This window comes from Centropristis striata, chromosome 4 (assembly GCF_030273125.1).
Source record: "Centropristis striata isolate RG_2023a ecotype Rhode Island chromosome 4, C.striata_1.0, whole genome shotgun sequence".
In the NCBI taxonomy this organism is placed as follows: Eukaryota; Metazoa; Chordata; class Actinopteri; order Perciformes; family Serranidae; genus Centropristis; species Centropristis striata.
The window spans coordinates 10,819,519-10,942,390 of record NC_081520.1 but is presented as its reverse complement, the minus strand read 5'-3'; the positions used below and the strand labels follow the sequence as shown (position 1 = coordinate 10,942,390).

Sequence of the window (122,872 nt, the reverse complement as noted above, 5' to 3'; positions counted from 1 at the left end):
GATGTGAAGAGAGAGGGACTCGAAAGTTGTAACTAAGTGAGGAGAAGGATGGTCCAACCACTGACATGTGGGAGTCCAGATTGAACAGAGAGATGATGGTCACAAGCAGAGGTGGGACCGGCAACCAGTAGTAACCAAAAGTCATTCTCAAGCAGGAGTATGCATTAAACTCATGGCCTGGAGGTATGTGGGGTTGTGTCCTTGCTCACCCTCTAGGTTAAAACCAGTGTTGGGTAATGGTTGGGGTACATGGGAGAATTTAAAGAGGGGGAGGCTAGACATGACTAGATGGGCTGCAGCACTTTGGATGAACCCCAAATGTCAGAGAGTGAATGCAACCAGACTAAACATTCGTATGGGACAATTCTGCAAAACTCTGGATTATGTTCAGTGATGACATCTTTAAAGGTTCAGTGCCAGTGTTTTTTCACTAATTGTTTTTATTATATCCATGAATGACTACAGTATGCTGAAGGTGAGGCAACTAAATCTACTTGGTTGAATCTACGATGTGACAAATTCTCATGTCATCATAGCCTCTCTCAAATGTTCCCAACGGTAAACAGTACGTTTTTGAAGGCAGAAAAATTAGACAATCCCAGTGTAACTTGGTGCAGTGTATAAGGTACTTCATGTCCATTAATTTCAGTGTCCCCAGGTCATATCTATGGACTTCAGTGTGGACTTAAAATATACTGTTATTGGAGATGAAAGGCCCTTCATGCTAACCTGATGTTTGAGTAGCTATTGAGACCTACTTAGGTTACTGGTAATACTTATATTTATTTTACTCAATTTGAATTATACTTGTAATTACATGTTCCTATTGCTTATTTTACTTAAATGGCCTGAATACTTCTTTCACCACTGTGTGCACGAATGCAAAAATAAACTTGGAAGTTTGTAGAATTCACATGATTAAGCATTTGTTGTTTACCATTAAAACTACATTAAACAAAGAATAGAATCAATCAGTATTTAGAAATAGAGTTTAAGCCAATTTAAGCCACCTTTGATGATACAAGACAGTGTTATCTGGATCAGTATTGATTTTGATGATTTTGGCCCTGATACAACTTGGCATTGAACTGAAACCAAATGATGTGGTATTTCCCCCAACCATAGTGGCAACCTTCTGTGAGGTTTTTGGTTTCCCTTGTTGGTTTTACTTCAGCTTTGAGTTGTTTTAGTTGATCTTCGCCAAGTTTCACTTACTCTGCTGCAGTTGCATTATAATATTTGTTAATACAACTTCACCTTTTCAGCATGGACTCTGGACTTCAGTTGTGGCATTTGTTATCATTCTATTTAAAGATTTGTGTTGCCAAAGTTACAAAGTTTCGGCGTCAACACAACAAACCAAATAACCAGATACAGTGTAGCAAATACCTCAAATTCAGATTTTTCTTTCTGGCAAAAATACAAAGAGATACAAAAGTTTAGCTACCTTGGTAGAAACGGAATAGCTAAATCTTTACTGGTTGACCCATCTCTATCATCAGTACACTCTATCTCATCATACCATCCAACCCACTGATCGAGTCGCCTCTGTGGGTATGTTTGTTATCAGCGAGGCGTTCAGAGCGGAAATGTCACAGCTGTTGCTCTGCAGCACCTCTGTCATGCCTCTATCAGCGTGGCCGTGTCACATGATGAGCGGTATCTTATCTGGCTAACCGTAATAACCATTTATCAGATCACATACTCACAAACTTATGACAATCATTTTTCCTCCCACCATCAAATTCATATGTGGTTTACATTTATCTGCAGTTAATCACCCCGTTGCAAAGAAAATAAAGTGGCAGTTTCCAGGAGTTTTCTTTGTTGATTTGCTACTCAGAATTTCATTTCCACTGCCAAATGATATCATTCAGCACTGAAGTGTGTTATTACTGACCCATGTTTTACAAAAGCCACTCATGCTTTTAAGCAGAGTCTGCAAGAAACGGTAAGTGTCTGTGTTTCCTCCAAACTCTACCACTAAAAACGGATCCAACTTCTGAGGCGAAGCGGCAGTCACATTTTGGGGAAATCTGCTTCTTCAGTGCAGTGCTTGTACCCAGAGCATGGTAGAGAGGTCCTAATGTCTAATAACACATCCCTACTTGTCTTTTTATTGGCCAGTGCAGATGGTTTTGAGCTTTAGTGCTATAACGTACAGTTCAACTTCTCTGCAGATGATTACTGAGCCGACATAAAAGCTTGTTGAACGAGGAAATGGGTACCAAATTACCATTATATGATCAGGGTGGATTACCGTAGCACTCAGTTCATATAAAACAGAACTAATCTAACATGAGAGCCTCACAGTCATTGTTTGGGTTCACCTCCATGTCTGACTACATCAAATGCTCAACGGTGACAGAATGGCTCAGCCCCAAGCACAGAAAAAAACAAATTCCAGCACGAAAAGCCTAGAGGGAAACAAATGGGGGGAAAAAACATCTTTTTACAAATGAGTAACAACTTTCACAGACTGGTGGGTGTGCGAATGCTGTCACTTACAGTGATAGAAGTTGCAGCGCAGTACAGCAGGGCAGCACTTTGGGTCATGTAATTACAGCATTACCACATAATGAGAGTCATTTGTACTAATCACAGGGGCCACGCTGACTCTGAGACGAGACGCTATAGAGGCAGGAAGTCCCTCTGGGAAAAGCTAAAGAATAGACCTGCAGGTGCACCATCAAGGCAGAAGAAAAAAAAATTACTCTGGTACACCTTTGACTTTATTTTGAGAAAAAGTATTTCATCACTTTTGCCCTTTCTGTAGCCCCTTTACTCTTCTGTTTCTCACTAGAATGTTATTTGGATTACCCAATCTCCCAGACTACATCTACATTAAGATGGCTAAATCTTGATTGATTACCAATTTTGTTCAGACATTTATGCTCCACACAGGATGAATCCTACATACTTCAATTACCTCTGACTTCTTCCAGCACCATGAGGTTAATTATCATAATCAACAATTATTGGATGGATTGCCATTATGTTTGGTACATATATCTATGGTGATGACAGGATTGTAATGACTTTTGTGATGCTCTGATTTTTTTTTTCTTGAGTGGCACCAGTAGGTCACTTAACCAGACAAATATCTCAGCATCTAGCAGACTGATGGACATTTTTGATTCCTGGATGATGGTTTCATTGACATAAAAATGAGTAATCATAGAGTAGGTTAGAGGAGACCTAAAGATGCATCTTTGCAGGCTTGTAATCATTGCTTTTCAATTTTCAGTTTTTCCTATCTACGAAAATGTATGGCTGGCATTTTTAGATGTATGCATTCTAGAGAACTTGTTCTGCAACAGCTTCCTTGCTGGGTGTGAAAAACAGAAAGAAAACTTGAATGGGCCTTGAAAAGTGCAGACCTCCACAAAGGACATAGGTGCTTTCCCATGTTCCTCAGATGGTCCCATTTCGAGAGTTGTTCTTCTGACTTCTATGTGTCTGTTGGCTGAAGGTGGTCATGTGGAAACAACATGGTTGCTACAAAGATGTGGTGTATTTTATAGCTTTGAGTATTTAAAAAACACATTCTTAGCTGTTTTCTTTAGCATTTATGTGATAAGGAAGTGCAAGGAAAACTGATCAGGTGAACCACAAAATGTGGAAATAATAAGGTAAATCATTTTTATGATGTATTCTGACACCACATAAATGCAGGACAAATGTGTGATCTTGCAATGTTAACGAAACTGAAAATGAATTTCGGTATCCGCCCCATGATCAGTTTCATCACCCTTTGTGACAGTCAGGTGAGTAGTTTTTCTGTAGTCCTGCTGACAAAGAAACAGACAAACCACACTAAAAACAAAACTTCCTTGGTGGTGGTAAAGATGCTTTTTGTTTTGCAGATTTAGCGAGTGGACATATTCTCATTCTGTGTCCTCACACTCCTCACTCTCATGCACTTAATCTATCTCTTCCCTCCTTCTACGGTGAGGCCTGAGCCAGAAGAGTAGGTTTGAGCTGGTGGGCAGCAGCAGGGCTTAAGTGCTTCCTGTAGGGCCTGTGGACAGGAGGAACCGCCGCTGGCCCTCAGCCTTCAGGGGTGGAAAGTATGTGTCGTAGGCTGTGCTCCCACCTCCCACCTCCCAGCCTGGGAAAGGAAGCTGGGAGCCGCCAGGGAAAACAAGCAGACAATCAGGTAGGGCCTGAGCCGGGAGAGAGAAAGAGAGGACAGGAGGGGAGGCGGAGCTGCTGGATACGTCAGGTCCTGAATGGCTCAACTGAAGCTCTAGGAAAAGCATACACATGTAATGGGGTTTGGGATGGAGGTTTTGTTTATATGTTTGTGTGAGCATTTCCTCATCCATCAAAGAAAGTGAAAGGATGTGTGTGTTTTCAGAAGGAGAGCGTGTGTGTGTGTTTGTCAGACGCGCATGTGCATCGCTGAAACATAATCCGATATTAAAGTTCAGAGAGTGTTTGTACAGTGTGTGTGGGGTAGTGCGGCTGTGTGAGAAAGTCGGGTACTGTGTGTGTGTGTGTGTGTGTGTGTGTGTGTGTGCGTGCGTTTGCGTGTTGTGTGTTTGGTTAAGGACAGTGGCCAGCAGGGGACAGGGTGGGTTCAGGGCAGGGGAGAGGGGATGCCTAAAGGGAGGAAGACTGGTGTTCAGTTTCTACAAGGGGGGTCCTGTCAGCCTGCACGTAACACAGTGTGTAGTGTATGTGGGTGGGGGGCACGGACCTCTCTCTCTCTCTCTCTCTCTCCCCCCCCCCTTTCTGTCTTTTTCTCTCTCTCTCTCTCTCTCTCTCCCTTTCTGTCTTTCTCTCTCTCTCTCTCTCTCTCTCTCTCTCTCCCTTTCTGTCTTTCTCTCTCTCTCTCTCTCTCTCTCTCTCTCTCTCTCTCTCTCTCCCTTTCTGTCTTTCTCTCTCTCTCTCTCTCTCCCTTTCTGTCTTTCTCTCTCTCTCTCTCTCTCTCTCTCTCTCTCTGTCTTTCTCTCTCTCTCTCTCTCTCTCTCTCTCTCTCTCTGTCTCTCTCTCTCTCTCTCTCTCACTCTCTCATAGACACACACCCAACAAGTGAATGAAACAGAGTTGTGCAGCATTTCACTGTAAATGAGCAGGAAAATGAAAGTGGAAAATTCCTCAACGATGATATTTTTGAATGGTTTGTGAAGTGAATGAGAGGCAGGACTTAACATTTTCTATTTCTGTGGTCCTGTAGAACTGAAAAATCCTGATCAGTCATTTATAACATGTTTTTGTTTGACCTACATTCACATCAAGCATCCATCATAACAGTTATTTAGTCTAATGCTAAAAATCTATTTTGGGGATTTCATGAACACATATGAATAAATGACATTGTCCTTACACCAGTGGGGTAATAGCAATCAGCCTTGCTGTTTTGATTTATTTTCCTAAATATATTTTTTTCTCTCTCTCTCTTTTGGCACAGTCCAGAGAATATTAGTCAAGCTGCTGTTGAGTTGTTATGATAAGATATATCATATTTTTTTTAAATTTTCCTAAATCATGTATTTTCATTGTGCACTCAAGGGAAAGTAAATCAAAGTAGTTTTGGATTATTTATTATTCATCTATTAATTTTAAGAATTGTTTATGCAAATTAACTCTTCATGTTATGATTGGATAATATATTGGAAATATTTTTTCTTTTAATTTTAAAAGAAAATATTTGTGTGTGTGTGTGTGTGTGTGTGTGTGTGTGTGTGTGTGTGTGTGTGTGTGTGTGTGTGTGTGTGTGGAAGAGTGTCTATTATGTGTAACACATGTTTATGCAGTCTCAATATAAAATAGTTTTGAACTAGGGCTGCACGATTTAAAAAAAAAAAATCTAATCATTATTATTATTCCATTATAATTATTTCCATTGTAATATATACCACCACCACAATTAAAATGGTATTTTGACAAATTGTTGTCTTTGAAATATGTGTCAAGATAACACCATGTAGTTTTTGAAATAACTCTGAGCTCTGAAAGGACTTTAATAGTTAAGACTTCTTAACCTTTAAAAGCAGAAGTTTGATTATTGTTTTAGTTGTTGTTTTGATCCATGATGTAATATGTCATTGAATATTTCTTTTATCTAGGACATTTTACATAAACCTTGTAATGTTCATTATAGAACAGGAGCTGTTTTATGAGTCTATCAATTTGCAATTATCCAATCCAATTGTGTTAGAAAATTAATCTAATTATTGCATAAAATTAAATAGATGGCCCGGAAATCTGTAGTCTGAGCCCAGCTTTATATTACCCTGATATCTTGTTAATACTCAGCTAATACCTGGTTTTTGGTAATTACATGGTATTACTGAATTACTACCTCTTGAACTGTCAAATTATACCCCACTAGTAATACATTATTAGCTGTAATGTAAATTGCCCCAGTGGTTACAAATTGTAACTAAGATGTTGAAAGATTTTCAGTCTTGAGTCTTGTAGCCTGGATTATGTGCTCAGCTTCCTCCGCAAGGATTATCCAAAATTCTTTAAAGGGCGTAAACAGACCTTTTTTGTTTAGAGGCTGCGTTACATAAGTGAGTGTCTGGAGGTCAAACACCAACCCTGAGGGAGCGGTAGTGTCAGCTGCTCACCGCCACTCCAAACTAATGAGTTTTTAAAAAGCTGTCGGCTCTAATAAATCTCCATGCAGAATACACACTTGTGATTGTTGTAACCGTACATAAATAGTATTTGTCATTTCCAAACAGTTTTGTAGAATATTAAAAATTCTCCCCTCTCTTTTTTCCCTGTAAAAGGAACTCACAGCCATTTCATTAGTTTGAGGTGGCCCAAAGAGGTTGAACATGCTCTTTATGGTCACATTTGGCTATAAATCTGTCACTTACTTCCTCCCAGTAGTGATGCTGCTTTTAAGACAGTATTGAATGCTGCTCAGGATCCAGCTCTTGTTATCTGGCCTGAAATTTGAGTTTTTAAACAAAAGGCTTGTAAGTAAATCAGTGGTTTATGAGCCAAAATGGAGTAATAAGTGGTGATAACTGATATAAGCAGACACGGCTTTACTTTCCCACCTTGGTTCACTTGCTCTACACCTGTTATTGCAGAGTATTGTAATCAAATCAGCAGTCACGACTGGTTTAGATCATTTGTTCACTTTGAGGTGCGGAGTTTCCAGAGCAGAGTTTGTTAGGTCACTGCAATGCCTCGAATCCTGTTCCAGTGTTTGGTAGCCGCTCTCTTCGGGATTGGGTTATTTCCTTTCTTGCTTTTGTATAATGGAAACAAGTGACTTACATAAGACAATAAACCAATTATACTGTGTTAGGGGATCACACAGCTGGTTATGTTGTTGTATTTATTAGCATTTAATTTAGTCGCTCTGTCTGCATTACATAATTTTAATGATTTATGTTTGTTAGATTTGCATGTGTGTTTGCAAACATGATCGGCACTGTGTGCGTCGAGTTGCCTTTCTGTCTGTTTTTGGTACGTGCTCCATTGACTGTCCCGGGTCGCAGTGGGACGCCAGTGATTGAAGCGGAGTTGAGAGAGGGGAGAGAGGGGACAGACAGAGGGGATAGGGGGGTGTGGACGTGACATCCCCAGCTGGCTTGTGACATCACTCCAGCAGGGACAGGAAGCAGGGGAGTTGGGAGGGTAGGGTACAGTGGGTGACATCAGGGCTCTGTCTGAGTCTCTTGGTCCTCCAGCTGGGTAAACTAGACATAGAAAGACCCCCCAATCCCACCCACCCATCCGCTGACCCTTCCATCCCCGCCTTTGTCTCCAGCCCACCACCCTTTCTACGAACCCTCTCTTCTCCATGACTGCGTCCATGTTCACAGACACTACCTGCCTCCTCTGACTCACAGTCGTATGATGCCATGTGTTTCCTTATGCCGTCTCCCCTTTATCTAACTCTCTCTTTTATGTGTGTGTGTGTGTGTATTTTTGTTTGTGTGTGTGTCTGCTCCTCATCCGCTAACTCTGACCTCTCATCTCCGTTGAATGTGATCAAACAGACCTCCCACTGGCTTACACATAGACACACATGTATTCAGTACATGTGAATATACATGAGTTTGAGCTCTTCTTTCTAAGGACAGAGTCGACCCCCTAAGTGGACCAAGCACCTGGTTGGGGCCACCAGAGGGCCTCCATACAAATTGAATTTCATCTTTAGCCTTATTTATGTATTTAGAGTTACAAATGATGATTTTGTGTAATTGTCTAACCAGATTAGAATATTGGGATAGAGACAGAGTGCATTTCAGCCCCACCAGCACTGGAGAAAAACAATTGAAGGTGCTTCCTTGTCACTTCCGTCTGCTAGCAAATAACAGAAAAAAACCTAAAAGCTGCTGTTCGGTGGGATGCACTACCAACAGGGTAAAGAATGCATGACTACGTTTTTATAAACAGATGAGCAGAAGCTTTTAAAAAATCAGAAGTGGATGCAGATGTGAGACATCAGCAGTCAGATTTGTGGGTGCTACAGTAAATTTTGAGATCATAAGCAAAGCGGCGACCTCCAGGTCTAAAAAGGGGGGAAATAAACAACAGGCAACTAAAGAGGCAAAGGAGATTACATTTCTTTGTTTTATTTTTTGTTTTAACACCCTCCTCAGGGATACCTATAAATAGCAATCTTAGGCATTGCGTTAATATTTTATACTTAATAAAGCTAAAATCATAAAATTAGCAGACAAAAAGACAAGGCAGTCGGTTCAAGTCTTGTTTTTTTTTTTTTCTGTCAAGTTGCAAGTCATCAAAATAGCGACTCAAGTCCACATCTCCGGTGAGTGCATACTGAACTGAACAAACAAATTGGAATCAGCAAAGTGATTTCTAATTAACATCATTTTCACCTAGTTTGCATCATTAAAACTCAGCAATCACAACATTTATTTGTATCATTTTGAAACACAAGTAGCTCTGATTTTTGTCAAAAACTCATACATTGTCATACAGCTCAAAAAGCACAGAGACACAATACTGTTCTGTAAGTTCATTTACGACTAAGAGAGAGAGTGTGAGTGTGTGTGAGAGAGAGAGAGAGAGAGAGAGAGAGAGAGAGGGAGAGTGAGTGTGAGAGAGAGCCGGCTGCCAGTCACACTGAGTGGTTGGCCGTTGGTTTGCACATCTCCGTTTTGAATGTGAAACACATGTTAATGTGTGGGTGGGAGTCAAGAGAATAGAGGAGAGGGTATCCATGTCTCAATATGAAAACGCCCTGTCTGTCCATCTGCAGGAACATTTAATAAGACTTGCACACCAGCAGACCTTTTTTCCATCCTCTCTCTCTCTCTCTCTCTCTCTCTCTCTCTCTCTCTCTCTCTCTCTCTCTCCATCTCTCCAACCTCGTGCTTTCGTTATCTTTGATCTCTAAGCTCAGATTCGTTTCTATGCAAATTAAGTTTTCTGGAGAAAAAAAAAGCGTGTTTCAGTGCAGTCGTGAATGTTTGCGCCTGTGTAATGTTTCGTTTTTCCCCCGTACCTTCTGTGTTTGTTTAGGTGTGCAAATGTTTACGCTATGAAATCTACTATCTGTCATATGGTGTAAGATTTCTCCTCGGTGTGTACTATGTATGTTCCGCCACATGTGTTTGTTTGAGAGACGTGTTTTTGTAGGATTTGAATGTGCACGAGGGGGGCTGAGTGCGTGGCAGCCCATGGCCTGCCCCCCTCGGTGCTCTGGTGTGTGTCTCGGGGCTCTGCAGTGGGTTTATGATGTCTGGCAGAGAGTGTGGAGAGTGCAGATGGCAGGAGTGAGAGAGAAAAGGAGGAGGGAGGGAGGGAGAGGTGTGTGGTTGCATTAATATGGTCTGCAGTTCTCGTTAGCACTAATCAGGGGCTTCCTGTACCGAGAGGAGCATGAGTTCACCTTCCCAAGTACCCCAGAACCACACACACATATACACACAGATACACATGCACACTTTTCAGAAAACATAATACACAACAGTAGGGCACTCACATGCACACGCACTCCCCTTCAATCCTACTGGCTCCCTCCCATCTCTCACTTCCTACACACTCCTGCTGAATACTGTAGGTCCATCACTGCGTGTCTGTTTCTGCCCCCTCACTCTGACCATGTATCCCTCTCTGTTTGTTTGGCTCCTCGTGCTCTGAAACTGGCCATAAAATAAGTTGGAAGGAACTGCAAGCGACTGAAAGTGGAGCTTTTTCCACTCTCGGGGTGACTTACCATATGCTCCGAGTCACGTGAGGCTGCAGCAAAGAGTTCACTCTTCCTCAGAAAGACCCTCGTCCCAACATGAACTCGGAGGGGTCGTGAACTTCAGCTGGAGTCCAGAGGAACTGGCACTCAGGGTGGAGACTGACAAAGATGGCCGAGCTGGCATAAAGGTAGCACAGATGACATCCTGGAATGTGGAGCACAATGACTCACTCTTGAGCAGTAAATCATGCACTGACATTGGCATATTGAAGGAGAAAAAAGCACCTAAGCCTGACAGGAATCAAGTCATCTGCATGCGCGCAAAGCGTGTAATACCATCTGTGAGCGTTTAGCAGCTCGGAGCTTGTGTGGCCATGATGGCATGTGGAATCTTTGGGCAATATGTTGACCACAGAAACAATAGAAAAGAGATTCCACAATGAAAATGTCATAAGTACCCTCGCCCCTTTTCCTCTCCCTCCTCCCATCCCTTCCTCTCCTTTCTCCAGAGTTTAAAAGAGCCCCGGGGTAAGATAAATTAATGTATTTAAGATGTGGAAATCAGATATTGAAATCTTTGCCCTCACCATCCTCCCCCTTCTTCCCCTGCTTCTCCCTAAACCCCCAGCCTCCCTTCTCCCTGCACTGCTGCTCTCTATAATAGAGTTTAATAGTGCACAGGGAGACAGTGTGATAGATAGACTGAGAAAAACTGAAGAGATTTCATTCAAACATTTTTTCACAGTGCACATTTTGTGTCAAATAGTTTTTTTTCTTTTACTGTGCCCTGGGCTTTGCAATTGATAGCCTCCTCAAAACTCAACCACCACCACCACCCTCCTCCTTCTTCTCCTCTTCTTCCCTTCTACACCTTCCCACCCCACTGAACCCTGGCCAGCCACAGCTGCCTGACCAGATGTGAAAGAGAAAGAAAGGGAGGAGAAGGAGAGATGGAGGACAGGGAGAGGCCACCTCCTGCGGGGAATGAGGAGTGAAACAGAGAGAGGGAAAAAGGAAGGTATGGAGAGGGAAAGTTGCAGAGAAGAGATGGGAAAGATGGAATAACATCGTTGGTGATTAAATGTGAGAGAGCAAGCATATAGCATAAATTATCCCTCTTTAGACAGTACCTGGCCTTGTCATTAAAGACCACCTACCCAGACCACACCAGGCCTCAGTGTGGTCAGTCATTATATAATGGCCAAACTCACTATTTCTGCAGCTTCGCACCTTTTTTCACGCCTTTAATCATCACTAAAAGACATAATAAGAATATAAAAGAACCATCAACAAAGTTTTTAGTTTGATCTGCAGGTTAGTGGAGTCTGCATGTATCCAAGCTTGTCCATTGGCAGAGCTGATTTATGTAGCAGCTCAGCGCTCTAAGCCCCGAGTCCGCACTCACACCGTACTCCTGGGGGCTGTCTGATTAGAGATGGGGGAGAGAAACCATGCACTCACACACCCCACCATTTGGTTCTCATTACACACATGTTACGTGCACACCCAGAACACACACACACGTCCCCACACTTGCACACTTGAGCACGCACACACAATGATGCAGATGCAGACTTGTGCAATCTCAAAGACGTAGTGCCATTCCTTACTTACGTGTGTATTGTGAAACTGGGCATTGGCAGTTGTAGCATTGGATGAAAGGAGCAAAATTAAAATGGAGTGGAAATACAAGAAAAAAGAGCAGTACTATCAAGAAAGAATTCAACAAACTTCTCGAGCAATATTTAGGATGCAAATTGAACTTAACAGTGTTCTCCTTTTCCTCTAAAGTCCTGATTTTTCTTCAGTCTGCATAAGAATTACATTGAAATCCACTTCAAACTTGTCACACTCCCTTTTCTCCATCTCTCTTTACAACTCTGTGTTCAGCCCAATAAAAGCAATAAAAAAAGTCAGCAGAAATGGCCTCTCACCTTATGAAAAAATCTAATTTTATTTATTTTCTACAGTTTAGGTTGAAAAATGCCATCAAACTGGTGGTTAAACCCAATTTGGTGCATTTAAAAAAAATAAAACTGTTACATGGTGCTACCCCATGCTGTTTTTACACAAGTGTTAATATGAGAGGATTGTAAACACTCGGCTGCAATCACAGACCGCAGCATGTGGTCGCTTTGACCGCAATGAGATGAGGAGATGCATGTGTTATAGGTAGAAATGGGAGAGCCTGAAGGGTCGCAAGGCTAATTTACGACACAAAATGTTGATTTTAACAGCTGACCAATGTATGACAACACAGTCGGGGTGTGTGTGATCCACTAAAGTCTTTGGATCATGGGTCATTTGCAGCATGTCATTAAAACCTTGTTAAAAATCTGTTTGTTGAGCACCCCTACTGTTAAACACACACTGTCTCTCTCCAGCATGGCCTGTAGATGCACTCAGTCCTGACTCATTCTGATGTTTCCCTCTCACCTAGCTGCCAGTGTCTCAGACAGTCTACAGTCTCTTCCGGTCCTCTCCCCCAACCCGACACCTCACTCTGGTGACATCAGAGCCAGCAAAGGGCAGACACACGTAACACACATAGCTTCACCGCGCCGTGCCCCTCAGCAGGTCAGGGATATGACGGTGGAGCTCTGATGGGTAAACCAGATGCACACATTGACAAACACACCCATACATACCAGACACTCATTATGCACATACAATGAAGATAATAAATCACAGCTACTGTCCTGCTGAACAGGGAGGACGGTTCAAATAAGAAGAATACAGGAGAATGAACTCTGTACAGAGGCATTTTCCTCCATCAAAACTTTGTGTAATAATTAAACATGTACCTGTAGTGCTGTTTATCAGTCTAGATCGTCTTCTCTCCAATATAATGGAAGTATATTTAATTTGGCTTGAGTGCAAATAAATACATATGATACAATGGCAATGTTGGTTGGTTTTTTGGTTATTCAAGATAATCCACAAACTTTGTTGTGAGGAGTTCTGCAAAGGAACTATTTCCTTTTGTATATACGTTTAAGAAAAGAAGAGATATCTTGGAGGGATGAATATGTCATACAGAGTAAAGTGTGGTTATCATTGGTGTGACAGCAGGCAGCTGCACCACAACTGGGTGTAAATTTAACACAATATTTTGTGAGAAAGGAGATATTGATTGGTTTAGGTATATTCACTCTTTAAATGTAATATTGTTTGTATATTGTTGCTACCAGCCGCAACAGTGACACTGGTAGTGTTTTCATCTTTTGTGTTTGTGTGTCATCCATAAAATGTGGTGCTGGAGTCACCTACTGTCGTGGGAAAAACCACAGAAACGGTTTTGAGTACTTTCCCAGGTGTTTATAAAGGTTGAGAAAGTAGTAGAAAGTCCCCCATTATTCACCCGTTGCCCAACAATTATGCAAGTTTCAGTCACAAAACCTTTTGAGATTGTAAAGAAGGCTGATTTCGAAGATGGTTGTTGTCCTAAGCGAGGGCGCCAGGAGACTACACTTTGGCTCAATTTGTTCCAATTTGACATTTCAGTTATGTGATCCGAACTCAAGATTCTCTCTAGGGTTTGATTGTATTTATGTCATATTCTAAAAAGTAATTATCCAGTGCTCGTTTCATTTCTTTCTTTACATTATTATTATAATCATCAGCACAAGTTATTAATAATATATTTTATACGGGTAATAGTGTCTTTATGGTACAAACACCATGTATAATCTTTAAAACTTTCTGAACAACACAACCTATTTGAATCATATTTTCATTAAAGATCTTTTGTAAATGTTAAAGTTTTCAAGAAGCGAGGTTTAAAACTTTAATTTTCCTTTAAAAAAAAATAAATAAACACAAAGCCTTCTCTCAGTAAAGCCTGCAGTGATACAAGAACATCCAGGTCTATTCCTGTAGGTAGTCTGGTGTGTGTGTTGTTTGTGTAAAGAAGCACCTGTTTCGGAGGCTGGCGTCCTTTCAGCCGCGGTCCCTGGTGATCACGTTCAAGTGTGAAGAGAACAATGAGGTGGACAGAAGTGGATGAGAGGATTCTGAAGGGGACGTAGTGGAGACAGATCAGGCTTGCTCTCCAAGGGGGTGTCGCTGTCTGACAGGAAGTGTAGGTCAGCGCTGTGTGTGTGTGTGTGTGTGTGTGTGTGTGTCTGTGTGTCTGTGTGTGTGTGTGTCTGTGTGTGTCTGTGTGTGTGTGCGCGCGCGCACACATGTCTGTCTGTCTGTGTGGCCAGGTCCACACCAGCAGGTCAGGGCTGTACAGCCAGCAGGAAATGACCCAAAACATGCACATGAAGATTTAACCCCATGTGTACCGTTTCGACTTCTCTTGTGAGGATATTATCTGGATGGTTACTATCATCCTTTCTACTAACAGAACACATTTATATTTAGTAGCAAATAAGTTGTGTTATCTATTTGAAGTTATCATAAGTAATCTTTGAGGTGCCTTTTTGCTGTTGAGGATGTGAAAAAGTACAGTGCTGTGTGGCTGAGGGTAAAATATTATATAATAGGAATTTATTCGAATCAATGCTAATCAAATCAAAGCTGCCTAATGACGTAATGTTTGGAAGTGGATGAAGTAACAAAGTGTATACGTGAGCATCCCAATACACGTAAGAATATTTGGAATACTTGAGCGGAGGTGCTCTAAATTTAGCTTCCCCTTGACTTTCCCTCGCCCCTCCCAACACTTCTGCCTTCCAGTTTGAAACAATGGACCCCCTATGTCCCTCCCCCATCCTCCCCCCACCCATCACACACACACTTCTTGTGCCATTATTGGATTTGCTACCTCTCCCTATGTGGGTGTGTGTTTGTATGTGTGTGTGTGTGTGTGTGTGTGTGTGCTCAGGAGTCCATCTGGCCTCTGGAGTCCCATAAGGAAGAGCAAAATGTTTAGCGGCTCCTGTGCTCACTTTGCAATGTCGTTTCCGTGGCGATCAGGACACACTGCCTCAGTGGTGAGGAAGTGACTCTCGGGGGCGTAGGAATTCTCAGACGGCGTGCCGTGGCTGACGTTATGGGGGCAAAAATATGCAAGAACCGATCGTCTAACATTTGGGACAGGATATCTGTGCCTGTGAGCAGACACGTTTCCATCAGTCTTGTCCAACTCTGATTGACCCATTAACTCATCAGGTTATGTAAGCAACACTCCCAATATCCAGAGACGCTGTGCGTCAGCTTTGTGTGACTATCTCTGCGCCTTCATCCTGCTGCCACTCTGTAAGGGCACAGTTGTCTACAGTAGCACACAACAGGAGTTGATGGGGTGATCTAAGGTTCATCCTGTTTTGGTGTGCGGCTGCAACCTTGAAACATGTCATTTTCCTGGAGTGTCTTGGTAAAAACAGATGGTTGTTATCATCAGGGTTTGTGAGGAAGCCTCGCTGGCAGCTCATTAGTTCATCCTCTCTTTCCTCCTTTCTCCGGTCCTCTCCCCTCGGCCGATATGCAACTCCTCAACATGCCGTTTTACCCTTTTGTTTCTTCTTCAAAGGAATAGTTAGATATTTTGAAAAGATTCTAGTTTGCTTTCATGCAGAGACTTGTATATTAAAATTGATAGCACTTTTATGTCTCTATGATGAATTTATAGTCGGAAGCCAGATAGCTTAGCTTAGCACAAAGACTGTAAGCAGGGGAAACAGCTAGCCGGGCTCCATCCAAAAACTACATTTCATGCCAGCACCTCTCACTAATTAAGTGTGTTTATTCCATACGGTGGTTACTGTATGTGCCAATTAAAGATGAACCCAAATACGTTGTTCAGGAAAGCCCAATAATGTGACAGATATGTTCTTCCCAGCATCTTTGATGATTGCCTGGCAACTGCTATTGGCCACAAAATGCTTTTGCTATGTTTGATCAGAAACACTTTTTGCTAAGCTAAGCTAACCAGCTGCTGGCTCCAGCTTCATGTTTTTACTGTACAGATATGAAGGCTGTTTTAATATTCTCTAATTCTGTCAGGCAGCATCACATATATATTCTATTTTGGCTTGCTCCAGCTCTTTATGTGATGTATTCTTCCACAATAGTTTAGCCCCACCGTCACATAAAACATAAGTAATTTACATGTGAATCTTGTGAATCATTTTACAAACATTCTTTCCAAATCTCATCTGATACATAGTTTCTTTGAAAACTTTAAGATTTCTCCTTAAAATGAATGTAAAGTTCTGTATGTTTGCACAGCATGAGTTTGTAATGATTGACCCCACAACAAGCCGTTGCTTATTTGGTTGTTTTTTGTTTTGTTTTTTAAGGATGCCCTCTCTGTTACCATCCTTGTCCGTCTTCCGTCCCTCATTCCCTCTCACTCCCTCCTCCTATGCGTTCTGCACTGTACAACTCTGTGCATGTGTGTGTGTGTCTCAAGCATGTGTGTCAGTGTGCACATCTCCGTGGCAGCATTCCAGTAAAACTGAGCCAGTGAGGGGTCTCTGTCTCACATCCCTCTTCAATCAAACACAAACACACACGTCCGGCCAGCCTGGCCCACGCTATCTTCCCCTGCCTCCTAGTGCCAGATGCACACACCCTGTGCTCTCCCTCTTCTCCTCCTCTTCCAACATTCCTCCTCTGCCTCCTCTCTCTCCTCTGCTTGCTTTTCCTCCCCCCCCCTCCTCCTCCCCTCCGGTTCAGCACCCCTGTGCATCACATTGTCTCCCGGCTCTTCATCTTTCTCCACTTCCTGTGTCCTGCTCCTTGTGCCCCCTACACCCCCTCCTCCTTCCTACCCCGCTTCTCTGGGCTCCTCTCTCTCCTCGCGACGTGACTTTTAGCACAGACAGTGGGGCCGCTGCCAGTAAACTGGGGCAGAACTGGCTGAAGATGTGCACTCGCTCGCAGTGGTGTCCATGTACAAGGCTGACTGTGACATACGCAGGCGGACACAGGGACAGATGTGGTTCACAGCGAGTCAGATTTGGTGGCGTGGCGTCTGCTAACCAATGTACATGCCATGAAAAGGTCAACACTGTGGGAAGTACATTTGTTCACTTTCTTGCAGAGATACCCATGCAACTTTAAAATGTCCATTAAATATAAAACTAGATTGTTAAGACTAGAATCGGAGGGGAACAGAAAGCCTGTTTCTGCCTGAAGGTAACAAAATCCACCAGCACCTCTAAAGTTCACTAATTAACAGCATAAATCTTCGGCCAAGAAATAGTGTGGTACTTAACCCCCTGTAAAACCACGAATTGGTTTTTTACATTTTTGCTTTTGTACAAATTAGAGGAGCTGGAAGGGGGTGATTTTTTTTTTTAATATTGAAAAAAGCCGAGGTAGCTATTTCCCTGTTTCCAGTCTTATCCTATGCTGAACTGCTCTCTACTGCAACCCACTCACCAGAACAAAAGTTGGCAAGTTATGTTTCTGCAAACCACGGATGCAATGAATCTCTACATTTCTGAAACACAAATATGTTGGATGTGAATGTTTCTAAGTGGCTGCAATCTGTTCTCATTGTGACATGTGACAACCGCTGCTTAAACCCTGCTGTAAACAATTGTGATGAACACTGTTATTAACACTTTAAAATTAAGATAAGGCACCAAAACCACTTGGTTAAGGTTGGGATAAAAATAACAGGGTAAAGCTTCAAAGAACTACTTTCAACAACTGGAAATTAACAGCCAACCATCCCATGGCGCACCTACGTAGCTTTTAATATGACGTAACATATTCGAGGTTTGCAGAAATATTAGATTGAAAATGTTGTTAAGTCTCCTAGAGGGACATTTCGAATAAATATAGATAAACAATGACGTCTTTCTACAGGCTTGTTTTTCTTTCATTTATCACCCAACTTTATATTCTTTATGCCACCAAGCTGCCTAGAAAAACAACATGTTTGGATTATTTCTTTATTTATATTAACCCACTTTTTAACAGAGTGCAGTGGCTTTTAGTGTTCCTTACTGGCCTATTTTTTCCATTTAACACCACTGACAATATTTATAAGTGATAGGGGCATTGTGCTCATGACTCAGCTGAGAAACACTTTTTTGTAATGTGATCGTGGGAATGAAAGGAGATTCGCTTTGCCTGAAGAGCGCAATAGAGACATAAAGAGGAGGGGAGACAAGCTGCAGCTGGTACAGGAAGTGAGCATGATGCCAGTGGAGGGCATGAGAGCAATCCACAGAGCGTTCTCACAGTCCACACACACACACACACACACACACACAGCATCGTAAAGCCTGGTTGTCCAAACATGTTTTTGTGTGTCTGCATGTGTGTAAGCGTGTGTTTTTGCAAGTGTTATCAGGAGGTTGAAGATGGAGACAGAAGACGTCGGACCATCCCTCTCTCTGTGTTTACACTCAGTCTAAACAGCAGACCAGCCACTGAGGCTAATGGGGCTCTAATCTAGAGCTGGATGACACACACATGTCGTCTTCTGAGCTTCCCAAACAGATCAGTAACCTCTCTGTGCCACATGTGCATTTACAACATATTCTCACTGTACTTTTGATACATTTGTGTGTCATGTAGAAGGAGATTACTTTTTTTCCTCTTCTTTTTTTTTCCCACAGCAAGTTTTTTCTCACACATGGGGAGCAAATTGATTTTTATCTCTTGCTTGCTGTTTACGATATCACTTTGGGCGAAGGGTTATCATAACATAATCTGCAATAAATTTTTCAGCCCTGATGTTTGCACATAAATGAACAGATTCACATAGGCAAATGCTCACTAACAGAGAGAGGCACAAACATAGTGAAACCACACCCTTGCTTTCTTCTCACCTTTAGAGTGCTAGTATCACCCATCCACTGTGCACAGACACACAGTCACACACACACACACACACACACACACACGTGAAAGTGATGAAGCACTTTGTAATTTATTACCCTTGTCAAACTGAACAGAATACTAATGGACTGCTTTTAAGTGTGTAACTCCACGCTAAGAAGGAAATGGACACCCTGTTTTTAACAGCTCAATGACTTTCTCTGCCCTGTGACACAAGGAGACACACACACACACATGCATGCACGCACACACATACATTTGTGCCCAGACTTTGACTTTGCCTGAGAGTGCGTCACCAAACACAATAGCGTCGAAGTCGCAGCAACAGATCCGGTAGTCTCACCTTCACACTTTGTGTCATACACAGAACACATCTCACTGCCAACACTTTCACATGAAGTCACTCGCAATAAATTAAAGGTCACACAACTTCTATCGGCTTATCACACACACGCACACACGCACACACACACACACACACACACACACACCCACAACATATATGTGTCTCTTGCAGTAGCACACACTCTCTCACCTTCTGAACTGCAATTGTTTGCATGCCAGCTCATTAGTTTGTTCAACTTTTTCCCCTCCAGGCCTGCAGTATAAAGGTTCTCTCTACCTTTCCCCTGATAGATAGAGATCTCATTATTACTTCTAAAGTTTGTGTGTGTGTGTGTGTGTGTGTGTGTGTGTGTGTGTGTGTGTGTGTGTGTGTGTCACCCAGCCAGGCTGGCCGTCAGCTTCTCTCCCTCAAGGCCACGCAACTTTGTCCAGGCTTGTCTGGCCGCTGCGCTCCTCTGAGCTAGATGTGCAAACTTTACGATGTAAAGTCCCTGTTTGGTTTACTGTGTGTGCTTCTCTTTCTTACTTCCAGAAACTGTGAATGACAAATTCATGAACCTCTTATACCAGTTTCTATTATCACCATGTGGGCTGGTATGAAACACCAAGTTACTGGAAAGTTTAGCTCATACTCGGGGTCGATTTATAGGTGTTTTGGCATCCTGGTACGCAAAAAGGCTGTTCTGTTTTTACATTTTATGTGTATTTATTCAATATTTTATTTGCATGTTTCTTGCCTGATAAAGCATGTGCAGAGGCAGAAAGAGTATATGCATTGTGCGAGCCGAGAGAAACAGGATGGGTGGATTTGTCAGGGCAGGTGCCCACATGTTAGTCAATCTGCAGGCAGGAAATTGCACTGGCACAGACACGCTAACACGCGCATTGCCCACAATATACACCCAATTTGTCACCCGTGTCGCTTCAGCAGCTGAGGCAATACTTCCTCCTCGTACTTCTCCTGACCCTTCGCTGCTTCACACGTCTTCAGTTCTCTTGAAATCATCTTTGTGACACAGCCAAACCACCCAGCACCATCCTAATCCTCCTAATCACTCACAACAACACATTAAGTCACTATGATTCTGAGTTGACTCCACTTTGACTTCACTGTTTATTATCAAATTAAAAATGACAGCCAATAACTATTCTTGTAAAGTTTTGGCTGCCAGTAAAGGTACACTGACACTCCCTCCAGTCACAAGCCCTCACATCACAGTAAAGTCACTACTTTACTGTGAAGTGACACTATGTATTGCATGCTTTGAACAGTGACTGCAACTTGCTGATGATGACACAATGAATTTCCCTTCATTTCCTAAATTTATCTTGAGTCACTAGCTCAAACAAAACATAATTGTTTGTGGCAATACTAAAGAACTGTGTTGCAGTTACGAAAGTAGAGAACAAACTGAGAAACTGGCACTTGGTTATATTGAAGCATCTTTCTAATGCCTTTAGCCACCATAAGCAGTGTAGTGAATGGAACAAGAATGGATTGCTCATTACTTTAATCTATGTTACTACATTTTCGCACAATGCTACATATCGTTCTAACATCTGTGGAATCTCTCTAAACAGATATCTGCATTACCACAGAACAGGATAAGATTTTGGTTTGGATTCTGGTTTCCGTTTGTTGCCCAGCAAGATCATAAAAGATGGAATGCATTGGCAAAAATACAGACTCTTTTTTAGCTTTTGTTTTATTTATCTGCATTCATATGCAGAGACACAACTTGGCCAAAGACATAATTTCTTAACTTTAACTCCATTCTTGTGTTTAAGTTGCTAATCAGACTGTAAACAAGGACTGACGCACAGAGCAGGGAGTCTTGGCCTGGATGTCGCAAGCTGCACTGGAACACCAGAAATATTGGTTGTTGTCCCCAGAGGCTAAATTGTCATCAGCAGATGGGTAACAAGATCGGCATCTATCAGCATTTTGGTTTGGGTTTTCGAGCTAACCATAACTCTTTTTCAAACCACAGAAGACAACAAGTTTTTTTAAACAATCAGATAATCAGCTTTAACCTTGGTTAGTAAAATTTGCTTGTAGATTTGTTATTTGTTATTTCAAAAGTTGCATTATCTCACTTTAACATGTTCTGAGTGGAGACAACTAAATGATGCATGAAAACCAGTTTGGCAGAAAAGACACAAAAGTTGTTTACATACTGTGGATGTACAAAGTTTCTGTCATTGTGGTTTTGTAATCTTCTTTAGAGAATCTGTTAAAACCACTCTTTTACAGTGGTGTTTCAATGGGCCCTATAAAGAATTGTTGTTCTTAAGATATCCAAGAACAGTTTTTATGTCTGTTTCTGTCTTTACATCTAGCCCAGCAGGTGAACTAGGTTTGGTATGAGGGCAAAGTAATAACTCTGATACATTACTTAACTACATGCATACTTGGCCGTACAGCTCAGCTGCATTATATTTCCACGTTTTTCAACTTGTCAAAAGCAGAACTAGCCATAACACCAGAGTATCACCAGGGAGTAAGGTTGGGAAACGAATTCACAGAAAGTGGGAGAGGGAGAGAGTACCATATGTGGGTGAGAAACATGTTCTCATACAGGCTGTTTTTCTTTTGTTTCAGCTGTGCGGCCCCACCTTAAATGAGGACAGGGAGCAAGGGAGCGCACTGGACAGAGGAGGAGAGGGGAGAGGTAGATGGGAATTCATTGAAGAATTGGGCATAATGTGCTCTGGGCAGTCCCCGACCCAGCTGTTTTCCATTCGGTGGGAGTCCAAGCAGTGAAATGAAGCTGGGGTGGGATAGACAGGCAGAGAGAGAAGAAGAGGAGGAGGGAGACAGTAAAACATGGCGTGAGACACAATATGTAAAGGTCATGAAGACGGCCATTTAAATGGACTTGGTGTGTCCTTTTCTAACTCTCTGTTTTACTCTTTCTCTCACAAATTAAATTGGACTGCAGGCATGTTCTTGTACCAAAAAACACACCCTTTAAAGGAATGAGAGTTGTTTTTAGATCCATGTATTGATCATATTTTTATTATAACTACTAAATAGTTCAAATGTGCAGAATCCAGTGCCCAGTTCCTCTGTGTGGTTTCTCCTGATACTCTAGCCTTTGGCACCCACTTCTAAAATGATCCAAAAAGCACATTACCTATCAGAAGCTTCATGGCCTTGTTTATTCAAGACTCTAACGCTGGAGATATTCTTGCTGTTTAACCATCATATACATGTAGACAACCGGTTGCATTGTGAGCGGGATTGTTCACATGCTTGTATTTGTTCAACATGCGTTACTGGAGGATTCCACTTGAGGGCACATCAGAGAAGTCAGGTCGTAGAACTACCACATTTGCAGGGTGTAAATAAGCATTGCAACACTCCAAGAAGTTAATACATTTTTGGGGCAGAAAGAGTGACTTCAGGACCATCGTAGTAAGGCCCTGAAATCAAGCATGTTGTGAAAATGGTGGTACTTCTCCTACACTGTCCCTACAGTCCATGTGTATATTGCATCTTGTGGATGCTTAGCAGTAATTTCTTTGCTTCATGCACAACCACCACAAACACTCCAACCGACCGCAGGATACGAGAGGCAGACATCACACACGACAAGGGGGGTGACGCACCCATTTAAATTTTATTAAGGCTTAAAGTTCTGCATAATTAAAGATGTGGCATCTTTGAGTGACAGGTGGCTGCCCTTACTGGTTCCAGTAACCAACAGAGACTATGTCCATGTTTTATACAGTCTATCGATTTATTGTATTGACAAAATAGGGTCTGACTTGACTAAGATGTGACTGACAGAGGATGTGTCGTAATGTAAAACAAAAGCTATCAGTTGGAAATTTGAAGACCCCTCAGAAATAACAATATAGGGCATATGTACAGGAAGCAAAATACAACTCATATTTACATTTTAGACTGTCCTCCGTCGCAATCTTGCTGACGTAATAGTAAGGATTGGCGGTGATGTGGAGTTGAACAAAGGGTGGAATTTCACCCAGGGGAATGGGAATCTTGTCCCATGTGAAAACAAAAGCAAACAACGTTTTACATGACTTCGATTTTTACATAACTTCCGTGGCTCACATCACCATAGTAACTAATTCACTTCCGGCTACTTAGGTCAGTGGTTTTGTAGCCTAAATTCAACGAAACTGCAGCCTTTTATACAACCACGGACCGTACGTGTATGTATAATGCCGTGTGCTATTTTTAGTACGCTCAGCTGTACTGTGAGCTGCGAAACGCTCATATTGGTCATTTTAACAAACGCTCATATGTGTCGTTATGGATGGAATTGACAAACAGTCTATTTTGTCGTTTAGGTTGGAGATCTTGTTGGAAATTTAACTTGAGAGAGAAAAAACACAGATATCAGAGAAGCAGGAAATTAAGACGCCCTGTCCTATCTCGTCTCATATCTCTAGTCATTGCTGAATGAGCCCAGCTGCACATTAGTTATTTTTTGTTTATGACCTTTTGACGGTTCTTGAGAAAATGATTTGATAAAAATAGGCGCAAAACTCAATTATGCTGCAATTTCTGTTTTAATGACGTTGATCATTGACCACATGTCAATTTAGTCACTGTTTCCCTCACAGAAACAGCTATGAACACCCACTTCCTAATCTCTCCCCTCAGTGCTGACAGCAGAGTCACTGCAGGGTGTTGGTGTGTGAGTTTAAATGACTCTTCAGTCAACACCTTTGCCCTTCTCATGTCCCTCTACTCTACATTTGAAGCACCAGCTTAGACTGGAAACCCACTGAATATTACCCACTGTTTTATAACTCCTATTCATGGTCTAAAAGCTCTCACCCAGCATACATTACTCACATTCTGAAAAGCAAACAGAGACAGCCACATCACTCACATTTGCATTCACACCTGTTGATACAAAAACACGAGCAGAACATGCAAACATCACACAGAAAAGTCTCCATTTCTAGCTGGCACCGGCACTATGTCCCTCCTCTTCACATTACAAGGCTGAAGCAGGGCACCCAGTACCCGACACCAGACACTTCAGACCTTTGCCATTTAATATGTGATGCCTCAGAGTGGCAGAGAGAGAAGGGTGTAGGTGGGCCCACTGCCAAAAGCTCTCTCTCAGTATGAGCAGTGGGCACTAAAGGTTTTTGACAGTCAAATATTACAGCAACATTCACATCTGTGTTTAATTGTCTTATTTTAGACATCATTTGTACCTGTTATGATTGATACCATAGAAAAACTGGAGCATAGCCGCATTGGTGAAAAGTCAGACGTGGCAAAAATCACAAGCGATCACACATTTAAACATGTTTTTAACAAACACCTAGGGTAGAGAAACTTCTTTGATGACCACAGAGTGATATTCAGGTTCAATTTGCTTGCTTACAAACTAGTTCAGTTTTCTAGTACAGTGAGTGATTGTTACCAACATTACCAACATTTGGTTTGAGGCTGTGTTCAGCCCAACTTTGGCACATGGTTAAAAAGCACAGCCCCTCATTAATGTGACTGAGGACAGTACATTGATGCACTGCAGAGTGCTCTGGCAAGGTTGTCAGATAAAATATTTAAAACCACTTTTGTAGCACACAACCGACATCGTCTGCTGCATTAACCAATTAAATACATACATGCAAACATCCCTGCTAATGTACTTTGTAACATGATATGGTGGTGTTTATTTGTTTTTTATTATAACATAGCTTTTTCTATGCATTTTGGCCTTTCGTCCACCTATAAACTGTGTTCTAGGTCACAGAAAATTGACCCTTTTCAAAAACTGTAAAACTCTTTCTCGGGTGAAAATTTTTCATAAACTCCATTTTCTGTGGTGACGTGTAATCAGGGGAAACTGAGGCTTTGGCTTGTAACATCAGATTGTGCGCCACTATCTCCCTTTGTGAGCCAGCACAAATGAGTCAACTTTTAGTGCAATTGCGGATGTTGTTAAAATAGTGCTAGTTTGAGCCTTGCGAACTGGACTGGACTGGTTTACACATAAATGCACAGTTACTCTCCCTCTGTATTGAGAACTTGAGTCAAAAGAATGTGCAACTTATGTAACCCATCCTATGACACAGACCCTGCTGCCAGTTTATGTCCACCTGTTGGTATGGCATGCTCTGAACAGTGCGTCAATTGTGTTTTTGCATTTTTATTGTGTGGATGGGATTTTTTTTGAAAGAAATGAAGGAGGAAAAAACATTTTAATCTCATTCCTAACTTCTAAAATACAGAGGCACCTGGCCATCACTTTTTTAACGCACTTGGTAGCCCTACGAATCAAACTATGATGCGCCACTAAACATGTAGAACAGGTGGTTAAAGTTGTGAATTCAAACAAAACTACTTGGTTAAGGTCAGGAAAAATGTCATGGTTAGGCTTACAATTAATATTTTTGTTACGTAAATTACATAAGTCACAGTAAATAACTTGTTTGACCCACCTGAGATCCCGAGAGTCAGATATTGCAGCCTAATGATTTATATAACAATTAGTTTCCAGACGGGGACTGAAACACTGCAGGGAGCATTGTGCGTCAGTATTTGACGTCCTCAGAATGACAACACATTTGCCAAACACCTATGTACGTGTGTACTCGGCCTCAAAGTGTAAACAGCTGTGCAAAATTTGGCATTGTTACTCAAACTGGACTTCCCCGAGCATATTTCATGTCATGTAGCTGAAGCAGCTAGCCTTCACTGACGCAGGCTCTTGTAATCTTTTAATTCAAGGCAATCTTTTGGTCTGAACACCCACTTAGCCTCAAATATAGCCTAGTGGTTTAGATAATCTGTCCAAACGTTTGGCTTGTTTACAACTTGTCTAATTATGTCGTCTTTCTTGACCCATTGGACTGTAGTGAAGTCAGCGTGTTCCTCTATCTCTGCTATAAATTTAGCGAGCACAATGTTCTCATAACTGATAGAAAATATGATGATAAGTTAATTTGTCACTTGGAAACACTTACTATCTTGAAAGCTCTGGAAAAAGCTAGTAAGTGGACTTTGAGTTTTATATAATAGATACAGTATGATGGCCACAACTATGAACAAAGTTTCAATAAACTGGAATTTTCCTTTAAGAAAACTGAGCCTGCACTCCAGGTTGAGGAGACAGAATGAAGTGAGACATGTGATGAATATCATGCTGTTCCTTTTTGTTTTCACCTACTGTTCAAACAGCATAAAGCGGACGATGTCTTTCATTACACCTGGTGAATACGATCTCTCAGGAAGCACCTCCAGCTCATGAATGTTGATGATTTACAGCACCTGAGAGGAGAAATGCTAATTTGTTTAATGTCAAGACGTAATTTGTGGCAAGTTGCTTGATTCATATCAAACATCTGGAAGGCACTATGATTTCTTATGTGCTGGTGATAATAAGGTGATTTTCACACAGTGGAAAAGGATGTGTGTGTGTGTGTGTGTGTGTGTGTGTGTGTGCCTGGCTGGTTTCGCTCCTGCTGACAGAGTAATGGATCTGTTCATTGTTGCATGTGGACTGTGTGTGATGTATGAGATTCATTTGAAATTCTCTGTCTTAAATGAGGCACTCACATGTCTCCATGCGGGAGAATATAGACTTGAAGGCGAATGCATTAAAGGAAAATGAACAGAAGTTGCTAGTTTTTGCGGTCATCATAGCTGTGAAATGGTCTTGATCGAGGTCTTTTGTCTCATATTTTTTCATTTAATGTGAAACCCATATCATGCACAATAAATGTGTCAAAACAAATGGTTGCTGTACTGCTCTAATACTTAAGGTTTGATGTGGAAGGTTTTAAAATGGGGTAAATCGAGTGTAATTAAATTCAAGAAAATATCTATTTAATCATATCTAAAAAATAGTTTTTGTGAGTGTTTCAAGAGTTAATTTGCAGAAATGGATAAAAGCCATTTTTTAAAATAATAGACCAACACCCTTTTGATTGATTACCCCTTAACTGCACAAAAAATGCATGAAAAACAGTTTGAGATGACCTACTAACACCCCAAAAAACATGATTATTTGATTTTTTTAAAATAAATAATTATACATATGTTTTTGCTAATTAATTTGTTTGTCAATCAGAAATTTATACTTGGGTATTATTATGTACAATTACTTGTATTTGAATTGGACATGCAAAAAAAACCCCAATTAAATAAATTAAATAATGACACATTTCCTTGTTAATCCATTATGCAATTCACTTTATTGCCAAGTTGATTTTGAGTATAGTAACTAACAAAACAAACATGACATTTTTCACATTGGCTTTTAAAAAAAATAAAAGCCTTATCAACATGATTTTATCAAGACACCATAATTAAATGAAATTATTATAAAAACCCACAATTGAAATTTACACAAAAATTAACTATAAAACATTTTGACATGCAATAAATACATTCATTTCACTAAAGCAAAGTAAGATCAATATTGACAATGAAATGCAGGAAATGCAAAAATACTGTTTGGTTTAATGTATTGCTTTTTCTTTATGGTATAAACTCCATAAACCATAAAACACTGGACTTTATTGATGTTTCATGGACGTCTGCTTTATGCCTGCTGAAATAAGATCCTGTCTTTCACTTAAAAAATCTAATTTCCATTGTAAATTTCTGATGTATGTATTCTGTCATGTATTTTTTTTCCATCTATCCGCAGCTACTACTGTCTGCGTGGCAGTCTGCTGAACTTTCTTATCCACGAACCACAAAGAGTCGGGTACAACAACCACCTCCAAACGTCACAGTGATCTTCATTAGATCATAATCCATCATTTCTACACACAGCCTTTTTCCAAAACCAGAAAAGATGTTTGTGTGTGTTTGTGTGTGTGTGAAGACCCTGAGGCTCTGTAACATTTTGGCACAGGTTTTAGTGTGTTGGGTGGAAGCCGTCAGTGGAATCACCTTTTCTTTAATAATGGCTTTTTCTACAAGAAGCGACACTCCAAACGGAGCAGGGAAACCTAATTAAATCTGACCTAATCTAGAGCAGCAGTCTGCCATCCAGCTGTGTGTGTGTGTGTGTACTTGTGTGTCCGCATGTGTGCAAGATATACAATCAAATCTCCTCGGCTAACTTTCGCGCCTCCAAAAAATCCTGCTTGTTTTGTCCTTTCTCTTTGTTTGTCTTTGAATTTTAAACTCCTGGAGCAGAAGTTGTCCACTGTAAACGAAAAGATTCAAGCCAAAGTCCACTTAGTCCGTCTTGTATGTGTTCAAGGTAGAGACAGAGACAGCGGTCCAAGCTAAACAGATGCAGGACGAACCCCCTTCCCTGTTTCACTACAAAGAGCCTACTGTGGGCCGTGTGCTGATTGGGTGATAATTGTTTGGTCTGGAAAAAGGATGACATCTCTGAGGGCACGCTGACATGAATGTTAACATTTAAAAAAACCTTGACAATGACCCGCAGCACTCAACAATAAAGAGGCAAAAAAAACGTAATTTCCTCACAACATAATTTCCTAAAAGACGGAAATGAAATAGGACAAGGTGGGGGGAAAAAGAGTTGAAGAGACTCACAAAGCAACCAGCTTTTCTCTGTTATTTACTGAAGGTTATGACTATCAAGCACAGGCTATTTTTCTCTCTGTTTCTGCTTCTACTCCTCTCCCTGACTCGTTCTCTCCATCTCAGTGCATGACTTGGCTGGTGCAGCCGAGGCCCGGCTCAATTGTGCAATTTCATACATGTTTACTTTACTGGCATCTTTCTGAGCATATTTTCCCCTGAACATTTCCCCTCACATTATTCTGCATTTCCTCTACAACGATATGCTGTCTTTAATCTCCCTTTGTAAGCCGTTTCTTGGCTCGAGGATCAGAATACAATAACCATGTCAGACTTTTTTTTTTCTTTCTTTGGCTCGTCATCTGCTGTATTTTAACACATGCCACAAAGTTCATTTTGGAAATTGATCAGGGCTTAAAGAAAAAGAAAGTAGCTCTTCGCATAAACATTTAGACAACTGTCTTCTTCAGCATGAAAAACAGCTGGAAGCAAGTGGATCATGGGAGAGGGGGGAGGCGGCGGGCGCTGTGGGTCAGCGGTTTGTGTTCAGTGTAAGAGGAGAGAAGGGACAGAGAGAGGTGAGGAGGGAAGCTGTGCTTCGAGGTAACAAGGGGCGGTGAACGAGCGTGGCCAAGCGCTGCACTGGAGGGAGGAAGAGGAGGAAGGCGAAAGTGCCAAAGGAAAGGCAATTGTGGGACTTCTAGGGGATCATAAGAGTAATAAAAAATCACAATAGAATGATTTTTCCAGAAAAGTGCAGTTCGGGGAAATAAATCTAAAGCAGCTGCTTGTAATAAAGACTCTTGAAAGTGTCAAATCTCTCTCTTGTACTTCACCCTGCTGCACTGTGGGAAAGGCGTTCAGACATGTAGATGGACAGGTGCACTGTGTGGACACACACACACATACACACATACAAGTTATTGCAGAATCATCAATGCTTGTTATATTAAAGGCACATTTGTATTGGTTGACTTGAAAGGCTGTTTTTGGTTTCAAGGCTTGATTATTGATATTATTTGGCTCTAGCTTACATTTAAACATGACTCCTCGTAAAAAGAAATATGTACACTGGACAATAGTGGCAAGTCTGCACTGTGCTCTCAAGATTAGCCACACAGACGACGGCTTTCATAACAAGGCAAAGTCAAAGTTGGTCAGGAGCTTAGCTCGGCAATGCAACCTGTGGAAACTACAAAGATTGTCGCTGAGTTTTGTTTTGAGCATCTGCGATGTCTGCTAAGTGCTTCAGTTCTTTTTGGCACACATCGTGAAATACAATAAATGTCAGACAGCGGCCTGCAGATCAGGACTGTCAGAGTCACATAGGTGACCTCGGCCCCGCTGCTGCTGGTAGAAAGCTTAAAGGCATACTTTGCATTTTTTAACGTTAAACCTAAAGCCTTTTTTGGTCTACACGGGGCCACTGGAACTCATCCAGGCAATTTACTTCTATATTGTTAGTGTTATAAAAGTTATGTTCCTGGTATGGTTGCCATAATAACATTTAAAAGTAATGAAGCGACCTAAAAAAAAAAAGATCAACCCACACTTCACAGCCGGTGGTTTGTCTTACTGCACTTATTTATTCATTTTTATTATAAAAATTTATTTAACGAATAAATTGTTTTAAATGCCTAATTTTATTACTTTCTAAACATCTCCATCTTAACCACTTTGGTGGCAAAGAGAAGTTTTCTGGTTTGGTCTGTCATATAAATAATATTAACAAAAGCATATGGCACAAAACCCCAAGGGGCGAGTGGCTGCATCAGTAAATTGAAACAAGACTCTTGTAATTTTACTAATTGAATCAACCACATAGCAATAAAACCACTGCCAGTTTTTTTAATTATGATTAACATTACAATTTTCAGGCCCTTCATATTGATCAGCCCTGCCCCAATATAAAAAAAAGAGAAATCTAAATAATATGGAAAAAATATTGTATTAAATTTCTGTTAGCAAAAGGCAAACAATTGTATCCACAACATCCTCAAACTGTAACAAATGTCTGAATGGCCACCTTGCTGCGCAGCCGTTGAAAGCCCACGATGTCGTATCACCATGACACTGAGCAGAGGTCTATTCCCAAAGAGCAAGAAGGGGAAGGAAAACAGAAGATACAGTCTACTTGTTTTCTGAATGGAGAGTTTTAGAAGTACGAACAGGCTTTCATACTGAGACAATGGCTCGCGTCCACCCTGCTGCGCTCTCCCTGCTCCTCTCCCTCCCTATTCTCCGTCTCTCTATCTGCCTCTGAGCAGAAACACACGGCACATCCTGCTCAACACAACACACCAGCCAAAAGTTCACTTCCTGCTCCTCAGCTCTTCTCCTTCACACCGACCCTATTCCCAGGACATGCATTAACGGCCCTTCATACGCTCGGATGGCGCAGGGACATGCAAACAGACAAGGAAACGCTTCCCCCTTTTCTATAGATACACAACCCTCCCACTCTGTCCGTCATACACATTAATGCAATCAAGCAAATTTCAAATAGTGCACATCCTACAGAAATGTTCAGCCATTATCTTGCTCTTTCTTCCTGCACAGATTTGGAGTGACAGTGGAAACACTTTGTGTTATTTTAATGGTGTAAGGCAGGGGAAAGGAGGAGACGGATTTTCATTTAAACTCGTGAATGAGAAAAAGTAAGGGGACTGAAGTTCCCACGACTGACATCCGCCTCTTCCTACATTTTTAACACATATGCAGATGCGTGTGAACCAATATTAATAATGCTTTATTTAAGCTATCCTTTCTTTTTTTGTTACAGTGGTAAACAAAACTTGAAGCATCATCCAAAACAAGCGGGCTTCCTGTGTGTTTGTGTGCATGTACGGCCTCAGTCTGACTCTTGTCACTAAAAGTTCACTAACCTCAGAAGAAAAGGGGTCAAACAATATGAGGCTAGCTTTCATACAAAGCCACCGCTCGTCTATTTATGGAAGTACTGAGAATAAATCATGTCATAACATTTTTTGTCACCTAGACTTGTAAGTGTGGTTCAGAAAGTCACAAACAGCCAGTTAAGATACTACCAAAATGACTTTGCCTTATGTTTATAACAATGGATTTGGTCAGACCGGCACAAGCCTCTTTGAGGACAACACAATAGAAAATGTATACCGCATAGTAAAAATAAAAACAAAAATAAAATGGTAATATCACAAGTTATCTGTCCACCATAAAAATGTAACAAGAAATGTATAAACACAGAAATAACCACAGGTTTAACACAGGACTACTGCCCTGTTAATAAGAAAATAAAAGTGTGTGTGTGTGTGTTTGTGTGTGTGCGCATGTGTGTATGTAATTGTAATTCAAAGGTTTGGTAAAAGCTTAGCGTCCCCATGCTGGGTTCAGTCCTGAGGTAAGCACCAGTTTCACGTGCGCTGCTTTCAGTTCAATTTTTTTTTTTTTTTAAGAAAAGGAAGTGACAGAAAACAACATGTTTGATATGATCATATGCTACAGAGAAGAAGCCCTTAAATTATTGTTACATTTAAAAAAAAAAAAAAAAAACAATCCCAAAAGTCAGGCACATTGTCTCTGTTTTTTTAAGCCTTTTAAGATTCACCACGTGTATCACAGTGTATTTATGGCTTTAGTCTTCACATTCACCCACTGAGGTTGGCATTGGCACTATAGTGGTCAGACATTTCTAATCTGAATCAAGGACCAGTAAAAGTGAAAAAGAAAAAAAATAAGAAAAGGAAAAGAAAAGACAAGGCCAGCATGTTCTTTGGAATAAACATTTCAAAGACAAAAATGTGCCGTTAACCCGCAACCTTTAAGTGCTCTTTTGTTTTTCAAGCTGGAGGAACTGCTGGTCAGCCAACACAGAAATATGTCATTCTTTGTTTCCACGTTTGATACCAGCGGGGAAGGGAGGCGAGGCCAGGAGACATTTGCTAGGCTCGGATATGATGTTAATAAGTGGATCAGAGGGGTAAGATGGCAGGCATGAAATGGGACATCATGCCGGCGAGCAGTGGGAATTGTCCAGGAGAAAGTGAGATTTCACAGGGATTACTGAGGCACAGCAGCTGGGGCGTGCTGTTCACCCGCTGGCTTCCAGGGAAGACCCACAAACCCCTTCTTATGTTCATATCGCGGACAGATTAGCAGCTCGCTATGTGTGTGCGTAGTAAGGGGGGGCTGTGTGTGTGTGTGTGGTGAGTGGAGAGGAGCGTTTTTAAGGCAAAGGGCTGAATGCAGCACTCATTCGGCCTGTCAACAGTAGCAGGCCTCCCAGACAACAGACTACAAGGGAGGGAGGTCAAATAAAAGGTCGGCCAGTGGAGGGGCAACACGGCATCTGACTACTGCTTCTACCCGCTTATTCATCAGGCTACTGTGAATGGTCTAATTGCTCTTGACAGTAAATGACAGATATCTATAGCATTAACTCTGACCCGGTCCCTGCCTCTCCGCTCGGCTGCACCCGTAATTGTAAATATTACACAATGTCAGAGGCAACGCCCATGCTTCGTCTACACCATGAGATGAAGCTACACTCATCATGAGCAGGGATTAGTGTGTGTCATCAGTTGGGTATGTGCAATCATGTCCCAGCTATGAGATCACAGGGCTGTGCTTACTGCATCTCAATAACAACTGAAAGCTAAGGGATGTTAGGCAAAATGCAAAGGAAGTTTTAGCTCAAAAAGGGATACACGCTGAGTGTAAGGCTGATTAGGCTACCATTACTGTCACATAGTATGAGTCTTTTTCCGCACAAAGGGGAGTGGGTTGCTTTTTTTTAAATGTGGAGAAAATAAAACAGAGGAGACTTTACCGAAACGCTGAAGCAATCGCTCTTATCGCTCAGTCATTTCCTTGCGGCTTGGGAAGCTGGAGATTTGGAGATGCTGGCGAGTGAGATACATAAATTGTCCAGTACCCCAAAAACAGAAAAAAAAAAGAAAAAATATATCCTCCCATTACTTTAAAGTCCAGAAGAGTTGGCTTATTCATTTGGTAAAAGTTCCGCTCAGGTCTGGACCAAAACCCTGAATCTTGTCCTTATGTGCTTTTTCATTTTTTTTGTACACAGGTGATACTTAAAAGTACACAGGTTTAGGGTCAGATTGCAACGTCTCCTTGCAACAGTTTCTCTTTGGATTTCACCATAATACAAAAATAAATAAAAACAAATTACATTTTGGTTTTTTGATTTGTCATTTGGCTCAATAGCTGTATTTTTTAAAAATGTTTGTTTGCATACACTGTACATAAATACTGTACTTTGAGTGAGTGTCTCTTGGTCACGGAATAGCACAGAGCTCCTTTATGTAGGAGGACTTTAAGATACATTAGATGCATAGTAAGGCACTTACAGTCTACACATTTTGGTGTGCACGAGCAGACCAATTCCTCTTGGCCTGAGTCTGAGGTGCAGAGGAGATATTGAGTTGAGGTGAATGGCTTTAGAATACTGCAAGTTGTGTGTGCACACAGACCTATTGGTGACTGCCATTTATACAGGTCATGTGGTCTTAGCTGGGTGAGTAGCGGTCAATGGTGCGGGCTTCAGAGAGGGCCGGCGGGGGAGGGGGGAGGGGTTGGCCCAGAACATCCATCTTATCGTGGGAGAGGCCCAGGTGCTCTGAGGCCAGCTTGGACAGCGGGTAGAGGCTCTCCATGACCTTTGCATCAGCTACCAGTTGCTGCTGGGCTTGGATGAGGAGCTCGTTGGCCTTCTCCTGCTTCAGCCCCAGATGCTCTGCTGCATATTTACTCAGAGGATAGATGCCCTCAGCAAAGTCCAGCTTCAGCTTCCCATCTGTGGTCAGGCCCCCTGCGGTCCCTCCACTGCTGTGCATCTTCATGTGGCTGATGAGGTTACGCTGCTGAGCGAACTTTCCTCCGCACACCTGACATTCATAGGGTTTTTCCCCCGAGTGGATGCGCATGTGCTCTGTGAGGCGATACTGGCGGGTGAAGCGCATGCCACAGGAGTCGCAGGCGAAGGGTTTGAGGCCCAAGTGGCTACGCATGTGGCGCGTCATGGTGCCCCGCTGTGTGAACTTCTTGCCACAGATGCTGCAGGGGTAAGGCCGGGTCAGCCAGTGGGTTTTCTCGTGCTGGCGCAGAGTGGCGGGGTCTTTGTAGGACTTCTCGCAGGAGGAGCAGCGGTAGGGTCGCATCATCTCCCCGATGCCCCCTGAGCCCAACCCCTGGCTGGACTTGGTCTCCAGGTGGGACAGACTGTTCAAACTGTTGCTGTTCAGGCTCCCATAACCGTTCGTATTGCTGCTCATGTTTTTGGTGCTGCTGTTATTGCTGTTTCCCATCTCGCCACCAGAGTTGCCGTACAGCTCTTCTTCCGTGTGTGTCTCCACGTGTGCGTTGAGCTGCTCCGAGCTCGGGAAGCCTTTGTCACAGGGAATGCAGACATACAGATTGTCCCCAAAGCTCTCCGGCTCATACGGCATGTGGAACCTCCCCATGGGTCCAGAAGGGGACGGACGGCCTTCACTGCTGCCTGTCTCCTCTGTGCCTGACCCACTCTTGTCCTCCGCTCCTTCACTCTCCTCCCCAGCCTTGTGGTGGTTATGATGCTGGTCTCCATTTTCACCCCCTTCCTCCTCATCCTCATCATCATCTTCATCTTCAGCTGTGTATGACAGTGGCTCGTGTTTCACCCAGCGGTAGATGTTGCCCATATCTCTGCCTGCCTCTCCGCCTTCCGTGGGGGTGTCAGGGCTGGGGGGGCACGGGTAACGATCTCTGCCCTGGGAGCCTGAGCGATGCAGGTGGGGGAGGTGTGGGCCAAGAGCCTGGTTGAGATGGGGGAATGGTGGAGGAGTAAGGGAGCTCGCCTGGTCGGTTGACTCCATTTTTTCTGAGGGGAAGGCCCTTCCATTGGTCCCCTGCACTGGAGTGGTGCGTCCACTCAGAGTCCCGTCTCGCTCCTCATCATTGTGAGTGTTTGCCAGATGAGATTGAGAGGGTGTGTGCTGAGACTGGGAATTGGGGCTTTTCTTGGAGAGATCAAGGCCATAGTTGGGGGAGCAGTTTCTCTCAGAGTGGGCTGAGCGCCCAAGCTGGGCAGGCAGAGCTGACTGCAGGGACGGGAACACCTGAGAGCCCTGGGTGGAGGTGGGAGCGTACAGCTCCCCAGCATGAATGGCGAGTCGATGGGGAACCAGCTCCTCTAGTGGTGATGCCCGGGTTGGATGGCTATTCAAAATTCCTCCTGGAGGGCAGGACTGAATGACAGGAGTGGTAATCCTATACCTGCCACCGCTCCCTAAACCCATACTATTGGGGCCCATCTTTGGGTAGGGCAGAAATGCAGGACCTGGGCGGGGAGGGTACTTGCCAGTTCTTTTCAGCTTCTTTTTGCACAAAGCCACTAAGTCAAGCAGCTGAAGGTAGCTGGCTGCTGCCAAGACAGCCCCTAGATTGGGTTCAGTGGGACAAGTGGGGTCTCCGTCAGTAAGGCGGCCTGTGTAAATGTAGTCCAGGATGACCCTGAAGACCCCTGGACTCACCATCTCGTGGTCGAGGTTGATGAGATTGTCATGGACCACCAAAGATTTCAAGTAGAGGCTGCTGGCAGCCAGAATGTTCTTGTGAGCTCTGAAGAGGGCGTTCTGCACCACAATGATAACATCACACAGGAAGCCTTTGGTTCGCTGGCTGTTGAGCTGCAGGAGGAGATCCCTAGCATGACTTGGAACTTCCATGGCATCCAGCATCGTCTTCAGTCCGCCACCTGCAACAACAGATATCTGTAAAACGTCATGCAGCAGTCAGCATTTTCATACACAAAGAAAACATAGGTAATGTGTCATTTTCTGCACCACAAGAAGGATTATTGATGCATTTTATAAAAGGAATCTATGAAAAATTATGATTTACACATTAGAATATATTAAAAATATATTTGAGAGCCAAAAGGTTTGATTGACAGCATAAAAGTAAAGTCTAATGAGAATTTTAGTAGAAATATGGAAGCAAAAAAAGCCTTTGCATGTGCATACATTTAAGATGATTCCTATAGAATAATTCATTAATAACAGATTTTATTCTGAAACATAAAACATCAATTAATTAATCAGCATTTTATTCAAACTCATAAAAACAGTTACAGTTTGCATAATCATGTTTAATTCATAGATTCCACTAGATGGAACGTGCACAGAGAGCAGAACTTATGTGTGGGAAGTGCCACTTAGAAGAAGTGAACTTTTGCTAAAAGGTGAGCGGTTGCAATGGTTTTCTCATTATCAGAAATTCAAGTCTACGCGTTCACTTCCTCTGCAGCGAGCAAAAAGAAAGAAAAAACTAAATTCAGAGAACAGCAGATATATATTTTGTAACCACTGGCTTCCTGATAAAGTATTCCAGAAGTGGTGTGCAAGAGTTTTAAACAAAGCGAGGGATGAATGTTTCACAAGTGTGATGAACAGCAGGTATAAACCTGCGGGAGGATGGACACATCCAAAAAAAGATAGCTCTTTCGGCTTCCCTTTCTGCCCAGTCATATAAGGAACGCGGCGTGTTCAGGGTGTAAATCAGCATTACATGAGTCAATATTTTACATTGAGATGAGCTCCAGGGATCTAATGCACACACACTCGTCCGCACACACACACACACACACACACACACATACACTCACACTCACACTCACACTCAAATATCAACACTAATTGTTCCATCAAGCCTAAAATAAACTACATCAGCCGCATGCATAAAACACCATGTATTGTTCAATCAGTGGCATCTGAGGATAGTTTACTTATGAGATTAAACATCTCAAACTGTCCCTGAGGGTTTAGTCTCACTGATGGGAAACAAGCTTCTAAATAAATATCATGTCATCTGTCTGATCAAAGTCTTCCTGACACCAGCTCATTCACTTCTTGTTTATTTCATTCAGTGTACACGCAGCATAAGAATAGGGAAGTATGTATTTAAGTTTTGAAAAAAAAAAAAAAAAAACATGACGAATGCATTTCTGATGAATTCTGGACCATCCTGAACAAAAAGTCAAGTCTCTTACAATGCACCGCTGACAAAACTGTGAACTTGAACAAAAACTCCAGGTCACTTCTTAGTACAAATGAAGCTGGGAATTTTTGTAAATGTATATATTTAGCATCCATAACATCAGAGGGAAATGTCCTTACTGATGAAACGGAAAATGAAAAAGTCAGTATGATGTCCAGTTTGTGATCATGTAGAGAAGAGTCATCAATAAGAAAGAAAACTTTTAAATCCAACAAGTTGTTTTGTTTTTCTTTTTAAGTACTCATTTCTGGTTTCTAACGTCAAAGGTGCTGTCCTCATCTCTACATGACTTGTATGCTGTTTATTACATATTATCTGGTCACGAATATCTTAAAACAACAAAAAGGCTATGAATAAAAAGGCGAGTAAGACAGGTTTAGGTGGGTTTACGCTCCATCATGTCCCCAGTTGTCATCTAAAGTGTTTCCACTTCTGGTTTCTGTCTGGCTTTGATTACTCAACTGTCATATTTTACTATAAATTTTAACGTCGGTTAGATCAAACATGTTTAGAGATGAGGGTGATATGAGGAATAGGCCAAGTACTTTTCCACAACGTGCTGAAGTTTTGCAGTCTCCGCTGCATTAAGGTCTGTTTAGGTTACTGTTACTGGTTACTCTGCGGAGCATGGTGACACGTTGTGTACTCACACACACACAATCAGTGTGCTTTCTCATATGTATGCGGTCTACAGTGCGACACAGTTCAATTGCATCACATCTGTAATAGAATTTTTTTCTATATCATGATTTCTGAAATATTTTTCTACTGCAGACATTTAAATCCACATTTAATATATCATTGCAAATTTGCAAAAAATCTTTTCTAGTAGAAGAAGAAAAAAATTCTCATGCATTTCTGTGCACCTGCGAGGTGTTGTGCACACAAAAAAATTATTTTAGTCTTGTGGTAACAACAGTCAGGGTGGCTGTGGCTTTCCCATCGGCACAGTAAGAGTCTCTTTTCTCTCGTAAACAGAATGAGTCTTTTGAGAAACTACAACTCGCCATTTTAAAATATCTCTGCTAACTGTTTGATGTTGGACAAAAAGTAAGAGATCACAGTAAAACATGTTTTTATGAAACTCTTGATCTGGAGGGCATGTGTAAGCTCACAGCATCCTGTTAGGAAGCCATCTATGATTGCAATGATATTCTTAGAGCAAGCTTGCTGCATATAAAAACATTCAAAGTCTGCACTGCAGCTTGTTTCGTTAATCTGTTGTGTTAAACAGGCTAAATTAAATCATTTTGCTAGGCTGCACATTCAATCTGGGATGCATGGCTGTTTCCATCTGATTCTTTTTAACGACCCGTCAACATGCTGAGGAGACTTAGATGATGGAGATGTAGTTTACGGCGTGGCACTCAGTTATTTGCATTAGATTAATATTCATTGTCCCTGTGTTTTGTCTGTTTTGTCACTTTAGTGGTTTGGGGGTGAAGCGGGAGACTAAACTTACCTCTACATGCAGCCTCAATCACATAAACACTCCAGACATCTGCTTAAAACGTTGTGTTGACATTTTATTTTATTTCATTTCAATTTGCTGCATTGCCTTGTTTATTTTAGAACCCATTTGACCATGTTCACATACAGCCCATGTTCAATTTATGAGGCCATGCAGCATCAGTGTAAATTTGGATAAAAACGGATATTGCACTGCAGTTTTCTAATCCAACTAATTTTTCTGTCATTTTTGTAACTCATAAAAAGGCAGCTATGCATTTAAAAAAAAAAAAAGACTTTCACATATAGATATTTTTTACGTGCATCTTGCAGCGGAGATCGTACAGCAGCACTCATGACAGATAAATAAGTAAAGTTTTAGTCAGGTCAGGAAACATCATGGAGAGCCAGTTTCCTGTGTGATTGCTGTAATCGCGTATCTGAAAAATCATCATTTATTTATAAAATAGTGTCGGAGATATGACAGCGTGTTAATCTTGAGTGTAACCGAGTTATTTAAACATCACATAATGCAGCCTTTAATTATATAAATATGATATTGTAATAATTAGCAGATACATTCTAAGTTTTTATTACAAATATTTAACATCGTGCATGTTTTACAGCAGATTGCTCATTAAAATTTTAAAGCTTATTTTTATTTTTATTTTTTTCTCCTCTCCTGATCGACAAACTTCACAGATTTATTTGAATCTGACATTAAATTGACGGTATGTTGGTTTATTTGCCTCTCACGGTCCAGTCCATTGCCTAACATCTGCACGTCCCGTTTTGCAAGCAAAGCATGAAGCTGTGTGCTAACTGTGTGTGTCGCCGAGAGGACGCGTCCTCTGTGTGCCTCATCTGTTTTACTCTTCACAGATTGTACAGAAAACACGAGTGGATCCATCTCTCTGAGCTGTATTGTCCTTTCAAATCCTTCACATTAGAAACAGACTTGTTATCAGCTTAAGGTGCATCAAACAGATGTTTCTTCTTCAGAGCTGTCAGAGAAGCTTATCTTTCATACACGTATATAAAACCTCGGCTTTTATAGAGGAAAGCAGAAATTCATGCAATAAAAATATCATTATAATATTCTTTAGTGCGTCTGTTCTGCTTAATTTAATTATAACGTTATTGCACGCAGTGATGGGCCTGTTTTATTATGATTACGTTTTTACTGTTGCGTCCTTATTAACTTTATTAGGCTACAGCACGACTAAAGAAATTCCCTTTTAACAGAGAACGATGTTCCCTTTCATTTGAATTAGAGTAAAAAAATATTAATAAATATAATATGTCGAAAATATGACTTTGAAACATAATTTATCTTATTTTAAAGCATGATGTAATCTTAAATCGTCATTACATAAGATTGATCCTAAATTATTTTTAAAAGTTAACTAACTGTTCGCTGTATAATTAATAATTTGAGAGAAAAAAAATACACATTTTCAACCGACTCCAATTAAAGGCGATAAAAAAAGAATAAGCGAAGCCTTTCTTGTCGATATTAAAAAATAAAGGTTGATGGAATAAGAAATAGCTAAACGCCACATAATATTTAAACGATAAAAAAACCCCATTTCATCTGTGACAGCATTATCAGCACAGTTTGATGAATAAAAAGCTAAACGTCACCCTGCTCCCTGTTCTTGTGCAGCATATCAGCTCTTACCTGCATGCCCGATGTGTTCTGCCATCCGATCTAAGTCTCCCTTAATGATCATCTCAGCAGTCTCCAGGAGTCATATCTGACGTTTCAGCTTTGAACTGCCAGCCTCCAAAAAACCATGCCAGTTTTCCGAGCGCGTCTGCCAGCTCTTTTTTTTATGATTATTAATTGATATGAATTTCTTGTCGCTCCTTAGGTCCGTCCTCCCACCCACTTTCCTCCCTCTCCCTCTTTCTCTGTGTGTCCCTGCCCCTCCTCTCCTCTCTTTCTCATCCCCTCCTATAAAAAATACGTGCTTAGACCAGCATCAGTTTCCTCCGAATTTTTTTTTTTTTTTTGCTAGTAATTTCCTTAGCTATTTTTGAGTTGGGGCAATAACGCGCACCGGGATGATAATGGAGCCTCTATGCGCCTTAAGTGTTTTAGCGCCCCGTGTGATGTCAGTCTATAATAAAACTAAAAGGTAAAATCGAGGGCAGGAACTTGAAGTGACCCCGACTTGAACTTCTCAACACATCGTCTTAAAGAGACAGGCAGCCATTGTATACGCACGTATATATGTTGCATATTTATGATCCGGTAGCCCTCTTAAACTTTTTAGAGGAGTTTGATGATGTGATATAACTGCTTACATTAAGTCTTTTATTATCAAGGACCTTCGAGGCAATATATTTTATTAGGCCTATATCTTGTCCTTGAGGCAAAAATGTAATACAAATCGTGTTCTTTTTGTGTGATTTAGGAAATAAAGTCACAACTTTTTGTTTAATTGTACACCTTTTAATTAAATTAATAAAAGTTTTAAATAAAGGTGTCTCTCACCTCCCTGCAGACCTCCCCTGAGAAGTTCTGGAGGCTTAATAGTTCCCCTGGCTTCACTTTAAGGACACAGTTAGCAAAGTGGAAACTAAAAGGTTTAATAAACCACTTAAAATAGTATAAACATCCCTTCCCTCCCTCTCTTAGGTAATACACCTGCTGTGGCTTTAAAAACAGGGAAGATATGGATATTAAAGTGGACAGCATCACTGACAGTGTGGGCAGATAGAAGTTAATTGAGAACTGGCAAACTACGAGCGTTAGGGCCTATTTTTGTGTTTAAATAACGTCCTCACCTACTTAAAGAACTTTAACATTCCCCCCTTTAATGATTTGATGTCAAAATATTCTTACAAAAATGCAGCTGTATGCCATAAATATGGTCACCGTTGTGTCTTTAAAGGAATTGCTTAGCAATTTATTTTACATATAATATTATCCATACTCTGCTGTTAACCGACTCAGTCATCTTATTTAGTACTCAAATAAATTATTAACACATTTTATTTGGGCTTTTATAAATTGTTTATTTATTTCTTTACGCCTGCACCTTATGCTGAAAAAAAGCTCCACCAGTCCTACAGCGAATTGGATGATTTGAATATGCGCATTTTAAAATGAAAAACTGACAAATAAATAAAATCTAATCTAGCCGAAGTGACCGTGAGATCAGGCCGGACGTGCCCATATGATCCAGATGCTCACGCTTTGTCGGTACTGAAGGATACATCAGGGCCAAAACTAAAACATTAAATACATAAATACAACCTGGATCAACCCATCATAGCAGTCCAGCAGAAAAGCTGCTTCAATGTGACAGAGTGCCACAAGTCTGCGTGAATGCCATCCCTGCCTCTCTCCGTTATCACAGTCTTACCTCGGACTCATGTCTGGTGCTCTGGCCGAATGTATGCTCTCCTTTTCGGCATTCCCTCATTAGCACCTCCGCTGTTTCCTCCAGGTCCAGCTCTTTCTCCCTCTCTCCCTCTCAAAAACTTCTCTTCCGCGTTATTTTTGCAGCCCTCTGTCTCCCGGTTTCCCCCTGCTTTCACTCTCTTCCATACACTAAATATCTCACGTGTTAACAAGACTATCTGACACTTCAGACTGTGTTGGTGTCCGGTCGGACCAAAACCTGCCGGCGGAGACTTTACGCGCACAGCGACACCCAATGGTGCAGCGAGTCCCACTGGTCTTATCCAGGAGGACTTGCTGCGCAGTGATTTGGGGGTAAAATACAATAATGGGAAAGCTATGACCTCTAATGATTGAAAAACGCACAGCGACCAATAAATCAGCCATATTGATATGGATGTTTAGAAAATCTTATTCATGAAGACGTTTGCCAGCAGAATACATAGATAATGTCCAAAACGGGAGTAAGTCTTCTGATCAGGGCAGGAATTTCATGAGGGTGCCCTAGCAATTTGGCCTAGTGCCCTTAAAAAACATGTCTGCCTAGTGCCCTTAAAAAACGAATCTGTCTAGTGCCCTTAAAAAACATATCTGCTTTGAGGCCATGCTGGCCTCTCTGACCCAGTTGGTTTTGCGGTTGTCTAGTCTGCCTCTTTCCTGTCAACACAGCTTTGACACCTTGCATCTTTTGAGAAAAAAAGCATCAACCTTCATCATCAGCGGTGGGTTTGATTTGAGCCTGCCATGAACTGCTCGGATGGGCTATAATGACAGTTTGACATGAATCTATCACCGGCCAAGCAAAGAGACTTCATCAAACGCTCTAACCTGCCACAGTCATTACTAGTCCTTAAATTCAATTCAATATGGAAGAGGACTTAAAATCATTATTTTATTTTATGGCCTTGGTGCCCTGGCTTTTGGCCTCTGTGCCTTCAAAAAATTGACACCACAAAAGTGGCCTTGTCTCTAAAGTGACGAAATTCCAGGCCTGCTTCTGATATAAGTAAAAAATAGCAGCATACCATTAAATACTCTATTCAAGTATACATTTTATAAGTGCAAAAGCAACAAAATGTACTTTAATTTCTAAATACTTTAATTTGTGGTGCTTCTACCTCTACCAATCTTATAACATTAGATCATTATTATTGATGTATTTACATCACAGGTTGTGTGTTTAATATTTGCTAAGAAGTTTAACTTCTTTTCAAATTATAGTTTGCATGATGGTTTTAGTCTGTAACATTGCATCATATGTTTTAGGCTGAATATTTGTATAACTATAGCTGTCAGAAAAATGACAATATCCCCCTCAGACATGTAGTAGAAGTATAAAGTAGCATACAATGTAAAATAAAATAAAATAATAATAATAATCAAAAACAATTGCAAATACCTCAGCTTTACCCAAAACAAGTACAATACTTGAGTTAATGTACCTACAGTGGGAAGAAAAATTTGCCGTAACAATGTTGCAGCCTAACAAAAACGACTGTCTCTAAAGAAAATGGCACTCCGACCTGTCATGCAAGATAGTTTGCATGTTGTTTTGGTTGTCTTTGTCTTTTGTCTAACCATCATTTAAGACTGGATAAACCAGAAAAAAGGCAGAGTCCAAATGCTTTATTTATGTGTTTATTTATTTGTTTATAGTGACAGGGACAGTGCACATTCATAGACATTTCTGTTAATGTGACAGTTAAGCCATCTTGGCGACCTTTCAACTGCAGGTGTAATGACAGATACAAAGACACAGGAAATACTCTAGAAAAACACATAGAATGCTTTAACACAAAGACAACAATACATGAAACATAAAACAAATCCCACCTCAGATGATTTGAATGAATTACAGAGTCTGGTCACACACTTAGTTGCTGCTGTTGACTTCATGACTTGATTCTTTTTGTACACTGTAATTATCAGGAGTCATTTCCTTTCTATAAACATTAATTCTAACATATTTAATCTAATGTACTTGGACGGATTATGTCAGACAGGCCTGTTTGTTATTATCCCTTCTATTCTTTCCATCGTCACCCAGAGGTGTTTGAAAGACCACAGATTGCAATTGATGAAACTACTTATTTTACCATCACAGAGGTCGTTAACAGATAGCCGATGTGATCCGGTTAAACACGAACCAGACTGAGGCCTATTTATGTTTGTTTTGATCGCAACAGCAGCTGACAATCTCATAAAGCATGCAGGGTCTCTTCCTCTTGAAATTATCCGAGCTCAAGGTGCTGCTGGTGTTTCATTGAAGTGATCCGAACCACCCCGAGAGCCTGTCGGAGTGGAGGAAGGTATTGTCTCTCACTTCCATGTTCCCTTGATGAACTGCTGATAACCTCCCAGACAGAGGTAGGCAGAGCTGTGCAGGAGAATAGATATGTTCTATCAAGGATGTGACAGCGTGCTTCGATTCATGCTCCAAAATAGTTTTTTCCACTTAAGGAAACACGTAGTGATGTCATACGCTGCGTGCCAGGTAGGGCAATGTCTTTTACATTACTTGATCCCTTTCCGTTTTAATTAGATATTGAGTTTAGCAGGGAAAACTTCACCGACTACTGATACGGCAGCCGATATACTGACGTTTTTTTTAGCTGGAATGAAAATAGACCTTTTCTATGTGGATTTTGCACTAATATGACTATGTAAAACTACTCAGAAGGCTGCTTTGTTAAATAAATAACTTTATTAGAAAATATTTAACATTATGATACATTAAAACATATAATACATAGTCATATCGGAACCAGTAATAAACGGAATAAACATCAGTACTGTGTGTTCAGTATCAGTCAATAGTTCAGACCATTAAAAAATTAAAAATTAAAAAAATGATTAGCTTACACCATCAATTAATCAGCCCAAGCATTGTTTTCTGTAATAGATGCTTTGTAGAAAAAATTATCGAACAACATATATGCTGATATTGATGGACACTGATATGCCTTTGATAGGTCAATATCGACCAATATTGTTTTAAATCACACACCTTCAAAAACAGTATAATTATGTCTGTTCCCCTTGCCCCATGCCAAAACCTGCATTTCAAAACCTCATTTGTCTGATTATTTGATTCTTATTGGTTTCAAATATTGATATATTGCACATTTTAAGATAGCCAGGGCTATTTATAAATGAAGAAATATTGGACGTGAACAATTACATTCAATATATATGATGGATAACACATGCAGACTTGATGTTCACCAAGAAAACTTCTGTCACGGCTACATTTTATTCAAACCTTATTACAGAACAAAGATCCCAAAAGTAAGCAAAATTGGATGCAATCAGTAGTAACTATGCACCTGCAATAACCTCATAACCAATAAAAAATTGATTAAGTGCAACCACATGCCTTTAGTCGATGTCACATGGCTTTCTGACTTCATACGGGCTACAGCATCAAAGCCTAGATTGTCAATAGCTTACAAAAGCCCAATAATCAATAAGTAACACACTTTTGGACTGCATGTTGCTTGTACCTCAATTAAAGCACAAAATTGTGCTTATAAGGACCAAACATAGCACACAGCTATCATTGTGGGTTAACCTCTTAAAACCCACCTGCCTCTCAAAGGGGAGAAGTTAAACCTAATTTTTTTAATATTTGAACTGATGTAGTTTAGGTTGTTTTATGGCCAAGAACATTAAAAAAAACGAAGAAGATTATACCCTTAAAATGAAGTCTCACACAATAATTTTTGCCTTATAGTTCTTCTGTTATAAGATTTGGCTCAAAGATTAGGGGGTGTCTAACCCTAATCCCAATCCCAACACGGACAGGTGGGTTTTAAGAAGTTAGCTGCAAATAAAATAATTTTAATATATTAACAGTGGCATTTGGAGTGTATTTTATACAGTTTATTCTTATTCTTATTTTCTAATAATTGACAGGAGGAAAGAGTTAAAAAGAAAAAAGTATGATACTATAGAAACAAATGTTGCTTAATTTCAGTTTCCTTGTGTGTCTCTGCTACAGCTGTTGTCTTCCCAGACAAACTTTATCTCACTAATCAATCAGTCTCCAGAGGCCTGCGCTGGACATTAAACCTCAGCCTGTCCAAACACAGTTTAACATACCGTAATCTGGAGCGCAGAAAACCTGAAACGCTGAACTCTTAATGAACTGAAAAAAGCCTCCAAATTGCTGGTTGTAAGCAATGATTCAATTAAAGCTGTGAGAGCTGCAAGCCCCGAACACAGCGCGGGGAGCCCATCCCAAAGACTGTGCACGTCTGCTTCCCCAAAGAGCAACACTCAGTGAGGAACCAGAGCTGGAGATAAGGCCGCCTGGACAGCTAAATCCCTTAACAGTCTGCTGTCACCCTCTAAATCACACACCTTTCCCACCATTTCTCCAAGTGTGACCATTGCAGGTTTTTGCATGTGATATATGTCTTGCAGTGGCTTTGTGGGGTTGGATATGGAAACACAATGAGGAGGTGAATACTCTGAATGACTGTAGCCAACATTTCCATACATCTGTGAGCAGATACGCTGCAGGGTCACCATGTCTCTAAGGCCCACACCACCTCTTTTCAATTTAGGTCTCAAGTGGCGAATATTGCAATCGCCTTATTATTGCTCCACTTCTGTCTGCCAGCGCAGAGGTAGAGCGAGACTGGACAATAGACAGGACAGTCTAAACGTAATATAAATACACCTTGAAACAGACCATGTGAGTGTAATGTCCCACACAAGGCCCTTTACTTTCTCTCTTCTTTCCTTCACTCTCATCAATCATCCCTCTCTCCTTTCTTTGTTTCTTTCTCTCCAGTGGACAAGGCCACACATATCTCCAGATGCTTGCTGTGACCGCCCCGCCATACCAGACACACCCCCATCTCCAGCTTCAGATTCCCTTCACCACCAAAAATTGAACGGTAGGCTCAACATTTACACACAGACCTCTCCTAATTCATTGTAATGAGCAGTTTTGCGACAGCTTTAGAGCACAGGCGTGCAAGGCATGTCATTTGAACGAGCAGAGCTGTTGTGTGCGTTCGGTCGCTATTCTAGTTCGCCCATCTGTTGGTGCTGGACAATTATGGTGCCATGATTAGAGCCAGATCAGAAATACTTGATTTTTTTTTTCTTTTTTATAAATGCAAAACAGTTTCTGGTTTAGGGAACACTCATACCATACCATGTTTTATTCCCAAAATATTTTGGCTATATATCTTGCACTCAGCAGGGTGGTATATGAGGTTGTTTTCAGTTCCAGTGTATGCAAAAAAAGCAACTTTATTATCTTATACATGGGGAAAAAAGTTTTTTTTTTTTTTTTTTTTTCATAACTGAGGAAAAATTCCATAATAATCATTCCACATGTTGGCATTTAAATGGTCTAAGAGAAAAGTAAATGTGTGCACCTCCTCTTTGCTCTGCTTTCAGGCTTTAGAAAAGTTGCTATTCCAACGCTGGCACTAAGAAGTTGACAAACAATCTGAAAAAGTCAAATTAGTGGCTGACCTGGAGCTTTTAAACACATCACAGAGTCTGTCCTCAGCTGATCCCCAGTTGTCAAACTATATTGTAGTTCAAATTCCCATTTTTTATAGCATTTTGGGGAAAACATGGGGAAATCAGGAATCAAAGAAATTGAGATTATCATGATTTTTATTTAAATAAATGTCTGTTAAGTTACTATCTATTGCCAAAAGAGGTAACACAATGGTGATTGCGCCTATGGGCCACTGATGAAAGCAATTGCCTTTGCAATGTTAAGAACTGGGTGTCTGTTGCATCATTCCTGGGGAAGATCATAAGCGACGCACAATAAGCAAAGCATTTTTTCATCCCTTAGCAGTGCTTGGTCTACCAGAGAGGGTAGACGGAGCGATCTCCAACTCATTTGTGAATAGGCGGACTGTTATTTACAGCCTCTTCTAGTGTTGTTAATAAATAGTTATTATGGCCAAACAATAAAAACTTGTGTGTCTACAGATGATGGAAACTAGATCTAAATAGACCCTGTGTTGAGATTGTTGGGTCAACTGCTGTGGTTTGGTCTCTATCACCTCCTGAGGGTATATGCTCATGAGAAATATGCTCACATACTGTATGTTCATAAATATGTTCACAAGCTAGTTGTAAACTTTGTCTGTGCACTGGTTGGTGCTGAGCAGGTAGCGATAGTTGTTTTTTATTGCTGTCTTCAGAAACGATGCTGATGAGAGCAGTACGACTGAACCAAAACAGTAAATTTGAAAGATGCTAAAAATGCTTCGTAAAGTTGAGAATCTGCAGAGCTGCGGAACGGTTTATTACCAGCGAACTCTTTCACATACAAGTAGTTGTGTGATCCATTGTTGATTCAAAAAAAAATATGGATTATAGCCACTTTAAGTTTTTGGCACGAAATCGCAGCTCAAATACCTTCAACAACACTGAAACGAGACAACAAAATAACTACCTCATAAAAGATTTTATTGATAGTGAATCAGAGAAGGTCAAGCGATGCACATGTGAGACTTAATTAGCAGCGTGGCCTTGTTATCTGCTCATTCTTGCACTAAAGTGTAAATGTGTGTATCTCTGTGAATGTGTGTAGGCCAGTCCAACAGCCGCCTGTGCTGCACATGGCTGTCCGATGCATGGTCTCTGCTCCCTGGTCTCTCCTCATTAGCCTCACACAGTGCAGCCATTCCCCTCACGCCCCCTCACCTCCTCCCCCCTCCTCTCCCTCACTACCTTCCACTCACACACACACACACACACACACACACACACACACACAAGGGGAAGAGCGAACCTTTTGTTTTCTGTGTCCGACCTGCGCCCCGTTCCAGCCCTCCTCCTTTTCTCTCCTTCTCCTCTCCACTGACTTAAATCTCTTTTCCGGCTTGATACTGCTGAAAACCATATGGTGTGTGACATCATCAGGGCAGGAAGCAGGGAGAGGGGAATGGTAGAGCAGGGGAGAGATTGGCTTGCCAGGTCTCTTTGCAGTGATGTCAGCAGAAAAGCACTCTGGGAGGCCCGTTGGGGGGTGAGAGCAGAGCAGGTTGGAAATTTTTATCTTTTTTTTTTCACTCCCACCTGGATAATCAGGGGCTAATGGAGGGCAAGTAGAGAGGCAGCTTACAGCAAACCTTGATGTAATTTGTCAACATGTCAGGTCATGAACTTTCCCCATTGTGGATAGTTTATTTCTACGTAGATGCTGTTTTCTCCAAAAAATGTCTCCATCAGAAGGATTCCACTAAGTTTGGACCATCTTTCGATGTGTTGGTCTCATCCTGTGATTCTGAAAAACTGCTGCAGATCATCTGTCTACCTCTTCCTTTTAGTCACTGGCAGTCCCAATCTGCTCACCAGGCTTTAAGTCTCAACCTCCCTCCCTCCCGCTTTTGTTCTCTGGGTGAACTCTGCAGCTTTGTGTGAGATCCTGGTCTCCATACCATCACTGCCGACCCATCCAGCTCTCTATCAGCACACACAGAGAGATACACATAAACACTCAGTTAGCCACTCACACAGTCAGCATCTCTGCGCGTCACACACAAACACACATGCACCAAAATACCCATCCCCTCTGATTAATGGCAGAGCTGGGGAGGGTGCCAGGCGAGGAGGGGAGGCATTAGAGGAGAGAGGAGAGGAGGAAGGAGAGGCTGCTGCAGCTGTGGTTTTGGAGTCAGTCTCTGCACCCCCTTGCTGCCCCCTCTCTCCATCTCCTCTCTGGCTCCTCCAGGGACACACGCCTTGGCCAGGCCCCAGGAACCAGGGAGTCAGGACCAGGCTAAGGGGGATAAAAAGGGGAACAAGAGAGGGAAAGAAGGATATCACAAAAGAAAGAGAAAAACAGAGCTGACCTAATGCAAAAGTATTGTCAGGCAGCACCTACATAAACAGCAGAGTGCAAGGGATGTTCCTCAAAGGTTTTAATGGGCAAAACGGTACAAAGCATCAGATTTCCAAAAACACTTGAGCTCAAGTTTGTTTAACTAAACTATTTGATACTGGTGCTGTCATTTGGGTTTATGTTGCAACAAAATCAGTACTCAATTTCCTCACAGTTGAAAAGAAAGTACTGTACTGCTGCAATTCCGAGATAATGGCTACTGAAGTATTGCTATTGTGCATTTTAGCAGAACTCACTGACAAACTCACTCATTCACCTTTAGCTGTTTGGCCCTGGTCAGACATGTACTTCTTCAATGAATACATGCCAGTAACAGAAGTTTAGATCTGCAGATGTTGACGTGTCAGTGTTTAACATGCCACCAGTAGGCAGTGAGCTTTACAACTTTTTTCAGGGAATTCTACTTTAAAGCAACTATGAGGGACTTTCATTTTGTGTTAATTTTGGAGACCTCTTTAGGACAAAAGCGGTAGTCTGCCTTATGCCATTAAGATCTGGACCTGGCTTGCACATACATTTTTGGGGGAAGTGATTGAAATTAAGATGCAACTTGCTTTTTATACTATTTTTCTTTTTATACACAGCTGTTTGCAGTTGGCATAGGAGGTAATATATCTATTTGGGACTGTGTAAGACTGATTATGAAACAAAGTTTACGTTGTTTTAGCCACCAACGTTAATTTATACTGATAGAAAACCATGTCTCGCAATGTATTTCACGAATAAAATAGACATATTACAATCATGTTTAAGAGGAAGAGGGCCAACTCAGGATCTGTTTTGAATCCCACAAAATATTACGTCAAAAATAAAATATCCTCCTGCTTCCTTGGAGGCTTCTCCGATTGTGTGCCTTAAATTGTTTTGTCTGATTTTGCGGGGAATCTGACCCGGTGATGGGCGGGCCTACACTATTTTGATTGATTTTCCCTTGATTGCGCAATAAAAATACATGGTTAGCCAAATGAAAAAAAAGTTTGAGATGTTTTATTGAAACAAACCAACAGCAGTTTGATAAATCTTCCATGGACCGCACCCAAAAAATACACAATTTGAGAAAAAAATAAACTAAAAAATACATATCTGTTTTTGCAAATGAATTTGATGGTCTTGTTTGCTTATTTAAGTCATAAAGAGGTATCAGTATTAGATTGTGACAGTTTCATAACCAATTTAAAAAGCTCCTTGCAGCTGCTTTAATTGAACAAATTTGCAGGATAATTTATTAACCTTTTTAACATGTACATAATGTTTAATTGTTGACCTTAATGTACATTAGGTCATTTAAAGAAGCTGACCAGCAGCATGGTTACCTTAAACGTGTGAAATGTGATTATAAGCAGAAGTTTCGCAATTCAGACCCATTTGTGCGCAGATGTTGTGAACAAAACTCTGTCAACAATCAAACACTCAACAGCAAATTGTTCATCCTCCAGCATCAGAGCACTACAGTTGTATTTTAGGTATTAAACGGTAAAGAATGTGATTTCCTCGGAAGAAGGAGGGAATTGGACTTTGCCTTGGACTTTGCCAAGAGCATTTCTGCTCCAATGTTACTTCCCAAGGAAGATGTGGAATGATGAGGATGGAAAGAACAACGGAAGAAAGTGAGTGGATGAACCTCAGAGAACAGACACTGGATGAACACTTTGGCACCACGCGTGGCTGGCTTGCTGCTCTTTTGTAATCTTGTCTGAAGCACTTGTAATAAATTTAGCATTAATATGTGCAGAGGTGGAAAATTTCCCTTTCACTGTGAAAATGGTGTGTTTTTTTATGGTTTGAGATAAGCTTATCAGCTCTCCACTTCATGCTAACTCTGATGCATTAACCTATAGGCTGACTCAACATATGCTGCCTGTTTGGGTACGCCTGTGCGTGCTTGAACCTAAAGTGTGATCAGCTCACCCCCACTGCCCTGCAGTCCTGGGTTAGTGTGTATTTGAGGCCTATTCTCTCTCTCCTCTCCCCCACTACTCTCTCAGTGTTTTATGGGCTGTGTGCTGCGGTGCAGTGACCTCCCTCTCACCCCGGTGCCACCCAGCCGGTGCAGGATTCAGGCGCGCACGGCCCCTGCCAAAACCCCATAGCGCCACATCTGCAATCCATAAACGCCAGCCACTCTCGCTCTCCTACTCCCTCGCCCACACCGCCTTAGACTCTCACACTCCTCCATTTCACTCTCTGTCTCTCTCTCTCTCACCCACTAACTTTTTATTTTAATTTCCAAATTCTATGCATCCCCCTTTTTTTTTTTTTTTTACATTCCTCTGACTGCTTCCTCCCACCACTTCTGGTTTTATTCATGCTGAACATCAACTGGCTCTTCCCTTATCTCTCACTCCCTCGCTGCCCCCTTCTCTCTCTCCTTCCGTTTCTTTATCCACATCCAACGGAAAAATCTCTCACCCATTATATCTTCAGTGGGAGCCAACTAAGTGTGGTGGCAGTGAACTGGGAACCACAAGACATTCCAGATCCAAACAGCACTAAGTCACCAGTGCTCATGTCTTTTGACGGTGGCCTGTGCCAAACACACACTTCACTTATGGGCTGCATTCAGCCTTACCACGTCGTCGCAGTTGGTCCCCAAACAGCTAAATGTTTATCTGTTTCAAATTGATAGTGTCAGGGAAAAATGCAGTGTGCGCATCTAAACTCCATTTTAGTACATGTGTTGCTTTAAGAGCATTCTCCATCAAGGGGGTATTGAATTCCCCCTCCCCTCGCCATGAACTGCTGGCCAGCAGAACACCCCTCCCCTCAACATTAACAAGATGTGTTCAACACATCACTGTTACTGTGCCCTTGCCTTAATACATGTAAAAAAAAAAAATAGCAAAGTAGGAAATAAATTGAGTGTTACCACAAAACTGTCCAGAGCTCCCAGCTTGCCCCCCATGGGCAATAGAGACATTAGTCTTTCTCGATTGTATTATCTTTTTTTTCTTCAATTTTTTGCACACAGTGAACTTTTGCTCCCCTTCGTTTCTTGGATCATGTTCTCCTCTCCATCCCAGAGTCTTCACCTTCTGGTTTCCCAGACATATTGGCATGCCTCTGTGGTGCAGTCCCAACACAGCCCAGGGATGAATCATGTTGCTGCAAGCATGCAAGAGTTCAGTTTTATGATAAATACTGCAATTCATAAATCTGTGTTTTCCTAAGCGAGAAAGCATGGGGCAAGGAAGGACACGACGCCTTCAGCTTCAGAAAGGTCATGATATGAGTTTGTGTGCGTGTGTGTGTGTGTGTGTGTGTGTTGACTAGAGCAAAAGGGAGGCTGCAGGTCAGGGTCAGACCACCATGAAGAGAGAGTGTGTGTTTGTGTGTAAAGGGGTGTATACTGTGCTGCTGTTGGTAAGCAAAGTGCTATAAATACTTTTAGATTGTTCATACAAGTTCAGGCACTCCACTTATAAATTCTATTAATACAACGCAGGGTACAGAAAAGTACATCATGAGTGTGTTTGGAGAATAACTGCTTTGCTCTCTTGCTCTCACATTGATGTAGCGTTGGTGGTGCCATGTAGCTTAATATAGGCTGAGTCTCATATTTTGTGCTTTGTGTTGTTTCATTCAGTATTAAATTCACCCAGAGGCTTGTGATTAATTAGATGTTATTTTATAAAATCCACTGAGGCATGTTTGTGATAAAAGATTGTATAAATAAATGAATCCGACAGCTGCCGTTTGTCAAAATCTTAAAGGCCACAAGTCATTCATGGAGATATTAGAGCAAGGCTTTTTTTTTTTTTTGCTTAAAAGTGCAACCTGGGAGTTCTTTTTCCACAAGTTAAGTTCCTCACATATCGCAAACATTATCTATATAATGATTTGGTCGCTGTTAGTGCTGGGCTTTAAGCCACATTTGCATTTCTTCAAAGAGCTGCCAGTGTAACAGTGTTTGATACATGACTAATGTGAAAACTATAATTGACCTGCCAGTTTCCTGGCAGCAGCCTTCATTTGATCATAAAAGGACTCGACACATACACAGCTTTTTGTTCAGTCACTCACTTCTGACCCCTTTTTAAACAAAGTTGCTCAACAAAATTGTGAAGAAGCCTTTTGAATACTTATTCATCACTGCCATCTAGTGGCTGAAACAGACTCAGCAGCAAGTTAGAGGCCTCATGGCAAACTGGAAACTGAACAATTAATAAGGAGATGGTTTGAATCAGGAGTTATTTTATTTTTTGAGTATTTATGTTAATACATGTCCTGTGTCTTTTTGTTGTCACATTGTCCCTCCACTAGTCCATGTCCAAGTCATCCATGTCCACAACGACCTCTCTCTTGACCCAGGGTAAAGACGAGGGCACGTAGGGGTCATACGTCCAGCGGGGATACACTCTCTTGTACAGATTCATCAGGACAGTGTCTTGCGAGCGCAGCTGATTATCAAATACACACTTCATGTGACCGTGTGTTCCTGTAAAAAAAAACATGTCGGTCAGAATTATACCGACAGGACAGTGGATGGAAACCTGGCCAGTGTAGGAAGCTTCTTCATTCAAACATTTAACGAATTTCAAGAAAGACATGCAAGTCAGAAACTTGACAAATACTCTAATACAGAACACGGTGTATTCGTTGGAAATATAATATTTCTGTTAGTTTAATGTATTGTTGTGAGGAAGGTTCAATCAGATCCGTGTGGAGCGATGAGGAGGCCGTTTTAATCTGCCAATTTTTTTCCTTCTTTTTGGCCAAACATTCCTGAAACGTCGCCAGGTTTTGAAGCCAGTTTGACTCAATCTAAATCTGTCGCGTTGACTTTTATCAATACACCAACGTATACATCTCAGCCAAACTTAAAAACTTTTCGCAATGCTTCAAGTTTCTGGCATTTTAACTTTTTGAAGTGCAAATTGAAAATGTGCTTAAAAACAGGTGGATGGATTTGCACCTACACAGTTTTGTACGGCTGCCTCGTTAGTTTGTCCAAGATCTCTTTAGTCGTTTAGTCCTTTTTATGCTTTTATTATGTTAAATGACTCATTTACAAAAAGCTTATCAGCGTGTCTCTGGTAAACAAGATTTAAAGTGGTGCTTTTGCATGACACTGTGGATAAACTCAATTAAAAAGAATAATTGTTTAGTCAACAAAATCATGTGTTAAGTCAACTTAGATTTTCCTGAGTCAAGGACAGCTCTAGAGTTTTGTTTTTCTAAATTTTCTCACCTAAAGCCTCCTTGATGTGGCCTCTCCGACCCCACTTTGTTCGCAGCTCCACTGGCTTGAACCACAAGATATCATCTGTCAAAGAAAGAAAACAAAGAATGTGAAACCGTGAAGCTTAAAGCCACAGAGAAGTCAAACTTCCTGTAATATTCGGATGTTAGTTACAGTAATAAAAGCATGTGAACGTCCTCTCACCTCTGTTAAAGAACATGTAACGGACAACAGCAGAGCGCCGGTTAATTTTGAACGGGTGTCCGCTGACTACAATCCTCTTCAGCACGACGCGCTGAGGGTCGCAGCTGAGCAGGCTGCCTGTAGCCACCAGGTCCTGGATGCCTGGAAAGACCCCATAAACACAACGGTTCAGAATGAGCTTAAGTGGATACAGACAACAGAATAGATGGTCAAAAGTTTAAAAATTAACGCTGCCAGACCACAAGTAAAATCAACTTATGTTCAAGTATGCACAGGATGTTTCATCTCACCGTCGTTCTTTTGTTTGAAGAGCAGGACTCCGGCGGGGGAGAAGGTGATGGGAGCGTACACGGACACCACGGTGGGGGCATCGGGCCTGAGGAAACGCTCCATCTTATGCTTGTCAGCTAGAGAAGAGCAGAGCCGAGTTCAACACTCAATAATTCATTTACTACTCTATATCCAGCAGCTAAATCTGTTTCAGGCCACCTGCTTCTATAAACATTCTGCTAATACATTTTTGAATTGAAGTAACAGCAAATCCATAATGCTATTGAACGACTTATTAATCGGTTTTGGCATGAAGATGCTGTCCTATGACCAGGAAATGAAGCGAGGAAACACTTTGTACACTGCTTTGGAAAAAGGCATCACTGACTCCCTAGAATACCGAAATAATTTTCATTCTCTCCGGCTTCTTGTGGGATTTGGTGTCCTATCAAGTTATTACAATTAAATACTGAAGCCCAGTCACAACATAAACTGCCACAGCAACATTTGTCTGAGCGTTTTTACACAATTGGTGCCGTTGGTTGTTGTTGGTTTCCTCTGTCGCATCAGTTCAATAAAAATTAATTGATTTAGGTACAAAACATTATGTTTGTCAATGCTGGTGTGAGTGAGCCCTTAATATGCAGTAGTAAATCATTTTTTCACTAACTTTATGCAGATAGATGAGGTAATTTATGGCTCTTACTTCTTTACCATCTTTACTATGTTGCATGTCTGTCTGTCCTGGGAGGTGGATCCCTCCTCTGTTGCTCTCTGACGTTTTTTTCTTTTTTTTCTTTCACATTTAAGGGTTTTTTCTGAGGAGATTTTCCTTGTCTACTATACGGGACAAAGGACAGAGGGTGTCTTTCCTGTAGAGTCTGTAAAACTCCTCGAGGCAAATTTGTGATTTGTCATACTGCTGTATAAATACAATTGAATTTAAACTTAATTTTAATAGATGCATTGTGGCAGATTAAAACGTATATTGTTTGGTTAAGAAGAGATTAAGGACGCATTTGTAAATAATCCCTCAGATCATCAGAGCCCAATCTGGCAAAAACAAAAAAAAATTTGTACGTAAAGAGTTTAAGTTCTGTTGGAATTTACAGTTTGGTTATTTAGGGCACTACACTCTTGCTGCAGCACATCGTGCTTATCTTGTTTCATTATAATCGTCTTTTTCATTGTAATCCTCACTATCAACAAGCTTTTGCACAAGAGACGCTACATTTTGTATTAAACATATCAATAGAAAAGTTTTTCTTAAATCAATTTCAACTGTTAAATCCTATAGAAGAACACTTTATTTCTTCGAACAGCGCTCTCTTTTTAGTGTAGAGCCTATGATTGGATTCATGAACGCAGCCTTAGGCTAAAACAGGCCTGGGGGCTTGTTTGCTGGGTTAACAGGTGTTCTACCTGAAGTGTGCTGAGAGAAGATGGGAGATGCCCTAAACCTCCTGAATCCACAGTGGAACACCAGCTCCTCTTTAGATTTGATCGGCTCTGTGTTGCTCGGGTGTCTCCTCACCAACAGGTGCATCACTGACATCTGTGCAAGGAGAAAAAAACAAAACGGTGAGGTCAGAAGAGTCAACAACAGTAATGCTGGACTGTCAGTGTGACTTTGTTTCAAACTGGCAGCTACTAATTCAGACAGAGAGGCTTTCTGAGGTCAAAACTGTGGATCAGACCTTCTGTTCGTGGGGCAGCAGAGACACCATTATCAGAGGTTTGCCTGACTGGACGCTCTCCATCACAGAGAAAGGCACGTCGATGATGTGCAGCGTAACATACCAGCCCGCCTGAAACACAAGAGGCAGAGTCAGTGAAGCCACAAATCTAACAAAGGTGCATTTACAAGGAAAGCCACTTTTTATTTTATTTTATTTTTTACCATGGCTCCGTCTTCCTCAGCTGCAGCCTCAGCCAGTATGCGGCGGCGAGTGCGTTCAAAACTCTGGAACTGGAAGATGCGCGAGTAGTTGAGGGGCAAGTTCTCCATGGGGTCCCAGGGAGACGAGCGGAAACTTTTTAGGCCTCTGTAGCGCTGGAATCTAAAGAGAGGACAGCAATAGAATGAAATGTGGCAATGATCGAGCTGTCGCAGATCACGGCACTTGCATATCTATTTGTCGCCCTGCGTAAAAGAGACGGAACGAACCTGATCCGAGCCGCCACGTCGAGCGGTGTGTCCACCTCATCAGGAAACATCTCATTGGCTCGAGCCTCACGGTAGCGTTTCAGGCCTTCTTCTTCTGCAGCCTCGTCAATATGCTGATCATAGCGCTGATCAGCTCCAGATCGCTCTGTAGAGCACAATTCTTCTTCTTCCTCGTCCTCTTCTTCTTCTTCTCCTTCTTCACAGTCTGAACCTGCATCCTGAATAGAGAGCATACAATACAATTTACTTTCAATATGCCCTGTTCTTATACATGTGACTATTCCCAAAATGTTAAGGTTGCTGGGTCAAAATTCATTAGTTCATTATTCATTAACTGGTTTGAAAGGGATCACACTTGACTTTGCTTTCAATTAAACATACTACAAAGTGTGTAGGTGTTTGAATGTGTACCTTGGTATGAAAGTTAATGGTTATCATACCGTATACGCTGGCTTATTTACAGTACTGAAAAAAATTAAACCCGTACATTCTGATCTCCTTTCTCCTCGACTACCTGTCATACTCATTAACTTGTACAACACACACACATGCAGCAAAATAATGTATTTCTAAACAGATTACTTTTTTTTTTTTACGGCCATGCTTTTTCCCCTCCTAATTTCTTTTGTTCAAACGGGAGCTTTACAGCTTTTTAAATATATTTTATTAATGTTCAAAGGGCAGACTTTTACACATATTTCTACAAAAAAATATTTAAAGTATTTATAATAATAAAAATGTTTGTTCAACACCCCCTAACATCCTGTTTTCAATCCTTTAAGGGTCATTGTAACTGACGATTATTAAACTGTATACCGTGATATTTTTTAGATAGTTATCGTACTGTGAAAATCCTTTCCAACAACAAAATACCAAATCAAGATACAAATCAAAACAGCAAGAGAATAGCACAGACACCTGTCTCTACAACAATCTATTTTCATACAGCTTTCCCTTTCTAATTCATCAAGGCAGTTTTTTTTCACCCTATTTTCTAAATTGCAGCCTTAATATTTTGCAAACAATGGCCAGATGCACATGTCGGGAACACAAGTGCAGTCAAAGAGCTTCTAAATATAGAAATTGTATTTTGGCCAAACATAAACAAGGCTGACCCCGCCACAATAAGAACAGTGTGCGAGTCTGTATAATGTGATAAGGAGTTGCCAGAAGTCAAACTCTGCGAACTCTTGGTTTGCATATTTAAATTTTGTGCTGTTCCCAGTTTGTCTTCAAAACGACCGTCTGCAGTGATTTCCAGACACTCATTCCTACACTATCTAGAAATTCAACTTCCGTGGGCAATATGTTTGTAATAGGAAATGAATCATCAAAGAGTACATGCTCCCTAAACAGGCAGAGCCAGACACATGAGGGGAAAGCACTCAGCATGGGGCTGATTCACAACCTTTCCAACATCCCTGCTGCAATAATAATAATCATTATCATTTGAAGTACCCTTTTCCCCATTGTTACCCTCTCCTGAATGCGTATTCCTGTGCGTTCACCTTGACATCAAACACATGCTAATAACAATCACGGATCGTAATAAACGCATTGCATAAGGAGAGTTTCCCCGTCTTCTTTTCAAGCAGAGCTGGAAATAAATAAATGCTCGACCCCTCCCTCCATCCAGACAGGAAGCTCTGTTCACAGGACAGGAAGACAGGAGGCTTCTCTCGGGACTCCTGCTCCAAACACTATTGTTGTGGTGAGCAGCCTGGCACTGCAGGCCAGAGACAGACAGTGAGAAAACAAACAATGCCTCTCTGTGGGTCACGTATGCACCGCTGCAGCCCCCGGAAACGCTGACACGCTGACTACATAGCTGCTCCGCAGATCACCGTCCTCGTCATTCTCCGTAACATTACGCACTCTGACTGCAGCCGCACTGTTGCTATGACAACAAGAAGCAGCCGAACGAACCAGCTCTCTTGTGCTGAAACTATTCATTGATAAATCAACTAAGAAAATGTTTTATTAATATGAATTATTCCATTTATAATGCCGATGAGGATTTTAGAATCAGCTGATGCCAACCACAGGGTCTCTTTGTAGCCTTCCATTTACGGTGTGGCATTATTTATTTATTCATTTATTGGTCATATCTGCCTTTGTCCTCCATCATTCAGTAATATTGCCATTTATTTACGATTAATTCGAAGACGAACAGAAAAAGGAAATAAATAAGGAAATTTCCTCAACAAGTACAATGAAATAAATCACATCATTATTATGTGTAACAAGTTGACAAATAGGGTAACTCTAATGTCAACAAGCATTCCAAATAATCAATATAATTAATCAAATCTACTTTGTTTATTTTTCCTTTCCCTTTTCCATCGTTTACACTAATTCTTCCATTCTTTGTCAAACAAACAGAAGCACATGGCTAATTATTACGCAGAACGACATCATCGGATATTTAAAATTTTGGAAACCACATTGATCATTATAATTACTCTATATCACCGATCAAACAATTTAGAACAATTCTAGCAATTTCTAACAATTTAGAAAGAATTTGGGCAAAGTTTAATGGTGTCCCCTTTAAGATACCAACCATGAACCTCTCATTCTCAGTTCAAAATCTCAAAGAAATCTCAAAAAAATCTCAAAAAATACTTTGTGTGTACCTGAGAGTTAATGTCCTCATCCTCTCCATCCATGGCCTCGTCCAGCATGTCGTCATCATCGTCGTCCTCGCTGCTTTCATCATCTCGCTCCTCGTTCTCCCCCTCATCTTCATCAACAATCCACGCCGCCTGGTAGTCTGATGTTCCTTTGGGGACCTTCATCACACGTTTCTTCTTTCGGGCCTCTGAACAGCAAAGAAAAACATCAAATGAACATTTAACATTCATATTGCGGTAGGTTTCCTTGTATATAGCCACATTTTTAAAAACAAAACATATTTCGATCACAAAAGGTCTTAGTTGTAGTAATATACGAGTCATCTCTGGTTGCCAGAAATGTTTTTTTAAGTCGGGTACTTCTGGCATAAGGTGGTTTTTCCTGGTTGTGTTTATCAATCAAATCTATTTTGCAAACATTTATCAAACTGACTCTGAGATAAAGATTTAATATCAAAATCAAAGGAAATGTGACAACACTGCATCATTTTTACAAAATGTCTGGTCATTTGAAGACTTGCCAAGGTGACGTCTCCCACATTGATAACTTAGTGTGGCTCCCTGTGAAGCCTCAACCCCGACACATAACCCATTGAAGCCTGGAAAGCGGATACGTCGTTTTGTAGTATTTGTATAAGCTCTCAAATACCTAGAATAGGTATTTCATTTCTATCTGCTACAGAGGCTGAAAAATCTATTATTTAGTAGAAGAGTTGACACTTTTTCCCCCAGAATTTTTCCAGAATTTCCAGAAAATTAGAGGCTTATTTTAAAATCGCCCAGCGATTTTTCAGGCCTCAATGGGTTAATATATATATCCTCATCTTATGAACCATATCATCTCAAAATGCCATTATGTTTACATTCTGTTTCTGCACCTTCAGCTTCCAGAATTTCGCTTTCTGTTGGCCACGTCTGCTCTCCATCCATGGGGTCCACCTCAGCCTCAGCATGCAGACTCTCCCTGGAGGACAGGTCTGCCTTCATGAGCACCCTCACCGGAGCCTCATCTTCTCCTCCATCCTGTGGGAAACAAAGTTGATGGAGGTAAATGGGAAATGTTGAGATTTTCTGCACAAAAAAATCCAAAACAAAGCATTAGAAGTCCACTAGTCCATTAAAGGACCATAACAGTGTGTTTGCATTGTTTTAGCCCACTTACTATGATTCATTGTGTGTCATTTATAATACTATTTATAATAATTGCCACCTTCCAGTCAGCCACGCTTTTCATACATTAAACAACATCACGAAACATTAGGTAATTCATTATAATCAATATAATGACTGCTTTAGTGCCTAGCAGGTTTACTTTAAAAAAAGAAATATGTTATGAAACTTGTGTTACACCATTTGTTATGGCCAGACACTCTAAAAATATAAATTATTGTCAGATTTTCCAACAGTCCTTGAACACATCAGTTATAAGAAATGATTTCAGCAGGAAAAAATAACAAATATCAGCTTAAAATAGTGCCATTCCATTAAAAAAAAAAATCACCGTATTTTACATTTCTCACTTAAAATTTCACCAAAAACAACCAATTTTTAATAATGAGATCCTGTAAAGAACATTAAATTCTAAAGCCATGAATGATTCAGCTGAGACCAACAGTCACATGACAAAGATTCAGCAAAACTTTGACTGAACTGCCAGCTGTTTACACAGAACAGAGAGGAGAGGATATGATGTTCACTGGGATGTTTCAGTTCTCTTCACCTACCAGCATGTCTACATCTCCTCCCTTGCCAGGCTTTGTGGGTCTGGCTGATGTTACGTTGAGGGGAAGAGGGTCTGATGGAGCATCGATCTGACTGAGCTGAAAGTCTCCGTGTCCACTGATGTGCACCAGTCTGTTAACTTGTAGGGGACGGCCACGCACGTACCCAGAGACACAGAGGGTGCCCAGGCCAGTGGGGCCGCCACCTGTCCCTTCAGCAGGGCCGTTGGGTGTAAAGGTGACATGCTGTGCCAAAAGATGGGATCTTCTGGAGCGGAAACCCAGCTTTCTCTGTCTCTGAGTGCCAAGGTGTCTGAGAAGTAGAGTGGCATCCTGCTCCGAATCCAGAGGGAAGAGACGGACATCAGGGAAACGGATCTCTGTGATCTTTGATAGAGCTCTCCTGGACTCGACCCTCTTTTTCACTGGAACATCAGACATACCCTGGCACACCAGAGCTACATGGGGGGATTTAGGGACAGAGAGATATGCATTTAGAAAATGTACACCATTCATTTCTGAATGTATGTATAAAAGCAGCTGCCTAAAGTGACAATGGAGGAGTCTAAAGGCTCCTGCAGTGTGTTTGGGCTTATACCCACCGTGGCTAGGGAGGCCCTGGGCAAAGAGGCAGGAGAGACAGTAGTCTCCATAGCTGTCCCATCCTTCAGTGGAGTCCAGCACAAATACAAGGCTATCTGCAATCTTTGCCACATCCAGCAGGGAGTGCATGTCAGCTGTCAAAAAAAAAAACACACATCACTGAGGTTTGAAATGAACTACATTTAAATCACTTTTAATTTCAGTTGAGGTTTCTGAACTAACAACTGTTACATATCACTTAATACTTACCCGTGCTGTGGCTGAGAAAGGTGAACCTCTGTTTGAAACGAGGCAGAAGCAGCCCAAAACTGTCACTGACACCACTGACGCACTGCTCCTGATGTACGACACCCCCAGCACCGTCCCCGCGTAGCAGTTTGGTAACAGCAGCAGCATCAACTCCAGCGTGGAGGGACACAACAGCGACCAAATGAGGAGGACCGTCCCTGCTGCCTAGACGTCGCTTTTCTGTCAGGACCTTGAAAGACAAGAGAAATGTAAGCTCTCCAGCACAATCACGACTTCCAAGAAAACTATTCTTTATGTGTAATATAAAAATTACCATGTCTTTCTTATTCCTGCGTAGCTGGTTGGCTTTGTGCCTTCTGTCCATCCTCTTGTGCTCCTTCCTCTGTTTTTTGGTAAGGGCCGTCACTGACACTCTCCCTAAGACACAGGTCAACACAACAATTTTTTTGCATATTGTGCAAGATCTAAAGTCATGTGGTAAATATTTATGTTACTGCACACTTCTAAAGGCTGATTTGTATGTTTTATTTACACCCTAGATACTCGTTGCATTGCCTTTATGCCTGTTGGCACCAACACTCCAAACTTCCTCATGGCACTGTCATGTTGTTATCATGTTTGAACTACATTACTTTGAGTAAAAGCTTAATTAAATTGCAACCATGTACACTGTTGCAGCTGGTAATAACTAACTAATAACTTGATTCTGTTTTTGTGTTATGCTTTCTGGGAGAGTGTTTATGTATTAAACCATTTAATATAGCAAAATTTACATGCCCAGTTGTTGTCCTTTACGATGCAGCTATAGGCTTTAAATAAATCTGCAGTAGATATGTAAACAGTGTGTGAACTACATATTTATATAGCTCTCTGTGGGCTGTTGAGGTCTGAAAATATTTTTGCTGGGTGGACAATTCATCAAAAACACCTGTTGAGTTCAGCACAAGACAAAACACCAGCCCTCCCTTGACTTATACAAAACTTGCCTAAATACCACACTTTGGGATATAGTTTATAGTAGGGCTGGGCGATATGGACCAAAAGTCATATCCCTATATATTTTTGCTGAATATCGATATATGTTATATATTCCGATTTTTTTTATTGCAAAGTGAGAGCAAATGTTCAGTCAAAGTCAATTGTGACATGTTACAAGTAGTTTTATTGAAACTGTTTATTTAAGTGAACATAAATACTGTATAACAACAGGAGGACCTTAAAAATCAAAGCCCCATAAAGTGCACATTCAAATAAAAAAATATCTTAAATAAATTAGCCTATGAAATAAAATAGGCCAATCTTTTTCTGAAATAAATATATTTATAGGAGAAAAGAATAAATCATTACAAAAGAACTAAATATGACAAACCTAAGTAAGGTTTAAACGAAATTTTAAAAAATTTAACTACATCGATACATGCGATATGATCTAATTCCATGTCACATTTAAAAATATATCGATATATTTTTATATCAATATATCGCCCAGCCCTAGTTTATGGTCCCTCTGACAATTTAAATGTTGAGTAGTTTGGTCCCATTTCCTGCTTGATTATTTTTCATCAGACGCTCAATTAATTGGAATCCTCTTTGTTTAAGATGTGTAGGCTGAAATAATGTCCATGCTATGATCTATACCTTTGTGCTATAACATTGCCATAGCTTCTCAATTAAATATGTGCATGTTGTAGTATGACAGAATCGCATACACTTAAATGGTACTTGCATTGCTAATGTACTGGGCTCCATTGTATTTTTATCATTTGAATGGAAGCAATTATAATTTAATGATGTGATGATAAAAAAAACAAGCATGTAACGATTGAATATATTAATATCTAGGGGTCTGATTGGCTCCCGTGCTTTGAAAAGGTCATAGGTCAACCAGAGATAGCAGCAGTTCATTAGCAACGTCAAGCGAGACACGGTGGGGAGTTTTAAGCAATTTATTACAAAGAAACTTATGAGTTTAATGACATATATGACGGCATGATGGCATCCCTAAATTCGCTAGAAAACTCAACACGTGCAGAGTGTATGGTGTATTTGCAGCGCTAACAGCAGCTGTTAAGTAACGTTTTATAACTGAACGCGGCTTACCTTTGTTATCTCTCTCAATTTCACCTTTCGTCCGGTGCTTGCCATGTTTGTGGCCTTTATTTTTCTGTTTATATACGCCGGGTCGGTGGCCCTGTTGTTTTTCCTCAGTCGCAGCCATTTTCACCATGTGGGAAAGGCAGGCAGTTAACTTCCGCACTCACAGACGTCATGACAGAGGCGTGTCTTCAGACTTTCCGGAGAAGTTTCTCTTCAAAATAAAAGCTTAAGTCATGATCACGTGAACATTATGTCATTTTCCACGTCAATTTGTATGAATTCGTACCGCAATTATATTTTTCACTACTTAAAAATGTAAGCATCTAACATATTCTTTACTGTCAAATTACATGTAATACACTTAACTTGCTGTTCACAAACCATTTATTACATCTCATTATGCACATAAACGACTACATTCCTGTTTATTCATTTGCATTACAGTCTACACACTTTATTTTTTTAATGTATATTTTACTCCCTATATTTTAAATTGTATCACAATGTGTGTTAGATACAGATTTTGCTTGTAATTACACAATTTTCTTTTTTCTAATTGTTGGAGGGTACCTGAGGCCTAGGATACTCAATGCAAACAACTGATTCTCTTATTGTTGCTCATGATAAATAAAGGGCTTGGTATATGGGCTACATTAGAATACAGGAGCCTACAGAAAATAGATGAATTAACGAGATCACAAAAAATATTGTAATGGTGTGTGAGCTCAAACCCCATCCTGTTTTTTTCATCATCCTCTGATATTCATCATCATTCATACTCATTACTCTATGTTTTACCCTTATCCATTTTTATACTTCACATGTCTCTCTTTAAAAAAAACTGACCTGGAAGTAAAAATGAGGAAAGACAACAAGATGTAAGAATGGAGACTAGAGGAATAAAACAAGGAGCCTCTGATGTAATCACCTCAGCCAAATTTGAGATTGCAGCTCCTACACGTGTTTGTTCTGGGAACAGGTTACTGTCATAGTAGCATTCTGAGGTAACTGGATCTCTTACCCTCATACAGTATAACTAAACCTGAGAGTTTTTTCTAACCTGACAGCATTCAAAGACACCACTGACATGGCTACAACCCCCGACACTTCTTCATCTCTTTTTATAAGGAAGCCTGCCAAACCTGCAAACTACCACCTGTTGTGCACTGTTATTGTAAATGGCACTTATCAGAACATAGACTGTGGCACCACAGCGTAGCCCATGATCTTTATAATTTATCGTCATTTTTTCATAAAAAGTAAATTGTGTACCCTTTTTTTAATTTACAGGTTTTTAGATTAAGAGTACACTTATTGGTTTACAGATGGCCAACCTTATCAGCTGTCTGTTATGCAATTTGATCAGGGCTGTTATGGGCTCAAAATCGCCATATAGGATCTGGTTCCTTGTGGAGAAGCTCCAAGTTGTGCAACACAAGCACAGCACCAGTCACATGTGGAACCCTCTAAAGAGGAAGCATGTTGAAAAAATGCGGCCTCCTCGATACACATTTAGGCTGATCCAAAAAGCCCTCAAGGAGCCAACTTGGGTAGAAGTTTGCCATTTGTTGGCTTTGGAACAGACTTGTTATTGTACAGGCTGAGTTACTATGCAGATAGAGAGAGAGAGAGAGAAAAAGAGGGTTTGAACTTGTAGGAGAGGCTACAGGGGTTTATTCTGTACACTGTTACATCATGCACAGACCAACCACATGCAGAGAATAAATTAGTAAACAATAGCTGACTATCATGCACTGCCCGGAGAGAAAAAGTGCATAATCTCAGTCTGCTGATGAAGGATTCTTTAAGTATGATGTAAGTGCCATCTAAGCACCCAGTCATCACCGGAAATCCAGTTTTGGGGAAGTAAGCATTTATACTGACAACTATTATGAACTGTTCAGGAATTAAAAACGATTAAATCATTCATTTTATTAGTTCTATATCTTAAAATCTGTTATACTTAGTGGTTTGATATGGTTGCAATGTATCAGTGGAGGGCATTGAGTTGCACACTTTGGCCTTCCAACATCAGACCTGGTGTCGAGGACCCCTATGGCACATAACACGCTGTTCCAAGCTGCTCAGTAGCCAACAGCTGAATATTTGCGTTTGTACTGGTTATCTCCCTGGTGTGGACGGTTAAAGTATTACCCTGTGAATGTGTGTATATGTTTTAAATTATGTTATCAAGGTTCAAGGCAGGGTGATAGCAAAATGTGCTTGTAGGCTTTTTTTTGCATAGGTAGTAGATAAACCGATACTGCAGAGCCTATTCGCTGCCAATGAGTATGCATTTTATTTATATATTTCCATAATCGTGAACAACTTAAATTGTACACTGTATGTACACTTCTTAGATAAGCACAATAAGGCCATAAAACATACATGACAGTACTTTAATTTGTGTAATTAATGGTGCATGTGTTTAATAAAATAAATGATAAGTGGACGAGAATGGATGGATGTATCCTCTAAATTCTCCTGATGTTTGTCAATGTTTTTTTCATATTTTTCTGGGCGTAAGATGAGGTCGATCATCCATTAACACTTCTATTGGCCAGCCTGACATGAGATTTGACATATGTATCCTATGCTAAGTTCCACTTCCTAAAATATATTTGTAATTTTCTGTATGTTTATTTGTTGTTGTTGCCAATATAAGGTTAAAAAAATCTTAGGGGACTTATTATGCTAAATTTCGGAGCAGTCTGCTCTGATTGGTCAATTTTTGTGGGTCTTCCCACTAATATTGACTGTGCTCTGTGTGTCACTGCAACTGGGGAATGGCTGTAGTAGCAATTTTCTACCTGTATAAAGTATAGTTGTGACATCACATCACAACCTTATACAAATCCTGACGGCTCGTTTAAAGGACCGCTGCCTAAATACGAGCTGTGTGTATTTTTTCGTGGATTGAACATTTCGATTTTCTCAGTTTGTATAGAGCACCTAGACCTGCTTTATAATAATACAAATAAAAAAAGGAAATCTATAACAATACAGGGCCTTTAAAGAAAATTTGCTATAGATATTTATGTCACCCATAGAATTAATTATTGTGTTTATGATGACCACTTGAGCCTCTCTCTGGTGCTAGCCATTAAGCCAAAACATTGCACTTGTGCATAAGAAATTTAAAAAAGAAACAATAAAAAAAAACAATATTATATAAAAAATGTCATTGGCAAAATGAAATATATGAAGTCGGAAGAGAAAAACTGATTTTAAACACCCTATGAATTTATAAACTCCTATTCTACATTAAACAGCCTCACTATAGCAGTATGTGAATGCTTTACACTGGGCCTATGTGATAAAGTAGTTAACCCTAACAATCAAAATTTCAGATCATTATTTTCTATGAAAAGGCAATATATTTTTCTATTATATATCCCATGGTGCTGTCATCTATATCTGTGTGATACATAACTATATCATAAATTGACATGATTTTTTAGAGTTTGGAATCTACTGTACTATGAAATAGAAATTATAAGTGTTTTTTAATAATGTCTCCGCCTCTGGATGTTTTTGGGTCAGAGAGAGTTTACTGCAACTACAACAGGCAGCAGGGCGGAACTGCTGTTTGCAGTATGTCGAAGGAAGACGGACAGTAAGGCAGAGTTACAGCCTAACTAAACAGCGAAGAAACAAGTTAAAATGCCAGTGTGATAGGCTAAAACCCCGCAGTTTTTCTTACGACATACGCGGAAACCGTCGCGGCTTGTTTGTGCGTGTTTTGAGGTGTTTGAACTTCCCTCACATTCTCCCCCCAGCGTGTTTTCACGAAGGGAGGCGGCGGAGCAGCGCTCGGCGGCCATCTTTGGACCTGCCTGGGAGTGGGATCCGACTATTCTGGCACCCCACTTACTTCGAGGGTGGGGATTTTTTTTAACCTACAATAATTCTCAAATCTGCGCGTTATAATCGACTGACAGCGTTGGGAACCGCAAGGAGTTAGCTCAAGAAATCAACGCGCCGGGGATGAACCGGGAAGGAGACTTTTATAATCCCAAAGTGTGTTGAATTAACACGACAGTCTGTGCAGTGCTGGCCTGTCAGGAGAGGGTGAGTTCAAGCTAACTGGCTAAGCTAACTTAGCAAACATCACATAGCTTAGCTTGCTAAATTAGCAATGTCTGGTAAATGACTCTTAAAGTTTGTTTGAATCCACATCATCCGGCTAGTTAATACACTGCTCCCGTTGTAAATACGTCGTGAATGTTGCTGGGATTGTTTGATCATATGACACGTAACTTAGCTTAACATGAACAGTCAACGTTGGCTAGTTTTTGGGAGCTCCTGAAACCTCCTGATTTTGTTTGCGCACGCTTGAGAGCGTTGTTGGGGCTTTATATTTCAGGCTTTGTTGGTTTTATTGACTTGTATGACCGATGAAACAGCTGTTGGAAAGTGACAACTTTCAGAAAATCCCACTAAGCGCCCTCTCTAATTCCACTTGTGTTGCAACTTCAGTGAGGTGTTACCTAGCCACAGGTAACTCAGGATGTAACGAAGCAGGTAAGGCTGGGCCACTTGTTTACCTCAGACATATTAGTTGGAGGCAAATCGTAGTCATTTCGTCACACTGTTAAAATATTCGCCTAACTCATTTTTTCAAGTTTAGCAGGAAATACTAAAACTTCACCAAAAGTGTAACATATGATATTTATTGATCGTTTCACTCAAAAAGGATGGCTATTGGTATAGTAATAACACTGTGTGTAAATTCTGTAAGTTAAGAGAAATAAATGACTTGGGCAATTTTTTTAACATGCCTTTGTGACTTAAGCAAGATGTGGTAACAGTTTATTTTGAAGGTGTCTACATAAGAGTCTCACAAGCCTGTTAGAAACATGACATGACAAGTATCATGAGCATTAATGTTACTTCAAAGTGTCATTAATGTTTATGACACATCCCATGTCATGTTTATGACACGCTCATGTCACTCTTTTGTAGACACCTTCAAAATTAAGTGTTACCAATATTAGTGTCAACAATAAAACACCCATAAACTAAACTGGTAACTAAACAATCTTCCTCTAGCTCTTCTTTGCTGGGTTCTTATCTGATGCCTATGAATGTGGCAAATTGTCAAAGAAGTGATTATCTTAAAGGGGTAAAATCACATGATCTGATCAACTGAGGATGTAGGCGATTTTACCATAGGTGGCCGGCGTCATGAGGAGATGATTTAGGCAAAAAAAACAGTTTTGACAAAAAATGATTTGGCGATTATTTTAACTGGGTGACGACATGTTAGTTGGAGGCAAACCGTGGTCATTTGATAGTAGCTAACATTTTTTCAGAGCAATAACACTACAATAAACTACCATCAGTCGCCTATATACTAGAATGACTGTACTATAATAGACCTGTACATAAACATATTTCTTCTTATGTTTGTGACTTTGAAATGGGTGGTACTAATAGATAAAGCAAACACTGATGGAGTGATAATGTGTTTTCTGTGTGCTATGGATTGGAGTGCCAAAAGGAAATGACGAATAATTTACCTAAACTGAGTACCAGTACTTGAGTTTTGTAAAGACATATTCACTGTATGACATGCAAGTGCAAAACTTTATTTGTTTGAGAATTTTCATATTTTCACAGTATTTATATAGCACCTTCATCTTCTGTATAATAATGTAAAAAAAAGAGAAGGAAATCTCATTTTTTGAAATATGGGGCTTTTAAAGAAAATTTGCTATGGATGTTAACAACACCCAGATAATGATTTATTGTTGTTAATGATGGCCATGTGATCCTTTTTCTGGTGCCACCAAGCCAAAAATGTCCATTTGTGCATAAGAAATAAATAACAATAAAAAAAAAGCCAATGAAATAACAATAATATTAAAGAGCGTCATTGGCAAATACCTTGAAATACATGAAGTCAAGAGGGACTCTATGAACTCCTATGCTATCTTAATCAGATCACTGTAGTAGGTCTCTGAAATCTTTTCAATATGCCTGTGTGATAAAGTAGTTAACCCCAACAATAAATATCATTTCTACTTTTTGGATCAGCATTTTATATTGAAAGGGAATATATATTTATATAATCTTTTTCATGCTTTGTTCGTTTAACAAAACAGAAAATACTATAACATAAATTAATTTTTCTTTTTTTTAAAGAGATAAGAATTTACTTCACTGTATTATAGGCTGAATGTTTTTTAATAATATAATACTAACAAGTTAACACTGGTGGTGTGATGATTTTTTGTGTGTGTGTGTGTGTGTGTGTGCTATAGATTGGAGTGTCAAAAGGAGATAACTTATAATTGCCTTAACTGATTACTGATTTCTATTAAGTTGCATTTTGTCAAGATAAATTAACTGTATTATATGAAAGCTTTTAAAACTTTATTAGACAGAGTCTGCAACTGTAACGTATGTCCGTTATTTGTTCGCTGTATGCTGTTGAGTCAAGAAAGACAGATAATCACTTGTCAAAATGCTCACCAGGGCCCCTTCCTACCTCCCTATAGCTGTGCGAACAGGAAATGCTGAGAAATGCAGCGCAGTGAGGGCATACATTGGGAATTCCAGCCCTCCAGCTTTGTTGTCCTGTCCTGCTGCATTCTTGTGCATATGTGTGTGCTAGTTGGAACGCAAGGGTGTTTTATGAAGGTATCAGTTATCATCACTCACTTTTGGGCTCACGTGTCCACGGTTGAAAATGCCATCATGGGATATGACAACAAAGCTCATTCATGAGCAACAATGTAGTAAAGAACAATGGCAATAAAGAGGCACAGTCCCACATGGTAATGAGGCTTTATTTCAGGGCCGTGGCTGCATCTGTGTGGAATAGTGAGTTGTTCAGTGTTGTTGTGAGACAAAAGATGTCTGCTTGAACTGGGGGCTGTGTCTCTCAGGCTGGGAAAGAAGTCTTGTGACTCTAGCGTCAGCTCTGCATCTGTTTGCAGCTGATCATCTGAGCCGCATGGACTCAGTAAACTTTCCTCAGTGATCTTTTACTGTCTACATCTGTATTACAGCAGTGAAGCTGGGGAAAAAACAATTTAATAGGCACAGAATAGTTAAAAGTTTAAGTCTGACAGTGCAGTTGCGGAGCTATGCTATATCCTGTCTATTTCTGTCATTTCCCAGTGGGATCTAGCCATGTTGTGTTGGTTTTATATGCTGAGCTTTTGAGCTCAGGTTAATCCACACACCCTACTGTGGACATTTTCAGTATTTTTCACATTCAGAAAAAAAAGTTGACAATGATAATTTATTCCAGTCAGAATAATTGACTTAGCCTGCTTACCCAGGATGTTATAACTCGTTTATTATTATGTTTATTACACTTTTCAATAACATGACCACAACAAACTTAATTATTTACCAGCAATGTGTTGGTATGTTGCAGCTGTGAATATATATAAAAAGAAATGGGCAAATAAAACCAGAACCCAAATCTAGAGAACCACCATTGATAAACGGATCCTTTAATCACTTGCAGGAAGGTTATATGGGCAATGTTTGGTATGTTTGAGAGCATGTGTTTACCAAGTACTTACAGGTTTAACAAGTAGTCCTATCACTGGAATGCTTTGTTTCACTTCAGGCATCCATCTCACAGTGAAGCAGCGTGTTGTTACCTCGGTTTCTTTTGTTCCAGCTGGAAATTGTCTGCTGCGAGACAGTTCTTTGTATCCTCCTCACATCTGTCTGTCTACATACCAGTCACTGAAGGTGTGAGGGGAGTTTGTCAGGACACAGCCCACTGATTTCCTTACTGTGGTTGCTGTTACTATGGAAACAGGAGACCTATCTCTTGCTACCTCAGGATTTCCGACTGGCCATTCTCCACATTTGCACCTGACATCATGGTTCACTTCATGTTTTGCGTAAGCTTCTCTCACTCAGGTTAATAGGCTCCGCTGTAGCACATATGGACAGCCAGAGAGCTGTGTGATGATTCGCTTTCCTGTTGCGTCACATAGCCTCCAGTTGTGACACATAGCATTAATATTGTAGTGTAGCATCACCAATGTAAAAGAACTTAATAGTCAGATAGAGAATGTGTGTAATTCCTCAAAACATCCCAATTAACTTCTAAGACAAGTCTTGGAGCGCCCTGTGATTTAAACTGGGGACCCATGAATACATCAGGTTATACCAGTCTGTTGTGTTTCCTTTCAGAGTACTCATTCTCCGTTTTCCTTCTACTTTTAGCTCTGAACACATATGAGACCACTGTCCTGCAGATGAGCCATCGGTGGGGGCTTTCAAGTCGCTGTCGCAGACCCAGATAGTTCCTGGCGGCAGCGGCATTGCCCCCCAACTCCCCATTATGCCCAACAGCAGTCGGGCGGGGAGCCTGAAGGACCCCGAAATTGCTGAGCTCTTCTTCAAGGAGGACCCAGAAAAGCTCTACTCAGATCTGCGAGAGATCGGACATGGCAGCTTTGGTGCTGTATATTTTGTGAGTATTTCATAATACAAAGCTGAGGTCCAAGCCTCAAGCCTCAAATCTCATCATTCAAATTAGGAAAATCACATCTCATAGTGCTATAAACCGCTAACAAAGAAGTGCAGTATCAATGTGTTTCAGCCTGTCAAGTCTCCATAGACCAGGCTTGAAGCTCAGGGCTTAGTTGCCTTGAGATCATTGGGAAGAAATTGATAAATTGTCCAGTTTTCTTTCAGTGTTCAGCAATTGGAGAACATTGTTCTATCAACCACAAAGACCATTAGATTATTTTGAACATATCAGAATATTTCACAGTAATAGTGACACTGTTTTAGTGGTCAGCCTTGGTAAAGTTTACAGTCAAATGAATTGCTGTTTCTAGCTAAGCATATGTAATATAGATATTATTCCCAAACAATTAGAAGTCTTCATTGCTTATGTCATTGAGTCTCTAATGCAGATTGTGTTGTCATGATGACTTCCAATTGTTGGTTTTTATAATGCAAAAATACTTAATTTAAGCTTTACAAACAAAAGAATTATCACAGATGATGTAATATATTTATATCTCATCCAATATGTAACGTGCTTGTCATTCAGGCACGGGATGTGCGGACAAATGAGGTGGTGGCCATCAAGAAGATGTCTTACAGTGGAAAGCAGTCTGCTGAGGTATGATAGTCTCTCACTTTTGTCTCTCACTGACATATCATTTTAATAGAATTTTTTTACCACAATTTCTAATCTGTATAATTTTTCACAGAAATGGCAAGACATAATCAAGGAGGTGAAATTCCTGCAGAGGATACAACACCCGAACAGCATCGAGTACAAAGGATGTTACCTGCGAGAGCACACCGCCTGGGTAAGATTCAACATGAGAGTCAGCGATGATGACTAAAATGCATTAACCACTGATTCATTAAAGAGGGAATAAACAAATGAACACATTTTAATTTTATCTCTTTATTTCATTGCAGCTGGTAATGGAATATTGTCTGGGCTCCGCTTCAGATTTGTTAGAAGGTGAGTTGCGCGAGGCTGCATGACTACACACAGAGAATGTAGTCTAGCTTTTCAAGTTTATCCTTGTGACCTTTTTCTTAAATTACATCGCTGTTGGTGAATGTATCCCTTTACAGTTCACAAGAAACCTTTGCAAGAGGTTGAAATAGCTGCAATTACCCATGGTGCTCTTCAAGGGTTGGCTTATCTTCACTCCCACAACATGATTCACCGGTGAGTGTTTCAAGTGTTTGGATGCATGTGCATGCTGGACATGATGCCCTCTGGTGTTGTGTCTGCTGTGTGGAGCTGTAATCATTTCCTCTTCTGTGTTTGACAGAGATATCAAGGCAGGAAACATCTTACTGACGGAGCCAGGGCAGGTAAAACTGGCAGATTTTGGTTCTGCCTCCATCGCCTGTCCTGCCAACTCCTTTGTTGGGACTCCATATTGGTACGCTACAAAACATGTTTATTATCTGTATTTGGGGATTTGTCATTAAATTTCCATGTGTATATTTGTATTGTGCTGAATGTGTTTGTTTTCTCAGGATGGCTCCAGAGGTAATTTTAGCTATGGATGAAGGCCAGTACGATGGAAAGGTGGACATTTGGTCTCTGGGAATAACCTGCGTTGAATTAGGTATGGTCACTATTATTGATCTTGTCACACTGCTTGCATCAACATTCATCTCTCTTCCACTTTTATTAACCTCTCATTACCAGCATTAATTTAGCTAAACAGAAAATAATGTTGCTCTTTCTTCCTTTCATAATTTTCTTTGCAACATCTGACTCCTTGATGTAATCTGCCACTTGGTTTACAGCTGAGAGGAAGCCTCCACTGTTCAACATGAATGCAATGAGTGCCTTATACCATATAGCACAGAATGAGAGCCCCACACTGCAGTCTAGTGAATGGTGAGTTTTTAAAATTACATTTTAAAAAGAGCTGCTGTAGTGTTTCCTTAAACCAAGTCCATAAAATTACTAAAATTCTTTCCTTTTTCTTCATTTCATCTCTGAACTTCAGGACGGATTATTTCAGAAACTTTGTAGATTCTTGCCTTCAGAAATTTCCCCAGGATAGGCCCAACTCTGAGGAGCTCTTAAAGGTAAGAATAAAAAAAAAAAAAGACAGATTATGTTTTAGTGTTAATCCTATAACCACATAAGAAGTCAGGATTTTAATGCAAATGCTTTTTTCTGTGTTTTTCTGCAGCATGCATTTGTCCAGCGTGAGCGGCCAGAATCCGTTCTAATAGACCTGATAAGTCGGACTAAGGATGCTGTGAGGGAGCTTGACAATCTGCAGTATCGTAAGATGAAGAAGATCTTGTTTCAGGAAGCCCACAATGGCCCCACAACAGAGGCACAAGATGAAGAGGAGGTCTGTCACGTAACTATATCAATTGCTACTCGTCTGCATTTCTTATTATATCATCTCTGTCATTGTATGTTATTTGAAAGCTTGGTTGTAACCTTGTTACTGTCTGCTGTGTGTAATATCTTAAGGAGCCAGAACACAGCGTGGGTAGGACGGGTACAGTGAACAGCGTGGGGAGCAACCAATCCATACCCAGTATGTCAATCAGTGCCAGTTCCCAGAGCAGCTCTGTCAACAGTCTAACAGACGCGGGCGATGACAAGAGCGAGGTGGACATTGAGGGAGACCACACCGTCATGTCCAACAGCTCTGTGATACACCTCAAACCGGTAAGAAGTTCAGGTTATATGTTTTAATAGATTATAGTAATTCTTATTATGTAGCATGAGACATAATTTTGATTGCTTGCAGCATCTTGTTCTGCTTTTCACATGTTTTGGGCGTTTTTGCCTCCCCTTTCAGGAGGAAGAGACGTATAACGAAGAGTCGGAGCCTAACACCCGGCCAACTGAGCCACAGTCCCCGCCTGCACACACTCCACGGCCAAAACGGAACCGCGAACACTTTGCTACGATACGCACAGCCTCAGTGGTAATAATACAGTTATTGAATTTGTAGAGCGAATTAGAAGATGGCTCAATTGACTGCTTGTGTAGCTGCTAGACATTTTCCACATCCATGGGGTGTTCAAAGGCAAAAGTCTCTCAACATATTGTCCTCGTCATCATTGAACACTTTTGCTTTAAGGCCAGAAAGTAGTGATTTTGTATGTAATCAAAAGCAGAGCCATGATCCAGATTGAAACATTTACGTCCTTAGATATGCACTTTAAATAATAATTGTCCATTTTCCCTATATTGTCTTCATAACCTCACTTTTATGTAATACATATGGTATCCTCACACACATACTGTTCTCTCTAATGGGTTCCTTTTTTGTGTTTTCCAGCTCACTCGCCAGATCAAGGAGCATGAGCAGGATTCTGAGTTACGGGAACAGATATTGGGCTATAAGCGCATGAGACGGCAGCACCAGAAACAGCTGATGGCTCTGGAAAACAAGCTGAAGGCTGAGATGGATGAGCACAGGCTCCGCCTGGACAAGGAGCTGGAGAACCAGAGGAATAGCTTCTCCCAGGAGATGGAGAAACTGATCAAGAAGCACCAGGCGTCAATGGAGAAAGATGTATGCTTTCAACTTTATGTTCACTTTAGATTTACAAAATGCTGGCTGTTGTTTTAACCAGGGGCAAACTGATGATGATGTGCATTTCTCCATTAGGCAAAAACGTTTTCCAATGATGAAAAGAAGTTCCAACAACATATTCAGAGTCAGCAAAAGAAAGAGCTCAGCAGCTTCCTCGAATCCCAGAAACGGGAGTACAAACTTCGCAAGGAACAACTCAAAGAGGTAGGGGGGGGGATCCCCAAAACTTTCTGTTTACTTATTACCAGAAAATGGACATCAATCAGTACTTTAATAATTTAATTTCTTTCATTTAGGAGTTGAATGAAAATCAGTCAACACCCAAGAAAGAAAAGCAGGAGTGGTTGTCCAAGCAGAAGGAAAACTTCCAACACTTCCAAGCTGAGGAAGAGGCCAACTTGCAGCGCAGACAGAGGCAGTATCTGGACCTCGAGTGCCGCAGGTTCAAACGGAGGATCTTGATTGCTCGCCACAATATTGAACAGGACTTAGTGCGTGAGGTGAGTCCTCCGTCTCCTACCTACATTGTTCTGCTGCGTTTCAAATGTCAGAAATATTAATTAAATGATTAACAAACTAAAACTGGGTTGTCTTTGGTGGATGACAGTCTCATCTCTTTGTTGTTTGTCTGTCTGTGTGCGCATAATTATTAGGAGCTAAACAAGCGTCAGACCCAGAAGGACTTGGAACATGCCATGCTTCTCCGGCACCATGAGGCCATGCAAGAACTGGAGTTCCGCCAGCTCAACACCATCCAAAGGACGAGGGCTGAGCTCATCCGCCTGCAGCACCAGACGGAGCTCACCAATCAGCAGGAGTACAACAAGAGGAGGGAGAGGGAACTTCGACGCAAACACGTTATGGAGGTTCGCCAGCAGCCCAAGAGCCTCAAGGTGAGAACTTGGCTCGTGAGCATGCAGGTCCATTGAATATTCAGTAGATCCTCTTAATTTCAATAATAATCAAATGCTGCTCCAGGTAGGATCTGTTTAAATGCGATTCACTATTCGTGAGGCGGACATATTTTTTCATCTTGAGCCACAAAGTGCTGAAACCCTGATCAGAGAAGTAAGAGTAAAGGGGCTGCTTCAGTCATGAGTGTGATGCTTTTACTGCTTTTGGTGGATTTAAAATGCAAAGAAGACTCCTGCACACTGTCTGACTTAAAAGACATAAATTTATTACAGCATTTCAGGTGCTCCATCTTCATTAGACAAAAACGGCCCAAACACTTTCGTTTTTTTCAATCTACTCATCCCTCTCCTACAAACCTGTTGATCAAACAAATGTGCAAATTTTTTTTTTTTTTTAAATGGAATTGAGGACCAGTAGATGACCCATGTTCCTTATTCATTTCCTGATTTTTGATTGTACTTGACCAACCTGACCCAAACATATTGTGATTATACACACCTAATGTAGATAATAAGATGTGTTTCTGTGTTGTCTTAATGTAACATAAGAAAAAAATATATCCTATAATATTTTTTCTCTATACCATAGTCCAAAGAGCTACAGATCAAGAAGCAGTTCCAGGACACTTGTAAGATCCAGACCAGGCAGTACAAAGCACTGAGGAACCATCTGTTGGAGACCACACCAAAGTCAGAGCACAAGGCTGTCCTTAAACGGCTGAAGCAGGAGCAGCACCGCAAACTTGCCATCTTGGCAGAGCAGTATGACCACTCCATCAATGAGATGCTTTCCACTCAGGCGGTGAGTCTGGGAATGCCGGGAATGCAGAATCCCAAAGTTGCAAAATAAGACGATGAAAGTGCCACCCAATTTCACATTTTGCCACCTTTTTTTCAAGGAGGTGTCCAAATCAGTTATGGTTGTGTGTGTGTGTGTGTGTGTGTGTTTTACTCGTTGGATCCTGATCTTCTCTCTGTCTGCAGCTTCGGCTGGATGAGACTCAGGAGGCTCAGTGCCAAGGCCTGCGAATGCAGCTCCAGCAGGAGCTGGAGCTTCTCAACGCCTACCAGAGCAAGATCAAGATGCAGACAGATGCCCAGCACGACCGTGAGAGGAAGGACCTGGAGCAGAGGGTGTCACTCCGAAGGGCCCTGCTGGAACAGAAGGTTCTCCTCTATAAATACCTTTTGATTATTAATTAATAATTAATTATTTTCACAATGACACAATGATTATTGGCTAGATTTGAGTTTAAGATGTACTCATTTAAAAGCCAAGCACACTCGCTGCTGCTGAACGTTGGGGATGCTATTTTAAGAATTTCTTGAGGTCAGCAGACAGCAGAAAATAATTAAGGTGTAATGTGTTCAGCCCTAATGGGTGCAACAACATTAATGGGAGAGAAGGGGGGGGTTTCAATATATTCCACTGTTATTTCAAATATGACAATATTTAAGAGATACATTGGCATTATTTATGTTATAGGAGCATTCTTTGGACATGTCTACAGTGTATATGGAATATGTGTCTCGAATTGGGTCATTACAGCAGGTTGTGAAAAACATCCTTTTGCTTGTTTATGGTCAGCTCTGTGTTTTACCAACTAGCCAACTGTTTACAAGGCTGGGTTGAGACACGTGCTCAAAAGAAAAGTCCACAATTCTTGTTGGAAGTACAAACAAGCCTTCTTTTAAACATTATAAAAGACTGGGATATCAACAGGTTTTTGAATATGTGCAAATATCACAGCATGGATCTTTTTAAAAAGTTGGTTAAAGGAAGAAAAGAGAAAACTTTGAAAAAAGTTTTAATGCATAGAAGCAAAACGGCACAAGCAATTCCACTTTTCCATAGTGTGATGATAAAAGAGTATGCATGACTGCATGTGAACAGGAATACTAGTGGAATATTAGTTTTCATTAGCCATTTGGACAGTTTAGTAGGAATATGGTCTTTCAGAGTATTTTGTGCATGTAAAGGTAGTCTGTGACGCTATGCAAAAACTGAAGCAGTGTGCTTTAATAGAGTTAACAGATTTACAGTGGGTGTAAATTTATTTTTTACCTATTTACAGTTATGTATATTATGGTTTTTATTTTTTAAATATGCACTGTTGATTAATGAATGCCAGCACAACACAGTGCAGTTAAGTTGATCTGCTAACTGTGAATTACATTCATATGTATTATATATTGTTATTTACTGTGTTATCTGTTTTCTGTAGATTGAGGAGGAGATGATGTCCTTGCAGAACGAACGCTTGGAGCGAATCCGGAGCCTGCTGGAACGTCAAGCCCGAGAGGTTGAGGCCTTCGACTCGGAGAGTATGCGCCTGGGCTTCAGCAACATGGTGCTATCAAACGTCTCCCCGGAGAACCTCAGCAATAGCTTTCCCGGGGCTCCAGCCAGTTGGAGTCACCATCAGCAACAGCACCCATCTGGGGGCTCTCAAGGGTCACACTGGGGCAGTGGCGGTTCAGGCGCAGGGTCAAGCCACCACGGCAGCCATCACCACTATCACTCCAGTCCGGGAGGGGCGTCCATGCAGCAAGGCTGGGGGCAGGGCATGCAGGGAGGTGGGGCGCCATCACCTTGGGGCCACCCGTCAGCAGCATCCCTGGTGTCGCGCAGCAGTGGAGGTGTACAGAACAGCCCCCAAGCAATGGGGAGGACACCCTCAGGAGGGCGCAGTGAGCAGAGCATGAGCAGGAGTACCAGTGTCACCTCTCAAATATCTAACGGGTCACACCTCTCCTACACATAGATCCCCTGGAGTCAGAATTTGAGCGTGGAGATGTATAATCCAACAAACACAGCAGGACAGAGTCTGCGACACTCCCCCCTCCCCTTGTACAGATGTGGATGTGCGATGAAATAAATGTTGCTCAGGTCAAAAGGGCTGGAAGAGACGCAGCCCGTCCTCACGGCAGTTTATCGGCACACATACAGATCCTTAAATTTATGTTACATAAGCAACTTGAGTGTCAACACATAATACTCCCATTTGTTTTTATTTACAGCTCTCTCCTGCGGTATTTTTAAAACGTATGTTTTGTGCTCTTCACAGCCATTGCTCTCATTTTGCACATGAAACACTGTTAAAAAGCCTTTGACATGTGTTAACTATGTCCTTTAGAATTGTGGTATCAAACAATCACAGTAACTGATTTAATTTAGGATGCTGATACTGATTCATATTCAGTTATACACTGGTCGATCTCTGACGGTGGTTTAAAAACGCAGCAGACCGAACTAAAGATGCTTTGCTGTTGTGATACCAGCCTGCTGTAATGGTCATCGTGATAAATTAGAAGCCTCCTTTTTATTCACTAGTTTTATTTCACTTGATTTCCTGGTCATCAGCCAAAATGAGACACATTCAGAGCCAAATAAACTAATCTTAGCTGTTTCAGGCTTATGCTACAACACTATTACAGTGCCTTTTAACCTTTTGATTATAAAAATTGGTCTCATATGTTTATAGTTTAATATTTTAAATTTCAGCATCAGTTTATAATCAGTGCCAGTGTATGTTCAGTTTACTTTGGTTTTAGTTACAGAAGTCCCAAATACTTTCCTCAGACTATTATATTCACTGTGTATGCAGTAAAGTGGGTTTAAGTCTTATAAATGGTGAGAAATAGAAGAGTACTTGTGTATATCAGCAACTATATTTTTAGGTCTTTAGAGTGGTGGTACTCTAGGGGTTAACTTAGAAACTCCTGCGTTACAGAGAATGTCATAGTACACATTAACAGGAGGGAAAGAAGGAGACTCATTTGCCTTCAAAAAACAATCCTAGTATTGATCTGTTGATTTTTATTAGTGCCTTTTTAAACTGCTGCCTTTTTCAAAGCACTTTATACAGCGGAAAATGTGTGAATTTAATATTTGACTTCTTTTTGCTAAGCACCTGGTGGATGAGTGTTTCATCGGTACGTATGTAGTTGGAGTCGAGCTAACCCGTGCTGTGATTTTTAGGAGCAATTTCCCAAGTACAGACAGGACGTAATGCAGTATGTGAGTTAAAGCATTTCTCCCTATCGGCAACTTGTACTGAAACTGTAGCTGTTGTTGGTTTTCTCCTCTTTGAGTTTAGATTGAAGAGAGGATGTGAGGATGCCGCAGGCTTTCTTCGATATGTTTTGGCTACAGTTTCCATAAAACAAACTGAACTGAGAAGGACTCCATTGTATGCAGGCAGAGAGCTCAAGGTAATTGTCATGACCATGACAGCAGGCTTGGCACTACAAAAAAAAATTACAACACTTTAAAAAAGAAAAATGTTGGGGCCCAGTTTAGTAACACTAAAAATATAAAAGGTGCTAAGTTATAAATGTTACACCATCTCATCAGAACCCAAGAACAAGGGTGACTGAATGAAGCACACGCTCGCATGATGGCATTGTATCATATACATGTAAATGTAAATCTGAGTCAACGTGCACTCTTTGAAAATAGCCAAATAACAAAATAAATGTGGCAAAAAAGCACTTAGGTATTCCTTTGATAGCTCTAGCAGTTCCTATATAATACCTGTGTCTGCTCGCTCCCTTTTCTCTGGTTTGTGTTGAGATAATTGGAGAAGTTGGTGCCCATTAAACCTTTTTTCAGCCTCTCCGTTCAAGTTAGGCTTTCCATTTCCACACATAGAGGCCGTTATCCAGAGATAGTAATGATATATGCTCCCTTGAATCACAAAGCTGGAGTTAAATGTTCATATGTGTATATTTTATTAAAGAAAACATTTAAAAACTAAACTCATTTTAAGAAAATAATTTCTAAAACTAACTTTATTTAACTTGCAGACCACACTGATATTAGCAGATCTTTCACTCTCAAAGTGGTTTTGAGTTGTCAGCTCATCGAAGATATTCTTGGTTTTGTGTACACATGCGTGTATTTGCTGTCATCTCCTTTAAATGCCACTTCTTTTAGTTAAATGGCCATGTCTGAGCATTATCACTGCAGGGTTTGTTCACCCCCCACTGCAAATGTTTGATTAATAATTTGTCCCCATTCCACTATGATTCAGAGCCAACTTTTCAGATGCTGGCTCTTTCTGAATGTCATACTGAGATATATTCCTATCACATTTGAGGACACAAAAATGCTGGGGTATTTTTCTTTAATAGGTAGGATGTAAAGTTTCCACACATGTATATATCCTATCCTTGAAAGTATGCATTATATCAAGTTACTTATGGTTTGGTCCTAAAACTCTGTAATTTCTTTTTTTTTTTTTTTTTACTGCCAAGTGACTAGCTCCAGCTACTGTAACACAGCAGGTTATATTCATCATTTCTTTTCTGATTTATTGATATTTGGAAAATAAAAGGGGAATGTATTTATCATGATCGTAATCTTACGTTAAGTCAAAAGCCAAGAGTTTGAATGTCAGGCCAATCAAACCTCACATACATGCCAACCTTAAGTTTGTATGCACAACTGTTGCTCACTTGTATGTCAATGTTGTGTGTGAGGGAGTCTGGATATTATTGTCAATCATTGTCAGTCATGAGACCTCTCCACAAACCTGGATTTTATATTTTATTTCTTTTTTTTTTTAACTTTGATGTCAAATTTTTTCCTACTGACTGAAAGCTTATGGGATACCGAATGAGAATTGGCAACAAACAAATGGCGATCCTTTCTATGGTCAAACACTGTGCCATACCTGAGTTGCCAAGCCCAGATACCAATACATTGTCTCATCTCCATGGTTTTACCTATCAGTGGGCTAACGGCACAAAATGTATGAAACATGAAAACAAGTTGGTTCTGGTCTAGTGGCCAAAGTAACAAAAAAGAAAGAAAAAGGCTTGAATAGATGATGTGGTGACAGGCAAATTATGAAAAGAGATTGCATGTCTTTGAAGATGTCAGTATTCTTCTTTGGCACATTACCACTACAACTCATAACCTGTATTAAAATGTATAGATGGTGGAACTTGTTATTGAATGTCAGAGAGATTATGAAGATACTACATAAGAGATGGTAAAGTACTAAAAGTGGATTTAAATTGTGTAAAAAGATTCATAAAACAATAAAAATAGGATCAAATTTACTATTTTGTTTGTATTATATTTACCATTGTGTTGGCAGAGGGATATTGAACAGAAATCAGCTGTAATAAAGTAATTTTAGTATAACTGGGTTTGTGTTTTTATTTTTTATCTGTTGATTTTTTGTCTACCTTTGATAGATGGATGGATACTTTATTGTCCAACAGGGAAATTTCTCTTGGCCTCCAGGGCACTGCGTTACACAAGTCACGATGCATGAACAGAAAAAACGCATCATACATACATTTATACGCTCATACATAAAAGTTCTTAAATTTACATGTTAAGTGTGAGACAGTTGTTATATAAAATGGCATTGCATGACAGTACTGTGACATACAATTTAAAAAGCTTTACCGGCATGAAAGTTTGGAGAACAATGTAGCCAAAACGTCAATATATAGTTTTTCCTGAATATTGTGACATTATACAGCATAATTAATGTTACGAATAGTAAATAGGAATGTAACAATGCAGAATATAAAACTAATCGTCCCCCTGTTAAAGTAATCTACTTAGTCGTTTTTTTGTCTAAATGTATTTTTTTGCCTAAATCATCTCCTCATGACGCCGGCCACCTATGGTAAAATCACCTACATCCTCAGTTGATCAGATCATGTGATTTTACCCCTTTAAGATAATGGCCTATGTCAAGTGTGTGACTTAAGCAGATATATTATGCCCAAGTCAAAATAAAATGTGACTTATGCAATTTTTTAACATGCCTTTGTGACTAAGCAAGATATGATAACACTTTATTTTGAAGGTGTCTACATAAGAGTGACATGATCGTGTCATAAACATGACATGGGATGTGTCATGAACATTAATGACACTTTAAAGTAACATTAATGCTCATGATACTTTTCATGTCATGTTTCTGACAGGCTTGTGTGGCTCTTATGTAGACACCTTCAAAATAAAGTGTTACCATATCTTGCTTAAGTCACAAAGGCATTTTCAAAAAATTGCTTAAGTCATTTATTTCTCTTAAATTACAAAATTTAGACAGTGTTATTACTATGCCAATAGCCATCCTTTTGTTACATCCTTTTTGACTGAAATGATCAATAAATGTCATATATTACACTTTTGGTGAAGTTTTTTGTGTTTCCTGCAAAACTTGAAAAAATGACTTAGGCGATTATCTTAACATGGTGACGACTTGTATGATACCGCATAAAAAAGGCCTGATGGGGCCCCTGAAGGTCCGCGGACCAGAGTTTGGGGATCAATAAACCAATCACTGGTCCCAGAAGCGGAAACGCATGCAACGTGATATGTGACGAGAATTGTAAACAAGAGTGAATGTTTTGCTAGCCTGGGAAGGGAATGCTTTTACACGAGTCTTTTATTTGAGTGAGTAAATTGTCTTAACAACACCAATAATTGTATATTTACTGACGTTTTTGCCCCGTTAACGATGCGGATATGTGACAAATATAACTTAAAAGTCAGCTTGTAAAACAAAGTTTGTTCATGTCGTGTTCAGGTATAAAATCCTTCCATTGACGATGCGATAATAACGTCAAAATGTAACGTTAATGTTAAACTAATGTTTAAGACAAAATGTGCGTCAATTAATCATTAACAGGCTTAACTAGCTACACAAGCATGGTGCTCTAAAACAAGTAGCTAGATAGCTAAGCTAAGCTACAGCTTGTTTACCTGTTTTAGCTGCCGAGCTAGCCACAGTTATATCTCAATCGCCAAAGTAACATTATATAACTTAATAAGTCCTGCATCGAGGATATTGACCAGTGGTTTACTGTAACGATTCACGAACTTAAGGAGCATTGCTGTGGGTGACATTACGTTAGCTAACGTACTTACTATAGTGTAGTATAAAATGCATAGCTAATAGCTACAAAGCTAATATCGTCACCCTGTTAAAATAATCGCCTATGTCATTTTTTCAAGTTTTGCAGGAAACACAAAAAACTTCACCAAAAGTGTAACATATGACATTTATTGATCATTTCACTCAAAAAGGATGTAACAAAGGATGGCTATTGGCATAGTAACAACACTGTGTGTAAATTATGTAACTTAAAGGCAATTTTTGAACTTGCCTTTGTGACTTAAGCTAGATATGGTAACACTTTATTTTGAAGGTGTCTACATAAGAGTCACACAAGCCTGTCAGAAACATGACATGAAAAGTATCATGAGCATTAAATTTACTTTAAAGTGTCATTAACGTTCATGACACATCCCATGTCATGTTTATGACACGGTCATGTCACTCTTATGTAGACATCTTAGAGTAAAGTGTTGTTAGTTTATCAGTGTCAACAATAAAACACTGATAAACTAAACTGATAACTAAACAATCTCCCTCTAGCTCTTCTTTGCTGGGTTCTTATCTGATGCCTATGAATGTGGCAAATTGTCAAAGAAGTGATGATCTTAAAGGGGTAAAATCACATGATCTGATCAACTGAGGATGTAAGCGATTTTACTATAGGTGGCCGGCATCATGAGGAGATGATTTAGGCAAAAGAACAACAATTTTGACAAAAAATGACTTAGGCAATTATTTTGTGTGACGATATAAGGGTCAGTGACAAATAAGGATTGGCAAGATGTCAAATGGTGTAACCACAAAAGAATGATAAATATGAAATACTTTTTCCACCCACAGTGTATTTAATTGGATTTATACATTTAATTACTTAATTTTAAAAAACATATTTCTAAGTATTTCTACATTTACACATTTCGTCAATATTGAGCCGAACATATTTTAAAAGCAACCATTTTTTTTTTAAAGTTTTGACCAATTATGTAAAATTTGTTATGTACCATAATGTTGCAATTTAAGCGTGGATTGTATTTTTTTCTCATTTTAGTTCACTTTTATTTTCCTGTATATAGATACCAGATTTTTATGAAAAAAAATTACTCGTTACACCAACTGACAATGGGTTAGATCACGTCCTTGACCCATAAACATTTAACCTTAGTGTTAGCTGAAATGTTTGGACGATGATGTACTAACTTTAGTTTTACATCCTGTACATCCTGAAAGTATTTTGTGAAATAGTGTGGATTTAATTTGTAAAACATTTTTTGGGTGGATCACTGCATAAGAATAATGATGAGAATAATATGTGCTGTATAAGCTAATAATGTTAGATAAACAATTAAATACATTTAATAAATACATTATACATTTACTTGCCGTATGCACAATGCATAGAAGACTTGTTATTACAGTATTGCATTTTTTGGTACATGCATCTGTAAAAATGTTGTGATATATACAGCAATATGATGAAATGGCAATATCCAAATGGATACTTTCCTATGGTGTCAGTATACTTAGGATTCTAGCTGTATATGGCATTACTTATTTCTATTGTATGTCTGGTGTCCTCACAGAGCTCCAGGATGTTGTGTGAAGTCCTGCTGTCATCACTATGGTTCATGTTTGTTATCTTCTGGGTTGAGACGATAAGTGTTTGGCTGTTTCTGTCCATGTTCTACCAGGACCGAGCGTTTTACCACTGGGGAGATGGGTAAGACTTGTTTTTGTGTATGTGCATTATGTGCTCATTATATTTTGACTTTCGCCATAAAAAACACATGCAAAAATACTCACTCTATACTGTCATTTACAGCTTCTTATTCTCATCTAGATTTGTGATTATGCTCTACAAATTTCACATTATTAAATATCACTTTTTTATGTTACTTTAATCGATTTTTCCCACAAGTATATGAGCATTTCATCAAGTTACAGGGAATTGAGCCAGTTTATAACCAGCTTTGTGATGCCAGTTATCCTGAATCCACCAATGTAAACTAATGTAACCGAAAGAGAGCCAGATTAGGTTGAACTTACTTTGTAACACAGCCCCCTAAATCTATGACTTTATTTTCCCCACAAACGCTTATATAACTTTGAAGCAGAGAGAGAGAAGAAAGGACAGAATGACAGGTTTCAAAATGTCTGCTGCATTTTCTTGATAGGACCCAAATTTAAACCTTAAGAGTCCTCAAGCCCTTCCTGAACCGATGGATGGAAAAACACTTGAGACCTAATGGACAATGTCCATTATGGAGTCACTGTTGTGCGTACTCGGTTCATGGGTTAGTGAACATTGTGTAGTGATAGAACTATTCTTTTTATGTTGCAGGGTATTTGCAGAAGATCCTGGACAGATGATATACATGTTGAGCAGGCAAGAACTTTATTTTTATCCTGATTCATTGAGTTTATAACAATTTGAAAAAGGGGCCGAGTGTATTTGTGTGCAAGGTTTAATCTCTTGTCCCTCTCCACAGAGTTGATACCCATATGCAGACAGAGACGCAGACCTGAGATGGGATATTATCTACTGAAAGGACTGTCAATAGAAGGCTGTTGCAGTTATGTGACCGAAGAACATGATGAAAAGCAGTAGCTGTTGTTCCTTTGCACGGACTGCCTTGCACACTGTTGTGCACAGCCCCTGTTAACTTAGGTAAATGTAGAACCCACTTTTAATAATAGGTGGTGGAGAGTTGGAGAATGACTGAAGGTGCAACAAAGACGTAGAGGGAGGTCATCCATTTATATCAAACCCATCAATGTAACATTTATATTTTCACTTTCAGATTTTTGGGGAAGCAGAATGAATGTAGCGAAAAAAACAATTGGTTTGGTTTAGGTGTTTTTTTTTAACTCCATTTTGAGGCTACTGCTGAGATGGTGTTTTGATCATACTGCTGTTCTATGCAACTAAAGCTGTTGCTGCTGTCTGCAGCTATATTTGTGTTATAAATGTCAGATTGCAGTTAATCTGTTATCAATTAGGTACATGAATGTTATTGTTTTGGTGTGTGTTTGATGCCACAGCCTTCAAAAAGGAGCTGAGCTAGCTTTGAATACTGGAGGTGGTGTACTTTTGTTTAGACTGAACATAGATAAATGATTTGAGTTCATAATGTCAACAATTCTCCATTTCTAACACTAAGAACTGTCACCTAAAGTACATAAACTGGCAATTGGAACAGTATTATTTGATCTTAAAGGTTCATTATAAACCTTGGAAATAACTTTGTCCACTTTCGACCATATCTTGTGGCCTTTATCTGTGGTTAGATTTAGCTCAGTTGTCATGTATCTTTACTGCCTGCTAAATGATTTGTGACATGCTGTGACATTCATTCTAAGGTCCCATGATAACTGAACCATCTCCATGGGAATTTTAAAAGCTCAATCTGCTGTTAAAGATCACAAGATAGGACCAAAAGCCCTGGAAGTGGACCTTGTGATTTAGTTTTTGGTCAAAAACGAAAAACATGTAGTGTGTGTGTGTGTGTGTGTGTGTGTGTGTGTGTGTGTGTGTGTGTGTGTGTGTGTGTGTGTGTGTGTGTGTGTGTGTGTGTGTGTGTGTGTGTGTGTGTGTGTGTGTGTGTGTGTGTGTGTGTGTGTGTGTGTGTGTGTGTGTGTGTGTGTGTGTGTGTGTGTGTGTGTGTGTGTCAAAGACAGGAAAATAATGTTGGGGAGAGTAACTTAAATGGTATTAATTCCTCTATCAAAGCAATATGTCAGTGTTATATCCAGTAAATGAAATAAAGGAGAAATTATACCTTTTAAAATGTACATTTCTTTGCAAGCCTGTGAGATTACAGAGCTGCCAAGACAATTTGCTTTTGCTTTTGAACAAAACCAGCAGATAGTTTTGGTCTCATTTGAGACAAAGCATGTCAGTGTTGTTTTGTATCAATAGTATCAAGTATTTTTAAGTGCAAGTTTTTCCTGAGTGTACTGCATTATCCTCACCCTGTGAAATAGTCGCCTAAGTCATTTTTTGTCAAAATTGTTTTTCTGCCTAAATCATCTCCTATGGTATGGTAAAATCGCCTACATCCTCAGTTGATCAGATCATGTGATTTTACCCCTTTAAGATCATCACTTCTTTGACAGTTTGCCACATTCATAGGCATCAGATAAGAACTCAGCAAAGAAGAGCTAGAGGGAGATTGTTTAGTTATCAGTTTAGTATATCAGTGTTTTATTGTTGACACTAATATTGGGAACACTTTTTTTAAAGGTGTCTACATAAGAGTGACAAGAGCATGTCATAAACATGACATGGGATGTGTCATGAACATTAATGACACTTTGAAGTAACATTAATGCTCATGATACTTATGTCATGTTTCTGACAGGCTTGTGTGACTCTTATGTAGACACCTTCAAAATAAAGTGTTACCTTATCTTGCTTAAGTCACAAAGGCATGTTCAAAAAATTGCCTAAGTCATTTATTTATTTTAAGTTACATCATTTACACAGTGTTATTACTATGCCAATAACCATCTTTTGTTACATCCTTTTTGAGTGAAATGATCAATAAATGTCATATGTTACACTTTTGGTGAAGTTTTTTGTGTTTCCTACAAAACTTAAAAAAATGAGTTAGGCGATTATTTTAACAGGGTGACGATATTTAAGTGCAAGTGTTTGCTGAGTGTCCTGCATTATACAACCTAACAGCTCCCATGCCAGGACAGCAGGGGTCGCTCACAAGAAATAAAGAAATGTGGCTCTCGATACACCACCGGGTCATCATCCTAACCTGCCGGGTCGATAATAAAAATGCCGTACACAGTCTGATTAAAGTTAGATTTAATAGTTGTATGTAGTTTTACTTTGATCGAGGACTTCGCTCGTCATTGGGCGTTTTTTAATTGGTTATTTGTACAAACAAATAGCTCTATTTTCAGTTGTGAGCAGTTAATCAAAACATGGCTCCAACCATTCAGACACAATCTCAACGAGAAGACGGCCACAGGTAAGTTAATAAAATGATTTTGCAAGGTTTTTAAGCTAGCTGATTATCTACATTTGAACATTTGTGTTAACGTTAAATGTATCAAGTCAATAGTAGAACCTCTACATGTCGTCAACAGCAGCTTATTTGGTGTCTCAGTTGTCAGGTTACAACCGTGGCTAACAATGCTAGTTAGCCAGCTGAAATAACGTCAAGTTAACTTATGCTAACATGCTAGCTAAGCTTAACATAGCGCGCCATCCTTAATATTTAGCATTAATAAACTAACTTAGATAAATTAATTTGGTTTTGTCCACACAGTCGTAGTTGTAGTAACTTAACGTCGAGTCAAACCTATTGGTTAGAATTTTGTAATGATAGCTAAACGTTTTTTAGTATAGCTAAAGTTAGCAAGTGCTAAAGCTAACGCTAACGTAGCAACGCTCGGCAAAACAGAATTGTGTTGTTAGCTAGATGGTATAGCTTTTGGTATTATTTACCTAAAGTAAGTACATTTCGTCACCCTGTTAAAATAATCGCTTAACTTATTTTTTCAAGTTCAAACACAAAAAAAACTTCACAAAGTGTAACATGACATTTATTGATCATTTCACTCAAAAAGGATGTATCAAAGGATGGCTATTGGCATAGTAATAACACTGTGTGTAAATTATGTAACTTAAGAGAAATAAATGACTTAAGCAGGATATGGTAACACTTTATTTTGAAGGTGTCTACATAAGAGTCACACAAGCCTGTCAGAAACATGACATGACAAGTATCATGAGCATTAATGTTACTTCAAAGTGTCATAAATGTTCATGACACATCCCATGTCATGTTTATGACACGCAAAAAAACAATTTTGACAAAAAATGACACAGGCGATTATTTTAACAGTGTGACGAGAATTGTGTTAGCTAGATTGTATAGTTGTTGATATTATTTATCTAAAGTAAGTACATTTCCGTAATTAATAAAACACAATTTCAAATAGTATGAATGTCTTAGCAATTATAATACACAATATAAAAGAATGGGATAATGAGAAATTGATTTTTGCGAGGTACAGTTATTGATTTAAAACTTTAGGGTTGAATTCAGACAAAAAAAGGGACTGGGATGAAGGAGCTGTTCGTTCAACTTTAAAAGGAAGTGGTTTCCAAAGTGATTCTCGCCATTAAGAAATGTAAACATAGTGCATCTATCTATGCAAGCGTAATGCAAGAGATGGTGAGGGAACAGTGAATAATGCAGTAGGACATTTTCAATAAGCTTTCACTGAAACATTTCTGTGTCACACTCAAGCATTAATCTGACAAATTTATGTTTTCTCTTCCAGTCGGCCATCCTCTCATAGAACTGTGCCAGAGAGGTAGGTAGATTTATCTCTGTTAAGTATTTACTATGATGTACAATAATTTCATGTGTGCCTCTTTTTAAAATAGCACTAAGGTATGCAAAAGTGTCTGGGTAACACAAACCTTGCATGTCCTGTGCTTTTGTGCCCATGGCAGGTCAGGGGTTGTGTGTCGAGTGAAGTACTGCAACAGTCTGCCTGACATCCCTTTTGACCCCAAGTTCATCACATATCCATTTGATCAGCACAGGTAAACATCCATCCTTTACATCTACGGAGTACACACTGGCTTACATGGGGAACAGCTTCACATTTGTTTCTGTTTTGGCAGGTTTGTACAGTATAAAGCCACTTCTCTTGAGAAGCAGCACAAGCATGAGCTCCTGACTGAGCCAGACCTCGGGGTCACCATTGATCTCATCAACCCAGACACCTACCGCATAGACCCAAATAGTAAGTCCCCAGTTATTGTTAGATATCACATCTTGTTCTCTATTTTTTAAAGGCTGCTGTCTTTAGCAAATATCTGTGTAGACTGAACCATATCTTTTTAATTGTAACAACAGTACTGTTGGACCCTGCTGATGAAAAACTGTTGGAAGAAGACATCCAGGCTCCATCCAGTTCAAAGAGGTAAGGCTGCTAAAAAGACAGCTTTTTATAGTTGAAGATTGATGTAGAGGATTTTGTTTAAAACATGGTTCACACCTTGCATGTAACCTGCAATAATTGGGTATTAATTAGTATTCTTCATAGATTATTTCTTTTTTTAATAGTTGTTTTTGGGGAAAATTTGTGTTTATGATTATGATATGACATGTTTTTTTGCCTTTCTGGCCCCATATGATGTTGTTGAGTGTATTTTGCGGACTCACAGCCACTCCATAATTAATATGGCTTCTCATTATAAAAACAAAAACACATTTGCCCGATGAAGGTCTAGCACTCGAAACGTTGCTATTAATATGTCTTGAAAGTAAGACAGTGTGGGGGAGTCTTCTTTGAGATGTTTTTTTGTCTAAACATTTTCTTCTTCTTTGTAAGGTCACAGCAGCATGCCAAAGTGGTGCCGTGGATGAGAAAGACAGAATATATTTCTACAGAGTTCAACAGATATGGTGTTTCCAATGAGAAAGTGGAAGTCAAGTAAGTTGGCTAAATGTGTTCACTTTGAAATTGCCCAATAGAAGAGGATTTTGTGTGTGTATAACATAGACCTGTTTTGTGTTTAGGATTGGTGTGTCTGTTAAACAGCAGTTCACAGAAGAAGAAATCTACAAGGACAGAGACAGCCAGATTTCTGCTATTGAGAAAACGTTTGAGGATGCACAAAAATCCGTAAGTGAACATATATCTGAGGAGTTGCTCTGTGCAGTCCAACACTGTTGGTAATGGTCAGCTGTCGGGTGCAAACCAGCACCAACATGCAAAATATTTTGGGCAATTTGGTGCTATAGCTTATAAACCTGTTGTTGTTTCTGTTCAGATTGCACAGCACTACAGTAAACCCAGAGTTACTCCTGTGGAGGTACTACCAGTGTTCCCCGATTTCAAGGTGAGCTATAATTTCACCCAGTTTACTGACTTTGTGAGTCTCTGTGTATGATTTCAAATGTCATGCCACAGACACTGCAGTAGGAGAATTGCAGGGAAAATCTGTTTTTCTGTTTCTTGTGTTTTGTGAGTTTAAGATACTTTAACTGACAAACTGGCACATTTTTTAATTTCTCCAGATGTGGATCAACCCATGTGCTCAAGTCATCTTTGACTCTGATCCGGCACCTAAAGACATATCAGGACCAGCAGGAGTGGAAATGATGTCCCAGGCCATGATCAGGTATCTACAAAATGTTCTTTGTGTGAGTTCGTGTTTAAACGATCACATTTTTGCATAATGTTAACAAATGTTTTGTCACTTGCAGAGGTATGATGGATGAGGAAGGAAATCAGTTTGTGGCCTACTTCCTGCCTAATGAAGACACAATTCGCAAGCGCAAGAGAGACTGTGATGAAGGGATGGATTACATGCCTGAGGATCTGTACGTACAAATTTCAGAAAATCATGCATTACACAATCTTTGCTTCTGCTTGTATAACTGGAAGTAATAATGTGTATCATTTTTTGTGTTTCAGGTATGATTACAAGATAGCCAGGGAGTACAACTGGAATGTCAAGAACAAAGCCAGCAAGGGTTATGAAGAGAACTACTTCTTCATCTTCAGAGACGGAGATGGTGTTTACTACAATGAGCTTGAGACAAGGTAATGTATTAATCAGAGAACTTCTTAGTTGTTGCACCTCAACATGAAGAAAGGCAAAGAGAATGATAAAATATGGTTGGGTATGTACCTCAGTTTTGGGGTCACAGTTGCAACAAGTAATTGTTTGGATAACAGGGCATACAGAACCTCCTGTACCATACCTTCCAACAAATACACAAATCGGCTTAATCATCACATATGGGACTTTTGTGGGAAAGTTTTGGGCCTTGTCCTTTGACAGCCTTTCTTCTGTCCTGCAGGGTGCGTCTCAGCAAGAGGAGAGCCAAGGCTGGAGCACAGTCTACTACAAACGCTGTGCTGGTGTGTAAGCACAGAGACATGAACGAGAAGGAACTTGAAGCCCAGGTGAGTGACCCAACTGAATTTGTTCTTTTTAATTTTCTTTGAGGTGTTTGTTCTACTTATTTGACAGCACTTTGTTGTGGGAGAAGAACTTTAAATTTAGATCACTGACTGAACTATTATAATGTTCTGATTTCACTAAATAACTTAATGAATACCTCCATTGCATTTTTTTAACAATCCTTTTCAGCATGGCTCAATGAATCTGAACTAATGACTGAGACTGTTATAGCACTATCTACAGCCTTGAATTGTTGGACAGTAGTGTACTTATCATTCCATTTTCATTGCGATTTTCAGGAAGCTCGTAAAGCTCAGCTGGAGAACCATGAGCCAGAAGATGAAGAGGAAGACATGGACTTGGATAAGGACTTGCAGGATTCTGGTCTGTTTTCTTTTATTTTCTACCAGCAATCCCATCACTTACTTTGTACTTATTTGACTAGCTATCACACTGAAGTAGTGCATTGATGACGGGATTTTATCCGTTCCTATTTCTGTCCGTGATATTTGAATTGTTTTTCTGTTCAGGTGATGAGAAAGATAAGGGCAGCGGCAGTGAGGCAGAGAACTCCGGCAGTGAATCTGAGAGGGAAGAGGAAGAGCAGGAACAAAGGGCAGATGAAGAAGAAGAGGATGAGGATCGCGAGAAGCGGAGGAGGAAGCCAAGCGCCAGCGGAAGCGAGAGCGGCGAGGAGAGGACCAGAGAAATGCGAGACGAGGAAGAGATCTTCGGCAGCGACGACGACAGCGAGGACAACGAGGACAACGAGAACAACAAGAACTCAGCCAGGAGCAGCGGGGACGAGGGCAGCGGGAGCGAGGACGAAGGAGGGAACAGAGGAGGCAGCAGGAGTCGCAGCGCCTCTCCAGCACACAGCGACCGCAGCAGTGACCATTCGGAGACCCGGGCTCAGAGTGGAAGTGGAAGTGAGAGAGGCTCAGATTCCAGTGATGCCAGTGACAGTGAATAAGATCTGTGGCTTGGACAGCAGGGTGATGGCCATCTTTCTTACCTGTAAGTTCCGCTCCAAACACGGCAGTGCTACCCTGTCACTGACCTTAATATTAGCGCAGGCCTGGGAATTTAGTTTCTTGATGATTGCATATAAAATGCAAATTTGAGCTTGAGATGCTCATTGGTTTTGGACCGGCGACATCTCTCTTCAACTCAGTTTTTAATTGTAGATTTCATTCTCACAACAGTAGCTATTTGTACACCATTCCTCTGTTTTTGTTTGTCAGATATTCCGTACCGGATCATGTAAAATTGTCTTTGTTGTCTTGGCTTTTGACTTGTCATTGTGTTACAGCTTTGAAACTGATAATAAAAAGCAGGGGACATTTTGTAAGAAAACAGTCAAAGGATGTTTTTTTTCCCCCCGGAACCGAGTCGTTCCATAAATATAATATCTCAGAACTGTCGCCTGTACTCCATTAAAGAAATAAAATGTATATGATTTGTTTAGTTGATCAATTTAGACTTTGATGGAAAAATTTAAAAAGGGGTTCATATCACACAACTGGCAAATCAAAAACTTCCTTTTGTGCAGTAAATGTTTTAATATGAATAGCATGCACAACAAATAAATTCCATGAGGAATGTTTTACAATGAAAAAGTGACACAAGTGGAGATGGATGCTCAACGAAAAAATGACAGCTGGTTCTTCAGCCACTCTTCTGTCAAGTCATCTGCATTTCTTGTTTCAAAGATCTAAGAGTAAAGCAGAAAATTACATTAAAAATGTGAATAATGTAAAAAATTGAAATCAGTTCAGAGATATTAACTCATCAATCAACTTAAGTGTGCTGCTATTAAATGGGATATAAGAATGAAAACAAACAAAGGACACTAAAAGTATGAATAACCTGCTAAATAAGTTCCCTGTCAACTTGAAAATGCTCATAATTTGTAAATCTGCTTTCAATTATAATCACTGTGGTAATCAACATACCACTGGAGTCACTTTAAACCCCAGGTCATCATTTTGAGACAATTACCTTTGTGAGCTCTGCTGCTTGGACCAGTCGATTCTTGCTGCCTGCATACATCATCTGTTGCGATGGCTTACATCCTGTTCAAATGAAATTTACATTATTCCAAGTGATTCTCTAATTTGACCAGTCAAACATTCCTCAACAAATCCAATAAATGCTACATTGATGGCTACAATACATTTAGATGAAGTGGATTCATGAGTTATAGTGTAAGTTATACTGTCAACATTATCTTAACTATTATCATGATCTTAACAAAAAAAGATTATTTTGAAATTGGGACACTGTAATTACTTACCCATTGGACTGCAGAATATGAAGCAAAGAGGGTAAGACACCCTCCCATCAGAGTGCACATACTTGTAGCTGTAGACAATAAATGTGCACTACTGTCAAGGAATTTAACACCTTTTTTTCAGAGTTAAAACACTGTGCAAATTTTTAAAATTAAGAATAATAATGAGGATTCTACTATTTAAGGATATCTGGGTTGCCGCTCCGGAAGTTCATCCCTCAAGTCCTCGATTGAGATGTCCTAAAAGGCAAATTTGAGTGTAAGTGACTTTTAACAGAGAATGAACCAACAGCCCCACCCCCCAACAATACAAAATTTGACTTGCCTCATATTCCTCTTCAAGGATAACGAGCTGTTTCTCCATGTCGATTTTGACTAAAAAAATAAAAATTATTACTTCTGCATTTGATCCTGTCTTATATTTGCTGATGCATTACATTTATCATTCTTATGTGACACTTACTTAGTATGGCAGCATTGGTGGTCTCTTTTCGAAATCTAAACTTTTTCAGTTTTTCTTTAAGGCTTTCATCCACTTCACACACCACCAAGGAGCCTGACTGCAAAATGGCATTTTAAAAACATCACTTGAAATGTGTCAGTCAGACAAGTATTAAAATATCTCCTGATGCTTCTGATAAACGTATGGATTTATCTAAAGACAAGACTAGAAATGGAAACAAAGAAAAGGGGTTAGAGACATCTGCTCGGTCTGTTCAGATGTTGAGGTCTCTATCCACCTTGCATGGATGCATTAAACATTCATAACACAATTCTGACATATTGAGGGCAGGAAATGTTTTTGCTGCAACATGCAAGAATGTAGTTTCCTGTGTGAAAGGCTGTGGGGGATGGTCGACTCGTGTCGCAATGGTAAAGTAAAAAATATATAATGCATGTGAATGACAGTTTATCAAATCCAGTAAATTTCAACAGAAAAGCAAAATCTTTCAAGCAATTGCGTCAGTTTCACCTACCATTCTCAAAGGATCTTTTGCTGCCTTCCTGTCTTCAGGTTGACACCGCCTTGTTGAAACCGTTTGCGACAAACTGACAGCTACTCTCAGACTGTTGGCATCCTCATCAAGATGACCAGGGGGGAGGGCGGGAGCACAGCTCAGGCATGCTGCTTCCTGTTTTCAACAAAACAAAATGACACCCATGTCCAAGCTCAGCCGAGTGTTTGAAACAAAAGTCTGGCTTTCTATTAATGTGCATCCCCGATTCCAAAACATTGTTTAAAACATCAACAAAACTGAATGAGGTAATTTGATAATCCTTTGTGACAAATGTTCAATTGAAAACTGTACAAAAAACTCTATATTTTATAACTGATAAACATTTGATGCACTCTGCTTTTATTTAAGTTTTACAAACGTCCCTACTTTTCTCTAATCAGGGTTGTATATGTCAAATAAAGAAAAATAATATTTAAAAAAAATATGCATTACCATTCATCTCAGTATAACAGAAGAGGCTGTGTTTAATAGAATCATACTGTTAGAAGTTGGAGGAGCAACATCTTTGGTGTAATTATGGTTACTTTCACTTCCCATTACCATACAGGAATTGACGTCAAATAGAAACTTGCAGAGCTCCCCAGATCCTTTAAACTAACAATACCACAGTAGAATAAAAAAGGGTTGCTGTCACAGTATCACTAATACTGTTACTGCTCTCTGCTGGTGGAAACTTCAGGCACGTTGCAGCTCTGGCCCCACCCAAACACTGAGAATGACAGGCGGTCCTTTCTTTGCCGTTTACCTCTGTGTGTGCTGTGGCGTGTTCTGCCACTGACAGCTGCAGGCAAACACCTGCTGTGACAACTGACCAGATGACATTATGCTCTCAAACCATTTTAGACTAAAGCAATAGCAGCCTTCTACTCTGAACAGCATCCACTTAATGGAGAGTCTTATCACACAGGGTGGAATATTAAAAATGTTCATCTAAAGAATAAGAAAAAAATAATTCAACTGCACTGTGCAAGAAATGTCTCTTTTTTTCTAATTCTATTTTAGCTTTTTATTCTTATTTTCTCTTGGCAATTGACCATTTTTAATAGTATTTAAAAGACTAATTTGCATCTGCCAGAACAAATACATATGTGCTTGGCAGATCTGTCATGTTTACAGGCTAGATTTCAAACTATTCTTTAGGTCTGAAATTCATGTTCACTATTCTCTACATATAAACATACAACTGTTTACTCTGGTGCTAACACAGTCAATTAACTAAATACTACATCATTAGAAAATAAACCAGCCAAATCCATTAAACATTTATAAAGTGGGGTGGATGGAGCTCAAATGGTTGCACAGTAATCATTAAGTTGGTGGTTGTATCTCTTTGGCCAGACACTCCATTCTAGCTTTTTAAATGTGAGTTTTTGCTTCTTTATAAAAGTGAGGATTTACTGCTTAATATACTTAATATAAAACGAAAAACCTCAGGTTTAGGGCAATTAGTCAAACAAAACAGGTAGGACATTTCCTTGGAGTTTTGGGACATTAAATGGATGTTTTTCAGCATTTTCTGACATGTTTTTTTCTGACAGTCAATCTTTTAATTAGAGAAACAATCAACAAAAGATGCTGTAATGAAAGTAAGCCAGGTTAATCACCACAGAGAACCTGACATGAATGGAGAAAAAAAACATAAATCTATAAATATTTACATACCATACATATACCCTCCGTATAAATAGGAAGACTATGTACTCATCATCATGGCTTTTATTATTTTTGGTTCCTACTAAAAAACAAACAAACACAAAACAACACACACCTCAGTTCACCTCAGTTCAGTTAGTTCATGAATGTGTAATAAAGCTCTGGGTTTATCCCTTATGTGTTTAAATGTCACCCCCAGACCCAACTCAGCGTATTTTGGGCAAAGTTTGTTTTTCCACTTATAGAGGCTCAAACTCTAAAATTAGATCCTTGTTTCAAAGCAAACTCATCTCTACTCCCCCTACAATTTTCTACTGGAGTAAGTATGTCCCAAACATAGATTGGAAAAAAGTCTGGTCCCTACCCCAAAAGTTTATTTTAACTAAAAAAACTAAGGAAGTGTCATTTAAACTGCTACATAGATTTTACCCCACGAAAGTGCTGTTACATAAGTTGACAGTGAGGTGGAATGTGTTTTTTGTGATCTGCACCCTGTCTCACATTTATTTTGGTCTTGTGAATTCACATACAAACTCTGGAAAGACATTGTCTCGTTTGTTAACACAAATATTTTTACTGGTTTTACTATACATTATAAAGATGTCATATTTGGCTGTTTTGATCACAAAAATAAGGATGATGATGCATATTTTCTGATAAATTTCATTTTTCTTTTTGCCAAATACCACATACACAAATGTAAGTTTTCAAGTAAAAAAACAAATTTATTTTTGTTGAAGTCAGAGTTTGAACAGTATATCTCAAGTCTCTCCTGTCTACAAAACAGAAAAGCTGTGAAGACTACCAACATATGCACTGTGTTTAATGTCTTTAACATGTAATCTTGCGTCTTTTTATTTTATTATGTATTTATTGGTTTTTGTTTCATTCTTTTCAATTTAATTATTCTTCTATTTTATTTTTTGAATATTATTTACTTCTATTTTATTTTTTGCATTGTTTATCTTTCTGTAACTCGTTTCTTCTTCTTTGTAACTGTGCATTGTATTGCTGTTTGATATATATATAAAAAATGTGTTTACATGTCAGGGTGGGAACCTTTTTATTTACCAGACAGTGGGCGGAACAAAACATTACGTACCGTCCAGACGTATGACGTCGTACTCACGTCTTGCGTCAACTCAAAATCGAAGTAGATTTCTCCAGGCGTAACACTCTTTTATTTTCTGCATTGCAATAAACATTTTGTACATAAATCCTTCAACATGGCCTATTTGAAACCACGGGAGCTTGCCGCTGTGACGGAATATCCTTAAGGAATACCTCATATGGGACGGAAATCTACGCTTCTTTCAGCTAAGCTAACGTTATTGCATCTATTAGCAAAACTTGCTAAGCTAAGAGGCTAGCGCTAGCTATCCCTACCCTACCGTCGAGCTAGCTATGCATTAGCACTTTAGCCTAGCTCGCTAACCAGTGACAACTGACAAAGGTATACAACAAACCTCTTGAGTCTGTTTATTGTTAGTCACAACTCACACAACTTTACCTAGTTGACTGTTAGCTACAACCTGCTGTCGATTAAAACTGCGTCTCCTGTTTGTACCGCTAAGATTGAGGTACCAAACGGAGAAAAGAGGGCAGCAACAGCGGTACGAAAAAACAATACCAAACCAAGATTCCCTCATCGCTGACTTGGCCGACCAAACTATTGATAGTAGGGACATAAAGCTTTCTGAATAACTATAAAGCAATTGTGTGTTGAGAATGGTTCACTATTTCGAAGCATTTTGATACAGTCACAAACGGTGACACCTGCTGGCCAAGCCCTTTGTATTGCATGTGTGTGTATGGATTAAATCTGAGACCATGGTGAAGTAAATTAGGGATTTACTGCTTTTATTGGTGTAATTTACTTCAGCGGAGCTCGTTTAACCCGAATTGTTCAATTTCAAGCAGTGTGTAGTTAAATAATTATGGGAATTTGTCAAGAACATCCCCCAAAACTAACGAGAGGCACATCTCTCTGATATCGTCACACTGTTAAAATAATCGCCTAACTCATTTTTTTCAAGTTTTGCAGGAAACACCAAAAGTGTAACATATGATATTTATTGATCGTTTCACTCAAAAATGATGTAACAAAAGGATGGCTATTGGCATAGTAACAACACTGTGTGTAAATAATGTAACTTAAGAGAAATAAATGACTTAGGCAATTTTTGAACATGCCTTTGTGACTTAAGTAGGATATGGTAACACTTTATTTTGTAGGTGTCTACATAAGAGTCACACAAGCCTGTCAGAAACATGACATGACAAGTATCATGAGCATTAATGTTACTTCAAAGTGTCATTAATGTTCATGACACATCCCATGTCATGTTTATGACACGCTCATGTCACTCTTATGTAGACACCTTCAAAATAAAGTGTTACCATATCTTGCTTAAGTCACAAAGGCATGTTCAAAAAATTGCCTTAATCACATTTTATTTTGACTTAGGCATAATAAATCCGCTTAAGTCACACAGTTGACATAGGCCATTATCTTAAAGGGGTAAAATCACATGATCTGATCAACTGAGGATGTAGGCGATTTTACCATAGGTGGCCGGCGTTATGAGGAGATAGTTTAGGCCAAAAAAACCCTCCAATTTTGACAAAAAATGACTTTGGCGATTATTTTAACAGTGTGACGATATGAGTGTGACTTTACGATGCCTCATTAGGGGTTGGTCATGTGATTTTTGGCGTGGTGAAGCAGAGCATCGAAACATCTTGCTGTGATACTTCTGCTATGAAAGGTCTATACTGTGTTGAGTAATCTGCTTCGAGGGTAACATCACTGGAAGTAAGCTAACTCCGGCTAACCGCTGTATAATGCTAGGCTGCCGGCTGTAATGTTAGCCTGTTACAACTAGATGGACCTCATAACAGCCTGAAGACCAGAGTTCATAGTCAGACTCTTAGGTTTGTTTATTAATCACATTACACCTCATAATGTTACAGGTGTCACAGCATCGGCAGTTATTAGTTTTCACACTTAACGTTAGCATATCCATGCTGGTTAATGTTTTACTTTTCTTCAGTAGATTACAGTGAATTATAATTAGCTGTACACACAGGTCACTGATTGCAGCCCTTATTCTTTGGATTGCAGCTTATTTAAATGTTTTGTGTTAAGCATTTACTCTGTGTTAATGACCTGTACTCTTATCTTTAATTTTGTGAATGACTTATGCCCTTATCACACAATAAGTGTGGGAAAGATTGACAAGAGTCTCAATGGAGTGATAAAGGTTATTAGCAAAAGCTCACCTCAAATAACTCCTTTCCAATCACTGTTATAGCAGAGATTTGTTTGGATATGTCTCATATCTCCTTTTATTTTAATTATACCTAGTGAGTCAATTTTGTGTGGGGGAGTTCTTAAACTCAAATAACTCAAATCGTTATCACTTCGATTCTTTGCTTACAAATAACGCTGAAGAAGTGTGTCTATCATATATTGGCTATGTGTGCACCCTAATCAGTCTTTTAATAAATATTATCCTATGTATCTGCACTGTAACTACACTGTAGCTGTAACTGTAACTAAGTTTGTCATTCACTGAAGCTGAATCATCATGATTCAGCTTCTCCATCATTTAGGTAAATTATGATGATGTTTGCGGCCGGTCTAAATATATGTGCCCAAACAAGACTGTCTCGGAGACATTAGGAATATATTCCAGTGCTAAGTGTGTGTGATGAGTAGATGGACGTAATCTGTCATAGCACTCATGTTCACTTATTTCCAATAAAATTGTGGTTGGTGTCATGGTGAATGCATTAAAATAATAAAATAAACTCATTTTGAATGGATAATATATACTGACCAAATGTGCAATTGGTTAAGATTTCAACATTGAGTGAATTGTCATCTAAGATTGTTCTCTTTGTCCATTTGTTGATTTTAATAGGGCACGGATGATGTGATCCTGAACATGCCGGAGTGAAAAACAAAGCTTTTCCAGTTTGTGTCATTACCAACTACGATTGACACACACTTTAGACCTCACTTTATAAGACATCTTCCCAAAAAATCTGCACGGCATCCCTGTCTGCAGTTGCTTTTGCACCTGAACCATGTGAGGGCCCCTCGGTCCAGTCTGAGGGGATCCCAGGACTGTTGCAAATACGACCCCGCTGTGCGGGGTAAGACTGATCCTGTCTGTGTCTGAGAGAACAGTCTTTCCTCTACCCCACTCCCCATCCACACATTCCTGTTCTCCTTACTGAGGAGACACGCCATGATGTTCCGAGACCAGGTAGGTATCCTCACAGATTGGTTCAAGGGCTGGAATGAGTGTGAACAGACGGTGGCACTGTTGTCCCTCCTGAAGAGGGTGTCCCGCACCCAGGCTCGCTTCTTACACATCTGCCTTGAACACTGGCTGGCAGACTGCACAGAGATCCACATCCTAGAAGCTGAGGCCAACAATGCAGGTAGCTACCAGTATTTAATTATAGAAGAGTGTTTTAACATAAAGTTTTTATTATCTCTCATCATGAAGCACTATTGGTTCTATATTCTCTTAAAATTGAAGCCTATATTAAACCAGTAATTAAACATTAATTGCTAATGGAATTCTCTGTTTACCCTTTGTCATTAGCAATTGTCAGTCAGTGGCATCAGGAGCCAAAGGAGAAAGTTGTGTCCTTGCTGCTGTCCCACCTGCCTCTGCTGCAGCCACGCAATAGCGAGGCCAAATGTGAGTACATGAAGCTGCTGCAGAAGGTGTTGAGTCACACTATTGAGAGCAGTCTGTTTGTGGAAGAAAGCAGGCAGCTGTTGTCCTACGCTCTCATCCACCCTGCCACCACACTGGATGACCGCACCTCTCTAGCCATGTGGCTAAACCACCTGGAGGAGCACCTATCTAGTGGCTACACACCCCGGCCCCCATCGAGCCCCTATCACCCTCGGCAGGGCTCAGATGAATGGCCCAGTTCTGCTGAAGCTCTGGACCCCGGCCATGCCTGGCATGACCAGTCTCCTTCGTCCAGCACGTCTCCAGCAGGCCAGAACGGACACATGCCTTTTCCAGGTGGGATGTCCTCTCCCATCAACAGCAATAACACAGGTAATATCTGCCATTCTTCTCATCTTTCAAACTGAGTGAAAACAAAAGGAAATAGTTTACTAGGGGCATATGAGACAATGGTAGACACCACTTAATTGTGCAAACAGAGTGCATCTTGTGAAAGGTCTTATGGTGTTTACCATTTCTTTTTTTCTGTTTCTCATATATTCATTGTTTATCTTTCCAGGTCTAGGTGGGCAGATGCAGCCCAGCCCTCTGAAGAAGTCCATGTCTGTTATTCCTTCCAGTCCCCAGGCTTGTGGCTCTGAGTGGGTTAGCCAGGATGACATAGGGGGCCGGCAGAGCTTCATTCTATCAGACCACGCACCCCTCTCACCCCAGAGCAGCGTAGCCTCCTCAGGCAGTGAGCAGACAGAAGACCAGGGTTCCGCTCGCAACACTTTCCAGGAGGACGGCAGTGGCATGAAAGGTCAGAGTTCACTACCTAACTGAGCTAAGGGCTCTCACTGTATTTTGCTGTGGTTACATTTTTTACACAGCCAACAGCTGTGTCGGTAAAAGCCAAAATATAACATAACATTTTTTCCCCTGGTGTGTATTTGTTGTAGATGTTCCCGCATGGTTGAAGAGTCTCCGCCTTCATAAATACGCATCACTTTTCTCCCAGATGACGTATGAAGAGATGATGATTCTCACAGAGCAGCACCTGGAGTCGCAGGTTTTTAAGCCTCTCTTATACATACACTGTAGCTGGGCTTTGATTACTCCACCCTCCTTATCAATTGTGAACATTACTGTCCTCAAACCTGATGATATATCAACTTTCAATGAGGCATGAAATTAAGCGACGCACCCTACAGTTATATTGAGCCAGTCACACATACAAATGGTGCGATTTTGCCTCTGCCCCTTGGCTTTAATAAAACAAATGGTGATTAGGTTTGTTATTTAGTAACTGTTTAAATTGCACAGCGTTCCCACAAGAAATGACTTGTCTGCTTCTCACGGCATCTTGTTACTTTCTTTCTCTCTTTTTTTAGAACGTCACTAAAGGAGCACGGCATAAGATCGCCTTGAGTATTCAGAAACTGCGAGAGAGGCAGAGTGTGCTCAAGTCTTTAGAAAAGGTAATTCAAATGGGATGATGTTTTTCTTCTCTTGATACATTTTCACGTCTACTGATCAGAAATGCACTTGAGTATGTACTTGTTGGTGAGCATCTGAGACTTGAATTAGTTTCATTGAGAAATTAACATTCTGCACAGAAACAAGCAGAGAGCTTGGTCTGTTCATAAAGGAAGTTTTGTAGTTTATTCTGGTTCATAAAGCAATTTCGACGTGCTTCCCAGTATAAGTTACCATTTTAACTTAGCTTGAACTATGTAGAATTTGCTTTGTGGAACAGTCGGACAAGAACTAAAGACTTATTTGGTACAAGTAAGCCATCATGTGACCCTGATGTTGTCATCCCATGGCAGGATATTTTGGAAGGGGGCAACTTGCGTAACGCCCTCCAAGAGCTGCAACAGATCATCATCACACCCATTAAGGCCTACAGCCCGCCCAGTGCGGCACAGACTGCCCTGGACGCAGCCACTGCCCCGGACTCGGCCACCTCCCCTTCAGAAGCCACAAAAACAGGAGCAGACAAAGAGTCGGCGTCGGAGGGCTTCCAGTCCAACAACCCACCTCCCTGTGATGGAGACTCCTCAGCCACACCCATCTCAGACGGCGACATTGCTGGACAGTTCACCCGTGTCATGGGTAAAGGTAAGAGTAAGCTGTTTTTCCTAGGGTTGCAAAGCACCACGTTTTACCGTAAAGCAATATTATATTGATCATTGGATAACAATACAATATTTGCAGGTATCCCACAGTCTGCCACGATTCAGTGTTCATTTCTTTAACAAAAACAATTACCGTTTTTCATGACAAGACAACATCGCTGTCATTATAACTTTAACTGTGACAATATCCACATCTGATATTGTTTTTTTCCCTCACCTCCACCTTGTCGTCCCGTCTCTCACACACAAACGCACATACAGCCGGCGCCCCAACACTCAGTATGACTCTGCCCTCCTCACAGTGCATGTCCTCTCAGTCCTGACAATTTTGTTTAAAGTTTGACAATATTTAAACGAGGATAAGGCTTGTTATGTGTTTTATTAAAAAAACATGCCAAATCCTGACTGATCAAAACTTTTGTAATTAAGAATCATTAGACCTTTAATTTGTTTAATTAATTCATTTATTTATCTCACTTCAAACATGCATACATACTTCAAACTTTATTTGGGGAAGAAGTGACAGCCTGAGTTTGCTATTTGTCTTGGCTCTGCTTTCAAAAGAGCGTTGTAAATAAAGACAATTCATTCATTTGTTCATTCATTAAGCCCATGAATGCCTGTGTGGCGTACTGTTAGCCTATGGAAAATACATCGCTCACACACAAAGAGCATGTGGGGGCGGAACTGATACGGACAGATAGTCATGTTTCTCTATCACCATGCTGGCATTGTTTTGAAGTGGGAGAAGAGTGGTGTTAAATGTACATGCTGTAGTGAATTGCAACTTGTTAATCAAAACTATTTTATTAGAATCAAAAATGATATAGCCTTATACAGTAGCCTGCTGCACTTGAGTGAGTCTCATAAAATCCTGTAGGAAACACTGCTATCGATATTTTCAGTGCGCGTCAATAATATTTGATTGTTAATGAACTGTTGCATTGATGCAAATGGAAATATCCTTACACCCATATTTCCCAGATTGAATTTGATTTCTTGTAATTTGTAGACTACAGAAGTAGTTAATGTGATTTGTCCTTTAAAAAGTGCTCATAAAGTTTGTTGACACACACATAAAAACAATGAACATCATAACAAAATACTGTCATAAAGTTATTCAGGCATTTTATGCTCATGTCAGCATTCAACAGAAAACACATAGATTCTTCATTGATTATCCATATCCACCTACCCTCATATCCACTGATCCAAATGTAGTTAATGGGCATGCATATAAACTCTGGCTTTTTTTGTTTCAGTATGCACCCAGCTGCTGGTGTCAAGGCCAGACGAGGAGAATATCAGCTGTTACCTTCAGCTCATTGAGAAGTGTCTGACACACGAGGTGAGAACCAGAATACTAATTTTTGCTGCATAGTTTTAGGTCATATGCATGCATTTGTGCATTGTTGCAAATAAACCTTATTGTAGTCTCACAGCAGAAATGCCAAAACAAAATCCCCTATAGACAAATTGTCATGAATTGTTAGTTATAGAGAATCGTCCATAGTTTTTTCTCATGAAATGAAGAATAAAACATGCCTTTTCCTACTACATTTTCCTAAGCATCTGCTGAAACCCTGTTAAGGCTCTTTGGAAATCTGATGCCCTTTATTCTTCCTCTGTGTCAGGCTTTCTCAGAAACTCACAAGAAAAGGCTGGTCTCCTGGAAGCAGCAGGTCCTCAAACTGCTCCGCCTGTTCCCTCGGAAAGCTATGCTGGACATGCCTGTGTACCGACAGAAAGGGTGAGACTCTGCCGGCCCTCTTTACCTTTGATCTCCCTCTTCAGCGGGGGAGATGTCAGACTGGCTGAATGTTACATTCACCCTGCAATCATCCCGACTGTCTAAGTTTTACTTTGATTCTCTTTCCCTTTCTTTTTCACTCTTCGTCATTCAAACAATAAGTCCCATTTGAATATGAAGTAGAGTCAGCATGCATGCAGCTCAACTTAACTCATAATGATTCCTGATTTATGTTTCTCTCTTTTTTTTCTTTTTTCTTTTTCTCCAGTTGGACCTATGGGTCCAACTCCCTCCCCACAGCAGGCTCTGTGAGTGGAGTTGTAGGGCGACGGGGACAAAGGCAGTTCCAGATGACTCCTCGTGGACTCCCAGCCGGGCGCATCGGTCTTCTGAGTCCTGGCGGAATAGGAGGGGCCTCTCCACGCCACACACTCACTAATCCTGCGCTGGCAGGACAGGGTAGACAAGTCAGTATTGCTTTCAATTTTAACAGCTTATCAGCTTTTGACATGTGTAACTCGTCTTAAATTGTGAACAAAACAGATGATATTAAGCAGTCGTATTTGTTATTAAAAGAAGGAAAACTTCTACAGTCGTGACGATATTACCGCTATTTTCTTGTATGGTCAATCTCCTGTTATTTCACTGTGCGGTGCGTTTGAAATCAGAATTTTCACACACATGCCCATTCAAAAATACTGCCTCTAAACCCAAGGCATCAAGGGGATTGGTAATGGACAGCAAACAATAACAAAGGCTGTTTTTAGCATGGAAAAAAAGTATATATACATATATAAGATTCAGTGTTGGACTTATTATTATGGGTTTATTTTATGAAGACTCCCAAAAGACTGCGCAGTTCAGGGCTGGATTAAAGTTTCTGAATGGGATATGATCACACCACAGCCCTCCTTGGAAAGTAACAACTTTAGCCTGTTCAGCTGCTAACGTACTCAGTTAGCCCCCTTAATTGTTTCAGCAGTCTAGCAACAACAGAAAAACTGTAGTGTTTATTAAATTACAGACTGTAACCAGTTTTGGACAACTCACTGCTAAACCTTTCCTCTGCTGTGCTCGTATTCCCCGACGCTGTCACTCTGCCACTCGCTGTCAACCACATACTACACGTTCGCAAGGGGCAGGGTTGTTGAGGCCTAGCCCAGAGCAGACAGCACCATTAGTATTGACCTTCAATCATATTGTGTGACTCAGGAAGTTCTAAGTTTTTCTACAATATATCCATTGGCTACGTCTGAAAGTATTGACCAGCATGATGACATGCCCAAAGAGTTATAAAAGACTTTAGTAAACATTTGTTCTGAAAGGAAAACATGTGAAAAACTAGGAGACTTTGGAAGTTTAATCACTACACACAAGACAGAACAAGGGGTTCGGGATCACATTTTGATATGACTTGATTCATTATCATAGCTTGAAGAGTATCTGTTTAATGACTTAGCGCAAAGATAAGCAAGGTCCTCCCAGGATGAGTGGCATTTGCCTAATGAGAACTTGTGTTTTTCCTCTATAGAACCTGTGGTTTGCCAACCCTGGAGGCAGTAACAGCATGCCAAGTCAGAGTCGCAGCTCTGTGCAGCGGACCCACTCACTCCCTGTCCACACTTCCCCACAAACCATGCTCATGTTCCAGCAGCAAGGTATTGTAAGAGGTTAACCCTCCTTTATTCTTCATTACCATGGTTGCATGCCCTCACACGCCGTCTATCTCTGTCCTTGTCTTCATTTTATTTTACTATAATCTGTTGTTTACATTTACTACACTAGTATATTTTCTTACTAGAAACAGGAAATGGAATAGATATTATTTGAAAGTGACGGAATCAGTTTTGCGAGCAAAACACAAGCAAAAGGTAATTTGGTCAGATGCCAAAGTCCCTTGTTGCAAAGAACAAAATGACAAGACAACTCGGAGGCATGCTGCAGTGAACATACTGTCACCTTTTACAATATACATAACTTTTCGGTTGCCCTGTCTCGTGTGCCAGATGTCACTCATGAGCATTACAAATTAATCTATAATAGTCTTGTCATTTTTCAACAGTCTACAAAAGGTGTTTCCATAACAGAGCCAGAAATGCATGACTTAAACAGATGTACGAACCCACTGATGTTAGTTCCATGCCTACAGCCAGGGGCTTGAGCTGCTTTGTACTGTTAAGTTTTTAAAAACTCTTAATGACATGACTGCCTCTGAAAGGATAACTTTTTTGTTTATTCCACCTTTCCTCATAACTGTGTTTCACTTACTAGAACTGACATGCAGAGGAACCACATGACATGCCATGAACACCTTACATCGAGGTGTTTGTTGTGTTTTTAACATTTTTTTTGGCTAGCTGCCTTAACTGGATAGGAAAGTATAGAAGCAGACAAGAGGGGAGGGTGGAAGAAGGTCACACAGGGTGTCAGGGTAATGTGGCATGCACAGCAACCATTCTGCCATCAGGATGCCCCATGCTGCTTGTTTTTAACTCAAATAACCCCCCCTAAAACAGATGACTTTACCGCTTTTTGGGCTTTTAATTAATATCTTGTAGTATGCAATCACACCAAAACCAACGGGTTGTTAAAGTAGATTTTTGAGAAGTATTATCATGGTAATATGTAGTGCAGAATTTAATCAAAAAACACAACATGAACAACAAATGTATTCAAATTACTATTATATCCAAATCGCAGGAGCCACAATATACAATACATTAAAAAATATATGTGAAGATATCATTCTGAATAAAGTATTGTGGTGCTTCAGAGATGTTATAACTCTTTGTACAATTCAATTGAATTGTATGAGCAAATTATAGCATTTTTTTGTTTTTAATACAGCTCCCAAACTCTTGGAATTGGCTTTGTATATCATGACTGCATCCACTTGAGGCAGTTTACACCTGTCATCAAAACATATTTCAGGTGCATCTTGAAGGCCAACATTTGATCACATTTTAATTTTTAAGCAAGTGAAATGTAAGCTGTAATCCATGCTTACCACAAAACACACTCTACCTCACCCACTTATATGTTCAGACGGACTATGTTTACATCATACATTAATTACTTTGATCAGACTAATTAACATGTTTGCATGTTTCAGCAGTAGTTAAGCACTGTGCTGAGCCTTGTCAGTGTGCAGTAAGTGTATCTGACACTTTATTTTAAAATAATGTGTGAATAGTGCAATAACACAGTAGCACTTTTTCAATGTGAGGAAAACTTGGTGAGTAATGAAGTGTCATAGACGTGCTGTTGTACTGTAAATAGTTTGGTTCAGCCAAATGTTACAAAAAGAGATCTTATTCAAGTTTTATGAAAATAATTTTAAGAATTACACATTTAAGGAAATATACATTTTTATTATTTTGGACTGCAATTTTTTTAACCAGTTTTAACATGCTGGTACACACACACACACACACACACACACACACACACACACACACACACATTACAACAGATTGCACTACAGCGAGAAACACACTTGACCAGAAGACATAACTCATTCCACCGACACATATATTTTATTAAATTCAATTTATTGATTCACTGTATTGTAAAACTGAATCTGAAGGACATTCTTCACACATGGCATTCACTTCCATTTTCACTAGCAAATTAGTTGAAATTATATGTTGTACTGAAAACTATCTGGACAAACTATTGACACTAGCTTTTTTTTTACAGTTTGTCAGCACTTTTTGCATCACTTGGTCATACTTATTGGTAGATGGAACATGTTCATCTTGTTTGGTTTTGGTGAATGATAACAGAACCCCTAATGCATTCAGTATCTGTCAGTTCTGGTTTCCGATCTGAACATAACATTAACATAACTAGAAGGTGCATTCACATGCTTTTCGTATGGTCCTATTTCCCAAGTTGGGAAGTCATTCTTCTGAGTTTGATGTGTTCAAGTGTCAAAATTGTGTCTGTTTTTCTTAGTTGTTGTTCTGATTTTATGGGCATTCACATGCATTTTATTCTGACACGACATGGATGAAGCACAAATCTCTCAATCTTAACTAAAGTGAAAAATCGTTTTGGGATCCGCCCTGCCATTCAGATCCGCTCCAAAATGTAATAGGTTCTGCCTCTGCTTAGCTACAACCTTCCACCAGGTTTCATTTAAATCAGTCCGGTGGTTTTTCCGTAATGCTGCTAGCAGACAAAAAGCCTTTGGCGGAGGTAATAACAGTTATTCTTCAGCACACATAAACAGATATTTTCTCCTTAAACCAAATAAAGCATCATGTTCTGATAATGGAAATGTCTCTTTTCCAAGTAAAATTAGAAAATGTATCCTCTTTGGACGGTTTAGATAAAAATACACAGCTAATTTTGTTAGATTAAAGTGTGAAATAAATTGACTTTATGGCTGACAGTCATATAAACAGCAATATAACTGTTTTTACTCATTCCCTTAGAATGCCAAGTTCCAGGTGCCGACCTGGAGATAAACCCCACGCTGGAGTCACTGTGCCTCAGTATGACAGAGCATGCCTTAGGGGGTAAGTGTCCTCAGCAGCCCGGTACTAAATAAGCCACTGGCTGTCAAACCAACTAGACAGCAACACCTCATTCTGTATTATAACTAGGCCATGAGAGAAAGGATTTGATGAACAGTTTTTGTTGCACAGAACTTCTAATGTGCAAACAGAGATTAAAAAGTCTACAGACTTTTATAATTAATATTTAATTAGTTATGTTTGTGTATTAATTTTTAATTACATCTAAATTATACAATATCATTAGTCAAGTCACAGCTGGGGTGAAAGAAAGACACAGACTCACCTCTGAGCATCATATGGTGTGCTTAAATGACAAAATTTGCATCGTGTCAAACTCATTTAAGAGTCTGTAGCTCTGTATTTTCGAACGGTGTCCCACATAATTGTGACTGATGTAGAAAGGTATCCTATGTTGCATGATTTTTTATTTTTTAGTTGTTGTTTTTTACAAATGCAATGGAATTCATGTTATTTAAACTATTTACCTTCCTTTCCTCAGAGACAGATGAGGCTACTAATATATTTATGTGCCTCAGTGTACAGCCTGAATGCATGTTTAACACCCAGTTTTGTCGACTTTTGCTTAAAAGTAAGCACATTCACTTTGGAATTTATCCACACATTGCTGTTGAAACTGAATGAACTGTTTCACTATTTGCATGTTGTACTATTTCATTATTAACAAAGAGATAACATCAAATAACCATTTGTTTTCATACATAGCCATGGCGAATGAACACATGCATATTTTGGAGATAGCAGCCCCAATCAAGTGATGATATTGTATGCACTTTCATTTAGCAGTGAGGTGTATTGTCATGTAAAACAACATGCTATTCATTCAGAAATGTGAAATAAATATAAAATATGTGAAATTCAACGGCTCACATACTATAAAAATGCATGCAGTGAATGATAAATGGACACATAAAAAGGCTTTCTCTGCCCCTGGGAGAAATAGTAGATGAAAAGTTAATGGTTCAGTGTATTTCATGGTTGTAAATGTATTGAAACATATTTATTTCCAATCTCCTCCTCAGATGGAACAGACCGGACATCAACAATATGAAAAGAAGAAAGGAAAAATACACTTCAGTTGAGGCCTGTTCAGTTCCTCATCACCCAGCACAAAGATATACGTACGCTTAAGAAAACCAGGCAAAGCAGTCACTACAAAATGACAAAAAAACTGTGTATATGTTCTCTAATATTTTTGTACTTTATTATATACAACTAAGTTTATTAAAAATGGAATACAGATGATTATTATATTGCAGGACAGAGAGAGAAAAAAAGCAAACTGCTCCATGTCACCTGCAGGACTGTGACATGATGTGCAGAGGCTCAGTTTGCCGTGGTCTGAGAGAAAAACGGTGGATTGGTGCTGTCTTTAAGGGGTTCTGCCCTATGAGTTACTCTTCTTTTCCTCCTGCCTTGGAGCAAGGCTTCTTTCCAGAACACAGTGACAGCCACAGCCCCTGCACCACATAATGTGTAGATTCAGAAAATGTCCAGCCAGAAGTAAGGCACTTTTATTACTGATATTAGCCACTAAAGTGTAATTGGCCCTAGGATACACTCACTGAGGTTCCACTTGTAGACAGGAATTGATATACGGATACCAATACACTTCCTAGCCACCCTTATTGTTCTGTAACCTGTGCTGGTGAGCACTTGTGTTGGTTGAAACTCAGACAGCTTTCCTTGGTTCTTTTTATCCTCTCTAGAGGGCATGTTTTTGTGGCACAGGCAGGAAAGAGAGGGCCAAAAGGATTGAGGAAAAACTTGTAATTCAACTAAAGACATACCCTTTGTCTTGGTTGTTTTCCCCGAACACATAGTCAAAGCAGAAGTGACTGTCCTCCTCTAAACGTCTACAAAGCCAAAGAGAAGGGTTGTGCGATTGTTAATTTGAGGATATTTGTAGTGAAATGCAACAGAATGGTATAATTTTTTTTTAAAAGAACAGCAGTCCGAATACTTGCCAGCTGCAATTTGTCTCTGTTATTTTATGCCCTACTACATAAATGATGATGAATCTCATTTTGTGCCGAGGAATCCCAGAGGGATGAATAAGGGCTGGGGAGGTTTCTACTGAGCAAGAGCTGATTTGATATTGAATTGATAAAAGCGAGGAGGGTAGAGTGTTTTCAATTTACACTTTAATGCTGGGTGAGAAAACTAAATGAAACCCATCTCAACCCTCTGGCCTCCTTATGATTGGCTCTGGAAAATGAAGCTTGATCTTGTAATAAATGCTCGGGAGCGCAGCGCCTCACCCTCGCAGTGCCCTCTTCCTCAAACGGCCAATGTGATGATTTGATGAATCATTCCTTTCAAGGTGCTTGACGATGTCCATATTTTCTGTTTGTGTCTAGATGTGTTTCAGTCTCAGAACCCCCGACATTATCACGTGGTATCAGTGTTGAATCAAAAACTTGTCTTATACAGCCTCTGTCTTTGAATGTGGCAGAGCGGAGGTGCATGTATGTGTAATATGGTCTTAACTTTTGGATCACTTTTGGTTGCATCATAAGGCAGGGATAACCATTCACATTTTATTTCAGCAGAGCCATAGGAGGTCTGTTTAGTAAAGATGGTTATTTACAGATATCTTTTTTCCAATTGTATTTTTTACTCTCCCTTGATATTGATAACTTATGCTTATTTTCTATAATCGCATGTTTTGCCACACTAATACAGCACTGTTGTAGATAGAGGACATGGTGGTTGATGGTGCCCAGAGTCGCCAACAACTAAAAAGCAGATATCTTGCAACTAATGTTGTATGTTTATACCGCCTAAATGTCACTGTTTACATCTCTCTGGGGATAATGCCCAATTCATGTTATGTGATGTCATGAATACTCCATTGTCTCACTATGTAACACATTAAAGAACTGACGCCTTCTCACACATGAGGTGGCTGGGTAGAGCCTGAAATCAAAAGCCTTCTACCCCCCAATCCATCTGACTCTGAATGAGTCTCAGTAGTTTTTTTTTTATTTTTTAAGTGATAACTGTATGAGGCATGTAACGGCTGCTTTTCTGATCGTGCGGTGACGAGAGAGAGAATAGCTTTCCTGGCCTTGTGATTGAACTGTTAGCTGTCATGTCCTGATGAACTGTTCATGTGGTGCCTGAAATGCACAGCTCCAGCATCCTCAACATGTTGATTTAATGGTCTTGAGTAGTATTCTAGTCATGGATTTCTTCAGAGCAGGCTCTTGGATAGATCTGACTTACTAAAAAGCATCACACTCATGCCCGCATTGAGTTAACAATGCTGACAATATGTTATTTTTAACTATTCACTATAATGTATAACAATTGTGTTATGTTACACTTGGCTCAGATTATCCTTCTCATAGCCTCTGTAGCTTTGGACAGCCTACATATTACCGCTAATAGACACAGAGGTACAGTGCAGCAGATTTCTGCAAGTGTCTGTGCATAATGAAGATGCAGCAGGGGGATGACAATGCTTATCTGAGCCACAAATTATGTGATTATGAGTAAACAGAACACTAATAACAGGCCAAGGAATATGTTTACTCCATGTTTACATTCCAGTGATGCATGAAATGAGTTGTGGGGGGAAATGCACTTCACAAGTTCAGCCTGGTGTATTTTCACATACCAAGCATCCACTAGGAGGTACAGAGCCTGTGTCATATGGAGGACGTCTACCAAGTGGTCCCAAGATCATGCTAATGTCCCTGCCAGGCTTAATTATTGAATTAATGCAGCCAGCTGTAGGCTACATTGCATATATATTTGTCTTGTACAATTTATATTTAATTCTGATGACTCCCCCAGATATTTTCTAATATTTTATGAACCTTTTTTGCATCCCATGCTTACTCTACTTTTTTACTGTCACTCGTTATGTGTGAATGGTCTGAAGTGCAGCATCCGTCGGATCATTGACAGTCCAAATAAAGAGGTTCAGTTCTTTTGCAACTTCACTTGTGGTGTGTGTGTCTGTGTCTATTTACTTTCTCACACATTTGGACACGCCTTTTAGCAGCTGAAGCGAAAAAGGCACGCTGTCGGCTATTTTTATTGCTCTCATTTGTCATGTTGCAGACGCCCTTTATGTTCCTGGAGAAATTACTCCCAATTACTTTTTACATCCGGGTTGCACGGCTTTAGCAGTTCACTTATCAAGCTAATATGAGCTAGCCTCCTTTTTGTTAGCGTCATTAGTTTATCCAGGACGAAACAGTGGCTCTTCCGCCGGGAAACTCAACAACAACTGATTAGGTATGTTCACATCTTGTGTTATATTTGTGTAAGCTAGATATAAGTTGCCATAAATTAACCTTTTCCTCTTGGAGCAAATAGCTAGCTGCTAAGCTAACTTAGCCTCCCGAGCATAAACAGCTGCTTGCTAACGATTTTAGCTTGGAAGCTAAAACCTTTAAGTTATCGCTTGATATGTTCTACTGAAAACGGGTTATATGAGTCGTCGATTTTTCTGACTAATTTGACATTTCGATAGTATTTACATCTGGCCAGTGTTAGCTTAAGTTGTAGTCGAAAAAGTTAGGAAATATCTATTTTTACGCGACCGTCCACTTTATCTTGATAATAGTTGGTGTTGTCTGAGAGGACATAGTCCCATCGCTCATGCTGAGCGTTAATTACCCCTTTTTATGGTCAAAACTGGATTTTTGGTTAACAACAACTAGGTTACGATAGAGAAAACTTCAGCTGCTCATCGCTGGACTTCCCTGTCAACTTGTTTTTTTTATATGTCGTCACCCTGTTAAAATAATCGCCTAACTCATTTTTTCAGGATTTGCAGGAAACAAAAAACTTCACCAAAAGTGTAACATATAACCTTTATTGATCATTTCACTCAAAAAGGATGTAACAAAGGATGGCTATTGGCATAGTAATAACTGTGTGTAAATTATGTAACTTAAGAGAAATAAATGACTTAGGCAATTTTTTGAACTTGCCTTTGTGACTTAATCAAGATATGGTCACACTTTATTTCGAAGGTGTCTACATAAGAATCACACAAGCCTGTCAGAAACATGACATGACAATTATAAAATCAAATATAAAGTGTTGCCATATCTTGCTTAAGTCACAAAGGCATGTTCAAAAAAATTGCCGAAGTCATTTTATTTTGACTTAGGCATAATAAATCTGCTTAAGTCACACACTTGACATAGGTCATTATCTTAAAGGGGTAAAATCACATGATCTGATCAACTGAGGATGTAGGCAATTTGGGCGTTGTTGTTTGCTTCTTTTGGTTCCTCAAAATGTCTTGATTTCAGAGCATACTCGTGTGTGAAATCGTCTCATCTTAAAATCATAACTCAACCTTTTCTCAAACAATTGAAACTGGACCTCTCACGATAACTATTATATACAATATTTGTTTGACGAAATATTGTCCCAGATATGATCGTGCTGAAAGATATTGTAATTTTAAGACCAATTTTTGCCCATGATCATATAGTAATATTAAATGCAAGTACACCCTTTCAAAGTGCAATGAACTTTTAGTTATTAAGAATATTCAGACATTGGAACTGGAATGTGGAAAAAACCCAAACCAAAATATCCTAAATAAATAATGCATAAGTAAAATAAATTTGCCCAACCAAAAGTAAATTCCAACTCTGGTACTTATTTACCTATTAAACATTTGAACATGTTGTCTCAGTATTTCTGTGAATTCAACTTAGGCACTGTGAAAAAATACTTTGGTCTTATAATAGTTGGTAAAACCTGCTGTTTGTCAGGCTACATGTTGGCTAACGTGTTGGTGAAATTATTAAATAAACAAACCCACATGTAAATAAAGTGGGCGACAAGCCTACATGAAAGATCGTAAAATAAAGACATTTAACAACACCATGAACAGCCTTCATAACCACTACAAAGCTTAATCAACTAGAGCTGAAATGATGAGTTAATAATTAGCCAATCAACAGAAAATTAATCTGCAACTGTTTTGATTAAAGCTTGATCATCTAAGTTATTTTTCTGAGAAAGAAATTACAATAAATACCATGGCTCAGGTTTTCAAACATGACTCATTATTGGTTTTCTTAATTTCTATGATTTTGAAACTGCATATCTTCAACTTCGGCTTTGGGAAATTGTGATAGGTACTAAAGTGTTGCTGTGAAGAAGAAGTAAAGTATGTTTTTACAAAAAACAGTTTAAACAATAATGATGATACACATCAACTGTGTCTCTGAAGTCTTAAACACCTCTTTAGGAGTTTCAACAGAAACTGATTATCATCAGCTTCGTAAAGCTAGAATTTGTTGAGATTTAGTTAGAGAAAGGTGTATCAATGACAATAATACAAAATGTTTTCTTGAGAAGTTAATTGCAGACTTTAAGTGGAACTCACGTTTTGTTTTGCAGGTTGTTTTAACTCGATGGCCACAATACATGGACAGTGATGATGACACCTCAAACAAGGGATGTGGATGGGAAGCTTCCTGCCAAAAGCTAACTGCAATAAGAAGACATCCATTGGTGACCCTCTGCCGTGGCACAGCAGTTTCATTTTCATCACATAATCCATCATGTCATTACCAAAGGAGTCAGGTGGTAACCGAGGGAAAGATCGAGAGAGGGGGGCCCGTCCCAAGGTGAGACAGAGTCGGTCAGAGGAGAGACGAGATGCAGGCAGTGGACGAAAAGGTGGAAAGGGGAAGAAAAAAGGCTTTGCTTCCCATGAACCTGTGGCTGAGCGGCCCGTCAGCGATGGCTTTGAGTATGGTGAGCTGTTGAGTGACCTAGAAACCAGGGACCAATCTTCCTCCTCTCCTCTGAAGGAGAGTTGGAGATGGCAAGGTTTCGAAGCTGCTGCCTCGTTACTAGGACAAGAACGGGTAATGGCCAGGCCTGGACTGGGAACTGTTAGCTCTGCTACAGAGATACCTGCGCCTGGTGAAGGTGAGGGCAGAGGGTCGAGCAGTAGTCGCACTCTTCGGCAAAAAATCCAAGATGCAATGGGGCAGTGTTTCCCCATAAAGACACACACTGCAGCAGCAGCGGCACCAGCACCAGCACCGTCTCCACAGGCTCTGTCACCATCAACTGCCTGTGCTTCCTCAAAGCGCAAGATCCATCTGAGTGAGTTGATGCTGGACGACTGCCCTTTCCCTGTAGGATCAGAGCTCGCTCAAAAGTGGTATCTCATTAAGCAACACACTGCGCCCATTACACAGCCTCCCATGCTGGATTCTGCAGTAGTGTGCAGTGCCCCTACTTCAGCCATGGCTACTGTGGTGGAGGACGTAGATGACAGGTTGCGAGAGCGCAGGCGCATCAGCATCGAGCAAGGTGTTGAACCACCCCCCAATGCAGAGATCCACACGTTTGAGGTGACGGCCCAAATTAACCCTCTCTACAAGCATGGCCCTAAACTGGCCCACGGTATGAATGAGTTATCTGGGCCTGACCGAGCCTCCGTTCATCAGCAACAGCAGCTTCTTCTCCAAAGACAGCAGCAACACCAGCTGCTTCTACAGAGCTGTTTGGACACTCTGGATGAGGTGGTGGCCTCAGCGTCAGCCGCGGCCTCCGCTTCAGCCTCCGCATCAGCCTCCGCATTAGCTTCTGCTTCAACCTCTGCTTCAGCCTCCACTTCAGCCTCAGCTTCAGCCCCTGTTCACACCTGTGATCCTGTTCCAGACCCGCTGGTTGACCCAGAGGTTACAGCGACCAACGTGCCCTCTAGAGCCATAGTTCCTCCATCTGAGGATCAGAAATCTCAAGATGGCTACCGCATTCACACTCAGATTGATTACATTCACTGTTTAGTTCCAGACCTGCTGCAGATCACCAACCTCCCGTGTTACTGGGGGGTGATGGACCGCTACGAGGCCGAGACGCTGCTGGAGGGAAAGCCTGAAGGCACCTTCCTCCTGCGTGACTCTGCCCAGGAAGACTACCTCTTCTCTGTTAGCTTCCGCCGCTACGGCCGCTCGCTACACGCACGCATCGAACAGTGGAACCACAATTTTAGCTTTGACGTGCACGACCCCAGTGTCTTCCATGCTCCCACTGTTACGGGATTATTGGAGCACTATAAGGACCCCAACTCCTGCATGTTCTTTGAGCCTCTGCTGTCCAACCCCATCCATCGCACACAGCCCTTCACGCTGCAACACATCTGCCGAGCGGTCATAAGCAGCTGCACCACCTACGATGGCATTAACATGCTTCCCATTCCAAATGCTTTGAAAAAGCACCTGAAAGAATACCACTATAAGCAGAGAGTGCGTGTACGGCGAATGGACACCTGGTGGGAATGACGAGAAACAAGAAAAATGACTGACTAAAAGAAACTACTAAACACATTATAAACACTCCCCAAGTTAAGCTGAGCAACACGTCTAGTTCTTTACTCTATCTGGTTGTGTTAACCTACACTTCATTGTACTTATTTATTTTATTCCTGCTGTACATGTCTAACAATTGTACTAAACTACACTGAGACAATATGTAATCTCACTGATCTTGCACACTCAAAGTTCTTTATGCTCAAATTAAACAAAGTTATTTAGATCTGTGGTGTTGAGCGAACTACCCTCACACATCCTCTGTGTTTCCAAGTGTGACTAAATCAGCTTAATTATCTGACGATGGGGGAAAGTGTCCTAGTGTGAGTCGAGATGATTATAATAGGGTTGTTCATCAGTCACGTGCTGAGAAGGTGGAATACATACTGACAAGGTTTTCTTCTTGTTACTGAGGTGTGGGAGTGCAGCATGTTTGCAGTATTAATCATCGTTTCCCACATTGAGCCCAAGGCTGATTATAAGGAGTGAGAAGTACGTGCACATGCTACCTGTTGCTATTGAAATAAGAGCGGGCCTGCTCTAGAATAGATATTTGTCACACATTGAATGCATGACAACTTGCTTGCATTAGTTTTCAGTGTTGTGGTTTAAATGCAGGTAAAAATGCAAAGTAATGTTGCACAATTAGCGGTAAACAAATATCTTGTTCACAGATCCTACATCACTCAACTGCTTTGTTTTCATCTTACATTATATAACCATCTGCGGCTCCTCCGATAAGGCATGCAGCCAGCGGTTCTCATTAGTTTTGAAGTGAAGGATCAAATGTGGCCTTCATGATCTTGTCAGCAGCATGTGAAGCAGCTGTATCATCCGAATACAAATGACGAAGCTCAGACATTTATGGACCTTATTGTGCTCAAAAACCTGACTATTGTGTTGTCCACTTCAAAATGTAGTCTCTCTTCATCAACAGGTATGCTTTGGCTGCAGTTGTGCTATAAAGACCCAGATCCTTAAAGAAAAAAAGATCATCCTTTTGCTATACTCCCTCCTGTGCATAATTTAAAGACGTGGGGTTTCTTCACACTAATCTTCCATTCAAGCAG

At 40.2% G+C, this 122,872-nt stretch overlaps 7 protein-coding genes and 1 long non-coding RNA gene across 11 annotated transcripts; 5 read left to right on the top strand and 3 right to left on the bottom strand.

The window, feature by feature from the left end:
* Window positions 1-31,613: 31,613 nt before the first annotated feature.
* Window positions 31,614-42,750, bottom strand: hic1 (hypermethylated in cancer 1). 3 transcript variants are annotated; one of them, XM_059331228.1, is made up of 2 exons: window positions 42,584-42,750; window positions 31,614-36,459 (listed from the first exon to the last, which is right to left on the bottom strand). In XM_059331228.1, exon 2 carries the CDS (start codon window positions 36,440-36,442, stop codon window positions 34,235-34,237), a length of 2,208 nt encoding a protein of 735 aa, XP_059187211.1. In that variant the 5' UTR covers window positions 36,443-36,459; window positions 42,584-42,750; the 3' UTR covers window positions 31,614-34,234. The 3 variants fall into 3 exon arrangements, with proteins under 3 accessions (XP_059187211.1, XP_059187209.1, XP_059187210.1); XM_059331226.1 differs by lacking the exon at window positions 42,584-42,750 and adding an exon at window positions 40,891-41,047; XM_059331227.1 differs by lacking the exon at window positions 42,584-42,750 and adding an exon at window positions 40,891-41,019 and having other exon boundaries at window positions 31,614-36,475.
* Window positions 42,751-54,689: 11,939 nt separating this feature from the next.
* On the bottom strand, window positions 54,690-65,788 carry tsr1 (TSR1 ribosome maturation factor). Its single transcript, XM_059332192.1, has 15 exons — window positions 65,636-65,788; window positions 63,849-63,952; window positions 63,536-63,764; window positions 63,286-63,420; window positions 62,687-63,141; window positions 61,841-61,985; window positions 60,966-61,150; window positions 58,330-58,547; window positions 58,063-58,222; window positions 57,860-57,970; window positions 57,585-57,717; window positions 56,183-56,299; window positions 55,893-56,033; window positions 55,698-55,772; window positions 54,690-54,944 (listed from the first exon to the last, which is right to left on the bottom strand). The coding sequence occupies exons 1-15, from the start codon at window positions 65,760-65,762 to the stop codon at window positions 54,766-54,768; spliced, it is 2,514 nt and encodes an 837-aa protein (XP_059188175.1). The 5' UTR covers window positions 65,763-65,788; the 3' UTR covers window positions 54,690-54,765.
* A 3,451-nt stretch (window positions 65,789-69,239) lies between these two features.
* On the top strand, window positions 69,240-84,740 carry taok1a (TAO kinase 1a). Of its 2 annotated transcripts, none has more exons than XM_059330969.1 (20): window positions 69,240-69,703; window positions 73,832-74,081; window positions 74,670-74,741; window positions 74,833-74,934; window positions 75,050-75,095; window positions 75,212-75,308; window positions 75,415-75,528; window positions 75,626-75,717; window positions 75,902-75,995; window positions 76,108-76,189; window positions 76,297-76,464; window positions 76,590-76,790; window positions 76,927-77,052; window positions 77,410-77,646; window positions 77,743-77,871; window positions 77,964-78,167; window positions 78,321-78,560; window positions 79,171-79,383; window positions 79,566-79,748; window positions 80,807-84,740. In XM_059330969.1, exons 2-20 carry the CDS (start codon window positions 73,950-73,952, stop codon window positions 81,344-81,346), a joined length of 3,072 nt encoding a protein of 1,023 aa, XP_059186952.1. In that variant the 5' UTR covers window positions 69,240-69,703; window positions 73,832-73,949; the 3' UTR covers window positions 81,347-84,740. The 2 variants fall into 2 exon arrangements, with proteins under 2 accessions (XP_059186952.1, XP_059186951.1); XM_059330968.1 differs by having other exon boundaries at window positions 76,924-77,052.
* A 1,167-nt stretch (window positions 84,741-85,907) lies between these two features.
* Window positions 85,908-88,835, top strand: LOC131970041 (uncharacterized). The gene is made up of 3 exons (XR_009394155.1): window positions 85,908-86,007; window positions 88,033-88,169; window positions 88,791-88,835. It is a non-coding gene; the product is annotated as an uncharacterized LOC131970041 (long non-coding RNA).
* Window positions 88,836-91,209: 2,374 nt separating this feature from the next.
* paf1 (PAF1 homolog, Paf1/RNA polymerase II complex component) lies at window positions 91,210-96,650 on the top strand. Its single transcript, XM_059330590.1, has 14 exons — window positions 91,210-91,434; window positions 92,756-92,788; window positions 92,931-93,023; window positions 93,105-93,226; window positions 93,340-93,406; window positions 93,818-93,919; window positions 94,006-94,111; window positions 94,260-94,328; window positions 94,507-94,610; window positions 94,696-94,812; window positions 94,907-95,035; window positions 95,296-95,401; window positions 95,699-95,783; window positions 95,930-96,650. Exons 1-14 carry the CDS (start codon window positions 91,388-91,390, stop codon window positions 96,370-96,372), a joined length of 1,623 nt encoding a protein of 540 aa, XP_059186573.1. The 5' UTR covers window positions 91,210-91,387; the 3' UTR covers window positions 96,373-96,650.
* Window positions 96,651-96,930: 280 nt separating this feature from the next.
* Window positions 96,931-98,825, bottom strand: gmfg (glia maturation factor, gamma). Its single transcript, XM_059330591.1, has 7 exons — window positions 98,670-98,825; window positions 98,156-98,252; window positions 98,018-98,067; window positions 97,883-97,932; window positions 97,696-97,778; window positions 97,401-97,474; window positions 96,931-97,113 (listed from the first exon to the last, which is right to left on the bottom strand). Exons 1-7 carry the CDS (start codon window positions 98,670-98,672, stop codon window positions 97,042-97,044), a joined length of 429 nt encoding a protein of 142 aa, XP_059186574.1. The 5' UTR covers window positions 98,673-98,825; the 3' UTR covers window positions 96,931-97,041.
* A 2,649-nt stretch (window positions 98,826-101,474) lies between these two features.
* On the top strand, window positions 101,475-117,443 carry LOC131969541 (protein Smaug homolog 2). Its single transcript, XM_059330588.1, has 13 exons — window positions 101,475-101,817; window positions 104,291-104,816; window positions 104,984-105,454; window positions 105,642-105,884; window positions 106,024-106,133; window positions 106,456-106,542; window positions 106,894-107,185; window positions 108,465-108,550; window positions 108,837-108,952; window positions 109,221-109,419; window positions 110,484-110,610; window positions 113,392-113,475; window positions 114,516-117,443. Exons 2-13 carry the CDS (start codon window positions 104,621-104,623, stop codon window positions 114,542-114,544), a joined length of 2,040 nt encoding a protein of 679 aa, XP_059186571.1. The 5' UTR covers window positions 101,475-101,817; window positions 104,291-104,620; the 3' UTR covers window positions 114,545-117,443.
* Window positions 117,444-117,494: 51 nt separating this feature from the next.
* Window positions 117,495-122,028, top strand: socs9 (suppressor of cytokine signaling 9). Its single transcript, XM_059330589.1, has 2 exons — window positions 117,495-117,741; window positions 119,875-122,028. Exon 2 carries the CDS (start codon window positions 120,039-120,041, stop codon window positions 121,773-121,775), a length of 1,737 nt encoding a protein of 578 aa, XP_059186572.1. The 5' UTR covers window positions 117,495-117,741; window positions 119,875-120,038; the 3' UTR covers window positions 121,776-122,028.
* The last annotated feature ends 844 nt before the right edge of the window (window positions 122,029-122,872 follow it).

Coding starts and splice junctions, on each gene's coding strand:
- taok1a (XM_059330968.1), top strand. CDS start 73,950: ATGCCCAACAGCAGTCGGGCGGGGAGCCTGAAGGACCCCGAAATTGCT. Junction 75,529..75,625: donor TTTGTTGGGACTCCATATTG/GTACGCTACAAA, acceptor TTGTTTTCTCAG/GATGGCTCCAGAGGTAATTT. Junction 76,190..76,296: donor ACTCTGAGGAGCTCTTAAAG/GTAAGAATAAAA, acceptor GTTTTTCTGCAG/CATGCATTTGTCCAGCGTGA.
- tsr1 (XM_059332192.1), bottom strand. CDS start 65,762: ATGGTGAAAATGGCTGCGACTGAGGAAAAACAACAGGGCCACCGACCC. Junction 63,765..63,848: donor GCAGGAATAAGAAAGACATG/GTAATTTTTATA, acceptor TTGTCTTTCAAG/GTCCTGACAGAAAAGCGACG. Junction 56,300..57,584: donor CTTCTCTCAGCACACTTCAG/GTAGAACACCTG, acceptor GCTCTTCTCTAG/CTGACAAGCATAAGATGGAG.
- gmfg (XM_059330591.1), bottom strand. Junction 97,933..98,017: donor TCCTTGAAGAGGAATATGAG/GCAAGTCAAATT, acceptor TTTGCCTTTTAG/GACATCTCAATCGAGGACTT. Junction 97,114..97,400: donor AAGCAGCAGAGCTCACAAAG/GTAATTGTCTCA, acceptor CTTTACTCTTAG/ATCTTTGAAACAAGAAATGC.
- LOC131969541 (XM_059330588.1), top strand. CDS start 104,621: ATGATGTTCCGAGACCAGGTAGGTATCCTCACAGATTGGTTCAAGGGC. Junction 106,543..106,893: donor TGCTCAAGTCTTTAGAAAAG/GTAATTCAAATG, acceptor ATCCCATGGCAG/GATATTTTGGAAGGGGGCAA. Junction 108,953..109,220: donor CCTGTGTACCGACAGAAAGG/GTGAGACTCTGC, acceptor CTTTTTCTCCAG/TTGGACCTATGGGTCCAACT.
- socs9 (XM_059330589.1), top strand. CDS start 120,039: ATGTCATTACCAAAGGAGTCAGGTGGTAACCGAGGGAAAGATCGAGAG.
- hic1 (XM_059331226.1), bottom strand. CDS start 40,942: ATGATCATTAAGGGAGACTTAGATCGGATGGCAGAACACATCGGGCAT. Junction 36,460..40,890: donor AGAACACATCGGGCATGCAG/GTAAGAGCTGAT, acceptor CTGTTGTTGCAG/GTGGCGGACTGAAGACGATG.
- paf1 (XM_059330590.1), top strand. CDS start 91,388: ATGGCTCCAACCATTCAGACACAATCTCAACGAGAAGACGGCCACAG. Junction 91,435..92,755: donor CAACGAGAAGACGGCCACAG/GTAAGTTAATAA, acceptor TTTCTCTTCCAG/TCGGCCATCCTCTCATAGAA. Junction 95,402..95,698: donor AGAAGGAACTTGAAGCCCAG/GTGAGTGACCCA, acceptor TGCGATTTTCAG/GAAGCTCGTAAAGCTCAGCT.